This window comes from Sabethes cyaneus, chromosome 2 (genome assembly GCF_943734655.1).
Source record: "Sabethes cyaneus chromosome 2, idSabCyanKW18_F2, whole genome shotgun sequence".
Classification (NCBI taxonomy): Eukaryota; Metazoa; Arthropoda; class Insecta; order Diptera; family Culicidae; genus Sabethes; species Sabethes cyaneus.
In genome coordinates, this window is record NC_071354.1 from 237,685,724 (window position 1) to 237,807,619 (window position 121,896).

At 41.7% G+C, this 121,896-nt stretch overlaps 5 protein-coding genes across 5 annotated transcripts; 4 read left to right on the forward strand and 1 right to left on the reverse strand.

The window, feature by feature from the left end:
* The first annotated feature begins 4,020 nt into the window (after nucleotides 1–4,020).
* Nucleotides 4,021–5,270, forward strand: LOC128733530 (vacuolar protein sorting-associated protein VTA1 homolog). Its single transcript, XM_053827180.1, has one exon. It carries the CDS (start codon nucleotides 4,089–4,091, stop codon nucleotides 5,076–5,078), a length of 990 nt encoding a protein of 329 aa, XP_053683155.1. The 5' UTR covers nucleotides 4,021–4,088; the 3' UTR covers nucleotides 5,079–5,270.
* A 7,162-nt stretch (nucleotides 5,271–12,432) lies between these two features.
* On the forward strand, nucleotides 12,433–14,930 carry LOC128737032 (chromatin assembly factor 1 subunit B). The gene is made up of 4 exons (XM_053831579.1): nucleotides 12,433–12,624; nucleotides 12,701–12,893; nucleotides 12,954–13,467; nucleotides 13,529–14,930. Exons 1-4 carry the CDS (start codon nucleotides 12,490–12,492, stop codon nucleotides 14,928–14,930), a joined length of 2,244 nt encoding a protein of 747 aa, XP_053687554.1. The 5' UTR covers nucleotides 12,433–12,489.
* A 6,672-nt stretch (nucleotides 14,931–21,602) lies between these two features.
* On the forward strand, nucleotides 21,603–66,752 carry LOC128734522 (neurexin-4). Its single transcript, XM_053828765.1, has 10 exons — nucleotides 21,603–21,952; nucleotides 32,891–33,010; nucleotides 52,543–52,739; nucleotides 61,705–61,846; nucleotides 61,910–62,280; nucleotides 62,341–62,861; nucleotides 63,250–64,799; nucleotides 64,861–65,385; nucleotides 65,441–65,575; nucleotides 65,638–66,752. The coding sequence occupies exons 1-10, from the start codon at nucleotides 21,886–21,888 to the stop codon at nucleotides 65,826–65,828; spliced, it is 3,819 nt and encodes a 1,272-aa protein (XP_053684740.1). The 5' UTR covers nucleotides 21,603–21,885; the 3' UTR covers nucleotides 65,829–66,752.
* LOC128734523 (L-aminoadipate-semialdehyde dehydrogenase-phosphopantetheinyl transferase) lies at nucleotides 39,926–41,282 on the forward strand. The gene has a single exon (XM_053828766.1). It carries the CDS (start codon nucleotides 40,148–40,150, stop codon nucleotides 41,039–41,041), a length of 894 nt encoding a protein of 297 aa, XP_053684741.1. The 5' UTR covers nucleotides 39,926–40,147; the 3' UTR covers nucleotides 41,042–41,282.
* A 10,115-nt stretch (nucleotides 66,753–76,867) lies between the features above and the next one.
* Nucleotides 76,868–121,556, reverse strand: LOC128737748 (uncharacterized). The gene is made up of 5 exons (XM_053832451.1): nucleotides 120,973–121,556; nucleotides 77,684–77,877; nucleotides 77,356–77,630; nucleotides 77,124–77,294; nucleotides 76,868–77,056 (listed from the first exon to the last, which is right to left on the reverse strand). The coding sequence occupies exons 2-5, from the start codon at nucleotides 77,847–77,849 to the stop codon at nucleotides 76,868–76,870; spliced, it is 801 nt and encodes a 266-aa protein (XP_053688426.1). The 5' UTR covers nucleotides 77,850–77,877; nucleotides 120,973–121,556.
* Nucleotides 121,557–121,896: the final 340 nt, after the last annotated feature.

Consider the following 121,896-nt stretch of genomic DNA (forward strand, 5'->3'; position numbering starts at 1 on the left):
GCGTATTACTAGAAACACGGTACGAGTCAATGGACGAATGCGTATTAACAAATGAAAACCCCTTTCCCCGCACTCCCTCTGTCTCAGTACTCAGTTGTCTCGGTACTGATGTTCGATGGCGCGACTACGTTAAGGACTTCATTTACCAGCAGTGCGCCCCAGTGTCATGCTATTTGATGAAATAAGCGGTCGTCTGAAGATAGCAGTAACTCCATGTTGACTTAAGTCGGCTGACAGTGACAAATGATGAGCCAGCGCTGGAGTTATCCTCATGCGGTCCAACTGATGGAGTAGTGGCCGAAGTAGGGCTGCACTACCGCCGAATTCGCTCGAACATCGACGCATTCCCTGAATACAATTCCTTGTGGTCAAGTATCAGGGTACGGCAAGGGAATGCCAACTTTGAAGAAAATGAAGTTGAGCGATCGAAGGTCGACCCCCTTTTTCACCAGCGTAGCAACACGAATGGCATCCCCTCTTTATAGACCATCTCGAATAAGTCGCTCGACGACCTCGGAGGTTACGGTAGTGTGGAAACGCAAGATACAGCCAGAATAACTGGGCGGGGAGCTGACCACAAGCTTTTCGGGGTTCTCAACGAGTCTTGGGCCGGTAGTCGGTTCCCAAGTCACTGTGGCAACATTTAGTCTAGTGTCCGTAACGATCGCGTGCTGGTATTAGCATCGGGGTGACCGCATTGACCTTATCGACGAGTTTGGCTGCCTCATTGTTATTTCGTCTGTTAGCTGCGAAATTCTGTTAATTTACCCCTCAACGACGGACATCACGTTTCCCAAGAACGAAACGGTGCTTTTGAAACGTACGAATTTCATTAGCCAGACGCACTCGTCACACATCCAGAACCAATTGCTGTTTGACCGGACGACTTTCCTAAACGGAACGTTCAGGCCAGCGCACCGAGTGTGACAAACTTGGTCGCAGAAGACGTAGAAGAGGCAAACCCAGATGCTCATGGCGACATAGGGCTGTTGACCTTGACGATAACCTATCCTAGGCGTTAGCTGAAAGCCACGGTGGGTAACACAGTAGAGATCTTTTCATCTAATAAGTAAATAAGTAAAGCGGTTTTGCTTTCTAACATGGGCGACCGCAACAAATACTTCAAACATAGCTTATTTCAGCCAGCAGCCTTTATCTAATATTTATAATCGGCTGCCAAAGATTGATTTGCCAACATTCAATGGAGATGAGTCACGATGGTTAGTTACTGATTGATGCTGAAGATGTCTGCATTCCAGGTTTAGGTAGACCCAGAATCCGTAAGAGCAAAGCAAAACTTAGGTTTAAAACATGACCTTCCGTTTTTGTTCAACGCTCAGGCCTCGGGCCCATGGATATACCACCATAAGTGCAAACGACTGTACTGTTTAACTTCGGACAGGGTAATGGCTGAAGCTATCTTCTGTCCAACGATCTATGACCTTTTCGCGCTAAAACCTCCACTGTCTATCGCTTATCGTTTTCTTGACTCTTTGTCGCCACCCGCAATCCATGTTCGCTTTGCTCCATTTTCCGCCACCTGGTAGTGGGTGGGTGGAAGTCGTTGACGTATGGCTGCGTACACGTCATCGGGGAAAGCTGTTCGCAATAGAGAGTTCCAACTATTCTCTTGACAATTTATTGCGGGACATTCATAAAATATTTTTCACGCGTGACAGTCTCCTAAACCTTGGGCAGAGACTAAGCCGACGGTTACAGAGTACTCACAGGTCATCCTCGAGCATTGTCCAAGTTTCATGCCCGTAAAACAAGCGGTCTAATAAGCGTCTTGTCTATGTACGGGAACTTAGTCTGCTCGACTGCAATTGCTTATGAAGCCCATAGTAAGCACGACTTCCGCTGTTAATACGCCTCCGAATCTCACGACAAGTATCATTGTCTGCCGTTACCAATGACCCAAGGTAGACAAATTAGTCGACTACCCAAACTCATCGCCGTCGGCCTATGAAGATTTAGATTCGATAAATCGACCATCCTAACCTTCCGCTCCTTGTGTTTAGATGTACAATTCTCACAACAATGCTAGACAAATATGATCGTTATGATGTACCACTCCAACCATACAGATAACCAAATTAAACTCTATTGTGGAGCCAAATGCTTTCTTGTATAAATGCTATGGTGAGTTTCAGTGAACCAACTAAACCTAACTACCGTCGAAATGGTACCGAAAATCAAATGAAAGGCCCCCAAATATCCTGGCAAGCTCCAGAAAAACATCAAATAGGAGACCAAAAACTAATAAGGCATACCATGCGGACTCGGGGTTGCTCATGCTATATCAAGAGCTTTTCTCCATTGTACTCGTCCTGGGCTATTCATCGCCAATACGCTGAGCATCTCGACACTCGCAAGTCAGCTGCCATCTTGTCGAGCTACGCAGCACGTAAGACCCGTCTTTTTCTAGAGTCGCTGGTGCATTTTTGCGACATGGCTGGTCCACCGAAGCATCCCGATTTTCACCACGTGTACGATGGGAATCATATGCCTGCGCCATTCTCTGCTTTCTACTTGTACTCCGCCAAAAACAGTCCGCAACACCTTTCGTACAAATACACGCCTATCTTCCATAAGCAAGGCTGCACAAATCTTGCGGAGTGAAAAGAAAGTCCACCTTAAATGCATCCTTGAATGCACCTTAAATGCATCGCAAACCAAATATTTAGCGAGACCGCTAATAATGCTTAGCTGCATTATTAGCGGTCTCCCTAAATATTTGGTTTGCGGCGCATTGATTTTTTACCCATTCCTCTTAACCTCCGTTTTTGGACTAGCGTGGATTGTAATGAAGTAGTAACGATATCAAACTCGTCTACAAAGACAAGGAGTTGGCTACTTTTGCTGAAGTTCGTCTCATTCGTTCCGATGCTCGCTCGTCAGATCAATCACATTTCCAATAACGATGCTAAACAAACAGTCCAAAGGACAATTCGAAAGGAGACAACCGCGTTAGTTGGTCTGGATAACCGTTCTTGTGCACTGACTGCCATAGCTCTTCACGATTAACTGCATCGTATGCTGCCTTGGAATCCACGTCAATATTAACCGTGGGCATGTTGTACTCCTGACAACTCTGGAGAAATTGTCAGAGTGAGAAAATTTGCCCCGTAGTAGCACGGTCTCTCGTAAAGCTCGGCTGGTACTGCCCACGAAATTTCTTGCTATTGTAGAAAGACGCCGCAACAAAATCTGGGAGCACTTTGTATTCCGTCGGTAGGCTTGAGCCCACAGTTACTGGTACTATTCAGGGTGTATCAGCATCCCGTAGGGAACGCATATTGATGATATTTGAGAAAAATTGGCCATCGTTGAGAATTAAACAGATTAGGCTCAATACCCGTTGGTCAGGTGATCTCAAGGGGGGGCTTGTGGTTAGCTTTGCTTGGAAAAAAGTGCTTTCGATCATCATGCCTCGAAAAGCTGCAAAGTTCTCGTTCGTGTCGGTGTGTAGACAATAGACGCGCTCATAACCCCGATGACGATCTTGATGCTCCATGAAGATCAACTGTCGCACGTCTCGTCTTCGGGCTTACAGCAGTTTAAACAGTTGCAAGTATGCTACATTTACGAAACTGAGAATGTAAAATCAGGCATCGAAGATAAGATAACCTAAGTTTCTAGAGGAACTGACAAAGCAAGACTTTAAAAACATTTGTACTTAAATTTATTTAGTAAAGCAGGATTTCATTTTAAAAATCAGGATTTTCCGCTATAAACCAGGATACCAGGATAACGGTCGTGAAAACAGGACATGTCCTGGTAAATCAGGACGTGTGGTCACCCTATTCATAAGCCTAAATTTTATGATCTGCCCATTTCTTGGTTTATTTTGTTGTGTAATTTTGAAAAATTTCCAATTTCTGACGTTTTCAATATTAAGCTCAGCAAAATAACAATGCTGGCAACTAGGTTTGGAGGAATCAAAATAAATATTAATTGAAACGTCAAAACAATCCACAGCAGAGGATTAGTCATAATTTTGTCATTAATAAACATTAGTATTAGATTTCACATCGTAAATAAGTGGCCATTTCCGTCGTATCTAGTTTTTTCTCTGTTGAAAAGCGATGGCCACTAACATACCGGATGTTCCGCCGTCGCTGCGAGCCATTGCGCACTACCTGAAAACGGCACAGGAACACGATACTCGGGATGCGATCATCAGCTACTGGTGCCGTCTGTACGCGCTGCAGTTGGGGCTGAAAATCAACAGCCAGGGCACCGAAGAGCGTAAGTTTTTAGTGTCCGTAATGGATTGGTTGGAGAAAATGAAAAAATCCCATGCGGATAACGAATCCATTACCAATGAGGTGGCAGCGCAGGCTTATTTGGAAAATTACGCTCTGAAATTGTTTCTCTATGCTGATAAGCAGGATCGGGCAGCTAATTTTGGGAAAAATGTAGTGAAGGCGTTTTATACAGCCGGAATGATTTATGATGTTCTGCAAACGTTCGGTGAATTAACGGAAGAAGTTACTCAGAATCGAAAGTATGCCAAATGGAAGGCGTCCTACATTCATAATTGTTTGAAGAACGGCGAGACGCCAGTTCCCGGTCCAATGAAAACAGACGAAGATGACGAAATGGAGAACGAATTCCAGAATTTAGGGCCTACTGGCACGGGTGAATCGAACGAAGAACCCGCAGCCGGACCGAGCAATGCACCACCACAGGCACCGTATCCCTCAATGGGATTTCAAAGTTTCCCGCAACCAGGAGGAGGACATCCTCCTTATCAAACGCCAGTTGGTCCACCATCGGCGCCTACCGGTTTCACCACTAATGACCCTTTCAGTAACGTAAAACCACCGACGCCTCCGAGTGAACCGGAGAAACCTCCGGGTGGATTTCAACCGTATACTGGTCCGCAAGTAGGCACCGGCGATGTAAGCACACAGCTTGGCTCGTCCGGTGCTAAACTGACGTCAGATCAACTGAACAAGGCGCAAAAATATTGCAAGTGGGCCGGCAGTGCGCTGAACTATGAAGATGTCAAAACGGCCATCGATAATCTTCAGAAGGCACTTCGCCTTTTGCAAACCGGACAGGATGGCTGAGCAAATTGGCTGAATAGTAAAAGCTCTAGTGCGGTATTCAGTTTTGCCCTGCCGTTCGGTGCGGTTTTGAAATGTACATGCTTTTAAATGCCTTGGCCAGCACGAACCCTTGTTGATTATATGTAATTGAAACAGATATATGTCCTCGATTATAAGTGCTTTGCGATTAACAATAAAAATATACTATACTCACTTGTGTTAAAACCAATTATGATTTCAGTTCGAGTTCAAAGCTCCATTATCGATCAAAACAATGACACTCTTATAAAACACGTTCAAACATACCTGTTTTCTGGTCGCAGCGTCTTGCGTTGAAGGTTCTTTCGCCAAAGTTTTTGACTGTGTTTCTACTCTCGTAATTGCAAACTGCATCTTAGTTTTTTCACTTTCGCGTACAGGAGCTATTTGCGTGTTTGTTTTAATTTCTTGTGGTTCCAATTCCACTTCCGAATCGACTTCGACTTCCAGCAGAGTCGGAGAGCCACTTTGGCTCATGCTCCCGGGTGCATCGTCCAATGACCTAAAACTATCTTGTTCCATTCGGTACGATTGCACCCGAACTAGCCTAAGTTCTTTCGCAGGCGGAGATTCTCCCCGTTGCGCCGCAGTGAGAGCTCGTTTTGCCGGTTTAGCATCGATAGCGGCTGTTGCTGCTTTTGCTTGCGGTGATTTTTTACTAGCTTTTTCCGTATGCCGCCGAAAGCATTGCGCCGTGCAGAAAACTTCACTATCTTCCTCCACTTCGTAACTGTCGTAAGTGACTGCCTTTCCACACCAGCCGCAATTGCGTTCTTCTAATGTCTGAACTTCGAGATAAGTTTCTTCTATTTCCTGGTCAGCATCCTCAGCAACGTTTTCAGAAGATTCCACCTCATATTCCTCCGCATCGACCACTCGATAGGTTTCAACTGACGAGTTAGGCTCAAATTTTACCTCATTTTGTGATTGAGCAAATGCATCCGAATCCTCCTTCAGAAAAGTGCTTCTAATATGAGGTGGAACCTGTTCGCAATGCACCAAAATATGGGTTCTCATTCGAGTCAGATTGCGCACGGTTGTCCAACGGCAAAACATGCATATTCTTCTATTATCGTCTGCAGTAAATAGTCTGTGAATATCCTTTTTATTCTCGCTTGCAAACGACGAGTTCTGTTCCTTCTCTAAGGAGGCCTGCTGGATCGCCTTCAGTTCCTCTCGTACCCTTGCCGGGGCGGTTTTACACTGTTCGACGATGTGCTTCACCATTCGGGTGGCGTTCATAATAGTGGTCCAGTTACAGTACATGCACTTGTTTTGCTTATTACCGGTTGACACGAACTCCTTCCGCACCGGATGAGGATCCTTCCGTTTAACCTTACCACGGGAACCGTCCGCGGTGGAATCACTTATCTTTTTCGTGGTCATTCTTTTAACGGTCACAAAAACACAAATTCCAAACACAGAAATTGAATAAATTCACTCTAATAAAGCTGGTGTATTGAAATATTTCAGTTAACTTTTAATAAAAATTCACGACAGTTCTGTTAACAGACGCGAAGCAAACAAAGCGAACAAAGCATCGAACATGAAGAAGACGAAGCGCAAGCGATGTTATCAACAACACAAAACAAAAAACGACAAAGCAGTCTTACCAGTGTTGCCATAAATTCATGTGTGTGTGTTTCTGAAATCGTGAACCTATCCCTTCCGTTCGAAAGACAAAAAAAACCTATCGTGGAAGCGCGTGGAAGTTAGTTACACTTACTTTTGACAATTCGTTAGTTATTCCGTTTTTTTCTTCAGACAATGGGAGTCACAGGTGAGCAGAAAATATCAGCAGTCCATACATAACAACATAAACTTCACCACGGACGGCTCTGAACAAATGATGGGGAAATTGGATCGGGACCCAAGCTGTCTGTCACAAGCCAGGATAAAGGAGGAGTGTTAAGATTTGTCGGCGTGCAGCTCCGGATGATTCCATGGCAAATTTGCGGATCCGTCCAGAGCTGCACATCGAGTCTCTTCCGCGGTAAATCTTGTAAAAATCTTTTGCTCTCAATGTAGTAAGCAGTCTATGACGAGCATGCTATATATTCTGAGCAAAAGAAGACCACAATCCTTGTTGTAACGGGCCCCGTGCCTTGGGATGAATGCTTGGAGGGGGTCCAATCAAGTTTCCCAAGATCGAACGGAGCTTGCATGGTATCAGAGCACCCTGATGTGCAGTAAATTACTTCCTCTGTTTCCAGCTAAGTAGTAAAGGACAGTTTTCTTTTCTAGCCAGCAGATTTCTAGAATCGCCATGGAAAATATCTTGAAAATATCTAAAAAAATTCATGGGGAAACCACCATCCCCCAAAAGTTGATGCACTAGTGTGGAGGTAGTGCACAGAGGTTGACTGGACTGGCGCATGGTCTGATCGGTACGGACGCTACTGGCAGAGTGATGGACGTAGGAGTGGAAGAGCACTCTTACCGCGACAGCATGTCGCTGGAAGAAATGAGGAGCCCCCGAAACATCTTCACCAACACGAAATGAGGAGAGTTGCACGGCTAAGTAACCTTCCCAATCCGGCGATGCTACCTGACGTCAAGGAGCAACCGGAGACCTCCGTCGATGCGGTCAACCGAATCTCCAACTAGCAAGGACGATGGCGCAGAAGTGGTATAGTGTAGAAACTCATCTTTCTGCCGGCCGACCAGCTTGGTCAGCGGAACTTGGTCGTTGCCAAGGGGCAGCGACGGGCTGTTACGGTTTCGTCGAATATCAGCAGCAAAGATCTCACTAAAAAAAGATCACGCAACCGAGCTTGCGCATCAGAACCACCCTCGGGGTGCACGTACATGGAAATAGTGTAAGCTTTCAGCGTAGCCACAACTACGACTGATTATCATTGCTCACGATGGATCAGCTTCAGACCAGGGTTGCCACATGCACAGATTATTCTGTGTTTAACAGATATTTGAAAGAAATCGCCGGTACAGAATCTGTATGCATAGATTACAGATTTTCGCCAAATTACACAGATTTAACAGATTTTTGAGCTTGTACATGAGAGGGAAAGAGACGGAAATAGTCAGCAAAATGATTCTCTATCTCTTTCACTCTCATTGTTTTGCATTAGACAGATTTTTGCACAGATATTTTTCCTCGCCGTACAGATTGTCAGATTTTTCCAACAAAAAACACAGAATTATATGTGGCATCCCTGCTTCAGACTGGCCACGGCGTTCTACTGGATCACATATCTGACCATCAGGAGACTCCAAACATTATACCCAAGGAGCTGCCAATTCAAGAACGGCTACTTGATACTGGATTGCTCTGATCATAACACGGTCAAATGATTGAAGCAAACGGCATGTATTCTCGTTGCGTTGGAAGAAGCAAAACTACGGGCTTACGAGCTACGACACGAAAAACCTGCCGAAGGCTCATGCCTTCATAGCGTACTTTTAGGACAGTTTCGGTACCATGGACGATAGAGATGGTCGGGTAGCGGAAAATTTGCCCGAAACCCGCACCCGTACCCGTACCCGCCGGGTTCGGGTATTGAAAAAAAATAATTTGCGGGTTTGGGTCGGGTACGGGTTCTTAATTTTAGTTTTTTGAAACCGGGTACGGGTCGTGTCGGGTATCTCTATTGACCACATTTAACACTAAAGATGGTCGGGTATCCGAGCCCGTCCCGTACCCGTCGGTTTGCGGTCATCTCTACGAATTTGGCGATTCCCTCAGAAACAGAACAACGGTTTTTTAACGCAACAGTGGCAGATACGCTGTCGCAATGTGTTTGGAAAGATCTATGAACTGTTAATGGGGGTCGACCAAAAGTCGGCTACTCAGATTGTCGAGCAGCGCTACATGCTAAACTACATGTTTGGCAAAGCACGCATTAGGCAGGTTGGCAGAGGGCCAATCAACATAGGCGCAATAGCCTCTACTTCCAAGTACAGGACGGCACGAGTGAAACTTTCAAGGGTAAGTCGCTTAGAACATTGTGGTAGATTCAATTTAGAGAACAGCTTATCTCATTGATTGTAATTGCAGTACATTCATTTCACAGTTTATGGCCCACTGTGGCCCACCTTTTTGAAATTTAAATTTTGAAATGTTAGAAATTGGCAGCCCTGCCAATGTTTGTTATAGATCAAATCAAGGTGACGTCATCTGTCAAATACTGCCGCCCTTGTTTACAAACAGACCGCAGAGTCCAAAAAAGTTTCAGCTGTTAAATGGCAAGTTGGTTGTTTAAACAGCATTAGGACTAAATTTAAAACGCCATTATGCCTGCAAAATGTTAGAGCACACGCTACATTCGCTATAAACAAAAAGGAAAAGTTTCCAAAATGTAAACAAGGGCGCCAGTATCTGTCAATTGACGGTATGATGATTTGGTCTCAAACATGCCAACCAGTGAACGTAGCGTGTTTTTTTAACATTTTACAGGTATAATGGCTTTTAAAATTAGTCCTAATGATGTTTAAACGCGGTTTAAACAACAAACTTGCCGTTTAAACAACTAAAACTTTTCTGGACTCTGCGGTTTACAAACAAAACAAGGGCGCCAGTATCTGCCAGATGACATCACCTTGATTTGGTCTATTGTCAAATGATCAAAGCAGTCTGGCTGGGTTTGAGCGAGTTTGACAGGTTTCACACGATCAGCACCTCGGCGGCAAAGTAAGGCTTCGTGCACAAATTACGTAACGCTCAAAGGGGTGGGGGAAGTCAATCTATATAGCGTTACTTTCTACTACGTAGGGGGGAGAGGGGTCTTGAGACGAGTTGCATGACAAATTTATCGAAATACGGAATTATTTTTTGCTGAATAAATCTGGGCAGCTGAAAACCGTTTGGCCCAGCATGCCACATGGGGTAATGCCTAATTGCTGTTTCAGCTGTGTAACTCTATGATTTTAGCCTTGATTCTTCTTGATTAAATCTATTTTGAACAAAATTTTTGTTCTGAACTCAGACTTGATTGTGTTAAATCATACAGTTTGATCCTAGGTTTGATCAGAATTCAGAATTGACATTCTGATCATAGTAGTTTTGATAGGAATGTAGAATCAATGCGTTTCTTGAGTTTGTATTGTCAATTGCAAGGAAAATTGTACCATCCAAAGTGCGATATCGCTCATAAAAGTGCTATATTGCATTAAATCGTTTCGGTATCTTCGGCGCACTTATTGCTTGGAAGATAACGAAAAAGTGCGCCGAAGATACCGAAACAGTTTAATGCAAAATAGCACTTTTATGAGCGATATCGCACTTTGGATGGTACAATCACAGACAAACAGACGAGACACTCGCGATAATTCCATCGTCCAATCAAAAACCACTCATTTTTCAAAAAAGCATGTTTCGCTACATGGCCACACCGCGGCGCGCTGGTGTTGCTTTGAGTTTTCAGTATAAAACCATACAAATGTACCAAACCCTACAGCATAAAACCCTGCAAATGCAAGCTACTCCGCAACATGCATAACAGAGGGTGCTAGTGTGCAAGCAAAATGTGCAGGACGATGGTTTTTAAAGGATTTTCTTTCATGTCAGTTCGTCAGTGGTACAATTTTCCTTGCAATTGACAATAAAACTAAAAAAAATTAAACGGATTGTGCGATTTTCATTCAATATGATAGGGGGAGGGAAGGTTTAGTTAACGTTACGTAATTTAAGGGGGGAGGCTATGTCTAGCGTTACTTATTGTTACATACACTCTTAAAAGATTCTACCTGTAAATAGTTCGGATTTAGTTAAAGCTAGGTTGAAACTGCTCAAAATGCCCTTAAAGTGTACAAACTCAAACTTTGGGTAAAAATTTCAACCAATTTTGGCTACTTGCTACCGATAATTGAATTATTCTCTATGACAAATAACGCAATTTTAAGTTCCTACTACCAATTTTTTGGTTGAAAAACTACTCAAAATCTGAGTTTGTACACTTTAAGGGCATTTTGAGTAGTTTCAACCTAACTTTAACTAAATCCGACCAATTTACAGGTAGAATCATTTAAGAGTGTAGGGGAGGGAGGGGGTCAAAATACTATAATTTTTGCGTTACGTAATCAGTGTACCACGCCTAAGACACAGACTGAACCAAATTTCTATGAAAGAAGTGAACGGAATGTTCTCAGCGACTTACCCTTGGAAACTTCTTTCTACTTAGGTGTGCCCCGCCACTACCAAGATAATGCAACTCCGCAGTGTTAAGGTTGGCAAGTGCGTAGTTTCCCGCCACCGCCACCTAAACAACCCTGCGAAAACTAGAACGTGCTGAAAAAACCTCGCAAAAGGCGTATGCAGCAACTACTAACCAATAGCAATAGACGTCAGAGGCTCAATCCGCCGTTAAGTGTGGGGCGAACATCTGTAGCCTATCGCCTGCAGCAACCGAAGCTGCATGTTATGTTAAATAACAAAATATTGTGCTTTGCAGCTGTACCTGTATTAATCCGATTAATCCAGATTATTTTCTCTAATGCCAATCTATATGACAAAACAAAGCAGCAACACAGTTGTAACTCTTTCTCTTTCTCACTCACAGCATTCGCATTGTCGCACTTTTTGTGCCAGTTGCACTTTTAGACTGCGGTGTCCATTAAGGTGCAAAATGCGGAATAACATTTTCTCTAATAGCAGAATTCATCCGACATCGTTGCCATTATGGTGGTAGCACTGACGATAGAGGAAAGCCAGGACATATACAGTGGACCCCCGTTCGTTTGAACGATTCCTCATGCAAACTAACGGGGTTAGCTTTTAATTTGAACAACTGGTAACCCTAAATATGCTGGAGCTTGTGTGAACTGGCTGCCCTGTTCTTTGTTATTGTTTGGTAGTTTGATTCAGTTGGCAGTTGCAAGCAGCGAATATTTCATTCTCCGATCAGATTTCTACCATAATCGTTGGGAAAACGCATTGTGAAACAGATTAAACACGCTATAGATCAGTACAAACAAATCGTGTTTATGCGCATTGTCTGCATAAGCAAATGATGTCATATTGAGAATGACATTTGAACCATTTTTAATTTGCACATCGTGCAAACCACCGGGGTTCAAATTAAAGTGTTCAGATTAAAAACGGTCAAACGAACGGGGGTCTACGGTAGTCGTTACGTCTAGAAAACTTCTTCGGGTTTTCACAAAATTTGGGAACTCTGCACTCACTCTCCTGCAAAAATTTTCTGTTGCCGCTAATGTTGCCCTTAGGGGATTACATCGAAATTATTGTCAAACATAAAACATCGAAATGAATAGCGCCCGCCTCATCAGGAAACGTCAAGTTTGCGCGCTCAAAACACTGCTGCGCTGCAAGGACTGGAAAAGTTATTTCCGCGCCGGGCGCAGCAGCTTAATTTCTATTTCGAAACAGCAGTTTTTTTTTAGCAAATTGTGTATAAATTTTTAAAATTTTGCAGTAATGAAGTGCCAGATTCCGGAAATATCGTGGCACAACCGTGACCCGGTGCTAAGCGTAGATATCCAGCCGAAAACGGCGTCGGACAAAAGCGACTTCTACCGGTTGGCTTCCGGAGGAACAGATACCCATGTTTTGGTGAGTTACGGGCTGGCCTTTTAATGGAGGAAAAGCATTTCTATAAGTGGTATATTTTTGAAATGGTTTTCAATAGATATGGCACATGACTCAGAATGCGGATTGTGGAACAATTTCGCTGGATGTCGTTGCCGATTTGACTCGCCATCAGCGAGCCGTTAACGCAGTACGGTGGTCTCCTAATGGGGAGCTGCTGGCGTCTGGAGATGACGAAAGTGTTATCTTCATTTGGAAGCAAAAGGGTGAAACGGAGGTGTTGAATATTCTCGGTGAGTACTGATACGAAGAATGCATAACATTGCAGAGTAACAATGATTGACGTGATTCAGATGCAACCAACGAGCAGGACAAGGAGATTTGGATAACACTGAAGATACTTCGTGGTCACATGGAGGATGTGTATGATCTGTGTTGGTCACCTAACTCAATGTACTTGACCAGTGGTTCCGTGGATAATACAGCTATGGTGTGGGACGTTAACAAGGGCAAATCGCAGCACATCTTTTCCGACCATAAGGGATTCGTTCAGGGTGTTGCTTGGGATCCTAAAAATCAGTATTTGGCTACCCTCAGTACTGATCGTTATTTTCGTGTGTTCGATTTGCACGCGAAAAAAGTTCTAACCAGAAGCAACAAAAGTCTGTTGCCTGTACCGAAGGATTCTCCGTTGCATGGTCAAACCATTCGACTGTATCATGATGATACGTTGCAGACGTTTTTCCGTCGCCTGAGTTTCAGTCCGGATGGAAATCTTATCGTTACGCCTGCGGGTGTGGCAGAGATTCCCGGAGTCCCCAAGCCACTTAACACAACCTACATCTACACTAGGAATTCTTGGCGTCAGTAAGTTCGATGAAAAATTGTCCAAATCTCGTTGATAAATTAATTCTAAATGTGCTTCTAGACCTTCCATCACTCTACCATCGCCCGATCAGTACACAGTTGCGGTTCGATTTTGTCCACGGTACTTTAAGCTGCGACCCCACCCAGACAATAAACCGCCAGTAATTCCTTTACCCTACCGAATGATTTTTGCTATCGCTACCAAGAGTTCCGTTTACCTGTACGACACTCAGCAGAAATCACCATTCGCCCTGATATCAAACATCCACTACACTCGGTTGACAGATCTGTCCTGGTCTGGAGATGGAAAAATTCTCATAGTTTCATCAACCGATGGTTTCTGTTCGATGATATCGTTTGCCGACGGTGAATTAGGCGAGGAGCATGTGATTGAGTCGACTGATGAGTCGTCTACTGGAAACGAGAAGGAAAAGACTCCTACAAAGAAAGCACCAGCTGGCAGAAAGAAATCCAAGGATGGCAAAGACGATGAGAAGGAAAAGAAAGATTCCAAGTTGGAAACCGTTGTGGAAGAGACTACAAACGCGGAAGAAAAGCCGCCAAAAGAGGTCAAGCCGGCACAGCCTATTGCTTTTCGGAGAAAACCGAGAGATGAGGTGGAAAAGAAGGTGGAAATAACAGACGAGAAACCAAAACAGGAACAGGAAAAGGCGGAGAAGCCTGCACAGCCAATCGCTATTAAGCGAAAGCCGAAGGAGACTGGTGCATCCACCAGTGCTATTTCAGAGCCGAAAGATAGCGACTCACGGAAGCGACCACGATCCAACAGTGCCGAAAAGGATGGCCAAACCGAGGATCCAAAATCGGTAGCAATTCGTCGAATAGCGCTGGAAAACAGCGACACTAAGGGAGGAATTATCGTCAAAGAGATTCCCCCGGTTAAAACACAGGACGAGAAAATCGTTCAACCAGCGAAAGAAATCATCATCGAAGCTGAAAAGATAATCAGCAGCGACGAAAAGTTCGAGAGTCCATCGAAAACTAATCGTCCAGCGACTCCGATCGCCGTACGACGTCACCCACGGACGCCTTCGTCTGGCGTTTCCGAACATTCGGACTCTTCCTCTACGCCCAAGCTTGCGAACGTAACTAAAGCGGCTACTCCTATTGCCATTCGGAGGCAACCGCGCTGTTTGGCACCGGACCCGGATCGCTCCCGGTCGGTGAGACCCTCCGAAATTGAAGAGGATGCCGTCGATACCTGGCCAATTGATCAACCGAAACCGGAGCTGAAATCAGTGGACAGTGTTTCCTCTTATGCCGAGTGCGAGCGAACCAGAGATATCAAACTGGTAGTTTCCGACGATGATGACGATGATGATGGTGCAGAACATAAGGAATCCAAGGAGGCACAGACGGATATCACGACGACTCCAAAGACGCCCCGTCGGGTAGAGTTTCGCACCATATCGACACCTAAATCGAAGAAGAAGCTGCTTTAAATGTTTTGGTGATTTACGCATTTTTAATTATAAATATTTTTATTGAAAATATATTAGTTTTTTGGTAATTCAGATTGTTGCGTACTATTGCTTTACAGTATGAAATTTAATTTTTTTTATTTACCTAGTTACTTTGACATTTTTTTTAAACCATTCGGGACCTATGCGGGACTGTGACTCAAACGCGCGTCCTCGGCGTGGCCGTGTTATCGATGCTATGCCGAACGTACCATAATTCTCTAGTACTATCATTCTTGAGCAGTCGCTTTTCAATATGATATCGAACAACCAACCGAGGCCACGAAGTCGCCGTTGTCTGCTGAAAATAATTGCAGCTGCTTTTTCGTAAAACATGCTGATTACTGCCTCTATTTCCTATCGAGATCTCTATTGTAAGTATTGACGTAACGGCAACGAAAAAAAAGAAGCTGCTATCGACGAAGATGGTGACGGTCCAGAACATCAGTCAGCAACGTGTTCCTTAGCCTATGATTGGAGACTATCGCTTCGCACTGATTGAGGGTCAACGTTCGTCGGCCCCAAACGAATCCCACGGTTTGCAGCGCGATCTCGTTGCCATAAAGTGATGTCATATCGTATCGATCGATTTTTCCAAGGAGAGTCAGTTTATGGTTAGAACCATAACGTTACAACATTTGCAAATCTACCACCACTGTTCACTAACTCCTATCCCTAGCTCCACATGGTGCCGTCTGTTTCAGGTTTTTGCGTTAATAACAACATACTCATTGATGGATTGCTCTTTTCGCTCTTTTAACGGCTGCACAGGACACTAAATTGACCCTATCTGCATTAGCCGAAAATGAAGAGGGAGTCTGAGATACGTGTCGCACATTGGAAACGCTTTTTACACACAGCTTGAGCGTGAATACGACAACTGCCTAAAACATGACGTCAAAATCGTCATCGAAGACCTCAACGCTCAGGCTCAGGCCAAGAGGAGGAATGCAGACCGGTTATTGGAAGGTTCAGCGCACGGCCATCGGTTCATTGACGTCGCCGCCTCACCAACAAACGGACTCACAAATCGACCACGTTTTGATTGATGGAAGGCACTACTCGGCCGAATACTCGGCACTACGTGCCGAATAGGATTCGCAAGGTACCAACATGCGCCTACCTACTGAAAACTCCTGCTGCCCATTCCTGAACCCCTCCCGGAACTATCGTTAGGTTTTACTTCAGGAGTGAGGACGTGCCTAAGCACTCCGTCTTATCCGTTGCGTGTGTGACAATACCCTCATCACTTCATACCGCCACTACCCTTCACCTAGGGCCTGGGCTGCCCAATCAGTCTTTTACTGACCCTAGCTAGGCTATGTCAGGCCCTGTTGTTGCAAACGTTCTAGCCGTTGCCACTCCGTTATCACGTCCGTTGCCGTCCTATCGACTGCACCCCATGCGCGCTGTTCAGCGCACATTCTCTGCACGATGTTGTCGGTGTCGGTGTCTTCTCCTACAACCGCAAGCATCACCCGCCGAGTGGCCGCGAAACGCAGGCAGTGAAACATCACATGCTCCGCCGTTTCCTCGGCTACCGTGCAAACGGAGCAAAAGGGTGAGTCTACCCGCCCACGCGTATGTAGTGTAGATACTTCTTAAAGCATCCATGTCCCGACATAAACTGGGTAAGGAAAAAGTTTACCTCACCATGTCTTTTACCGATTCAGGACGAGATGTTCTGGATCAGCTTATGGGTCCACCTACCTGTAGGGAATGAGAGTAGAGAGAGACGACTAAGAATGAAAAAGAAAGTAACATCAGGCGACCAGTCGTATGAACAGCTTTGAGGAAGACGGAAGGTGTTAAACGCGAGTTAAAATATGGTTAAAAAAATTATCGAAGCAATTATTAATTAAATGAAAATGTGTATTACTAAAGGTATTGGACCATCGGGACACGACACTACCGTGATCAGTGCGATCCCATTCCGCCTGCCAATGCCTAATAGAGTCCAGTCTAAATCTGTCCCTAGCGCCCCTGACGTTCCTCTGCCTATGGCACTCGATGTCCTCACCTAGAAGTATGCATATGGGAATCATGGCTGCAATGACCACGATCGCATTCAATGATATGGTAAGGTAGCCGCACGCAACGCGCAATGCCAACAGCCTGCACACACCTTATTCAGACATGCCTGATTGCGCTTACTATCCAAAGCTGGAGCCCATGCCGGTGCACCATACCGTAGCACCGACGTGGCAACGCTGGCCATCAGGCGTCTCTTACTGCTACTGAACCATAGCCGTTCGGCATGATCTTGGACAGCGCAGTAACCACTGTTGACGGTTTACCACAAGCATAATCTGCATGGTTGGTGAAGTCCAGCCTGTTGTTTGCCATAACACCCAGGTATTTCACACTTCGTTTGGAGACAATCACCTGTCCTCCAACGATGATTTTGGCCTCTAAGGCTTGCGGTTACTGATCATCACGGCTTCCGTCTTAGGGTACCGCCACAGTTCAAGCGACATGCGACGCGACGCGACATTTCTTGCTGTAGTTATATGCGCAGCCCTTTTTCGCCCGAAGCAGGACTGTGCATTTAGCAACATGAGAGCGAAGTCGTGTCGCGTCGCTGTCGCGTTTACTCTGTACGGGGCCTTATGGTGGGTTAATCGTAAGTTGACGCCCGCCATCCAACCCTCTATTATGCTTATGGCGTCCGATACCAGCATTTCCACCTCTAGAAACTCGCCCACCACTGTAAGGACGATATCATCGGCGAAGCCAGTGATCTCGACCCCAGTGGGTAGTTCGAGCCTCAACACCTCATCGTACATGGCATTCCAGAGCGTGGGGCCGAGAATAGATCCCTGTGGAACACCCGCTGTCACTTTGTACTTCTTCGCCCCATCCGCCGTGTCGTACACTAGCGTCCGGTTCTCGAAATAATTTTTAAGCAACCTGCATAGATGATCCTGTATCCTCATCCTATGCAGCGCTAGCGCGATTGCACCCTAGTTAGCGCTGTTAAAGGCATTTTTGACATCGATTGTGACTATAGCACAATACCTGTCGCCTCGTCTTTTCCGTCTCATAGGCTTCTCGGCCCTCTCTACCACGGATTTTATGGCGTCTACGGTGGCCTTCCCCTTACGGAAGCCAAACCCAACAGACATTTTTGTCTGGAAATTCGTGTACCTCTAGGCAGTTCTGAAGCGTCTCTCTAAACATATCGAGATATGCTTGAATCGCCACTTTTAGTGCCTCGTTCGGAATCCCTTCAGGACCAGGTGCTTTCTTCGTTCTTAAACCTCTGACAATTACGACGAGTTCCTTATTCGTGACCGGAATGAGGACATCATTCGATTGACCGTACGGGGTCGGAGGCCACCAAACTGGATCGTGTTGCGGAAAGAGCCCTTCCACGATGACTTGCAGCTTTTGGGGGCAGGTTTCCTGCGGCGCGGATGTACCCTTCATCTTTTTCATTACCACCTGGTTCGAATCTGCAGCGCGGCATAGCTCCTGGAAAAAGGATTTCTTGCTACGCCTAACCTCCGTGTTGAGCGCCAGCCTAGCCGCTATAAGTTAGACCCGCCGAGCTTCAGCATCTGCATCGGCCCGGGCCCTCTGCGCTAGCTTTCTCGCTCTGTGGCACCTGGAGCGGAGCTGAGCAATGGTATCACTCCACCAGTATACCGAGTGTCGACCGTTCGTTGGCTGCCCCGTCCTGGGCATAGTGGTATCACATGCCCGTATTAGGACGTTGGTCAGCTCACGGGCACTCAGGTTCGAGCGGTTGCTCTCTGCACTGAGTGCCTCAACGAACAGGTCGTTATTGAAGGCCTTCACTTTCCACCTTCACCCCACGTGACCGTGGCAACCGTCGTTCAATCGTGTACCGTATAGCTTGGTGGTCGCTATGCGTGTACTCATCTGACATCCTCCAGCCCATGTTGGGAAGCAACGTTGGGCTGCAGAAGGTGATATCGATGATCGATTGTTGTATCCTCCTACAAAAGGTACTGACGGATCCCACGTTAGCCAGACTTACGACCAGCTTGGACAGAGCTTCCAGCAGGCTTGGTTCCCTAGGGATAGTGAATCTGCTACCCCATTCGACAGCCCAAGTATTGAAGTCTCCTTCAATGACAATGGGCTTGCAGCCCGTGAGCTCGTCGGTGAGCACGTCTAGCATTCGGTCAAACTGCTCCGTCGACCACTCAGGTGGAGCGTAGCAGCTACAGATGCAGACGCCATCGACCACAGCAATCACGAACCCTTCTTGGTCGGATGAAACCACCTCCTGGATGGGGTATCTACCCATCACAGTAGTCGCCATCACCATCACTGCCATCCGACCTTCGTCGATTACCCAATTAGCGCCGCCCCGGAGGAACCGGTAGGGATCCGCGATAATGGCAATATCGCACCCCGTTTCGGCTGCCGTTTGTCAAAGCAACACCTGTGCCGTCTCCCAGTGCTTCAGGTTAATCTGTATAACTTGAACCATTATCGTTGCAAAGCCCTCATATAAGCCGCACACAGTGAGCCACCTGTGGCATGCTTATTTTCGGCTTCGGCTGTGCAGAGCAAGCACCTGGGGGGATTGCTACATCCCCTGGCGAAGTGCCCGTCTTCGCCGCACCGCATGCACAGCTTAGACCGATCGGGGGCCTTGCACTTGCCTGTCCGATGGGGTCGAAGCCCATACACCTGAAACAGTGTTCAATACGCCTTTTGGACGCGAGTGTACAGACTGGCCAGCCTACCTTAATTTTGCCAGACGCCAACATTTTGTTGGTGATGACCTCTGGCACGTTTAAGGTTGCGGTTTGCATATCGCCATATGCCTTCCGCAACCGGATGTCTGCGGGTGCCACATCAACATTAAGCTGATTCCGAGAGCATCCTTCAGGTCAACTACCGTCGTAATTTCGTCGAGGTTTTTACAGTCGACAATAATACACCGCGACAGCGCCTTGACCTGGCCCGCTTCGCCCGGGGACTACACAACCAGTTCCCTGTAGTTCGGCCTGGGTTCGGCGGTCTTCCCCGGTCCCGGCAGCACTATCCGGGACCGCTTCCGCGTGTTCGCTGGTAGAGGCGCGGTCTGAAGTCCGCTGCCTATAGGCCACCAGAGTTGGTCCATGGTCACCCGTAGCCGCCTTGCGCTTGGCAAGCGGCGTACGCGCCTGACTAGGCATGGTCACAGCCTTAGCGGCTATGACCAGAGCTTCGGCGATCTCGCATCGCTGCAGAAGCTCCTGCCTTTCCACCTCGGCAGCTATGACGATAGTCATAGGCTCACCACCAGTTTTTTAATGTCGAGATGGACATTAGACCGCGAGTTAATGAGCGAGTATAACTCGTCCACCAACCTTTTGGCTTCCTCCAGCTTGCTACTGGCTGGAGGGAGCCCAACTCCCGCTGCAAAAGGGTGCACCAAGTCCTCAGTCGACTTTTTCCTACCGCTGTCGCCCACCTTCTTGGCTGAGTTAGCAGCAGTAGCCACCGGCGTTTTAACTGGGGTGTCTGACTTTGGTGGAGTCGATTTTTTCTTCGGTATTGGTCGGTTTTCGGAGGGCTTTCCTTTTTGGGCTGTGCCCCCGATTTCGGCGATTCCCTTCTTGGGTTGCGCCCCCGGTAACGGGGGGCTACCTGTCTTCGCTGGCGGCGATCTCGCCAGCTTATTGCTCTTGGCAAAGATATCCTCTTTGCCTCCAGCAGCACCCGCCCTGGTACAATCTGGAACGACTCAAGTTACCTGAAGTACTCAAGTTACCTGCTACTTAATGCGCGCATTGCCTTGAGGGTGCCGGGTGAGGGAACGAAGCCCCGTTCGAGAAATGTTGGAATAGCGTTAAAGGAGCCATTAACAGTAAAGCGGAAGTTGCTAAAGCTGATATAGGTTACAATAGGCGGGACCTGTTGTGAGAATGCCGGACAACAATCCGATTGTTGGGAGATGCAAAGGTGCGCAGCGTGCTCGATGAATAGACCAAGCGGAGCAACATGTCGGAAGTGTGGGATATTCGAGAAACCGGTGACGGACAGTCATGGACCGAGTTAGTTGGCGGAACATTATAATGCAGGTCAAATCCTGAGTGACAGTGAACCAGGATAAGGAAATAAGTAACCGTCCTGTTCACATAATTAATCACTTTTCGACTTTGTAATGTGGTCAATGGCCTTACAGCAGCTCGGTTGACGCGCCTAATTTTCATGCTGATTTCTGCTACTAAATTTATTAAAAAATGACAAATTTTAATTCATAAAACGCAAATGTTTTATGCAAAGAACCTAAACCTTGAATTTTCTACAAAAAACATATTGGATGCTTGCGCATTCTTTCTGTAAAAATGAATCAGAATTTAGAATAGATGACAAACAATTCTTCAACCCGTTTCCGAAAAATTGCAAGCATTGCTCTACTAGTGATTAAAATATCTTATAATTTGCATGGTTTATTCAAGGGTTTATTGGATTTATTGGACATCACTGAACACATGCAACCAGTTTGCCAGAAATCAATTTTAATTGGTTAGATGGCATCCCTGACGCTGCTCTCTTCGCCCGTTTTTCTGAACCAACCAACACAGACGTTCAACGAACGTATCAGCAGCAGAGCAGAGGCAGACCCATTCTCCTTTTCGGCCATTCACGAAACTCGTCATTCAGTCTAAGTTCGAGCGTCGCGACGGATTGTAGTGTTTTTAGAATAGCGGTCGTTCTCTGGCGTATAGTTTGGTTTACCGTTTCTCAACTGACACATTCCATACTGCAAAAAGCAGCGAGTGTGAGTGCGTTCCCGTGTAGCTTACGGTGTCAGTGTTTGTGGCAGCTGCAGCAACAACCGAGTGGTTTCTTTCGTGTGCTGTATTTTTAATTTTAAAGAAGTTAGTCGCATCTCTTGGAAAAAGTTTGGCCTAATTTTTCGAGGCCCAATGTGCATCGTTTAGGTTCCAGCAGCAACCAGCTTCCGAAAATGCATTTAGCAATCGGATTCCTGTGGGCGCTGGCCGTCAGCGCCGGACTAGGAACAACGAACGCAGGTTAGCATCTGAATTTGTGTGGTGAAATCACGGGCGGACCAAGCCCTACCCCTGATGGTGAGAGTGTGTCAATGCGATGGTGGCAATAGTATGCTTGCTGGCTTTAACAACCTGCTATTTTCGGACGAGGTTTAGCGTTTATTTTGATTAAAAACAGTGGTATTGCGGCAGCTGTTCTGTTTGTAAATATTCTGCTCTGATAAGAGATTATTGGATGGGTCGGGCGTACTATCTTATCGCGTTTCTGGTCGTGTGACTTAAGCGTGCCACGGAGAGATGGGCGTGTTTCACTACGCCTAATCATCAATGGATGAGGCTAGGTGGTTGATAAACACCTCAGTGTGAAGTTAAGTAACTTTGTCAGTGTGGGTTGCCAAAGAACTCCGTACTAAACTTCGCTTAAAGACAGATGTCAATCCAGGAAGAATGTATTTTTGAGTAAAGAAGGGGCAGGTGAAGTGCGAAGTACAATAACAAAGACGAAGCTAGAATGGGAATGGCGCGAGCACTAATGAATGAGTCAACCTGCCTGCCTGCCAGTCGACGCTAATGGAGGTAGTTGTTAAAAGTGCCAGACGGGCCACTCCTCAGTGTATTTTGACGGTGAAAGATGTCCACTTAATGGTTTCCTAATGGGCAAAGCCCGGCGACTGCTCTCAATGTTTTGCACGTGGCGGTTTTGCCGACGAATAATGCCGGATGAGCAGAAAATCTGCGCATTGGGGATGCTCCGGCTGTCACAACGCATCGGTTCGCGGATGCTGAATGCCGGTTCCACGAGAGCGATGTAATAGTTTTTGTTGCTGTATGTGTACCAGTCTTTATGTAACTGCAGAGTTTTCCGGTACGGAAAATCGATAAAAAATAAACTAACGTTAGATTTATGAGGAGCAGCATTTTCCGGTTCGAAATTGTTTTGTTCCCTAGGCACATGAGGAAGCGGTGGTCAAGTTCAAGCGGGATGACTCTTATGCTTCGTACGTGCCGGGCGCGTGGCGGCAGTGTGCCAGGACGATTTAGCAAATGAATCGACAGTTTAAGAGCACAGCTGGTATCTGAAGGATAGCGTTTTGCTAAGTTCAATACTGCGTTGTTGTCTGGCTAAATATGTTCTATTCTATATGTTCACTGCATTTATCATTTATTATAAGTCGATGACACGTATTAAATTCATAGCACAGCAGCAAATTTATTATTCTTGAGGTTAGAAAGCAAAAGCTTCGATCTTTGATTCCTTAAATCTCTTTCTTGCAATTTTTCCCCTCGAAAAGAGGGCTGTTTGCCATTAGTCCGCAAGGTAAACACATAAACCAACGGAACAAATTGCTGCCGAATGATCACGGTGTAAAAACACATTTCTAAATTAAATATCCTGTCTCCACACCCGAGCGCGGAAACAGGAAAAACAAATGAACAAAGTGCTATTTAGGCGGGCGCGAACAAGCATTACTTTGCCACATTTTCTCCCTGCTTTAAGGGAAACAGCAAAAACCGAAAGGAATATTGCTCTCACACTGCGGAACTGGCGCCCACAGCCAGGATTAAGTTACACCAGGCAGACGTGGCGATAGTTTTACGCAGAACTTTTCCGTATGAATTTATCCTAAGAAGTGCGGGCTCCATTACATACTACATCAGGGTGCACGTAAAATCGAGTGACATCATAATCGCAGCAACCGAGCGTGTAACGAGCAGGAAATCGTCGCAATGTTGCCATGCTCTATCGGAAATCTCGAATCAATCTTTCGTGTCAGCAGGGCAGCAATAGGGTGAATCCATATAAACGGAAAATGACCATTTAATAGCCATTAAATTTAGTTCCTTTAACTACCAGGATGGTCATTTCAGACAATCTTAATTGGGATGTGCAGATGAATAACCATTGCACTAGTGATGCTTCCTAGTCAATCTAAATCAGTTAATTTTCCGATGCAGAGCAAATTTCCACATTCTGCAATTACTTCAAAACAGTTGTTGTACAGAACACATCGTCCGATCCGTTCTAGACTGCAGCAGGGGGGCAACCAGTCCCTTGCAGTGCACTGTGCTGCTGTATCGATTTTGTTTATGAGGACACAGCCGTCATACAGAAGGGGAAGAAAGCAAAGCCAATAAAAATCACAATATTTTAAATCTGCACCCTTTCAGTTTTGTGTTCTGCTAAGCCCTACTTACTGCCGGCTACCGGCCAGGCCATCGATACCGGTCGAACGTGCCAAGGACAAACTATGTACAGCGGAACTGGGGTAGTGAGGACAGCAAATTAGCACCGATGGTCCTGGCCTGGTAACAGGACCATTCGTGGCAGTAGGCAAAAAGGTGCGCCACACTTACGAACGCGAGCATTCAGTTCTTTTTCACAGCTTCAGGCCTAGTTAGTTATACCTATAGTCGAACGGAAGCCTAATGTTGAGTGGATTTTTTTTTTCAAAGTCTGCTTGCAGTTTATAACCGGTGGGGATTTCATTGACATTGAAAAGTTGTTTGAGAAGAGGGAAATCTTAGGGTCGGTAAGGTGATATTCTTCATAACGGCACAGTGAAAACCACACCGAACGACGGCCCATCCATCGGCCGACGGTTGCGGTTTGTTTGCACTTCTATTATTTCTTTGGAAACATGAGGGACAGTTAAACCAAATCAATTGCAAGCGGGAAGGTCGTTCTTATAAGGTGACTATAGAATTTTCAATTTTTATGAAGATAATATCTGTTGTGCACCTGTGAGTTGTTTATTCTAATAGATAAAGGAAATAAAAGCAACGTTTGATGGGTTTTGTAGCTTCAAGCGGTCTAAATTTAACAGCAACATGGCCTTGTTTAATACGAATCAATACAGCCGTGCTTCGTGTGTTGAAAGTTTGTTGGAAAATATATTGTTGCAAAAGTTAAAACGTTTTATTTCACTAAAAATTGATCGTTATCTACTAGCATTTTCTTGACTACGCTTCAAAAGTGTCGTCGAATTGATATGATATCTACTTGAGTGATGCAATTCCTACGAAAATTAATACCCTCGAATGGGGCAGATTCTGTTTATTCGATTCGCTTCTATCATCAACCTGCACATAAGATTACGTAGGTTTCCCGTGATGGGCGGACAGAAAACCAAATAGACCACATTTGTATCAACCAAATGTGGATAATGAATATGTTGTATTTAACCCACGTCATGATAAGAGGAAGTCAGGTGCTATTACGTCGTCCGCCTGGCCTGGAAAATTCCGAGTCTTAGAAATACCACCTGACGGTGACAAGAACAATGGACCGGTATCTAGAAATTCTTCATCACAATGAGTGATGCGATCCTCGACGGGAAATGGATCTCTGGGATGAAACCTGGAGGATGATCTGGCACGAACCACAGCGGTTATGACAGCAGCCTGTCTACGATATGCTGGGCTGGAGAGGACTGGACTGCATGGTAAAAATTCCCAATAAAACAAATCTATCGGAATGTGAGAATGTGGTGTCACATCATGTTGCTCTGTTTCACTGTCAAAGTATAACCGGATCCTGAGGAAAATCGACGCTGCAACGTGGCAAACTGCATTAAAAGCCAGAATATGTTATAAAACAGTTTGAAAGTTGTTTATATACTAGCTGATTCTACGTCAGTCACAAGGATTGGAGCTGCCTCTCAGTGGAGAAAAATCTATCCTAAAAAAATGAAAAAAGAGACTATACCTCCGAAAGCGAGCAGGAATGAATGCAATCCATTTATCTCGGTTCAAGGAGCTGTGGAACAGATTAGATTTGGGATGCTCTCTGAGGCTTATACATTTACTGAACTGACTAGTTCAGCTAGGTTACAAACAAGATGTTCTGTTAATCGCAATAGAGCAATAAAGGCAGATTGAAAAGACTAGGTGACTTCGAACTGTTTAAAGACAATCATTCCCGGCTTATACCTACCTAATATTTCTTCATAGCAGCATAGCATAGCTTCTTTATGCTTTTTCCTACAAAGTGCGGAAATTCCATTCAATTACGGGACACTCAAAATATTCATAGAGAGCCAAATCTAATGAGAATCTCGTTACCGATAAATGACAAATTTTGCAACGATCAAATTCGGATGGGATACCTGTGGATTGGTCTCTAACAGTTGATGAAGCTTCTGTACGTTACCATAAATATTTTTTTCCTGATAGCTAGCTGAGAAGAGTAAATCTGAGGCAATGGCAAATCACATGCTAGCAAGTATAGGTGAAAAGTTCTAAGACTAATATCAGGACTAATTAGGTGGCGCCTGGGACCAGTGATATTAAATATGTTCTTCTTCTTCTTCAGCAGCATAGAGCCGGGGTGGCTCGTGCTGTTTCAAGCAATCGTCTCCATTCAACTCGGTCTTGGGCCACTCGTCGCCAATTTCCTAGTCGTCTCAGAAGTCGCAAATCGCTCTTGACCTGGTCGAGCCATCGTGCACGTTGGGCCCCCCTGTTCCTGGTGCCGGTGGGGTTGTTGAAGAGGACTATTTTCGTCGCACAGTCGTCCGGCATCCTTACGACGTGTCCGGCCCACCGTAGCCTTCTAACTTTCGCTAGATGTACGATGGGAGTCTCCCCAAGCAGTGCCTGTAGCTCGTGATTCATACGCCTCCGCCACTCTCCGCTTTCAGTTTGTACTCCGCCAAATATCGTACGCAGCACTTTTCGCTCAAACACGGCAAGGGCGCGTATGTTCTCCGTAAGCAGCGTCATGGCTTCAAGTCCATAAAGAACTACCGGTCTAATAATGGTTTTGTACATTGTTAGCTTTGTGCGGCGGCGTATGCTTCCTGATCGTAGCGTTTTACGAAGGGCAAAGTAGGCCCGATTTCCCGCTTGGATGCGCCGCTGGATCTCCTTACTAGTGTTGTTGTCTGCGGTCACCAGCGATCCCAAATACACGAACTCTTCTACCACTTCTAGTTCGTCGCCGTCAACGGTTACCGTCCGTGGGAGGCGCACATTTGTTTCCTTTGAGCCTCGTCCTTTCATGTATTCGGTCTTCGACGCATTTATTTTTAGCCCAATTCTCCTAGACTCCGCTTTCAGTCTGGCGTAGATTGCCTCCGCCGTCGCAAAGTTCCTGGCAATGATATCAAAGTCATCTGCAAAGCCTAGAAGTTGGCTACTCTTGGTAAAAATCGTGCCTCTCGTTTCGATGCCCGCTCGTCGGATCACCCCCTCAAGAGCGATGTTGAACAGCATGCAGGATAGACCGTCACCTTGTCTCAACCCTCGTCGCGTCTCGAAGGGACTCGAGAGTGTCCCAGAGATGCGTACGAAACACATCACTCGATCCAATGTAGCTCTGATCAGTCGCGTCAGTTTGTCCGGAAAACCGTATTCGTGCATTATCTGCCATAGCTTGTCTCGATCGACTGTATCGTATGCTGCTTTGAAATCAATAAAGATGTGATGCATGGGCACGTTGAATTACCGACATTTCTGCAAGATCTGTCGGATAGTAAAAATTTGGTCCGTAGTTGCGCGAGCCCCCATGAAACCCGCTTGATAATTCCCTACGAAACCTTGTGCTATCGGTGACAGCCGGCGTAACAGGATCTGGGAGAGTACCTTGTAGGCGGCATTTACCAGCGTAATACCGCGATAGTTGCAGCAGTCTAGCCGATCCCCCTCCCCGATCCCCATTCCTCCGGTAGCTTTTCCTCCTCCCAAATTCTCGAAGTAACCCAGTGAAGAGCCTTTGCTAGCGTTTCTCCGCCATGTTTATAAAGCTCTGCCGGTAGGCGGTCCTTCCCAGCGGCTTTATTGGTCTTCAGCAACCTGATTTCTCGTTTGACTTCTTGGAGATCAGGTGCTAGGACATCACTATCTTCCATGGGCGCTCCTAGGTTAATTTCCGTTCCGCCTCCTTCTGCGACTTCGCCATTGAGGTGTTCATCGAAGAACTGCTTCCACCTGTCGACCACCTCGCGCTCGTTTGTAATTAGATTCCCTCCTTCGTTCCTACACATGTCAGGTTTCGGTGTGTAGCCCTTCCGAGTTTGGTTCACCTTCTCATAAAACTTGCGCGTGTCATTAGCTCGGAATAGTTGCTCCAATTCTTCACGATCTCTGTCCTCCTTTTGGCGCTTTTTTCTCCTCAGGATCGTGGTCAACTTGTTCCTAGCTCGTCGGTACTTGGCCAGGTTCTCTCTAGTGGCAATACTTAGATAATTTTTCCAAGCATTTTTTTTTCTCCTCCACCGCTTGTTGGCATTCCCCATCAAACCAATCATTTTGTGTACTCCGAGGCTCAATACCTAGTGCCGCGGTAGCGGCCTCTCCGATGGCCGAGCGTATTCTGCCCCAACCGTCTTCGAGGTTTGAAGCACCTAACTCCTCGGAAGAAGGCAGTGCCTCATTCAGTACTCGCGCGTAGTTCTCGGCAGCTTGTGGGTTATCTAGCTGCCTGATGTTCAGCCGAGGAGGGCGGCTTTGACGTGTCCGGTATACGGTGGACAGCTTTGAGCACACATGTACTGCTACTAGGTAATGGTCAGAATCGATATCCGCACCCCGACGGGAGCGTACGTTCGTGATGTTAGAGAAGAACCGGCCCTCTATGAGAACGTGGTCAATTTGGTTCATTGTACGTTGGTCAGGTGATCTCCAGGTGGCTTTGTGGATATCCTTGCCCGGGAAAAAGGTGCTTCGGATCACCAGGCCTCGGGAAGCTGCGAAGTTTATACATCGTTGGCCGTTATCGTTTGTGTCGGTGTGCAGGCTATGGGGTCCTACCTCCGGTCTATACATTTCTTCCCTACCGACCTGGGCGTTCATGTCCCCGATGACGATCTTGATGTCCCGTGACGAGCAGCTGTCGTACGTTGCCTCCAGCCTCGCGTAGAACGCTTCTTTCTCATCATCGGGTCTACCTTCGTGCGGGCAGTGTACGTTAATGATGCTATAATTGAAGAAACGACCCTTTATCCTCAATACACACATTCTCTCGTTGATCGCCTTCCAATCTATCACGCGATTCTGCATTCCGCCCAGCACTACAAAGCCCGTTCCCAGTTCGTTGGTAGCGCCACCGCTCTGGTAAAACTGGGCCTTTCCGCCACGTATCTTCCATACCTTCTCTCCTTTGCGACAGATTTCCTGCAGAGCTACGATGTCGAGTTTGCGGGGTTCCAGCTGTTCAATCAGCACCCGCTCGCAACCTGCGAAATTTAGCGATCTGCAGTTCCAAGTCCCGAGTCTCCATTCGTCGTCCTTATTCCGTCGCCTAGGTCGATGCCGAATATTCCGCTCCGAATATGCTTGAATGTTGTTAGTTTAAGTTTATTTAGGTGTGTAGCCGTACTGGGGCAACACTACCGAGTCTCGCGATGGGGCTGCCATCTTATAGTGCCGAGACTCACTACCTCCTTCCCGGTTAGTATACGACCTCAGTTTCCACCGGGGTTGGTACCACGAGGAGGTCGGGATCGGAGTTGCTGGACAAGCTGGGATCGGAGTTGCTAATGACCACTATGGGGTCTATAGTCCGCATTATCCGGCCGTTTACCAACCGGCCGTTTATCAAATATGTGGTTTCACATATTAGTCTGTGAGGCCTTACCAGAGATTCTGGTAAAACGAATACTTCGGGGTTGATCTCTTAAGCCTAGGGATCCTGATAGTTTGACTGCTCCAGGGCCGGACGGTTACAATATAGTAGTTTGCACCAGTAGACCAGGTAGCTCCAGCATTGCGCATGAGAAAAGCTAATCTTCGCGATCACCATCCCGAATCCAAACTCAGTTCGACCAGGCTAAAACAAGTTGAAATCAGGCTTCATTTTCGATTTTTGTTCAGTAGATGCTCATTTGACTACAGCGCCTTAACGAAACAGAACTTAAAAGTGTAATGTAAGGGGCAATTATTGAGTTATTTATTATCTACAATATTGTTGAACAAAGTTTAGTTTTATCTTTTGTATTTCCGGCGCTATGTTAAAAAACCGAAAATGAAGCCTGGTTGGAATTCAAACTCCCAAAAGTTTTGAGCCAGCTGAAAGCACAAAAAAAGTAGACTATTATTAGCAGACACTAAAATTCTGCAGATATAACTTTATCATCTATAAGCAGTTCCGAACGTATACTCCAGCCAGAGGGTTTATTAGACGTTTTTGCGACCAAAAGGCCCATGCTAGTTGAGGAGCGTGTGGGGCGCTATACTGCCGTGAATCGCATAACAGTCCCATCTTCTCTAGTTTCCTATATAAATGGAACGGTTCACGGCAGTATATCTCTGCCTATTTGCGATGATAGGAGCAAATGCTCATCATCTTGGGGACTGTATTTTTCAAGAAGTGCTTGATTAATTTCATTGTGCCGGATTATAATTTTAGGTGTAATGAACCCAGCTTTTTAATTTTAAGTTTGAGGAATTTTAATGCAATGCAAAAATTGAAAACTATCATTTCCTACATTTTGATGAGCCCACAAAGATGAATTCTTAAATGAGTACCGGTGAAATTTTAAATAAGGATTAAATGGCATTAGTAAAATGGGGATTGTTCTTAGTATTTGTTAATTTCGACAATATTGGAACATGGAACTGGATGTAACTTAACCAGATTAGGACTCGGATGCGCTTAGCGTTTTAGAAGTTCTAATAAATCAACAAGAATAACAGCCTAGCCAGATTTAAAATTAAAATTAGAATAATTCAAGATAATTGATAATATAGTGTTAAAGCTATGAGAAAAACAAGTTAATCGCGCAGTTGCAATAGTTCAAATACCGTATAGTTCAATAATAGTATCTATAGTATTATAATAGTAGTTGGAAATATAGTATCAGCGTTTTCTAATCGTAAACATACGGCTAGTTGTGGGTGAAACGAGTACTAATATATTTTTAAACGGTTATTAAAAGAATTGTCAAATTACGTTCACATAACTTATCAAGGTGAATCCGGATCCAAGGAAACCTATCCTATTAACAAAACGCAACTCCTTCCTGTAATCTTTGCGAGGACGCAGAAGTTAACACGGCCCCATTCCTTCCCTAATCACATCTGATTATAAGGACGTGGCCGGCGCAGTTACTGATCGTTTAAATATCGAGTCACTAAATTTTGCACAGTGAGAATGATCGGTCACTCCCAACCCCATTTATTTGATTTATTGTGCAATTTCACTGATTCGGGTCAGTCACTGAGTGTAACCATTGATATGTACAACCAGTCTAAGCTAAGCTAGCTTAACTAAGCAAAAGGCGCAGGCCAGTTGCGTGCAATGTTATTCCTTCAGCCGGCACGGAATTAGACAGTCTCTAACAGTTGGGTATTATTTCTCGAATAAAATACCTCGACTGCGAAGCTCCTATCGGGGCGTTTCGGAAGCCTGGAGATAATGTTAGGAACTACACTGACTCTTCGACTGTGTTGGAAGCGGACAATTTGATCTGAATGGCGTCCAGGCGAAGAACCAAGGCAGCGGGGAAAGCGATTTCAACGGTGCTTCGAACGAGGAAGAGATGACAGCCACAATGATAGGCGAAGTTAAGGAGGCCATGATGCGGCCAAAGAATATTATATCAGCTGGGAAAGATGGCATCGGAGCGGAGCCTATTAAAATGGGACCACAAACCCTGGCGTGCCCAGTGGTGAGGCACCAATTCTACAAAACATGTTTAGGCTTAGAAAACCTCAAATATTTAGATCCAAATACACAAGGAAAATTCCCATTTTCCTAAGGCCAGGAATGATTTGAAATGGTAGTGTCCTACCTTTGGGTACACCAGTGCAGTGGGATTACGGAAGAGTTATCGGAGGAGTGGAAAGATGGGATTATCTGCCCGTACAGAGACTGTAGATTACAGAGGCGAATAGGCACTCAAAAACCGCTAAATTTTAAATCAAAACGGAGAGTACCATCACAAATAAATATAACTCTTCGTTTTATTAAAAATTTACTGGTTTTTGAGTGCCTAGTCGCTTCTGTAATCTACAGTCTTTGTATCTTCCCGATCTACAAAGAGGGCGACAAGTTGGACTGTGACAATTATCGAGCGATTATCGTTCTCAACGCCACCTACAAAGTGCTGTCTTAAATCGTTTTCCGCCGACTATCACCAATTGCGAACAAATTTGTGGGAACTCATCTTATCAAGTCGGCTTCGTCGAACGATGGTCGACAACGGATCAAATATTAACACTGCGGAAAATCCTCCAAAAGGACCGTGAATACAGAGTTCCCACGCACCATTTGTTCGTCGACTTCAAAGCCGCATATGATGGCTATGGAAAATCATGGACGAAAATAGCTTATCAACTAACTGATTCAATCTTCGATACACAGAACTACAATAAGGTGTTATGAACCGAGCGGATATCAACATGCGGGGCACGACCTTCAACAAATCTAGTTCATTCGTCTGCTCTGCCGATGACATGATGGATATTATCGGCAGAACATCTGTGGCTTGAAAAGATTGGGTTAAGATCCAAATAAGGAAAATTGGCGTTCTGTGCGTTCTTTCATTAAGGGGATTCCCTGAAAGAAGCAGCCCGAGCCCGAGATTTATTTTTTATTAAAAAAATAGTTGATTTAAATTGAAAACCAAAGCAAAAAAATTAAAAAATCATGGATAGCAGAATTAGAATCAAATACAGAAATAAATGTGAACGGTGTTAAAAATTGCTTCTAGCTATCAAATACATAAGATATAACAATTATCAGATTCGATGACATTACTACTTGCAAGTGATATATACCTACTTTGTATTCATCTGTATTACAGTCGACGCTAAACTTCATGTTGTGAAATATAACAGATAAGTGCAGACGGTCGGTTATGTACTTAAGATTGACTGCTAAGAGTTATTATGAGCACAAAGTCTTGGAACTAAGAGCTCGGTTACTCCTTATCTTGAAGTGTATAGATCATCTCTCCACAAAATAATTGATTTTTTAACGTCCTGTTTAATTACCATATTATACTTTCCCATTCACAGAATACTACCAAAAGGACTCCTACTCGGAGTACAACTGCAACGAGCCCCTGCTGGAGTACGCCAAGCTAAGTGCCACCTCTCAGCTGCGCGAACGAGGGCCGGAAAATGCCCGCCTCAACGGTGAGTTTTTGCATGTTCCATATTAACCATAAATACATACCTATATGTATCATAAGTTTCGTTCTTTGAAGTTTAATTTTGTATCGGTACTTTCCTTTGGTTTGCTTGGCCAGTTCGGCTGGCTGCCGCCGGTTTCACTTCAAAGTGGCCGATTTCCTCCTCTCTGGTTCCACCACCGGTCCGTGGTCAATGTTTTCCGCCAGCTTCTACGCACTGTTCGCACTGTTTGTTGTTTCGTTCAATTTTATGACCCCTTCCCCCTCACCCCTTATTCTGCAAATGTAATTATTTTTCTTTTCACAGCTTGAAACAAATTATTCTTTTTTTTCTCAAGCAATGAACAACTATTTGTTTTTTCAACCCCCGTTTTTGTATATTATTTTTACTGTTCGTTCGGTAAACCATTCTGTTCTGTTTGAAGTAGGCCTACATTCAGGAATGATCAGTTTTGGGTAGCACACGGTTTTGTATATCCCTATTTTTTCATCTGCGTTCCTCTGTCGGGTTTGTCGGGTGTGATCCTTTCGGCACGAGAAGAGGTAACAAAGCTGTCAGAGCTGTCGTCGCGTTCGTATTGTCGTTGTATTTGGTTTTGCCCCCGGTGTGTGAAAGTATTGTCCTATTTTATCAATTTTGTCTCGAAGCTGTTCTCAAGTGTAACCATAAAATGTTTCATCAGAAAATCGATCGAAATTATATGTTTTATGCAAATTTAATTGTCGGTACTTTATCCGACACGCAATTGAAGAGGGCGAGTCATTCGCTCAAATGATTCAGCAGTTCAATTTGTCAATCACTTTTCTCATCCATCTGTTAGTTGAAAATTTTAGAAAAAAAGTACGGAAATTTCATCGGTTCACATATGGCTTTGATCGTTTTCCATCCATAATAAGGTATACGGTAAAACATTGCACAAAGTGCCGCCAGAAGAAGCTGTTTATTTGATTATTTTTCATTGGCGGTCTCGATGGTTCTCCATTAGCACTAGCGTTATCTATACCTATCGCCATCCACTTCGCAGTGTCGCAGTGCACGGCACGGTCGCGATGTTGAAAGATGCGACAGTTAACTGCTCTTCCGGCGCCCGTCATTGGGGTAATCCTTACAGGTTAAAATTAGCATTTGATCTTGGAAGCATCGGCTTGGGACAACCCTACGCACACGCGATTTGCCACCATCACCTTAGCATAACTAGCCGGTGGAAAATCTTATTAATGAAGGTTTTCCCTCCCGCCCACTAACGGACGGGGTCGGTCTGTTGATCGTGATTGCAAAGAAACAGTCGGCCCCCACACTGCTGGCTGGTGTGGCGCATGATGCCGCCACTTAAGATCGGTTTGGGTAATCATAATATGTCTCATATGTGTACGGTAATTGTTTTTATACGTGGTATTGGAAGTAGTGGAAGGGTCGTACTATGTGAGGCGTCACTGTACAAAGTGGTTTCCTCTACTACAGGGAGAACGATGACGTGATTTTGTTTACTACTGGCAGACTCATTTGCGCTAGTTTACTCATCTGATGATTCATCATACTGTGCTCTATGTTTGTGGAATGATGAATGGAGGTAAGGTAGTAGACTGCAAATTACTACACTACTTCAAGAAAAGATGTACCAGAAAGCAAACAGAATATTGAGAACTGCGGCACAGACATAATTGCATAATGTTGACCCAGCAGTTTAACCTCAGTTACTTCCCGGCCTGCGGATAATGTGGGTCATGCAATAAATATGTCGCCGCATTGAAGTATGTTGGCAATTTTGGGACATTTCCGACAACTCCAGTTGCGTCCATTCTATTGTGAGCATCCCTTGAAGCATTTCGCCCGTAGCGCAGCAGTGATTTGGCTCTCTTTTTCTCTTGCGCTCTGCACACTAATGCACTGGAAAATTCGCCGCCCAACACACAACTGAACGCGTGTGTTTGTGTGTACTGAAATCAGTGATGCCAGGTCTACGGATTAATTCGGATTAATACGGATTAATAAAAGTATAACTTCAATTAAAGTTTTTATTTGAGAGAAATAAACGAATAGACTAGTAGAGATAGTCGAGAGGGTTCACTCTACTAAGTAGTGAATTCATAAGAAAAGAATGCATTCATGCTCCTAATACGAACTTGCAATTTTCACTTTGATAGCAGATAGGTAGTGACAGATGAAGAGTTCATCAGTATATGCGTTGGTGGCATGATATTCTTCATTTGCTGGCTCTCTGACCGTACTATATTCATGTTTATTGTAGGTAATACTAATTTCTCTAATTCTTTTGAAAATTTTGAGTTTCTAAGATTATTTCTGAGATAGAAATTTAAGATTTAACTACAATCAAAAAAATAAGGTTGTTCTTTAAAACAAAGTAACTAAAACCCTTGTCCTATTGGGATTAATTTATTCATTTTACGCCATAATTAAAGGCTGTTGACAAAACATTTAAGCCTTTAGGAAACAACAAAAGACGATGAAAAGATAACTGAAATAGCAACGAAAAAAACAACGAAGGAATGACGAAAAAACGACAACAGCACGACGAAAATAGCATGAAAATACAATAAAAATCAATGAAAAGTCGCCAAAACAAGCGACAAAATATGTAAGGAAAGACGACGAATATACACTACAGCATTTTTTGCGTCCAATTATTTCACGTGATTTCTTTTTGCGTCCACGTTGTTACTCCCGCAATTTGAATGGTCTTTTCTTGGTCTACGTCAAATATTTGAATTAACGTTTTCTCGTTTCACGTCTGAAATTTGAATAGACGTTCGATTTTTTTACGTCCAAAATTCGATTTAACGTCCTTGTCAAATACCATGAGGTAATATATGGAAATTCTAAATAATGACGTTTTACGTTCAAAAAAATTAAATTAACGTGTTCTTGTTTTACGTCCAAAATTTGAATTAACATCCTCTCTTTTTACGATTTTTTACTTCCCTCCTATAGTAGACGTAAAATGTAAGTATAAGATACGCCTGATTGTAAGACAAAAAGACGACGAAAAAAAGGAAATATTTGTGTTGTTTTGATAACAAAAAGGACGACGCTTTCGCGAATTTAATACCAAAAAAAGTGACAAAAGGCAATTGTCTCGGCAAAACCATTAGAAAAGACGATGGAAAGAACAAAAAAAGCAAAAAAAAGTACAAGGGTCCATGCCCAGTGGCACGGGCGCAGACTTGAAGTAGGACTACGAATGTAGAGCAATTCGTCTCTCAATGCCAAAGCCGGTGATTTTTGTACGAATTTCATATAATAGATTCCCCAGTTGCGCAGTAACGGAAGGTTTACTCACGCTGTTGTATTTTGTACAACGCCTGTGAACCGTTGTCTTTATCTCGGTATATCTCGGGAATCCAGCAATAAATAAAATTACTGTTTTCAGTAAAGTTGATCCGCAGACAAAGATCTTTCAAATGGTGGAAAAAGTTCCATAAGTTTTTCACCAAGTGGCATTAGTATTCGAGTGAATTCTGTTACGTTTTAGCAGGCCTATAAATCGGAGTTGGCGCGAGTAACGAAAGGTAAAGGATTGTGTTCTTACATGTGAGAAATTCATAATTTCAACTCTTCAGCTAATTTAAATGGTGGACCTGAAAAGGTCCGTTTGTTAATCTCGACTTCTCAAATTTCTGACTCGCGGTGTCCATTGTCTACTTTCGTCCATCAGATAGGTTAGTGGTGTGTGAATTAATAGTGGGAATACTGTTTATCGGACAAACGCTACTGGTAGGATCTGTAATCAAGATAGTTATGAGTCGCAAGCTTGCTGCTTGCCGATGTTTCGCCAACGAAAGCCGGTGACCGACTGATGACGCGCACCGAGGCAAAGCCAAACAATGTTTCAAATACAGCCTTTAAAGTTATGCCACGAATGTGACTCGAAAACTGATTGTCCGATGTGTCGCAAGCTAGCTGCTTGCCGATGAGTGATATGTCGTCAACGCCAACGAAAGCCGCTGACTGAGTGACGTGACGATCTGAAGATGCGCAGTAAAATGGAAAACCAGCCAAAATCATATCGTGCGCTGGCGGATGAGTCGATGGGTTCTTCGGTTTGTTGGCGTCTCGTTTGGTAAATTTGGAAGTCTTCGTATCCGGAGAAGCAGCAACAGCTGAAGCTCAATAATTTTCGACGAAAAGACGGCAAAGCTGCACAAAAAACGACACAAACGACAGAGTCGTCGAAAAAAGCGACGTAAATACTTACAAACCAGGGGTTAAAAACGACAAATGCGATGAAAATATGATGGAAATATCATGAAAATACAATGATAACGAAAAGACACGAAAACGACCTTAATATAGCATCAAAAAACCAGAGAAAACTTGCAAAAATCATTATGAAAAAAATGACAAATTTACGACAGAAAGACTGTAAGATGCCGTCCATAAGATTTCGAAACAGCAACGAAAAGTCGATAAAAAACGGCAAAAAGCAACAAAAAATGCCAAACGATTCAACGAGGAAAATAAATAGCTAGTAAAAAGACAACAAAAATACGGCAAAGAAATAACGAATAGACGACGAATACCAAAAAAATGCAGCAAAGATATGACAAAAGATGGCGAAATTGTTGCAAAAACAAAAATAAGATGGCAAAAAGTGCCAAAAAAGTAGCAAAAACGAAAAAGACTTCAAAAAAGTTTAAAAGTAACAAAAGACCAGAAAACATTAAAAAAGACGACGAATTAACGATGAAAAGGCCGTAAAAAGACAAAACGACGTAAAAAGGTGTAAAAAAGGTAACGAAATGGCAACAAAGAACGATGAAAAGACGAAAGAAAACAAAAAATAAACAAAATGACGACGAAAAGACGTTAATACTGTAACAAAAACCCGTTAAAACATATTAAAAAACAGGCCAAAAAATCACGAACAGACGACGAATGTATAAAAAACGAAGACGACGAGAAGACGCCAAACCAGCAACAGAAAACAAAAAGGTGACGAAATATGCAAAAAAATCGTCGAATATAGCAAAGAAAGACGACGAAAAAATGTCTGAAAGGTAACGAAAAGACAACAGCAAAACGGCAAAACGACGGCAAAAGACGGTGAAAAGATGACAAAAAAACAAAATGTCAAGAAAAGTCGTCAAAACAACAAAAAAGACATCGAAAACTTTAAAACGCCACCGAAAAAATTGGCAAAAAATGTCAAAAACGAAGACCAAAAAACGATGAACAGACGGCTGAAATAATATAAAAATACGATGAAGACGACGAAAAGTCGCCAAAACAGTGAATTAAAAGCAAAACAGCAAAAAGACGTTTTGCGACAGAAAGCCGACGAAAAGACGCAAACAGTGACAAAAAAACAAAAAGATGACAAAATATGCTAAAAAACAACGAATAAAGGGAAGAAAGATGACGAAAAAGCAGTAAAAGTTTATATTTTTGTTATCTTAGCAACAATCAGGACGAGAACGAAAAAAATGTCTAAAAGGTGACGAAAAGTCTTGCTGTTGACTGAAGCAAAGCCTAGGTGCTACATTCCGCTATCGAAACTTGACCTTCTGTTTTTATATGACAGACTTCGCAGCCAGTTGTTAGAATACAGGACAATTGCAGAGCCAGTTGCTACGATCCTATTAATTTCAACAGACTCTCCCAGCCGAGATTCGAACATACGACGACTGGCTTATTGGGCCAGCATCATACCTTGAGACCAACTGGGAGGCTTAAGTCAACAGCAAAAACGGCAAAACGATGAAAAAATAATAAAAAAAAACGAAGAAACATCGCCGCCAATAACTACCGAAAGATGCCAAAACCACAGCAAAAACGCGATGAAAACACAAAACGGCGTTGAAATAGAATGCCGAAAAGCATGCAGAAAATGATAAATATATTATAGAAAGTTGACGAAAATACACCATGAAGAAAACATAAATGGTAAAAAGTCGTCAAAAAACAACAGATACCGAAAACACGACAAAAATGGCTTAAAAACCGGTAAAAAGACGGCGAAAGAACCAACAACCGGCAGTAAAATACAGTATTTTGTTTCTCTTTTTTGATACGCCAGAAGGATATTGGATTAAAAGGCCATTGCGACAGTCTTAATCATCGTCTTTCATGGTATTTTGATTGTCTTAATAAGAAACAAGACGACGAGAAAAGGTGCAAAATGGTGACGAAAAGACAACAAAAATGACAAACAAAATATGAGGAAAAGATGACAAAATAAACTAAGAAAAATTGACAAAATGACGATATTAAAACAACAACGAAAAGACGACAAAAATGATAAGAAACCGTTGCAAAAAAACGATGAAAAATGCAAAAACAGCGGTCAAAAAATAACGAAATTACTTTTTGTTCGTGTTCGTGTGATGTAAAGATGGCAAAAAGACCATGAAAATACGACAAAAGTACTACATAGAGATGACACAATGAAATACGAATAAGAAGAAAAGATAACAAGGAAATGATAAAAGACGGCGGAAACAACGTCAATGTCGAAACAACAACAACAAAAAGTAACGGAAAGATGACATCGAAAAGATAACTAAAAAGTGACAAGTTGGCAAAAAGTCAATGAAAATAAAAGATGATATAACAACAAAATGCAGCGGAATTCTTTTGTGTTAAAAGAAATGTCAGTGCCTACGTTACAAAACAGGCAGTACACATCGAAATTTATTTACACTTTTCAGCAAAACGAACAACCAATGCTAGCAAACCTGCAAATAAAGCACAAATGTCGGTTCAACTACTTTTAAATTGGATTCGATTCAAAAGATAATTAAATTTCTCTTCTTGGGTGATAAAACTACGGATTTTTCCGTCGCTAAGTTTGGCAACGCTGGCTGACGCGTACTATCGGTACTCTCTCATTCATCATTCTCTTCCATTCAATGCAGTTGACAGAACTGGTTGCCATTGAGTGAAACGATAGTGTTGTTATCGTCGCTTCTCAAGTGTAATTAATTGTTAGTTTTTTTTAACTTTTCATTAACAATTTTGAATACACGTAGTGTTAACGAACTAAACAGAGTCACAAACCTGTAACAGTGATAGTAGTGAAGTCCCTTCACCGCCGTGTATTCGGTTCGGTGTGAACAAAATCAAACGAACGGAGCTAGCAGGAAAACCTTGAAAACAACAACACGAACCGAACGTCACACGCTGATGTCGTCGTCACTCACATCGCTTCGTCACGTACGGTGGGCATTCGATCTGGCCGGATGGCGACCGACGGCAGCCGATCTGCTGCTCGCGACGTCCTGCATTCAGCCGGAGGAAAAGCAACGGATGGCGAAGTTCGTCTTTCGGGATGATTTTAACGCTTCACTGATCGGACGGTTGATGATGCGCCGGTTCGTCCATCTGGCGACCGGGCTGCAGTACGATCGGATCGAGTTCGATCGCGATCTGAAGGGGAAGCCCTTCCTGAAGAACGAAGGTTTTGCTGTGGATTTTAACGTTTCCCATCAGGGGCGGTATGCGGTGCTGGCGGGCTTGATACCGACAGGTGATGACGGTGGTCCAGTGATGGATGGTGGGAAACAGCCTAGGATTGGTGTTGATGTAATGAAGATTGAGTACAGCGGGGGAAAGTCGCTGGGGGAGTTTTTTCGATTGATGAATCGTAACTTTTCCGATGAAGAGTGGCAGTACATTAGGAGCCAGCAGGACGAGAATGATCAGCTGGAAGCGTTCATGAGGAATTGGTGTTTGAAGGAGAGCTACGTGAAAAACGTTGGGATTGGGATAACGGTAGATTTGAGGAAGATTAGCTTCTCGATTAGAAGTAAGAAACTGGATACGAAGAGTTCGGTCTGTGATAGCACGTTGAAGCTTAATGATGAGCTTCTGAAGAACTGGCGATTCGAAGAATCTCTTATCGATAAGAATCACTGCGTGGCGGTGGCACTGGAAAATGTCCCAGATGACGCCGACTTGACTGCAAATTGTTTCCAAATCATCGATTTTAGTATGTTGGTTGAGGGCCATAAGCCATTGTTGGCAATTGACGAAATTTATTGTGACAATATTGTCGGTAAAGAGTATAAGAATTTGTAATAAATCCTTTTTTATGTTTGTTCGTTCGAAAATCTATATGCTTCCATGACAAGTATTGATTAAACTAGACTATTTAGGATGTTTTACAAGCTACCATAAAGCATAACCTGGAAAAGTAACGACGCAAAGTCACGAAAGGCTGTGCAAAATAAATGGGGCTTTCTGCATTTGATGGCATAATTTTGCGATTTAGTTTGTCTAGTTTTGTCAGTTAGAATTATGTAAAGAAATTGGTAAATATAAGAACGTATACCGTGCATTCCAAGTTTGTTTAATCCATATTCGAATTACCCACTCCCTATATCTCCATAGTGTACGTTACCGGTGGTCCACACACAGGTGTCGAAAACTTGGCGCCAAGTGGGAGTTTCACGTCGTCCACCCGTCGGATGGTACCGGTGGTGTTTGGTCGAAGTTGTGCCAATTTTTGCAAACCTTATTCAGCTACCGCGGAACCAGATGGTTTATCAAATTACACTAAAAGCTTGACTTCCGCGGGCACTTTCCCGGTTAATTTCCCGCCGTCACGCGATTGTCATTAGAATCGCGGATGTTTCCGACAACCCCTGAATGTGTTGTAACCGAAAACTGTTTGCAGGTTGTAGTATCCTCCTGTTGGGAGTAGTGCGCGATTTGTTTCCGACGATAAGTTTTTCTAACGGCGTGCGCCATTTGAGGTTATGTTTACTGCAGAAGACTCGCTATCTGTTGGGAATATCAATGCGGCTGCATGTGAACATGCTTCCTTTTCTAAAAGCTTTTGCTGGGTTGACGTTTTACTTCCCTAACACGAGCGTCAACACGACTGTTGTTTACTCATATGCTGCTGAACCCAACTCGGACTGTTGTTGTAATCGTTCCCATTTTGCGTTTAATTTTTGGATCGTTTTTTGCCTGCAGTACGAACCACGAAAAGTGATTTATCGTTATATTGGGTTATCGAAAAAGAGTTTGCCTTTACATATCTGGGTTATGATGGCGCCAAGATATCGTCAATCAATATCATTACCCATCATTCATCGGTCGGTGTCAAAATTCTGTATGCGTTGTATGGTGCAGGAATTGAATTGAACAAACACCAGTCGGAAAGGACGAAACAGATGTTTGAACTAATGATGCGTAACACTAGCAATTTACACTGGGTAGAAAAACGACTGTTAGGCTATCATTATTGTAATTTTACGCCAAACCTTGTCTGGCGGTAAAATATTGGGGCAAGGTTTAATCGTTATACGAAAATAAAAACTAATTTACAGTGAAAATTTATCCTATATTTTCTATAGAAACGTGGTAAGACTTGGGTAACCAACTGCCAACCAATATAATTGCACACTAACTAAGAAAGGGCTCTACCCATTTTCCAGGGACATCAGTATTGTATTATTTTGTGATACTTACAGCATACTTCGGAATCTTTTACTATCGACAGACCCTGCTCGAAAATAATAACTTGCGCTGCGCTGATGGACGGTGTTTTGGGCAACGAATTTGCAAATCCGATTTACTTCGACTTGGAAGCTATCGAATCTTTAGTTCCACTCGGTGCCGACCATTCTGCATTTGAAGTAAGAGTCCATTTATCAGCACTAATTTGACTTTGAAGATACCTTTTTCTAAAGTTATTTAGACTTTCGTAGAACGAAATTCTCTGACCTTACCAAGATTTTCGCTTGGCATTTGGCCCTGACTTGTAGTTGAACGATAATGATGCCATTTAGTAACATTTCACAAGTTATGGAACCTATCTAAAATTGTGTTGCCACTCGCAAACGTCGTCAGAAGCAACAAATTGTGCTAGTCTTTCTCAAAACGACAGTTTATTGAAGCTAGTAGCATTATTGAGCTCACAATCAACTCCTGTATAAGAGATTGTTATTTCGAATGCAACCAAACTTGGCGTAATTTAAAACTGTTCTGTACGAAAGTTTTGCACTAGGAGTTTTCTCCTGTAGCAATTGATAGAATTCTCCTCATCTATTGGGGAGCTGAAGTATTATGTCCATTATTTAGAATTATTGTGGTAATTCCATTGGCGTGCCTCGACATAAACAAAAGGTGGGACATCGACCTTTCAAAGGCATGTTTTCGCCTGAATAAAATAAGTAATGGTAGGATGGCGGATTCATTTTTTCGCAATTAATTTACTTATCGTAAAAATGCTGAATAAATAGGTTTAAATCTTTGCTCTTCCCAGTTACGAGATCTTTTTACATTAAATTTTACAGAGAAAGCGGAAAAGGTTAGCCAGCCTGGGCCACTAGTGAACCTGAAATTGAATTTGCAACTAAACTTGAATTGAATTAAATTGAACTTAAAATTGTTCGTGATATTAGACTTAAAATTGATGTTGAAATTGGAACTAAATTAGATGAAATTAGACTTCGATTAGAAATTGGACTCGAAATTGAGCTCATATTGAACTTAAAATTGGGCTCATATTGACTCATATTAAGATTGGAATTGAATATGGATTAGAAATCGGAGATGAAATTGAGCTTAGAATAGAATATGAAATCGGACTTAAATTAGACTTGAAATTGGACCTAAAATGAGACATGAAATTGCACCTGAAATTCGATTTATATTGAGCTCGAAATTTGATTTGAAATTTCATCTGAATTTGGCACGAAACAGGATATGAACATGAACTCAAATTTGAGTCAAATTTACTTTGATTGCCACCTCTTGAAATAACATCTGCCTACTTCCGTGATGTATACAATTGTACTTGAAAGAATTATTTTGTTCTATATGTATTAATTTGTTTAGCACGTGGCCTTGTGGCACGTGGCTCAGCATGAGCCCGCTAATAGATAATCCCTGTTTATCTACTACGCATGAAGCTGTGGAGCAAGATAGGTGATGATCAGACATAACTTGGTATATAAACTTAGCTACCCTCATTGCCGATGCAAACCACATCTTCAGAGATTTTGAGGTCTGCGTCCTATTAGCGTTCCTCCATTTTATAGCACAAGTTACAAGATTTTAATCCCGGCTTTACATTTCGACATTACATTGCGTTTACTTACCAATTTAAAGCTCTAGTACCGTTCTACAATTCGTTCTTTGTCGTGGAACGTCCATATCTTTTAGTTTTCGTTGCAGTTTCATTTTCAAATGTATGGTTTTGCGCGTCGAATTAGTCTCCGAAAACTGCACGAACTTATACATCACGCATAGCCCACTAGATAACCGCGTGCGACGGACACGGTTGCACCCATATGGAAAACAATAACGAAACTGACATTTCGGGTCTCTCTTGGACGTTTACTCTGAAAACGATTACAGTATTAAAATGTATTTTTCGGAAAGACTCGCGGACATTAATCTTTGTTATGGCTTCGCTAATTGTGTAGCAACGACAGCCCAGCAGAAGTATGGTTGCAGATTTTCTGATCGTTGGCATAAATCCAGAGGTGTTCGTTTTGTAATATAGGGATATCTACGATAACGCACCACCGCTTCCGATAAGTTGTTTTCAACAACAGGCTTCGAGGGGACCGTCATCACCAAGTAGCGTTAGCGATTGACCATAAAATTTTGCGGATCGTGGGAAATAATCTCAAGACAAGCACAAGACAAATTGCGACACAGCCCCATATCACCCTATGGAGGTGTGGAGCGAGTTGAACTGGGTAAAAATGCATCCTTTCCACACTACAGGTTCAAGAGCCGCTGCCTGTGAATAAACTTAAGCGGCTTGAGTTTTGCAAGAACATGCAAGCAAAAGCGGAGTTAAACCATCAATTTATGAAAAACACTGTTGTGACTGTTGTTGTTTTTCATACGTGTCAGATTGTGGTTGTCGCGCACGGGAATCTAGTGTGCTATGCGTGATGTATGATCTCTTGCAGTTTTTAGATACTAATTCAACACCTAACAGAATTGAGCTAGCTAGCATAGTTTTTGCACCAGAGCTGATTTAAGGCAAACAAAACCGAAAATTAAAAATGTTTAGTAACTCTGTAACGATTGAGATTTGACCACATGCGTAGAAGAATTTTTTCGTCAAATCCCATAAGGTTAACACGAAAAAAGCAAAGCAAATTCATACGAGCTATTCGCATATGTTTTCTAGTCAAACAAATATTTGTTTTAGTTGAAATAGTATGTATATCTACCTGGAAGATTGTGGGTCACTGTCCATTGGGATATTGATTCATTGATCATTGGAATAGATATATCTATTCCAGGTCCAGTAACCCCGGCTCCTGTAGATGTAGAGTGATCCCGAACGAGCTTTGAGACCGTCTTCTCCCCATGTGCTGCATTCGCTTTCCATGCAGTCTTCATTCGTGATTACCAGAGTATTCAGTTGAAAATCTCGGAAAATTCGTAAGTGTCCATTGAGATTTCCATCTTGAAAATGGTTAGCGCGTCGAAACCTAAGAGCACCATTTGCTGCTTCAAGTTGAATGAATTGATGCAACGGTAGAAGGTATGAAAGAGCATCTAGGGCTTTGGAGGGTGTGCTGTTCGTTCTTCAGTCATTGAAGAACATGGCATACGTTGTAATTTTCCAACCCTTTTTTGAAGTGATATTTGTGTAGTTTTAGGCCATTAGTGTATGTTAATCTGGTCTCGAAAAAGTTTTGAGTTAAAACGTCCTTCTAAGACTTGACCCTTCTTTATCGATAGACTGCGCAGTCGGCTGTTAGAAGACAATTACGGGGCATGTGTAACGATTCTACTGGTTCTGTCTAGCAGCACCGTCCAGCCGAGATTCCTACATACGACAAAACCAGTCGTTAATCCAGCATTGTACCTCGTAGCTAACTGGCCGGTTATCTGGATCTCACAATTGCCGAATAGATCCAGTGAATAATCCTCGACTTGAGTCCCCACTTTTTACCAAAACTATTGCTGCAGGTCCAAAAAGCACTGTTTGCTTTTGAAATTGCATACTCTAAATGTTTTGGAAGGGTTAACATTTACACTTAGTCCCTCCAAGTTACCATTTAAGTGCGAACTTAGGCCAGATTGCATACAATTGGAAATAGAACACTCACATTTTCTTCTCACTAAAATTATTATAACGTCAGCGAATGACAACCTTTGTCAGCCAACTTATTCAGAAGTTCATCGACTACGAGACTGAAAAAGCGCAGCATTAGAGATAAGACCTCCCCCCTTAAGGGAAACCTCTAGTAGGTTTTGTCGTTAAAGTAGATCTTCAAATGCTCCCTGAATATCAAGAAAAGCTGCTAGTGAAATTTAGGGTAAACGCACCATTAGTGGTGGTAGTACCAGTAGTGGTGGAAACTCGAATTATTCCATTATTTTTGCAGATTTTGGTACAAGTTTGATATTTATCAAATAATACTGTTACTGGTGGTTCGATACTTATCAAACTTCCACCACTTCCACCACTACTGGTACTACCACCACTAATGGTGGGTCTACCCTAGTTATTGTCAAAACTCTTCTTTATCTTCGAAATCAAAGTATGAAGTGCTGTTCCATTTGATTTTCCAAGTTGTCGACTTGCAAGCTGTCAACTTGCTCACAAGTAATCTTCCGATCCCTTCTTACGAGACATTTACGAATCTCACGATTATACTCTGTTCTGTACTCTGGAAGTTGTAATTAAGGGGGCATAGTACTTTTTACACCATATTTTTAGCCTTATTTCAAATATTTTTTTCTCGATAACGCGAATCGATTCAAGTTTTTTTGCATTCTAAACATTGTACTTTATACTAGTATTTACAATTTTGTTTGCATATGTGAACCTCTTCTCCTCTCCCCTACGGCTCCTTGAACATGATCATTCGAGAAAAAAAACATGATTTGCGGTACCATGGATTGGCGCTGGGGGGCTTATCCGAATTGAAAAATTCCAAAACGACATGAAGGTCTATTAAATTATCTCGTGTTTGACCCATCCTTTTTTAAAAATTCGAACGCATAACAAAATGGCGGAAATTCAAACATAAAAGTAAGGTTTTTAGTCGAAAAAATTGACTTCAAACATTTATAAAAAATACAAAAATTGTAATATCGAAAAAAGGATGGGTCAAACACTAGATAATTTTGTTGGCTTTGAAACAAAAAAAGAATCATGAGAATTGCTTGAGCCGTTCTTGAGATATTTATGGTACCGATTTTCAAAACCTGGTTTCGAGAAAAACGACGTTGAAGTTTTTATTCGCTGTGTAATCGCTCCAGACATGCGAGATACAAATAGCTGTAACTTTGTCAATTTTTGGAATTCATCGATATGACTTGAAACACATATGGTCAAAATGTTAATCTTTCGAAATAATCAATAAAAAAAATTTTGATTTTTTTAAATTGAAAAAGTACTATGCCCCCTTAACCCAACTAAGTCAGCTTGCGTTATCGCCCTTATCACTCCTTCCGGTATCACCCCAGTAGAGGACAGCGAGTGCTACAGGCGAAGGCTTCAGACAGACCTTACATTCTTCGGGCACGCCAGGCGGTATTTTGGATGAAATACCAGAGCAAGTGATGCCCGGCTGCCCTTTATTCGGGGCAGTGCGCGGAGAGAATATCGTCACTGAAATGCGTCAAGAAGAGCGCACTTGCCATGACGTTAGCGGAACAGTAATACATATTCTGTCGAAGCTGCAACGTAAATGGAGAGAGGACCTTGTAACGGCAAATTTTGCAATGAATATGTAAAAGAACTTTTGATAAACAATGGGAACTGAAACTGGAACCGAAGATGATCCATTGGATCTATTCGGCTATTGTGAGAACAAGGATTGCCTATGCTTCGTTGGCCTGGTGGGCAAAAACGAAAGAAAAAGCTGCTCAAAAAAAGCTAGAAAGACTTCAAAGGCTAGCCACTCTCTCAATAACAGGTGCAATAAAAAGTACACCATCGAAGGTATAGGATGCTTTATTCTATATAGGTACTTCCATTGCATCAGTTTATACAATTAGAAGTTGAAAAGAGTGCTCTGAGATGATCTAACAGGTCATCTCAGCATTCCAAAAACTATTAGTATTAATCCTATTGCAATCAATAATGAAGATTGGATGGAGAAAAAATACAACTTTAATCGAATATTTCGTATATTTGAGCCTAGACGTGATTCTTGGGAGGATGGTGGTCCCCGATTTTCTTCCAGGCTCGACAGTTTTCGAAAAAGGACAATCAAGTGGGAACAGGAGTAATTGGCCCAGGAATTGACATGTCAATTCCAATGGGCAGATGGCCAACTGTGTTCCAAGCAGAAATACAAGCAATTCTAGAATGTACGACTGTATGCTTGCGCAGAAACTATAGACATTCAAATATATGCATCATGTCCGACAGCCTAGCAGCTCTAAACGCTCTAAAGTCGGAGACATGCATATCAAAACTTGTCTAGGAATGTATTCAATCACTCCAAAAATGGTCTTGTCGTAACCAAGTTAACTTGTACTGGGTCCCAGGTCTCTGTGGAATCGATGGAAATGAAAGAGCTGATGCGCTTGCAAGACTCGAATCATCTAATCAATTTGTAGGACCTGAGCCCTTCTGTGGCTTATCTGATGGTTCTTCGAAAGAGGGCTGTTGGAACACTCTGATATTTGGAGAACAACTCCCAGCGCAGTAGTGCACTTCATCCGAAGTGCATCACCGGGCTGGACAAATACTATTAGTCAAACACTGACGATCGCTTCTGATAGTGGTGCGTCATTTTGACAACATAGCTATAATAAAACGGGGCATATATCACAATAGGTCAAACAAATGGTCGCAGTGATAAAAATACCCAACGTGGAAAAAACGGCGCATTTCATCGTCGGGGAATACTCCGTAGGAGTAAAATAGTCTAGGGATTATTCGAATAGTAAATACAATCGCATACTCATAAAATGAATCCCTGCGATAGTGGCCGTGAAGGGATGGACTTTAAGTCTGCAATTGTCGTCTTTCAAAACAAGAATTCATGAAAATTACAAAAGAAAAATTCGCGAAGATTCGCGGCCATTTTACTTTTGAAGAAACAGATCATCTAAAGCAAAATGATCGTCCTCAAGATTTTTCTGAGGGTGACTAAGTAAGGCTAGCTAAGGCTAGAGCGTTGGACCTGAACAACGAAAAAATTAGATTTTTTCTTGTCTGACAATTATTTTTGCATGAATATCAAAATTTGAGCTTGTTTTGACTTTACTTTTATGAAAACATCCTGGTCAATAGCTCGATCGCATCGTTCTTACGATGTTGCCTGTTAGTGGGTTAAGGTTATGGGCCCTATTCTGTAAGTCACGCTGAGTGCCACTTTGCCCGATTAGTTCAATTCTGGTATTATGTAATACACACATGACAGGATGTCGTCATGTCGAGTAACGTAACGTCGACTGAGTCGACCGGAAAATAGTTAGTGCCTCAACTGTCAGCTAGTGACACCTGAGCTTGCTTTGTTTTGATTGTTTATCGAGACGCTATGTTGCCCGTTCTCCCCGCACTCGACAGTCGACAGTGACTGAGTCGAGTCGAATTGCTCGACGCGACTTACAGAATAGGGCCCTAACTTGCTGCAAATTGAAAATGCACAGGTTAGAAAACCCTCAAATGAAAATGTATGTATGGGGTAGCCACCATCACCTCAAGGGTTTCCCATTATATGCAAGTAGAATTTACTGCAGAATCAAATTTATCTACCTAGCAACTTTCTTGTCAATGCTGTTTGTGAAGGACCAAAAGGGGTTGGGTGGATCTATAAGCAATGTCGCTTACATGATTCCACGGGAAAGAAGACACTCCTTCCAGCATAGACTTCCGGTTGACAGATACATAACTTCGCCGGGCAAACTTATCTTGCGTGATGATTTGTGTGCTAATCCTCTCCGACCTTATATGACTTGGGCTGGTTACCACATCCCTCATCCAGTCTTCGATTCATTCGATACCCTGATGCTCCTTCCCCTTTACGATAATGATGTTATATGGCAATGTAATAAAATATGTGTTATATGAATATACATTATATGAAGATATATAGACAAAACAGAACAATCTCCTTCGAATGGAATAGAGTGGCATTATTTGAGTTTACATGAGTGCTTCCATTATTAATTCAATTTTTTCTTCTGGTATCCATGAGCATTATTTAAACTTTCTTCGGCCCAAGTTTTCACTGTACAGTAGGAGGTGTTTGCTTCATGAGCTAAAACGAAACAAATCATTAAAATTACTTATGTTAAGCTTACCTATTAACAAGGTCGTGTGGCTCAGTCGTCATCCAAACCCGCAGTCTTGAGATCAGGCAGACGGGAACCACCCATCATCGCACCTCCTAGCTTGGCTACTCAATAGAGCATTACCGGGTAAGGTCACGTAGGGGCGCTTGGGATGGCTGGAGCTATGTTGGACGCTTCCTCATTTGCCTTCCCCATTTCATACCCAAACCATTCCGATGTTAAGGTTAAAATCTCTGAATAACTGGCTTAAATGAAAACGATTCAGAAATTAATTTTAAAGAAAGCAAAATGCAAGGAAAGCCTTTAATTAAAAGTGATCCAAAATAAATTCAAAACCGCTGAAAATCTGTTTCAAAGGCAAGAATATGTAGAAATAGGAAATGATTCAAAATACGGCTTGCACACAAACACGGACATTCTGGGGTCGTATTTAAAAAAACCCGATTTAATCCACCTGTTAGTGAAAGGAACCTTTGTTATACCGTTTTATTTGTCAAATAGACCATTTTATTACCATTTTATTTGAAATAGAATCCGACATGTCTTTAAACAATTTAACTGTTTGAATGTGTTAGTTTTCATCAACATGCATGTGTATTTGATATACTGAATAAATTTGTAGAATATTTGAAGGAAATTATGAAAATTGTGTTCTTGAGCAGAATTGATATTTAAGGGGAACCCTACCCTGGAAAGTAGAAAAAATCGATTTCTTAATACAGTTTTCGGAAGGCTGACACCTTCAGACATGTTGTGCCGAAATGATTTTTCGATCTTGTTGAAAAGTTACAGCAAAAACTTTTTTTTCGAAGCCATGTTTAGCGGCTCAGAATCTAGTGGGCAAATTTGGCTGAAATTCTTTTTCAGCATGTAAAAATGAATTATGTAAAAATGCATGTATTTTACCGTGAACGCACATAATTCCGATCACTTAACTAAAGTAACCGATTTTTAGAAGATTGAACTAAAAATCATAGTTGATCAGTTTGTTTCGATTATGAGCTTTCTCATTGACCATGATTATTGAATCGGAATTGGAATAACATGTCTTCACGGTAAATTGGTAGTTGGATCAATGTCGTGTTTTCCGACCAATTTATAAACCTTTGTTATATAGTATAACAAAGGTAAAAAGCCTTGCCTGAATTCTTTCACGTATAGGTTCACACTTCCAGAGTCGAATCTGGCGTTAACTTACTTTAACAAAACCACAATTATGATCAATGATACAATTTAAATGGAACCACTGTACCGACCTTCGCCGTTTTTCTGTCTACTCAACAGTTGGCACAAGGGAGTAACAGTTATTTCATGTGCCGTCTACTACTAAAAGAATTTAATTTTCTTGAAATTCTGCACTTTTGAGAAACATAATCTGCCCCAAAAGTAAGTACTGCTAGACGTTTGTGTTTCCAAGGTTCCTATACGACGATTCGTCCTTTCTTCTAATAAGGCCTATACATAAATCATGGAAATTCTCATTCATTTCTCGGAACCTTTCAGGTATTCGAGAGCAACAAAACCAATTTACATCCTACCGCATGCAATGTATTTGTATAATTATATACGTAGGCATATTGAAAAAGTATATTTTCTTTTATTCATGTGATCTGCTGAATAATTTTTATGAGGTACTTTATTTTGACTCGCGTGAAAAATGCATTTCGCTCCGCTAAACAGATACAATTCGTTTAAATCAAAGGTTTGGGGTTGAAATGTAGGTACTGTCACTGTATGAAAACCAACGGTTAATAATCAGTTAATTTAGTTTTCGTTAAGAATCAACGAATGAATTTGAAATCGATTCTATCGTGCGTGACTAGTGCGTTTCCTTCCTATCCTAGGGCTAGGGGAAGACCCTATTTGTTGTTGAATGAATTGCTTGTTGAGTTCGATATGTTGTTTGGGGTGTGCTTTTCTCTGACGTCTTCCCTGTGGATTCGCTCAAAATTTGATCGGAAAACAAAGTGTGAGGATTCCCGTATCCTTTTGTTCTGAAGAACTCTTACCTTTTCTGTGGTTGATTTTTTTTTTGCTGTGGCTGGTTCCCTTGATGGGAATGAGAACTAGGTAATGCGATTTCAATTGTTTTGGAAATATATCATGGGAAGCTCGTTCCTGTCGTGGCTTTGTTTTACTTCCACCGCTCCACAGGTGCTTTGACGGTTTCCTTACTAACGATGTCGATGCCTCTCCTATTCCCTCCACTCACTGTTTATTGTCATCGAATTACCCCGAGTCGAGTGTCATATCTTGTTCGTCAGATTGTACCATCTGGAAGTGTTTAACATTTATTGTTTCTTTGCGCAATTTTAACACCCCCTTTTTACCCCGTGAAGGTGGCAATGCCTGGACAGCGCGTCAGTCCGACTTCGAACAGCAGCTTCTGATTGACCTGGGGACGGTACGCAACGTGACTCGCATTGCCCTGCAGGGCCGTCCGCACAGCAACGAGTACGTCACCGAGTTCAGTATCAGCTACGGTTTCAACGGGCTGGACTATATCGACTACAAAGAACCCGGCGGGAACACCAAGGTAAAACACATCCGCTCCCGGTGTCGGACAAAGCGCCGTACGACAACAATGAGCAATGGGTGTCTCGTTGGGGACTGTTTAACAATGAAATGAACCTTCCCGGGGGGAGAATCGTAAATAGCGCACAGTTGAGGAGTTGCTTTCTTTCACGTGTCTCGACTTCTTTCAAATCTCATGCACATCATTGTAAAAAGTCTTCTATGGGTTCTGGTAATTCTGTCTTCCTCTCTGCTCGGATTTGCATAACAAAGTTTCTAATCCGCTAGCTTCTTGCCACATCACAGTCTAGCCTGGTATGGTGTCGGTTTAATACGAATGGTTTTTTCTGCTTTACTAAATATATTTTATGGTTTGAGTTTTATTCTAGTTATAGTTTGGTATTTTTGCTCTAAAAAAGTTTTAAAAACATGAATCGGTGTGATACTAATACAATACAATTTCTATTTTCTCCACTGGAACTCGCATTGCAACCGGAAAACAAAAACCCAAAAAAACCAACATCGATACACAAATCGATCATGCGATGACATTTGATCTCACCACCACTTCTAACCTCCTCATCCTCCATCAATTCACCACCAACCCAAATGCAAATGCAAATTGCCACTAATAACCAAAAAACGCGCAATCGAAACCCCACCATGTAACGGTAATACACGGTAATGGGACACAACACACACACACACACGGTGCGGTGCATGCTATTATCACGTATAGCTCGTTCGGCCTGGACACCGGTCGAGAATACCTATTTCCACTTCCTCACCGTGGACCTGGGTGAGCGGAAGATGGTGCGTAAGATCGCGACCGCCGGTCGCGCCACAACGAACGAGTGCGTCACCGAGTACATTGTGCAGTACTCGGACGACGGTGAGATGTGGCGGTCGTTCACCGAGAGCAGCGGCGAGGAGCAGGTAAATTTCTGTGTGTTGCAGCTAAGGATCAGTTTATAAACTGTGTAACGTTCGTTTAGTATCTCCCGATGGAACATGAGTATGAGTTTGGTTTTGTTTCGCGGAGAATTGTATTATTATATATGTTTTGTTCTATTTATTGGGCTATGTGACTAATTTGTAAGCTAGATTTCCTAGAATAGAACAGTTTTTAAAAGATGCAGTATTTTGATAGATTTATGTGATATATTTAGACATGTACAGCGATTTTAGCTAGCCTCTGTTTTTAATATATAATTTATACACATGGAATATAGATGATCAATAATAACCGAGAAAAAGAAAAAGAATGAAGTCAGCATATCATTGCCAATTTGGTTAATTATGCACATGTATAAAACCAGTTTCACGAATTTGTGGCATTTTGTTTTCAGTGTAGATCTCAATCTTTATTGGAATCTATTTTGTACATTTACATTTACATCTCAGAGCTGAGAATACTTAAATGCTACTTAAAGATAATATAAAAATACGGACTAAGAGAATTGGTTTAGATATTGATCCTGTCAGGTTCAGTTGCCAATCCAACCTATTCAAATCCTCAGATCTATTCTGTTAAACTACTCGTAGATTTCAAACATATACTCGACTTCAATTAAAATATCTCTGGCATTTTAGAGATCCCTATCTTTTCCAGCAATTTTTTTCGACAATCATCAAATTCTTGACAAACCCAAATCATGTGATCTGGATTTTGCAAGCCTCGACTATCAAATGATGATAAACTTTACTACTCACTGCCATAGATGCTTGTATTCCGTTCTGTCCCTTTCGGTGAATTGCTTTTTAACCCTTCAGAGAAATGGTCCATACCCATATGCTGAGCAAGATAAATGAACTTTCGGAGAGCTCCTAGGTTTCACATTAAATGTAACAGTGAACACTGGCTATTCCACCAACTGCACATTAGCGGGACAACAAGTTGAGCAGGGAAGTTATTAATCGCTACCTTCGGTATATCATTGGTACCTGGCATAACTAGATTTCTAACGATAAATTCCGTTCCGCCGGAAATTCGAGAACATAGGTGGACACACCTTAAAAAGAGGAGTAAATTAAATCTACAGAGCAGTACTTCACTGGAATCCGCTAAGGGAACGAAGAAGAGGCAGACCAAAGTGACGCGGCTTAGCCAGTAATATCCGGGCTGTTGATGGATGAGAACCAGTTCTGGCGACAGGTGAAAGCCATGGCGGATAACCGTTAGTAATGGCTCTTCTGTGTAAGCTTCTCGGCAAGCTACCACCGTGACTTAAACTCAACAGGATGCGGAACACTCTGACTCTGACAACAGTTCTGCACCAATGGTACACTGCACTCGAAATTATACTAGGAACGAAGCCGGTGATTAAAGAAACGGAACGCTTACTTCAACGCTTATTCCTCAGGAGAATCATAATGGCGAATTGAAACAACTTCCGGCTCTATCCTTAAAGAATGCTCTAAGTCGGCTGTTGAATGCAACCGTTTTCTGGAGTTTTCCAGTAAATCTCGACGGACCGCTGTTAGCCTATCGATACAGTAAAGTTCGTCCTCGAATTTGTATTGAAACGAAACATGGTCAACTCTGCCACGGCCATGGCCATGGTTGGAAATAGAGTAAAGGCGGAAGAGATCAGTCAATCGCCATAAATATACAACCCGGTTGGATTGTGTTCCACATTTGTCCCTGTGGTGTGGAGACTAATGTGGGTTACACCAAGCTGTAAAAGAATACTTCTCGCTAGAGAACCTCGGCATGGTCAAATCAGAGAAGACGTGCGTGGTTGTCGGTTGAAGTTGACTGGACACTATCAATGCTTCAGTCGTTGACCCGTCCAGTCTGTTGTGACGACAGGATCATTCCCGTTACCTACTCAAACAAACCGGAAAAAGTGCGGATCATATGAAATGCAACATCCGTCATCAATAGCGCGTCGCTGATCTAAACCAAGACCTGCTACACTTTGGTCACAAACGAGCCTGAAGTAGTCGACAGATAGAAACAGTTCTTTGATGGAGATGCCAATGGCGATATAACAGGAAGAGACGGAACGGAAGTTCACCCAGAAGTGCCTACAAACGATAACTGCGATCTGGCTCCCGATCTTGAAGAGTTCCGGTCAGCTGAAGAATAATAGAGCCACCGGAAAGGCACCGACTCTTGGCAGATCTCTACAAAAATGTCAAAGAACCACTTCACTGGATTATTTCAAGGATTTGGGAGGCGGAGAAACTACTGGCAGAGAAATTTCGAGAGTACAACTCATCATATTTTTGAGCATTTCAAGGCAGCATACGATACAGTCAAGTGCGAACAGCTATGGCTGATAATGCACGAGAATGGTCTTCCGGACAAACTGACGCGGTTGATCAAAACTAACCTGGAACGAATCATGTGCTACGTGAGTGCTTCGGGGGCGCTACTTCGTCAAAAGTAGCCAACTACTAGCTTTCGCAGACAACCTCGGCATCAGTACTAGAAACTTTGCGACGGGAGAGGCAATTTACGTCGGTTTAAAAACGGAGGCTAGAAGGAATGGGTTACAAATCAATTCGTCGAAAACCAAGTAAATGATAGGAAGAGGCTCCAGAGAAAATTCAAACATTCAAACTGGAAGTCGAACCCCCTTTTCCTTGCACAAGACGCTTCGATCAAAGAACATAAGAACATAATGTCCATGTCCCACTCATTATTAGTTTTGGTACTTTTGGTTCTGGTACCTACTTAAAGGTTGATTCTTTTTAAAACAACTGAAACTAATTAGAACGCAGTTAAACACAGCCTTTTAGTTATAATTTAACTCTTATTGGCTGTTATTTTCGATATGGTGCCATCCATGGATGTTTAGTCCGCAAAATTTTGACAATTTCACACCCCTGGTAACTTTGCTTACAAAAGACATACTTACACTTCGCCGTATTTGAACGAACGGTGTTACGGACTATTTTTGACGGAGTACAAACGGTAGCGGAGAGTGGCGTACGCCTAGGTGTATGAACCACAAGCTGCAGGCACTACTAAATAGGAGAGATTCCCATCGTACAACTGGCGAAAGGTGCGAGCATGCCGAACGACCGCGCAGTGAAATCCGTCCTCTGTAAGAACCTGGGGCTTCTGAACATGGTTTTCCTGCCTTTTCCATCGCGGTCTAGGTTTCACCTAGATTTCTCAGAATATGTTCTTGCATTTGCATAGAAAATTTTTGTCCTAACATGCTTGCCTTGGTTATGTTATAAAATATTAAAATGAGCAATGTCCAAGAAAACCAAATAATTTCTCTTGGAGTTTTCTGGAAAAACGGGTGCTCCAGTTTTTTAATTTCTGTTTTTATTATCCACAAACTAGGCCCGTGAAATTCTGATACTTTTCAGTCTAAAAAAGAGACTAAAGATCGGCTAAATTAAATGCTTGTGAGCGCAAATAAAGATTCCTTCTCTAAGTATTGTAGAAGAAATAGCATGCATTGCGTAGAGTAAAAGAAGCACAGACAATCTGACGAGACACTTGACTTAACCCATTCCATCGGCAATGCACAAAAGGGCGAAAAGCGGAACTTTTTTCCTAGTGTCTTTCAGTGTGGCTTTCATTTTATCATTTATGGTCTTAAGCATTTTTGTTTCTATGAATATCCCTCTTAATCTAAAACTGTCAAAAGTTAGTCATTGCTTATTATAATGAAAATAAAAAAATAACTTTTTTATGTTAGGAAATATAGACATAGTTTCTTTGGCAAAGTTATAAATATTGTGAAAACTGCTGAAAAATTAAAATTTCTATCTTTATTGAGTGCTGAACTACTAGGCATATTCTTTGAGATTTCTTTAAAAGTTAGTTTTTTATTCTTAGCTTTTTTTAGTTGCATTTTACAAGAATACAATGTTCTAGGCAATTATCGAAACTCTCAAAATACATGTTTTTGCAGAAGACCGCAAACCTCTTGGACCCTTACTTGCTGAGTTATCGCATATTCAAGCTTTAAATTTTCAAAGTTTCACGAGCCCATGGGGTAAAATGGGGCAAGCGGATTTATGAAATCAGTGCTTCATATTAAAGCTTAAGTTGTGTACTATAAACTTGTATGGGTTCCGGTTGTCCCCAACCACCCAAATGAAAGTACGGTAAGCATACGTTTTATGTGTTTCGCGTTCGCCAAAGGCTCGATACACGTCCATGTTTTTGTGTTCTTAGATAGACACATGGTTTCTTCAGCAAAGTTATGGAAAATATAAAGGCAAACAACTTTGCTAAAGAAATGACATTTCTATCTCTATCGAGTGCAGAGTTATAGAGCATTTTCCTTGGAAATTATTTAATAATAAGTTTTTCATACTTAGCGTATGTTGGTTGCATTTTACAGGAATGTACGGTTCTAGGCGATTATTAAAGGACTCAAAATACACGTTTTTGCAGAAGATTGCAAATCTCTAGGACCTTTCCTTACGAAATTATCGCTTTTGGTTCGTGAAGTTAAAGAAAAATAAAGCTTAAATAAGCAATAACTTTGTAAGGAAAGGTCCTAGAGATTTGCAATCTTTTGCAAAAACATGTGTTTTGAGTCTTTCAATAATCGCTTAGAACCATATACTCTTGTAAAATGCAGCCAACATACGCTAACTATGAAAAACTTATTTTTAAAGAATTTCCAAAGAAAATGCTCTTTTGCTCTCCCGCATAAATGAAAACAGTTGTGATAATGGTCATAATAATACCGCTATTATAATCCTTATAATCCACCATACAATCAACGGTTACAGTACTTCCCAAAAACAAAAATTTCGAGGCGTATACCATTTACATTATGGTTCAAGCATTATCATTATGTTCATCATATCCTACGCTTCAAAAATATGTATGGAAAATCACTCGTTTTCGTATGGTGAACATCCTTAATGACCCATTGTTTTTATGGTTACTTGTTGAATAACTATAACTAATATAGTTGATATCATACCAGGCAACAGTTTTAGTACGGTGCGGCACCATTTCACAAATGGTTCTAGATTGGAAGATAGATGGTAAGGTCTATGGTTAGAGTATTGTTCCATTTGATGCGTGCTGCACTCGATAGAGATAGAAATGTCATTTCCCTAGCAAAGTTTTTTGCCTTTATAGTTTCTATAACTTTGCCGAAGAAACCATGTGTCTATCTACGAACACAAAAAAATGGACGTGTATCGAGCCTTTAGCGAACGCGAAGTACATAAAACGTATGCTTACCGTACTCTCATTTGAGTGGTTAGGGACAAGCGGAACCCATACAACTTTATAGTACTCGACTTAAGCTTTAAGATAAGGTGCTGATTTCATAAATCCGCTTGCCCTATTTTACCCCATGGGCTCGTGAAACTATGGAAATATAAAGCTTGAATATGCGATAACTCTGCAAGTAAGGGTTCAAGAGATTTGTCTTCTGCAAAACGTGTATTTTGAGAGCTTCGATAGTTGCCTAGAACATTGTATTCTTGTAAAATGCAACTAAGAAAAGCTAAGTATGAAAAACTAATTGTTAAGGAAGTTTTAAAGAATATGCCCTCTAGTTCAGCACTCGATAAAGAAAGAAATTTTATTTCTTCAGCAAAGTTGCTTGTTTTTACAATATTTATAACTTTGCCGAAGAAACTATGTCTATATTTTTTAACACAAAAAAGTTATTTTTTTATTTTTATTATAGTTAGCGATGACTAACTTTTGACAGTTTTAGATTAAGGGGGATTCTTACGAACAAAAGTGCTGAAGACCAATGAAAGCACGAACAAAAGTGCTGAATCGTAAAATGAAAGCAAAAGACACCAGGAAAAAAGTTCCACTTTTAGCCCTTTTGGACAACTGTACACCGCAGTGCTGGCGTGTTGCTTTGAGTATTCAATGTAGAACCGTATTAAAAAAAAAAACTTGTAAAAACTCTACAAATATAAGTTACTCCGCAACATGCATAACAGAGGGTGCTAGTGTACAAGCAAAATGTGTAGGACGATGGTTTTTAATGTATTTTCTTCTATGTCATGTCAGTTCGTCAGTGATAGAAGCAACCTGGTGTCACCAATACTCTCTTACATGTGATTTGACAGTACCCCCATACCCATACTGATGGGCCCTTCGATTGTACGCACCAAACAACAATGGGCGCTCCAGTGAATTTCTATGGAGCGATTTCTCGCCCAGTGCTTTTGACGTTTAGATTTCAGCCACAAGAAAATGGTGATGTGCATGGAAGTCGGGCACAAGTTTCATAAGGGTGGCATTTATTTTAAATAGATTATTATCCTTCTAGAAGCACACGAATAAACGCTTACAGGAACGCAGATGAGGAAACCGTTATCTGGTTGGAGGTCAGTTGGAGGCAAATTTTTCTATGCCAGTTTAACGATACCGTCCACGTTCTGAAAAATATGTTTGCTAAAATTAAAATTACTATTTTGCAGACGCTCGTGAGCTTTGCGTCTAGGGAAATTATTTTATTTCAATTCCGGGCTTGAACAGAAAGCATCTAAATTAATCTAAAATAATTCAAAGAATGAGATGGGGTATAAAGAAAATTGTCGTACAGGTTTCACTTGAAGGGTCTCAGAGTTCTATGAAATTTTGTAGACGAGCATGGTCGTGTCATCTATTTTTGCAGAAAAATTTAAGGGAAATTTTTCGATTTTCGAACTCGTAAGTGCCACCGGTGACTTAGACCACTGATTAAAATGCGCCCAAAACACTTCGTTGTGAACAACATTCGGTCAACTACGTGCATTCACTTGAAGCTACGCTGCCGAAAGAGGATTGGCCGAACCAGAGGCTCGAGGACCGTAGGAATACTATTAACAGTGTCACCGGACGGAATGGAAGGATGGTGTTATCTGTTCGGTGTACGAGAAAGGTGACGAGCTGGACCGTAGGAGCTTATCGTGTGATTACCGTTCTCAATCTCGACTACAAAGCATAGTCCCAAATCAATTTTTTATTGGCTCAATTTCTATCACCAATTGTGAACAGATTTGTGGTAATTTATTAGGCCGGCTTCATTGACAGAGTTCAACTACGGGCCAAATATTTTCAGTGCGGTAGATCCTCCAAAAAGGCCGTATTCGTTGACTTCAAGGCTGCGTATTATACCATCGGCCGAAATGGCTAAGGAAAATTATTGACGAGAACGACTTCCGCAGGAAGCTAACTAAACTGTTTAAAGCCATAGTGCTGTGTTCGGATTTCGGGTGAAACGTCAAGTTCATATGAATCCCACAGAGGATTTCGTCAAGGTGATCGTCTGCTATGCCGATAACATGAATATTATCTGCGGAACATTTTCCAGATATTTTTCATAGATTGCTGAACAAACTTGTTCTCATCTACTTTATATAAAATATTTTCATCAACGATGTTTCAAGAGTAAATTTTGGAAATAAAGCAGCAAATTTCTATTGAAGTTTACTGGGAAAGTAAACTCTATTAGAAAGTGACTTCTCCTATAGATATTGCTTTCATTCATAAGCCCGTAAACTATTCCCGTGACAACATTTTAAAGAATTCTGGGAAAAGAGTCCCAGTTTAAATCTGTACGATGATTTTTCAAAATTCCTAGCTTTATAAACATAAAAAAAACATATATTGACTTGAGTCAATGTTAGAATAGTTTAGCCAACGTCTAAAAAAATTGAAACTTGTCAGGTAACACATTGATTTCTCCAAACAAGGAATTTTATTATTTTAGATTGTTGTAATATTTAGAGTTAGTTAATAATTTAGATTTCTAGAGTAGACTATAAATGCGGGGTAGATAGAATGCAGTGCCTGCATGGAAATAATTAACAACAGATAATAACTTACTAATCAGCATGTTTGAATGTTTGATAATAATGATTGTTAACCTAGTAGTCTAGTTGAAACCGTAAACTAATTTCCCAATTGTGCGCAAAATTGAGATGTGAAATCGATTATTATTATTAGGTGGTTCATTGTGTTTTATTGCCTCCAGCGGGGAACCTCCTCCAACCAGCCTTGATAATACTGTTAACTAACCAATCTCTTTCCACTATTTTTGAAGCTGTTCAAAGGCAACAAGGATGGCGACTCCGTACGCCACAACTCGTTCGAAGTGCCAATCATCGCGCAGTGGATTCGTATCAACCCGACACGCTGGCAGAATCGCATTTCGCTGCGCGTCGAACTGTACGGATGTCACTACGGTAAGTTCCTCATGAAGTCTCGCTTTAGCCAGGTTAACGGTAATGTTCTTTTTAATTTGCTAGAGTCCGAAAACGTTTACCTCAACGGAACCGGTTTGATACGGTACGATCTGCTGCGGGATCCGATAGCGGCTACCCGGGAGACGATTCGGTTTCGGTTCAAAACTGCCCAGGCCAACGGGATTCTACTGTACTCACGAGGAACGCAAGGGGATTACTTTGCTCTGCAGATCAAAAACAATCGGATGGTGTTGAATCTGGACCTGGGGTCACGCATTATGACGTCGCTGTCGGTGGGCAGCTTGTTGGACGATAACATTTGGCATGATGTGGTGATATCGCGGAATCGACGGGATATTATGTTCAGCGTGGATCGGGTGATCGTTGAGAAGAAGATTAAGGGCGAGTTTGATAAGCTGAATTTGAATCGCGCGGTGAGTTAGAAAGTCTATGTTTTAGGTTTAAAATTGATTTAAACGTACTTTGATTTTTAGCTTTACATCGGTGGTGTGCCCAATCTGCAAGAGGGACAAATTGTGCAGCAAAATTACACCGGCTGTATCGAGAATCTGTACATCAACGCGACGAACTTTTTCCGCGAGATGAGGGAAGCCTACTACGAAGGCGATCATCTGCGGTACACGAAGGTGCACGTAACGTACAACTGTCCGGAGCCGCCGATCAGTCCGGTTACGTTCCTGACGCGGGGGTCGCACGCCCGGCTGAAGGGTTACTACAGTGTGAAGCAGCTGAATGTTAGCTTTTCGTTCCGAACGTACGAGGAGAAGGGCATGATGTTGCATCATGACTTCCTGCAAGGTTCGGTTAAGGTTTTCCTGCAGGATGGTAAGGTGAAGGTTGCGCTGAAGACGGTGAATGACGAGAGTGTGCTGCCGACAATTTTGGACGATTATGATGAGCAGTTTAACGATGGAAACTGGCACTCGTTGATGTTGGCCATCAAGAAGAACAGTCTGGTGCTGAGCATAGACGAGCGACCGATGGAGACGATTAAGTAAGTTGAAAATTTCATTGACCCATATTTTAGGTTAGGAGTTACGGGTGTTAGGAAAGTAGTCAAGTTCAGTCGAATTGTTTGGCCCTTTTCGAAGTGAAAATTCTTAAATAAACTTTCGTCAACTGCAGGGTCGGCTTGGTTGATGACTCAGGAAATGGTGGCAGGTAACTTGCAAAGCCCTCCCCCCTTTTGTAAACCAGAGTTTTTTTTTCTTACTACAAACGTGTGAGCGTGTAGGCTAATAAAATCCAAATGTTCCGCTTGAATTTAATACCAAAAAAACAAAAGAGTGATGTGTTCGCAAATCTAATTCATTTTCTCCAACGCTTTTTGTTTGCAATAACTACGACAAGTTCCACTAAACACTGTATTCTGTACCCCGCAGGTTGTTGGACATTCGCACGGGTGAGCTGTACTACATTGGAGGAGGCAAAACTAAGGACGGATTTGTGGGTTGCATGCGGACCATCATTATTGATGGAAATATTCGGCCGCCGGCCGACTGGAAGGAGGAAGAATACTGCTGCAAGGGGGAAATGTTGTTCGACGCCTGCCACATGACCGATCGATGCAATCCGAATCCATGCAAGCACAACGGAGTTTGCCGGCAGAATTCGATGGAATTCTCGTGTGACTGTGCCGGGACCGGGTACGCTGGGGCCGTGTGTCATACTTCGTTGAATCCCCTCTCCTGTCAGGCATATAAAAACGTGAATGTTGTACAGTCGAGGACAACCATCAACATCGACGTGGACGGTAGTGGACCGTTGGCACCGTTCCCGGTCACCTGTGAGTTTTATACCGATGGTCGTGTGATTACGGTGTTGAGTCACAGCTCGGAGCACACCACCCGGGTGGATGGTTTTTCGGAACCTGGTTCGTTCGAGCAAAACATCATTTATGAGGCGGATTTGCCACAAATCGAGGCTTTGCTGAACCGATCGCAATCTTGCTGGCAACGGCTGAACTACGCTTGCCGGTCTTCTAGGTTGTTCAACTCGCCCTCGGAAGCGGAGAATTTTAGGCCTTATTCGTGGTGGGTTTCTCGCCACAATCAACCGATGGATTACTGGGCCGGTTCGCTGCCGGGATCGAGAAAGTGCGAATGTGGTATTATCGGAAACTGTGTGGATCCTACCAAGTGGTGTAATTGTGATTCGAATAGTTTAGAGTGGCAGGAGGATGGTGGCGATATCCGGGAAATGATGTATCTTCCCGTGAAGGCTTTGAGGTTTGGAGATACTGGAACACCGTTGGATGAGAAGCTGGGACGTTACACGCTTGGACCGTTGAAGTGTGAGGGTGATAATCTGTTCAACAATGTTGTGACTTTCAGAATTAAGGATGCCACCATTAATTTGCCGCCGTTTGATATGGGTCATTCGGGAGATATCTACTTTGAGTTTAAGACCACCATCGAAGATGCTGTTATTTTGCATGCTAGAGGACCAACCGATTTTATTCGGTTGAATATTGTCGGAGGAACCAAATTGTTGTTTGAATATCAAGCAGGAACGGGAACGCAGAAAGTTTACGTCGAGACGAGTTATCGGTTGAGTGATAACCGATGGCATTCGGTTAGTGTTGAACGAAACCGGAAAGAGGCTCGACTAGTAGTGGATGGATCTATTAGGGCGGAAGTCAGGGAACCTCCAGGTCCGGTTCGAGCTTTGTATTTGACCTCAGAGCTGGTAGTGGGAGCTAACATTGACTATCGGGATGGATTTGTAGGATGCATTCGAGCCTTCCTGTTGAACGGTATTCACATCGACCTAAAGTCCTATGCAGAACGCAAACTGTACGGAGTTTCACCTGGATGCGTTGGCCGATGTGAGTCCAGTCCCTGTCTAAACAACGGAACCTGTACGGAACGGTATGATAACTTTTTGTGCGACTGTCGTTGGAGTGCTTTCAAGGGTCCCATCTGTGCTGACGGTAAATCCTTCATTCTAAATAAATTTTTAACGGAAATAAACATTTAATTTTTCCTCTGCAGAAATCGGTGTCAACATGAAGGCCAGCTCGATGATTAAGTACGACTTCCAGGGCGCTTTCCGTTCAACCTTACATGAAAAAATCCGCGTAGGATTTACGACCACAATCCCGAAGGGATTCCTCTTGGGCTTCTATTCCAATCAGTCGAAGGAATATCTCACAATTATGGTTTCGAATTCGGGTCATCTGCGAGTAGTGTTCGATTTCGGTTTCGAGCGACAGGAGTTGATTTATCCGACGAAAAACTTCGGCTTGGGACAGTACCATGACGTACGGTTTTCACGGAAGAACGGTGGAGCAACCGCCGTTCTGGAAATCGATAACTACGAACCGCAGGAGTATCACTTCGACATCAAGGATTCGGCGGATGCCCAGTTCAACAACATTGAGTTTATGTATATCGGAAAGAATGAATCTATGAAAGACGGATTCGTCGGTTGTATTTCCCGGGTTGAATTTGATGACATTTACCCGCTGAAGTTCCTGTTCCAGGAAAATCCACCGCCAAATGTCAAATCCCTAGGAAGTAGGTGTTAACTTCTTGAAGAGAAAAACATGATTCTATTCTTCGTTTGTTTCAGCTCCATTAACGGAAGATTTCTGCGGTGTTGAACCGGTAACTCATCCCCCGATCGAAATTGAAACCCGACCTCCTCCGAACGTAGACGAAGACCGTCTACGGGACGCCTACGGTCCGGACGCTGCTATTTTAGGAAGTAAGTACCCTTAAAATCCCAAATATTGAATATCCAGTACGTCAACCATTCCCCATTTTCAGGCGTCCTCGCAGTGCTGCTACTCCTGCTGATCATAATGGCCATCCTGATCGGTCGCTACATGAACCGCCACAAGGGTGAATACCTAACGCAGGAGGACAAGGGCGCCGAGGCGGCCCTCGATCCGGACGAAGCGGTAGTGCAATCGGCAACCGGTCATCAGGTGACCAAGCGAAAAGAATGGTTTATTTAATGTCTAAGATGGCCGCCGGTGCCGTCCGCGAGGCGAAGGACACTGCGTCCTCGACCACCAAAGGCAGCCAGGGCTGATACGACGCCAGCGACAACGACGATGACAGCGATGACGACCGAGACGAACAGGACTAAAGTGCGGACAAGATTCTCCACAGCAGCTGTAAATAATGTGTTCAACAAAGCGCGTTCATTTTCTGTTTTGCAGTCCGAGTAACAAGCAGTCTTTAGTTGATTTGACCCCTCTTTTTCTCCGCATAATCTGATCTTTATCCTCGTAATATTAAGATGCGTACAGCATCATCAGGAACGTAACGGAACAGTCTTTCACATCACTGACGGAGGCGTGGTGACGATTTTAGAGCGCGAAGAAAAAAAGCATTTAGAAGGCAGTATTTTGTCAGCCATTTTCTTAGTGGAGAGAATCATTCGAAGCGAAAGCTGCTGTAATTGCATTTGCTTTAAACTAACGAAAACGAAATTTAGTTGGATTGTTTTTTTTTCTCAATTGAAAAAAGAGATAGATTTTTTATTGACTTTACCCGTCCATTATCGTACTTTTAGTTACTTTTACGATCATACGTTTTTTTTACTCTAGTTTAGTTCGTAAGCTTAGTTCATCGGTTTTGTCAGGTGACAGAAAACATTCAACCAATCGGTTTACAAAATGACGCAAACGAAACAGAAAAGGTTAAACTATTTCACTAATTCTAGAGCTCGTTTTTTCTCCATAGAATCTCTTCCTCTTGGTGATCTCTGAAACCGGAGGTTATCTGATAGAACTACAACATAGTGCAGAAATATTGTGAATATCTAGGTATTGTTTAGCAAGAGAAAAACAAAATACAACAAGCGATAAAAGTCGAGTTTACAACTGAAAGAAAGCTAAAATTTGTATATAGTTTTTGAGATACACGAAATAAGGTAACAGAATTCCACAGCTTTGTTATCAATATAGAAAGAATTTCCTAACATGTTTACCAAAATGCTTGTGAGCTATGAGCGCATTCGCTAAATTCGAAGGTATTCAAATCTTGAGAATATAACGTAAAACAAACTACTACTCTAATCGTCCCTAACAGCCGTAGTTCTAGACTCCTCGACAACTGCCTCATCGGCCTCACTCGGACACATCTAGAGCTCTTCGATCGCTCTTCTTCAACGTCCAAGCCATAAGCTACGACCAGGAGAATTAGCATCTTACAGAGTTGCAGGGTATGTTACCTCAGCTGGCTGCGTAATCCCTAGAAGGCCCTATTTGCAGCCGCAATCCGTTGTTTTACTTTACGGATAAGATCATTGCTGCATGTTACTAATTTTATTTTGAGAGCAGGTACGACAGTTAACCCGTTTTCTGTTTACTGCTACCCCGTAACAAAGTGACAGTTATTAACAGTTTCCCATAACACCCGCCAGTGTCAAAAATGTCGCGACGATCGTTTTTACGTGCCGTTCAAAATTGACGCACCTTCGATTTCCAAAGGAAATGTTAATTTTGTTACGTTAAATGTGAACGCAAAAAGCTGTCTGGACAACGATTTGAAAAGTGCGTGTTGATTATTTCAGCATCGTTTCAAGTTTTCGGTAATACTGTTTGAATTCTTGGTGGGTTGTTTGATTGATTTGTTTACAAGATAAAAAGCGGTATTTATTACAAGATTGTCACTCTTGTGTACGAGTTGTCTGCTGTAAAGTATTTAAATATTGCGTGTTTCATTGAAAGTTATCCGCTGCGCAATTCAAAATGAAATGCTCTTTCATGATTGCTGGATCGATTTTGTCGTTAACAGAACAAGTTAAGCAAAATTCAAGAGTAAATCCAAGCAATAGAGATCGTTGCAGTTGTACAAAAACACTCTGTTACATGACAGAACCAAATAGAGCATGTTATTATGACAGAAGAACCAGTTATGCTGCTATTGTCATTACCACGGATACGTTTTGATACTTGACATAATGTTGTCAGTTCGTAAAATACTCTATTGAAATAATAAACCAATTCAGATCTTATATGCACAAGGGATTTTTTGCCAAAACAAATGATAATAAACTCTTTCTACGATATTTACGCCGCTTTCAAACATCTGTCGTGAACTATGAACCAGCAGTTTTAGGTACGTTTGATTAGTATGGAAACTGTCACATTGTTACCGGGTTGGTTTACTGTGATGTCGATAACTTTATTTTTTGAAAAAATGTGAACGCTCTTTCGTCCCAACAGGTCCAAGATTCTTTACTACGTCCAGACTTATTCTAATTTGATATCTGTGCTCGGGAAGTACGCCAGAAAGGGTGATAAAGTCCTCTGATTCTAACAAAATTTCTTAGGACCGCTATAAACCTAGACCAATTTGATGTCTTGAAAGTGAACAGTTATAAAAATCCTATCTTTCGCCCGATTGTAGTCATATACTGAAAGAAATTATTCTAAACTCATTTAAATGCCTTATACGAAAAAGGACTTGACGGAAAATGCATGTGACGTGATGTAGCAATTTTCGAAGTGAGGAAGAATTAGCGACTGTCTGATCCGAAAATAAGTTTCCGGCGTTTATTATGTGGCTTTTAACTGTCATAATTTTAACTGGTTCGTATGTTAGTTGAAAGGCAATTATATTTCAATAAATGGTGTATAAATAAATAAATGGTGCTATATATTAACTATTAGCATGGAAATTCACAAAAGTGAACCAATGGTAAATGATAACCCAAATTATTTATTTATTTTTTCCGTTCAACCATAACTTGGTAATAAATATTCTATGTTTTGGGTAAGATCCTTAAACCAGTTAACATTCGTTTCAAGCCAGTTACCTAAAGTTGACTAGAGCTACAAGTCACTCAAAAATTTTCAAAATGCGATTTGAAATATATTGAATATTTAAGAGCATTTATTACAATACAGTAAATTTTAAATTTGTATGACAAACATTTGCAAAATGTCAAGCTTTGTCAAATTGAACCTGCATTTGCAGTCCTATGTGAACCCCTCGTTCGTGCCCGTGGGCAGAGACCTTCATACTTTTTACTTTACGGATCACATCATTTGTTAGAGATTACTAACATACCAAGGTAGATAAATTCTGCGATCACTTTTAAAGTAGTTCCATCTATAGCCACCACAGTTTCGACACTACCACACTCTCCACCAGTCTACCATATACTTAGTTTTGGCAGAGTTTATGATAAGCCCTATTCTCGTAGCTTCCTCCTTAAGATGCGTATACGCCACTCCCACAGCTCTACGATCAAAACCGATTACCTATATCGATGTCGTCCGCGCACCCTAGAAGCACATAAGATTTCGTGATGGCCCGCTGCGTCAAACTACTCAATGGAAGTGGCGGCAGTACTAGTTCGTTATACTCCTTGCGCTGTAGTACTGAACTTATCGTAATAGCACTTCCACTGCTCGTTCAGGTTCTTTGGCACTTGATCAGTTTTCCTAGAGTACTCTGCAGTGGGTACTTCCACTGGCAACAGCCGAATGTTCAGTCGTATCTTCCTCGTTGGTTTCAGTTGAATACGTTGGACAACCGGGTGTGAGTCCCCGGCCAGAATGACGGCACAACTGCGACATCTAAAAAGTGCCTATTATCAACCAGAACGTGGTCTATCTGACAGCAGGCATTTTCATTAGGGTGTTTCCAGGTATACTTTCAAATGTTTCGTCGTGAAAAATAGGTAATCGATAGCCATTCCTCTGGTTGCAACGAAGTTGGTAAGCAGGTTATTGTCATTTGTAGTAGAATGGAGGCTTTCTCTACCACTAACGGGTCGAAAAAATTTCGCGTCCAACCTGTGCATTTGTATTCCCGAAGACTATCTCTCCATATGCCCGAAGACTACTCTCCATATGCCTCATAAAAAAAGAGAATCTCATAAAACTGTGATACTTGAATCTCGTACCTATTCCTGACATTTCAAGTACCGAGTTTCAAATAATCGTTGGTTCGTTGGCATTTTTCGTTCGCCTGGCTTCAAACCGATTATTCCGTTGTGGACCATTTTCTAAATTATTCGTGCTAGATATGACGTCTTGGGTATAGCTGGCGAGACATAGCGACTCATAAATCAGCCATCAGTTCCGGATCAGTTGTTGTAGTACGCTCTTCGCGCTGGTCTGTATCATAGGCTGCTTTGAAATTCACGGAAATGTGTTGCGTGGACATGGACGTGGTACTCGGTCCTGGGCTACTCGTCGCCAATTCGTTGCGCGTCTCGACACACGCAAGTCGGCTTCAATCTGGTCGAGCCATCTAGCACGTTGAGCCCCTCTATTCCTGGTGCCGGAGGGGTTCTTGAAGAGAACGGATTTCACTACACAGTCATCCGGCATCCTTGCGACGTGTCCGGCCCACCGTAGTCTCCCAACTTTCGCCTGTTGTACGATGGGAATCTCTCCGAGCAGTGCCTGTAGCTCGTGATTAATACGCCTCCGTCACTCTCCGCTTTCCGTCTGTACTCCGCCAAAAATAGTCCAACACCTTTCGTTCAAAAACGGCAAGTGCACGTATGTCTTCCGTAAGTAAACTTACTGTCTCAAGTCCGTAGAGGACTACCGGTCTGATTAGCGTTTTGTAAATCGTCAGCTTTGTGCGGCGGCGTATGCTCCTTGATCGAAACGTCTTGCGAAGGGAAAAGTAGGCTCGATTTACAGCTTGAATGCGTCGTTGGATCTCCTTACTCGTATTATTGTCGGCGTTGACCAGAGATCCCAAACATACGAACTCATCAACCACTTCCAGTTCATCACCGTCAATAGTCACTATCCGTGGGAGGCAAACGTTACTTTCTTGGGAGCCTCTTCCTACCATATATTTGGTTTTCGACGCATTAATTTGTAGCCCTATCCTCCGTTTTTAGTCTGGCGTAGATTGCCTCCGTCGTCCCACGGTTTCTAGTAATGATGTCAAGGTCGTCTGCAAAGGCTAGGAGTTGGCTACTCTTGCTGAAGATCGTTCCTCTCGTTTCGATGCCCGCTCGCCGGATCACACCTTCAATAGCGACATTGAATAACATACAGGTCAGTCCATCCCCTTGCCGTAACCCTCTGCGCGATTCGAAAGGGCTTGAGAGTGTCCCCGAAACACGCACGTAGCACATCACTCGTTCCAGAGTAGCTTTGATCAGCCGCATCAGTTTGTCCGGAAAACCGTACTCGTGCATTATCTGCCATAGCTGTTCGCGTTCAACGGTATCATATTCTGCTCTGAAATCCACGAAAATATGATGCGTGGGCACGTTGTACTCTCGACATTTCTGAAGGATTTGTCGGAGAGTTGATCCGTAGTAGCACGAGCCCCCATAAAACCCGCCTGATATTGCCCTACGAATTCTCTTGCTATTGGGGATAGACGACGCAACAAAATCTGGGAGAGCACCTTGTATGCGGCGTTGACCAGCGTAATGCCGCGGTAGTAACAGCAGTCTAGCCGGTCGCCCTTTTTGTAGATGGGACAGACTACGCCTTCCATCCACTCCTCCGGTAGTTTCTCTTCTTCCCAAATCCTTGAAATCAGCCAGTGAAGTGCCGTTACCAGCGGTTCTTGGCCATTTGTGTAGAGTTCTGCCGGAAGTCGGTCCTTTCCGGCGGCTCTATTATTCTTCAGCAGATCGATTTCTCGTCGGATGTCCTCGAGATCGGGAGCCGGTACGCTATTGTCGTTTGTAGGTACTCCGAGGTTAACTTCCATTTCGTCTCCTGCTGCTATATCGCCGTTGAGGTGTTCATCGAAGAACTGCTTCCACCTGTCGACCACCTCGCGCTCGTTTGTGATTAGATCCCCTCCCTCGTCCCTACACATGTCAGGATTTGGTGTGTGGGCCTTGCGAGTTTGGTTCACCTTCTCGTAAAACTTGCGGGTATCATTAGCCCGGAATAGTTGTTCAAGCTCCTGATGATCTCTGTCCTCCTTCTGGCGCTTTTTTCTTCTCAGGATCGTGGTCAACTCATTCCTTGCTCGTCGATACTTGGCCAAATTCTCTCTCGTGGATATTCTCAGATAGTTTTCCCAAGCTCTTTTTTTCCTCTCTATCGCTTCTTGACATTCCCCGTCAAACCAATCATTTCGTGCACTCGAGGTTTCCACACCCAGCACCGCGGTTGCGGCCTCGTTCACGCCGTGCGTATCCTACTCCATCCGTTTTCGAGGTTCGAAGCATCTAGCTCCGCAGAGGAAGGCAGAGCTTCATCCAGTACGCGCGCGTAGTTTTCGGCAGTTCGTGTTGTCTAGTTGCCGAATGTTTAGCAGAGGAGGGCGACTTTGTCGTGAGGTATAAACCGTTGATAGTGAGCGCGCATGTACTGCTACTAAGTAGTGGTCCGAGTCAATATCCGCACTCCGTAGGGAACGTACGTTGGTGATGTTCTAGAAAAACCGGCCCACGATGAAAATATGGTCGATTTGGTTAGAAGTTCGTTGGTCAGGTGATCTCCAGGTGGCCTTGTGGATATCTTTGTGAGGAAAGAAGGTGCTTTTGATCACCAAGCCTCGGGAAGCCGCAAAATTGATGCAGCGCTGGCCGTTGTCGTTCGTGTCGGTGTGCAGGCTATGGGGCCCGATCACCGGTCTATACATTGCTTCCCTGCCGATTTGGGCGTTCATATCCCCGATGACGATTTTGATGTCCCGTGGTGAGCAGCTGTCGTACGTTGCCTCCAGCTGCGCATAGAAACCTTCCTTCTCGTCGTCGGGTCTACCTTCGTGTGGGCAACGCACGTTTATGATGGTGTAGTTGAAGAAACGGCCTTTTATCCTCAACACGCACATCCTCTCGATCGCTTTCCAATCCATTACGCGATCCTGCATTTCGCCCAACACTACGAAGCCCGTTCCCAGCTCGTTGGTCGCTCCACCACTCTGGAAAAATCGGGCTCTGCCGCCACGGATCCTCCACACCTTCTCGCCCTTGCGACAGATCTCCTGCCAAACTTTCGGGGTTCTAGCTGATCGAGCAGCACCCTGTCGCCGCCAACGAAATTTAGCGATCTGCAGTTCCAGGTACCAAGTCTCCTTTCCGTGTCCTTATTTCGTCGCCTTGGTCCATGCCGAATATTCCGAGAAGATATTTCTTGACTCTTGTTGTTTTTTTTGGTTTAGATAGGCAGCCGTACTAGGGCTTACGCTACCGAGTCTCGTGATGGGGCTGCCATCTTGCAGTGTCGAGACACTGTGCCTCCTCCCCTGTTGGTATACGACCTTAGTTTCCACCAGTTTGTTCGTATTCCAGCTGGTACCACGTGGAGGTAGGGGTAGGAGTTGCTAGATAAGAGGCTAGGGACCATAATGGGATCTGTTTTACGCGTTATCCAACCATTTACCAACCGCCAAGTTTCGGTATGTAGCCTTTACAAAATTGGTTCATCACCTCATAAAATTTAAAATGAAATTTAAATTGCTGTCCTAGTTCTTCACGATTTTTATCGATTTTTATGGCGCTTTTTACTCCTCAGGATCGTGATCCAATGCAGAGCCGTAACGTGATATTGTGGCGCCCTTGGCGGAAACCCAATTTGGCGATAGCATAGTCGTGTAAACCCTGCTGCCCTGCTGATTTACTCATGTATGAGGAAATCGGAGACTGGCATATCTAGTTCCTTCAATAATCTAAGATTTAACGTATGTATTAGAAAAATGGACTAATTTCACATGGCGATGAAAATGAGAAATTCAATAGATAAATCAATTACCCAAATTTTACTTAAATACTGTAAAAACGCTTCGACGCTCTACCAAGTGACTTTAAAACAGTTCACCGGAACCATCGTTAGGGCCGATCAAAAGATAGACGTCGGCATATTATTCAACTCTTCCGTGGTCTAGGTAATCAGCTCCTGCTCCGTTTTGGCAACAAAATTATTGGAGTAAATGCTCCGTTTTAGATTCACCCAAAAATTTTCTATTAGTCGCAGTTAAGGGACGTTGGGAGAGTTGGTGATCGACGATACGTTTATCTTCAGCCACCTCTAGTGATGATGACTAGTGGTATGATATACCAAGGCCAGGTCCGGACATCCTTTGCGCGATACTGCCGGCAACTTCCGAGGGATACTTCGTACTGTATGTTCGTATCTACCGAAAACCTAGAACGAAAGAACATCGGCTTGAACATTCTCTTTTTGCTGATCGTCAGCCACAGAAGGATGTTACTGGGGAACTTGGCACGGAAGATATACTTGAAGTCATCGCTTAACTTCTTGGTGGGGGACATAAAGTACTCGGTTCTCTGCCAGTCTTTGCTTTCCAGTGTCAAGTAGTTTTGGTCACCCATCATGACCACGACATCGTGCTTCGCTGGAAAGATGTTTTTCACCTTCAGCCGTTCTATGGGCGATTACCTGCTACTCAGACATAGACAGCCTCGACGAAATGTCCGTTTTGGCCAAGTAATTCTTCAAAGTTTAGCCGGTTGCTCTAACTTCCCCGCCCAATGCGCGGAACGATAAGACTACCTTGCTCTCGGGCTTCATCTTCATTTTCTGTGGCATGTTACGGTCCCGCAACACTGTCGGGCGTCCGGAACCAAGCGTCCGTTTAGTGCTTTCGGCTTTCTCACCGATTAGGATTTACTCAGCGGTTACGAAGTGCTTCACCATGTCCAGCTTCTTCGCTACGAGGTGGAGCTGGCAATACGACCAAAGCATCGAGCACAGTTGTTAGACTGTTTTCGTTATGGCTGTTGCATGCAAATCAACTGATAACGTGGCACGAAAAAACGCTGAAATCAGCTCAGTTTTTAATGGAACCCAGTCTGGCCAACCGCACGCTACGGTGCTAATCAAATGCTGACATTCTTCACCAAACCAGTTATTACGTCACTCGGAGTTTCTTCACCGGGTCTCTCAGAGCAGAGCGTATCCTGGTGGCGATCCGTCTTCGAGTTAGCTCTCGGGTTCCCTGTGAGGTGTACACCTGGTGAAAAACATTAAAATATCTTGTAATATCAGTTGTCTGAAATTCGTGGTCCTATCCTCACCTCACCTAAATTTGTTTAGGTGAGAGCACAATTTGCGCTTCTGAGAGTCACCTGGGTGTACACATCAAATGGAGGCTGTAATGTGCGGTGAGGGTGATTGTGAGAATAGTGCCTCTTGCTTCAAGTGGAAGTACAGTGCTTTAATATTGAAAATAACTTTTGGGGCTTCAAATATTGTCTTTGAACCTACTATTTGAAAATGGTTTAGTTTTGTCTGGAGATTCAAAACTTTCCCCTCACATTCATCGTGTAGTGCCTGCTGTATTAAGTCAAATAATGTGCTGCACATTCCAACTCTTAGGATGGATAATTATCAGCAAAACAATATGACGGCGACGGATCGAGCCCAGACTATTGAGTTTCTTCAGTAAGCTATCTGCTATCCATAAAACAGGCGAGAGAGTTCCCCCTTGTGGAGATCCACAAATGCTTTGCTTTCAAATATTTGCTTGCCGTAACTATGGACAAAACAATCGGTTACTAAGCATATGTTCTAACAGACGTTATCAAAAGCGCCTTCAGGATCCAAAAAAGTTCCTAAACAAGATTCCTTTCGTGAAAAAGCAATCTAATTTTCATTCTTATTATGTAATAAAGTGGTAATTAAAAGAAGTCTTATCTTTATTATAGTTTATTACTTCACTGCTTGTTCAGTATTCAACAGAAATAACTTAAATTACACAACTGGTGGGAACTGTCGAAAAGGACTTTCCGCTGGAAAAGCCTCAATTTTGATCACTTGTTGTTCTTGATTAATTTTCGGTTGTTTATTTTTTTTTAGTTTTTGGTTTGTTTTGGGCAATCTACGGCAGATTTTTGCGCGGTTGGCTGTGGTTTAAGTGGCTTGCGTTTCGTTTTTTAATTAACTTGTTTTTTCTTCTCTTTATTGCGAGCGTATCTTTGGCTTATCTTCATCCATATCATTATCTTTTTCTATTGTGGTTTTACTGTGGTGTATGTGTGCTTGTATTTGTTTTTTTCTTCTCTTTCTTTTCTTGGAGTCAACAACAACTGTCTAAAACCTAACAACATACAATTGATAATAATAATAGTCGATTTCGAGGCAACAACCGGCTCTAGAATACTGTGGTCTAACCATTCAATTTCAACTGATTTTTCACTCATTTTTATATTTTTTTCCCTAAAAAAACATTCGTTTTTACTATGCTGTTTTTTTGTTGTTAGCTTTGCGTTATCATCCTGCACTAGTATCGTTCAAAGTTATTGTCTACTATCTTCTATTTTGATAATATTTCATTACAATCAGGTTAAGAAGGAAGGAAAATTGATGAAGGAAGTTTCGATTGCAAGTAAAATTTTATGCTGCCTGCCTGGGGTATGAGAAAATAAAATAAAAGTGCGTAACAGTTTTCTACGGTAGAGTAACTTAAAAACCTTTATGATAGTTGCCTCCTGCTTAATCTGTATCTTTTTTCCTTGTATTTGATAATCATGATAATCTATAGCATAACGCGTTGGGATAATGTCAGTATGGTTTGCTAATTTGACTGATTTCGTGGCTTAGAATGGCTACGATTTCCTGTTTTTTCTTCTTCTTCTATGATGTATGTATTTCTCTACGTAGATTAAAAGATATGTTTGCACTACAACTGTATCAATGTTTTCGATTTGCTAAACTGGTTGGCTCGCTGTTTTTATTATAGTTCTGCTCTAGCTTAGGATTTTGGGACGTTCAAAATAGACAAAAAGCTCCGCGCGTACTAAAACATGACAAACAGTCTTGCAGAGAATTCATCTCGCTTTCGATGTTCTCTGATAGTATTTCTCTAACGAATGCGTATAGTTAAAAAGTTATTTCTTTTAAGAATGGTGGAAAATTCGAACTCCGAAACTCTCGTGCTGGTTCAATCTCACTCTTGCTACTTATCACACTCACACTCACTCACACGGCTTTGATGTTGCAATGGAAGAATTCAGGATAGCACACCGGTTAACGTATCTCTTTCACGTGTATAGTTTTTTTAAGTATAATTACTCTTAAAAGGTAGTGTGACACTTGTTGGAACTGGGTGAGGCTCATTCTCATCGGTGTCTCGTATCTTACAGAAACGAACAGATCGTAAATAATACTGCTACCACGCCGAACATGAGCACTACATCCCGTCGGAGGTTCCGATCCCGGTAGAAGGGTCGCGTGCTGAAGCTCTCCTTACGCGTCTGCCGCAGCAACCACAGTGGAATGAGTAGGTGCATTACGTCCGGAATCATGAAGCCCAGATCGCGGACCACCTGAAAATGGCAACAGAAAGAAGAACTTCAGTATTTGAGTGTTAATCAACTAAGGGATTCATCCAACCTGATGTGGATAACCTTCGCCGCGAAACACGTTTGATATGAACTGGTCCACTCCGCTGGCCAGGATGTGCAGTATGGCAATGCCGACGATGGCGAGCGTCTTGCGTGAGGTTACCACGTTTTCCGCGTTGGCCAGATGCAGCACGAAGCTGGTTGATATGAGTTCGGTGATCTGGAAGAGAATATATTCTAGTTTTAGACAAACTGTTCTGTTTGTCAAATTCGGAACTTACCGTGAAGAACAGCTGATGGTTCCACTGATTGTAGTACTCGTCGTTGTAATAGTTCAGATAGGCCCACCAGGCGTAGTAGTGGGAGAAGATGGACAGCAGAAACAGGACGATCATCGTGTACCGGACTCGGTTTTGCAGTAGCAGCTGGGTTAGATATTTGGTGCATTCGTACAGCGATATGACGCCGATCACGATCAGCAGCCACATCTTCATCGTGTTCTGGGTTGCGTTGAAGTACATGTGCTTGTAGGAAGCGATTCCCGATTCGTAGGTTCCTGAAATGATCGAAAATTATGAAACATTCCAAATGATTGTCCGAAAAATGTACCCTTGAAAACCGTATCCCAACAGGAGCAGGAGCAGAATCGTTTATCCACATAGCGGGAGTAGTTCTGCCAGAAGTACCACAGCACTGCAATATGGGCTGGAGGAATCAGTGCTGGACCCAGACTACCGCAAGCTCCTGGCAACCATCGCAGAATCTCCATCATCATTTTGCACGGTTGTTTGTGTGTTTGTGTTCTAAGGAATAGAGTAAAAGTATTGAATTTGTTAGAATTATTTAAATTGAGGTATTTGCCACATTATGGTTAATTTATGTGTAAATGGCCACGGTGTTGGTCTAACAAGCCAGTCGTCGTATGTTCGAATTTCGGCTAGGCGGTGCTGCTAGATAGAGTCGGTAGGATTTTTGCACTAGCCCCGTAACTGTCCTGTACTCTAATAGCCGGCCGTGAAGTCTGTCGATAAAGAGGGGTCAAGTCTTAGAAAGACGTTTAAGTTCACAGCTCAGTTTGAATTGTCATAATTGTAGATGGGTACGGGACGGGCCTGCTCCATACTATAATTTTGATGTAGACGCATTATACTTATTGCAGAAAAAGATCACCTGCATGCTTACTATTGCATTGCTACGTATTTTGACAAACAAATCTCTCGAAAGACCGTAAGTACTAGCCATGGTTTTGTCAGGTCATCAAAGCAACCATCGTTAAAATAGAAGCGTGATGTGCGAACCGAGGCAGATCTGCGAAACATCTGTTGCTCAAGCCAGATCATTCTACATACCAAAACCAAAATTCGTTTAATTTCAAACGTTAAATCCGTATTACTGTACGCCTGTGTCACTCAGCGGAGGCAACACAAAAACTGCACGTATTTTTTAATCGCTGCCTGTGATATATAATTCGTGTCTAGTGGCCTGACAACTGGATATCCAACGGTGGATCGTTATTATAATTTAGGAAACGAATCACACCGGAATAATGGATATGGACCCCGGATTACGAGAAAGCACAACGATTATTGGAAGCTTGGTACTTGGAATTTCAGAACTCTTCTTGAACCAGCAGGCGCGTGTATCCTGGCACAAGATCTGAAGAAGGTGGAGGTCGAGGTTGCTGCCGTTCCAGGAAACAAAAAAGTGCGATGAATAAATATAGACAGTAGAATTCAATTGGAATAGTTTTCTTTTATTTAAACGAAGTGTGTTATTAGGTGAAGGCCCATTAATGACCGTCTATGCGTGTCGAGAATTAAGGGCAAATTCTTTAATTACGCCCCGACGAACCACAAACTCGATGATGATGAGAAGGAGTTCTATGATCTTCTTGAAGGGACATATGGAGAGTGTCAGAGAACATGGCATAAAGACAGTCATCGGGGATATAAATGCACAAGTCAGACGTGAAGAGTTCTTTCGCCACGATACTGGTAGGGAAAGCCTCCACCTACTACAAATGACAGTGACCTGAGGCTAATGACGGTCGTTGCAGCCATAGAAATACCTATCTGTAGTAAGTACTTATTTTGCACGACGGAACATTCGAAAGCACACCTACCTGGTAACACCCTAAAGGAGAGGCATGCCTTCAAATCGACCAAGCTCTGCTTAATGGTCGGCACTTTTCGAGATGTCATAGATCTGTGGTATTCAAATCGAGACCAACGAGGAAGATACGACTGAACATTCAGCGATTGTCAGTGAAAGTAGTTGCTGTGGAGTACTCTCGGAAAGCTGATCGGAGTGAATCAGAGAACAATCTGTAGAGAACCTGAGATGCTATCAGTACAACTCCGCCTGCAAAAGACGGATCTCGGTAGAGGCTACGGCTACTGAGAACCATAGCAAAGGGTTCAAAGCCCCTAAAAGGTGGCTAGTTTTAATAGCTGATATCCATGGCTATTACGTAAAGACTTGAATAGGTAAATCCCTAAACCAAGGTGTTACGCGACCCGTACCAGGGGATGAATGGTGGAAGCTGGAAGGGGTTCTATAGATATTCTGCCGCGACGGAAACTGTAGAATAACAGAGCCCAGGGCGCCCTTCACAGTAATTTGCCCTTGCTGCCTTTGGCGTAGCTAGAGGGGGTGCCAAAACTTTCCTCACTGGAATTTGAAAACCGGAAAAAAAATCAGCATATATGTTCCCAATACGTAGATGTATTTTTGCAAACATGCAGTTGTTGTCATCGTCAGTAGCCTAGAACCGAATTGGCTCATGCTGTTTCAAGCAGTCGTCTCCATTCAACTTGATTTTGGACCAGTCGTGGTGAATTTCCCAGTCGTCCCAGAATTCGCAAAGCAGCCATATTGCACGTTGAGTCTCATTATTACTGGTGCTGGTGTGGTTGTTAAAGAGAACTGTCTTCGTCGCACTTTCGTCCGGCATCCTTGCGATGTGTCCGGTCCATTGAACTTCGTCAGATGTACGATGGGAATCTCTCCAAGCAGTGCCTGTATTTCGTGATTCGTATGGCTCGGTCAATCTCCGCTTTCAGTTGGTACTCCGCCAAATATTGTCCGCAGTACCTTCTGCTCGAGGCACGCATTTGTTTTCTTTCAGCATCTTCCTTTCATGCTTTTGGTCACCCACGCATTTATATTTAGCCCAATCCTCCTAGACTCAGCTTCCAGTCTGGGGTGGATTGCTTCCGCCGTTGCATAGTTCCGGGTTATAATATAAAAGTCATCCGCAAAGCCAAGGAATTAGTGAAAATTATGCCTCTCGTTTCGATGCCTGCTCATCTGATTATCGCTTAAGAGGGATGTTGAACAGCATGCAGGATGAGCCTTATCTCAACCCTCGTCGCATCTCGAAAGGGCTCGAGAGTGTCCCCGAGATGCGCACGAAACACATCACTCGATTCAACATAGCTCTGATCAGTCGCGTCAGTTTATCCGGAAACCGTGTTCGTGCATTATCTTCCTTCCTTGTATCGATGGACTGTATCGTATGCTGCTTTGAAATAAATGAAAATGTGATGAGTGGGCATGTTGTTCTGCCGGCATTTCTGCAAGATCTATCTATCGCTATAGGTGATATTGGTGACCGGAGCCATTGCTAGCATTTCTCGGGCCTGTTTATAAAGATCTGCCGGTAGATGGTTTTTACCAACGGCCCGAGTCTTCGTTTGAATTTTTGGAGATCAGGTCTGGAACATTAATATCTTTGGTACCTAGGTTAACTTCCGTTTCTTCTTTTTCTGCAACTTCGCCATTGAGGTGTTCATCAAAGAACTGCTTCCCCCAGTCGGCCACGTCGCGGTCGTTTATGATTAGATCCCATCCCTCATCCCTACACATGGCAGCTTTCGGTGTGTAGCCCTTGCGAGTTTAGTTCACCTTTTCGTACAATTGCAAACTGAAAAGTTTTCCGCTGGAACATTCTTATTACTCTTTACTTCGACATGCCGACTCGGCAATAGTTAATAAAATAAATGAAATATTCATGCTGAGAACATTATATTTGGGTGGTTACTAGTAGATCGATGTTTTCATACATATTGAAATTTTTTTTGGAAGGCACCCCTTGGGCCCCCTCCAGAGAAAATTCATAGTTACGCCAATGAGTGCATTCAGCCGGTCACTGATGCAGTGGACTATTTCTTACCGAGCGTCCTGTCTCTGCCGAAAAACAAAGAAACAAAAGAGGTGGAGAGGAGTATAGGGGAGGAACAGGACCCGAACGATGCGCTAGCAGAGGTTCAGTCCCGTTCCTCGTCTATCCTCAACACGCCGACTCGTTGTGAGTCGACAGACGAAGATGTGGCTCTTACTCACCATTCACGGGACTAGATTCACTATGCCTAATCTCTGACTGTGTGCTGAAGGGTGAGCTGAAACAGTGGGAGAGCCGAACAGTCATGGCCAATTGAATGGCTGTATAATCGCTCAATCAAAAAAATGTATAACGCCGAGTATTAAGGTTACTCAAAAGTTGATGAGTCTCAATAAGAGAATTGAAGCACTAATAGGACGCAGACTGCAGTATCTAAAAATAGGGAGATCTGGTTTGCGTCACCGATCAGGCTAGGTTTAAACCAAGTTATCCTGATTGGCACCTGTTTCACTCCAGCTACCAGCGTATCACTTCCTCAATAAGTGAGCTTGAATAGAAGAGAAGCTTTGAATAAAAGTATATTCAGCTGTTATACAGCCAATATCAAGGAAACAAACGCTTAAGATGCAATTATACGGCCAAAATATTTGTTGGGAGGTACTACTGTTGCAGTCAATTCCCGTATGTGATTTGACACAGTGTGCCAACAAGTGACTAACGATGGTTGCAACTGTGACACACCAAAACAGAGAGATGCCGAGATGCTAGAGCTTCCGAAAGGAGACTTCTTGTGGATGTTCGAAAGGCACGATACGAGAAGTTTCCTTAAAGCGATCACCGGAATTAGGAACCGGATCGTGCCAACTCCTGTTATGTGCAACGAGAAAGAGGGAAACCTGATTACCGGAAGATCGGCGGTAACCAAGGCTAAAACGAGGCTAAAAAAGCAGCTATAGAGCTGAAAATCGGCAAAGTAATTGGAAAAGGTTTTGTAGTAAATTATAAAACTAAATCAAATTTTAAATCAAACTTTTGATTTAAATGGAAGTTTGACCGACATTTGTTCTTCATATAAAGTGTTTCTCAGTTTTGCTAAAAAGTTACATTTTTTATCGCATAGGTATTTTTGATTGCATTTGAAACAAATTAGGTAATACTTTTTTGAATCGAATCAGTTTATGATACATTTCAAATTTCCTCTATATTATTCAAGAACGCATAATCTTGACTTTCGTCATTCTCCGAATTCTTTCATTTTTCGTCGTTTGGTTATTTTGTATTTTGTCTTTAATTTTTCGTTTTTTTGTTTTGCTAAGTGTACTCCGTCAACTTTTCCATCGTTATTGTCATCTTTTTGTCGTTTTTGTTTGTTTTAAGATTATTATAGTCACTTTAATGGCTCGTGGTTTCTGTGGGACTGGAATTTGAACCCGAGTACTCGACGTGAGAGATGTGAATGCTAACCACTACACTGTGTTGCCCTCTTGTTTTTTTTGTTGTCTTTTAACGTTTGTTGGTCGTTTTTCGTTATTTTTAACATCTGGTATTCAATCATCGCCTTTTTGTCTCTATTCAGTGATTTGTTTGTCATTTTTTATTGCTTTTTGTGGCGTATTTGGTTTGATGGCATCGTCATTACTGACTTTTTTGGCGTAGCCTGTCACTGTTTTGCTGATTTTTAATTATTGCTCTAATACCTTTAGTCAAAGGCTACATCTATTTACAGTCTTTTCGTCAACAGTCGTATGGCTTTTCTGGCAATTTTGTCGCTGTTTGTAACGTTTTTGGCGTCTTTTAACCGTATTTTTGTCGTCTTTCAACTTTCCGCCTACTTGTCTTCACTTCTTCGTCATATCTTTTCGCAGGCATTTCACTGCCTGTTCGTCGATTATTTGCTATCGTTTCATGGTTCTTTCATCGTCTTTTCGCTACCTTGCATTGTCTGTTCGTCATATTATCGTTGCTTTTTCGGAACCATATATCCGTCTTTTTGTAATCTCCTTATTGCCTTTTCTCCGTATTCATCATCTCATTGTCATTTCTCTGTTATATTTTTATCGTCTTTTCATGTTTTTTTTGCCATCTGGCCATCGTATTTTCGTTTTATGACATTTTGTCGCCTTTTCTTCGTTTTCATTGTCATCTTTTTATCATCTCTCGTCCTGCTTGTTGCCAAGACAAAAAAATTGTTGTATTTTTCTTGTCTTTTCGTTATTCTTTCGGCTTCTATTTGATGACGTATATTCGCCATCTTTTTGCAGATTTTTTTGTATGTTTTTTCGATGTATGTTTGTATGTTTCATTCCGCTGTCTTTTGCCGGCTCTTCGTTGTCTTTTCTATTTATTTTAGTCGCCTTTTCATCGCTTTCTGAAGGTCCAAGAGTTTTTATTTCTCGCGTAAAAGGAGCATATTGAACATTAATGCATATTGAAATAGGATTCCATCTACCTAATTAAAAAGAACAATCTTATTCGCTTAATTTTGAAGTTCTATCGCACTACAAAAAACAAATTACGGAGCTGCCAAAATGCGGGAAAAAATAAAAATGAAAATAGCCATTTTGCCGCACTTTAACCAGGAAAATATCAGTATTACTATAAATAGCTGCCGTCAAAGCGAAAAATACTAGTTTTTATTAACAGCAATAAAGCAAATCTTCCATTTTTAATACACTTCTCATTAAAGAAAAGTATTCTATTCGCTTCTTTCTCTCAGAAAGAATAAAGTTATGCTTTTCGGGATATTATTCATTGCATGAGCGTACACGTACTTTTCGTCACTAAATGATACTTTCAATCTTTTCCGCAAAGTTTATGAAAATCCGTAGATTTGAGCACTTGATCCGTAGAAAATTCCTAAATCCGTAGAACTACGGATAAATCCGTAAATCTGGCATCACTGGATGCAAGGTGAAGAAATATCGAGTGCACGAAATGATTGGTTTGACGGAAAGTGATGGAGAGGAACAAAGAGCTTGGAAAAACTATCTTATCTAAGCATTGCCACGAGGGAGAACTTGGTCAATTATCGGCGAGCGCGAAATGAGTTGACCTCATTTCTAACGAGAGGGAACAGCACTAGAAGGAGGATAAAGATCGTTAAGAGATTAAACAACCGTTCCGAGCTAATGAGACGCGCTAGTTCTATGAGAAGTTGAACCAATTATATCGTAAAGGATACACATCATAGCCTGAGATGTGTAGGAACCGGGAGTGAAACCTGATCACAAACGAACGCGAAGTGGTCGACAGGAAGAGGCGGTTCTTTGATGGGCATCTCAATGGCGATATAACAGAAGGAGACGGAACGGAAGTGAACCTAGGAATGCCTACAAAGGTTAACAGCGTGCCGGTTACCGATCTCGAAGAAATCCGTCGAGAAATCGGTCAGCTGAAGAATAATAGAGCCGCCGACAAAGACCGACTACAAAAGTTTAAATTACTGGACAAAGTAGTCAAATCCTCCATCAAAAAAAATCGACTCCCGGCAGAACTCTACACTAATAGCAAAGAATCACTAGCAACGGCACTTCACTGGATAATTTCAAGAGGGATTCAAGATTTGGCTAGAGGAGAAACTACCGGAGGAGTGGATAGAAGGTGTGACTTGCCCCATCTATAACAGGGCGATTGGCTAGATTGCTGTAATTACCGCGGCATTGCGCTGGTTTCTCAAGGTGCTCTCCCAGATTTTATTTCATTATTCCCAATAGCTAGAGAATTAGCAGGGCAGTATCGGGCGAGGTGTATAGAGGCCCGTGTTATACGGATGAAATTTTAACTCTTCAACAAATCCTCTAGAAACATCGGAAGTACATCGTACCCACGCATCATATTTTCGTTGATTTCAGGGCAGCATACGATACAATTGAACGCCAACAGCTCTGGCAGTTAATGCATGAAAATGATTTTCCAGACAGACGGATGCGCTTGATCAAAGCTACCCTGGAGCGAGTGCTGTTTCAGGTGCACTCTCGAGTCTTTTCGATTCGTGCAGAGGGTTGAGGTAAGGGTATGGACTGTCCTGTATGTTATTGAATATCGCTATTGAAGGTGTGATCCGGCGAGCGGGTATCGAAACGAGAGAAACGGTATTCAGCAAGAGTAGCCAACTTTGGGACGGCGGAGGTAATCTACGCCAGAATAAAAACTTGCACTTACCGCAATTGAACGAAAGATGTTTTGGACTATTTTTGGTGGAGTACAAACGGAAAGCGGAGAGTGGCGGAGGCGTATGAATCACGAGCTACAGACACTGCTTGGAAGGATTTCCTTCGTACACCAGGCGAAAGTTGGGAAACTACGGTGGGCCGGCCACGTTGCAAGGATGCCGGACGACTATGCAGTGAACCCCATTCTCTTCAAGAACCCCACCGACACCAGGAATAGAGGGGCCTAATGTGCTAGATGGCTTGACCAGATTGAAGCCGACTTGCGTGTGTCGAGACGCGCAATGAATTGGCAACAAGTAGCCTAGGACCGAGTACAATGGAGGGGAATTCTTGATACGGCAAGAGCCTCTCGGTTGGTAAAGAAGAAGAAGGAAGAACTGTTGACTAAAAATGCCAGTCGCAGGCTGAAAACCTCTGAAATGAAAAATCTAATCTAAAGATGCAAATCTTGATTGGAATACGATCGTTGCTCACAACGCTGGAGAAATAGACCGTTTTATCTTAGTTCAAGATAATTAACAGGTACATTGAACTCCATGGCTAAAGTTAGCAAGGCAAAGTCTGCTTCGTACTTTCGATAAGCAGTATAGTGGCGAAACACATGCTGGTAGCTTCCCTTTATTCATAGGCGAGGTGGTAGATACTTAAAGCTTATAGCATCGCCTAATACCTCACCCCACTGACTGACTGACTGGAGCAACATTCGAAATTGGAGTGTCAAATGGGTTACGGTCACGACAGCAGTAAATAACAGCAAATAAACCCCCGAAAGCTTAGTAAAGTTTGTAAATAATATACACCTGTCTGGCCGGCGCGCGGCTGATGATTATCGGCGGTTATGGTGTTATTCCGTGTCAACAGCAAACTTCTTTCGAGTAGGTACCTATTTCCCAATGGCACACAGAATTTCCGAACAGATAACCAGAACTAAGAGGGAAACTTGTTGTGGCATGCTGGGAGTGATGGAGGCGCTTGGTAATTTTTTTAAAGTGCAATTCAAGTGTGATGGGGTGACTTTCGTAAGCGAAATTCTTTAGAATACTTCATTAACAACTCAAGAGTTCCTCATTGCACCTGTTTGTTGGTTGGAATTCTGCATAGGCTTGAAATAGTATCCCGACTGCATACTTTACACTGTCTATTTTCCCACTCAAATGTTGTACTCCTAATGAATCACGGAAGAGCTTAAGCTGAGTTCATTAAATTACGGACGAACATGGCAGCTGGTGGTGTTTCATAGGCAGTTAACCAGTTCCCTATAGTCGGGTGAAACATGACGCTCGCTCGATCTGGCTCTCTGTTTCACTGTTTCTCGGTGTGTTTTGTTGCATGATGGGGTTTCACCGGTTGTAGAAAATTTGTCTATCCATCGTGTCTAGGTCCCGCCGGTCGTTGTTTCAGGTGCTTCAGGCGGCGGCCTGTGATTTGTGTTGCGGTGTGCAACACAGAGTCACTGTTATTCTAACGAATCATGTTGAGTTAGAATGTGTCTGTCACCAAAATATTTGCTGTAGGTTCGTGGGAATGTCACCGCTAGAAAATAAGCATCAATTGGGTCTGTCGTGTTTCTGTCGTTTAGTTTACAAAGCTAATAAATAACAGTCAACTTCTAGGCTCCAGTACCAATGCTTAAAATTGTCATTGCAGGTGTAACTATTTGTAATTTAAATGTTATTTTTCAACAAGTGTTGAAAACATATTTATTAGAGATGTTAGCGGTACATTGAAGGCTGAGTCGAGTTTATGGTGGATTATAAAATTACCGACTGAGTTATTCGTTATCGAACTAATCTTAGTCATGGTCTTAAATTTATATTTCCACCCTACGACCAAACACAAGAATCACCCGCCCCAGTGACTCAGGCTTTCCAAATCATCATCGCGTCTAACACGAGTTAAAATCGCTTTATTGCTGTTTTCGTTTTTTGAGTGAATTATTTTAAGATCATTACAACCCAGGAGGAGGCAGCCAGCGGCGGCCGCTGCGTCGGCGAGATCAACAGGCAGCCGCACGTCAAATAGCGAGCGGCAAAAAAAAAACTTAAGAAAAACACAAAACGCACGCACTTTTTTGGGCGAAAAATATTCTCAGTCAAATGAAGCGGACCATCATCCACTTGTTTTTTGTTTTCGTTTCATCTGTCTCTATCTGTAGCTGTGGGTGGGGATCGGAGACGACATGAATGGGATAGGTCATGGGTGGATGCCGGTTCTGTGTAATTATCCTGTGGGAAACCGACAGCTGCTTCATTTGACCGTCCGCCGATTTGTCGGGAGATATTTTGAAGCGCCAAGAAATGCGGCGCACCTTGCCAAGAGTACCAAGACGCATAGTTTTCCTAGCGAGAGGTAATAATGAATAATTGTGATCAAGGGAATTTTGTCAGGAAATACTTAATGATGATAGCAGTACAAATGTATACTGGCGTGCCAAGGCCTAAACAGAAGGTGGGGCACCGACCTTTCATAAACATCTTTTGGTCTAGAGAGATCAAGTAATTGTAAGATAGTGGATTTATTTTTATTCAGTTAAGTTACTTATCGCAAAGATACATGCCGATCAAATTATAAACTCTCCAAAATTTGCCTGGGCAACCCATTGGATTTGAACCTAGAATTGAAATTCGACGCAAAATGGAATTTGAATTTCGACTGAAAAATTGATTTGGAATTGGAAAAGTTTTCTTTTTATTTAATTTCAGGTTTCGTAGTCTACTAAGACGCTCCAAAAAATTTCAGTCCATAAAATTGGCGTTATGTTTGGACTTTAATTTTGGTTTGAAGCTCTACTTCAAACTGTAAGTCCGACATAAAATTGACTTAGAAGTTGGATTTGCAATTCACTTCGAATTGGACACAAAATTTTACTTAAAATTAGACTTAAAGCAGAACATGAAATTGGACGTAAAATTTGACTTGAAATTATACTTAAAAGTGGATTTGAAACTGCTCTCGAAACTAGACTTTAAATTTAACTTGCAACTTTACTTTAAATAGGACTCAAACTGCACTTGAACTTGAACTTTAAATCGGACTTAAAACTGAACTTGAAATAGGATTTAAAATTGAAATTGAACTTTTACTTGACATGGGTCTATGAAATTCGACTTGAAATTGGAATTTAAATTAAATTTGAAATTTGAATTGAGATTGACCTATTTTTACGCTGTAAGTTTATTTATCACAAAAATACCTTACTTATTATTAACTTTACAGAAAATAGTTTAGACTTAGAAAATCGACTAATCGCAGGATGGCGAATCTATTGTTACTTATCATAAAAATACCGGCCGATTCGGTTAAAACCCTCTGAATTTCCGGTGCAATTTAATTAAAAATCAAAGCTAAAATTGAACTAAAAACTATACTTGGAACTGGACAAGAAATTAGAGTCTAGATGGTACTTGAATTCGGGCCTGTCATACACACTTAAATAAAAGCACCGAGCACGGCAAAATTTTGCCGACATCTCAACAGCCGAACGTTCGGTAAAATGTCGATGGTGTATATCGACGTTTACGGATCTTTAGTAACGTTTGGCAACATAAAAAATTTAATCGAACGGTCGGCTGTTGAGATTTCAGCAAAATTTTGCCGAGCTCGGTGCTTTTATTTAAGTGTGTAGGGCAATAAATGAGACAAGAATTGGGAGTAATTTGAATCTTTACCTACTTCAGATTGAACCAGAACTTGGACTTTAAATTGGATTTGAAATTAGTCTCTAACCTTGGAGCAGCTCAAACTGGGAGTATTACGTGGAATTAGACATGAAATCGAACTCCAAAGAGTAATTGGTCTTGAATTTTACTTGAAATTGGAATTGAATTAGATTTGAAATTGGATTTGAAATCATGCTAGAAATTAAACTTAAAATTCGAATTGAAGTTGGACGTGAATTGATCTTGAGATTAGACTTATTAGACTTGAAATAGGAATTAAAATTTTGCCGGGAATCAGACTTGAAATCAGAGTTTAAATTTAACGTGAAGATGGAATTAAGTTAGACTTTGAAATTGGCCTCAGAATCGGACATGCAATTGGACTTGAAATTGCACTTGAAATTAGGCATCAAATTAGACTAGAGATTTGGACATGAACACAAAATTTGACACGGTTTACTATTTACAAGTTTTACTTGAAATTAGGTTTGACATATTTCGTCTTAGTCTCTCACACGTTTTACCTCTTTTATGTTCCTTTTTTCTCTTTTTCAGTTCCGTTTTTTAACTTTTTGTTCCATGTTTTCTTCTCTTGATTATTGTTTTCTTAGTTTTGTTCTCATTTTTCTTTCTTATCTTTTCGTTTTTCCTCGTTTTCTTACGTTTTTCTTTTTTCTGTTTCGTGTTGTCTGTTTCATTGTTCCGTTTTTCTTTGTTTCTTGTCCCATTTTTGCTTATTTTCAGTCTTGGTTTTCCTCTCGATTATCACTCATTTTCTGTAATTTTTTTTCCGTTTTCCGTCTTTTCTCTTTCCTTTTTCCTTGACTCATTTTATTTTGGTTTTTCTACTTCGTCCGTTTCCTTTTTCAGGTGCCCTCTTTTTCTCCTTTTCTGTCTCATTTATTCTTTTTTTGTCCCTCTTTTTCCCCTTTGCTATCCGGTTTGCTTCTTTTTCTTCTCTTTTTGGTCCGTTATTCCTGTTTTTTTATTTTCTTTTCGTTTCGTATCAATTTTCCATCCCATTCCCATTCTCATTTTGTCCTGAGTAATTCTCGCTGAAGCGGGGCCACTACTGACACGTGGTCTTTAAATATTGGAAATTTTGCGCTTAATTAATTGAAAATGGTTAAAAAGTAAGAATTAAAATTTTTAATACCTCGCAAAAGTGGACCCCTCGTTCGCCAAAGGGTCTAACAGTTTAAAGAAAGTTGAATTTTGAGATCTATATCATGTGATATTTCATGAATTTGCTATGAAACAACTAACAAATGGCCCGTTTCTGTAAAGAACAAGAACAGGGCTTCCAAACGGAGAAACAAATTTTTGGCGGTCATCTTGGATTTGGTCACCATATTGGATTTTATCAAAAAATAGCCGTTTTCACCATGAGCCCCGAACAGATTTTAATTTCAAGAAACATAATTTTATGAATTCTTGTATTGTAATCTTGTAGCATTTTTTTCTCAGCTTTCCAATGGCAGCCTTAAAAATTAAAATTGGCTGCATGGTGAAAACGACGTTTTTTTTGATAAAATCCAATATGGCGACCAAATCCAAGATGGGATTTTGTTTTCTCCATTTGAAAGTCCTGTTCTTGTTCTATACACAACCGGGCTATTTGTTAGTTGTTTCATGGCAAATTTATGAAATATCACATGATATAGACCTCAAGGTTTGCTCAAATTTCAACTTTTTTTGAAACTGTTAGGTCCCTTGGCGAACGAGGGATCCACTTTTTCGAGGTATTAAAAGTGTAATTCTTATTTATATGTCTGCCTGACTGATGAGCCGATAAAACCCAAGTCTAAAGAATTATTGAATACACGTCAAATCTTATTTTTAACCATTTTCAATCAATTAAGCGCAAAAGTGCCAAAATTTGAACACCTGGTGTCTTAGTAGTGGCGCCATTTCAGCGAGAATTACTCCCTATCTTTCTCCTTTTATATCCCATTTGACCTCTTTTCCGTTTTTTCTCTCTTTCGCTCTCTTTCGTTTCTTCTCTTCCATTTCGTTTCGTATGATTTATCTGTTCCGTTTATTTTTCTCATCTTTTTCTCACTTTTTTTCTTTCCAGTTTTCCTACCTTTTTTGTCACGGTTTGTTTTTCTTTTTCTCGTTTCTCACTCGTTTTTCTCTTCGCTGTTTAGTATTTTTCCTCTTTTCCTGTCCCGTTTGTCGCCCTTTACAGTCCTGATTTTTCTCTTTTTTCTCTTGTTTCTGTGTTCGCTCTTCGTGTTTTGTCTTTCATTTTGAAGCCCGTTTTTCTTGTTTACGGTATCATTTTTTGTTTTCTGACCTCTTTTGTCTTCTTCTAGTTTGTTTGTTTTCGTCTGTTCCGTTCTTCCTCTTGTTACGTTCTGAATTTTTTAGGTTTTTTTCTCCATTTTCCTCTTTTTCTGTCTTCGTTTCTCAATTTTCTTGCTTCCGTATTTTTTCCTTTTCTTAGTTCTTCTTAGTTTATGCGTTTTTTTTCTTCCTATTTTTGTCCCGTTTTTTCCTATTCTGTCTGTATGTCTGCTGAGTGTGTTCTTTCTCACTTTTCCTTTTTTTTCTCTCATTTTATTCTTATCTCTTTCGTTATTCCTCCTTTTCTGCTCAGTCTCTACTTATTTTACCTCGTTTTTACTTTTTGCCTTCCATTTACATCTCGGCTTAAAACAAAGTAAAAAGAGTTAGTTTTTGTTCCGTTATTCTTCTCTCTCTCAAGCGTTCATTTTTGCTCTTTTTCTATCCTGTTCGTACAGTTTTGCTGTTCTTTCTCCAGGAGCAGCAAGAGACGAGCTACCTCTAGATCCAATCGGTAAGGAAAACTTATTCTCGCTCTCAGGAAAATAACTATCGCTGTTCCTTTTTGGTTTCACTTGCATTCCATTTTACTTTTTTTTTATTTTGTTTTCCCACCGTTTCTGTCACGTTTGTTTTTGCTTTTTCTATCCCGTCTTTCCACTATTTGTCTTGTTTTACCTTCTTTTCTCGTTGTTCCTTTTTTCACTGCCCGCTGTTTCCTCTTTCTCCCCTTTCCGGTCCCAGTTTTCGCCTTTTCAGTACCGTTTTTTTGTTTTACTCTTTATGATTCTGTTATCTTTTTCGTCATTTTTAGGCTCGTTTTTCCTCTTGTTTTTCTTGTCACGCTTCCCTTTTTATTTCTCTCCGTTTCGTTCTTCCTCCTATTATGTCCTGCTTTTCCTCATTTTGTTACGTTCTGTTTTATTGTTTCGTTTTATCCCATTTGTCTTCAATTTTCATTTTTTTTCTCTAAAATTTATGTACTACAGTAATGTTCCGATTTTTTCAGCCCCATGTTGAATGCCCCATGGACTGACAAAATCGGGAATTTTTTTTCGAAATTTTTTTTCCAGATTCAAGACCTTGCAATATCGAAGACTTCTACTAAAAATTAAATTTTAACTATCAATTGGTCAACCGAAAGCTCAATAAACCGGGCAGAGCACACAGGTTCTGAACCTTTTCTGGTGCGCATTAGCTTTGAGCGGAAAAACTTGGTTTCAGGTTTATGGAACCTTTGGAAGACTTTCTTAAAATCAAAAGTTCTATCGTCCAGCGGAATTTAAATTTTGATTAATCCCCCTAAAAGTGCAATAAAAAATTAATTTTTCTTCAGTTTCAATATAACACATTGATGTGTTTTGCAAAGTTTTACAGCATATTATTACAAGAAATTTCGCTGAAAATAGTAACCTTCTATCTCTTCAGCAAAGATAAAAAGATCGTATTTCTCATGAATGAAAAATCATTAAAATCAGTTAAAAAAATCATTAAAATTGCTATCTCTATCTTTGCTTGTTCAGGAACTATAGAACTTTTACTATAAAAAACCCTAATTTTGACCCCGAATTACTCGCAAAAAAGCATCATTTTATTCAAAAACTCTCCCCGGAGAATCAGAATAGTTTCAAGCAGGCTGAAAAGTATTATAAATAATGTTTAAAAGCACAAAAGTTAAGCAAAATTTATAGGCTGACAAAATCGGGATAAAAAACTGATAAAATCAGGGATAGACAAAATCGGGGGTAGACAAAATCGGGAGCTGACAAAATCGGAACATTACTGTACTTTTTGAACTCGGTTTTCTGCTTTTTTTCATTTCTTTCCTTTTTCTGTCCAGTTTATCATCATTTTCACTGGTTTTTTTAAGTTTTCTTTATCGTTTTCCCCTCTTTTTTCTCATGTTTCTACTTTTCTCTTTCTTTCTCCCATTTTTTATGTCTAGTCTCCCCGTTTTTTCTCTTTTCTTCCGTTTTCTTTTTAACATCTGGTTTTGTTTTCCATTTTGTCATAATAGGACACTATACGAACCGTTGCTTTTCAAGGTATGGCACTTTTTTAGTGGTAGTAAAATCAAAATTTCTCACTTACCTATGTTTACCTACCTGAAAAACAATCACTAATCATATTTTATTTGTGGTACAGTTACTCTATTATACTTAATTTTCATGACTTCTGCCTAATTTTGATAAAAACAATCTTTTCCTATAGCATCTCCATAGCATCTTACTACCATTCATCCGAGAACCCGGAAAAGCGATTTGATACCGTACGAGAGCCAGGAGCTGAATATGTTTGCGACAATTCAATAAAAAAAAATTATTTTCGCAACATGAACGTAATAATTAAAAACAATGTTTAGCAAATATTTATTGGTTCAAGTGTCAAACGTTATATTACGATAAGCGATAAACACAAAAGAACCTGAGATGCATGAGAGAGTAATGTTGTTGCTTTAAGTAAATTGATTGTCGCGCAAAATTGAGCTGTTTCCGAAACGTACAATATGCGTTACAAAGTTACGACATCTGTTGTATTCAACAGGGAAACATTAATAGTTTCAAGCATACTCTCACGTTTTATTCTGTCCCGCCGTTTTGTGTGTTTTTTAATTCCGTTTATCCAGTTTTTGTCACGTTGTCTCTCGTGCTCTCTTCTGTTTTTTTATCTCCGGAAACAGCAGGAGACGGATTACCTTTAGATTCATGAAATGAGGAAAAACGAGACAGCAACAGAAGAAATGGACAGAAAAATAGAGAACGAAAAGCGAAAGCGATAAAGAAAAACGGAATACGACAGAAAAGAAGGAAAACCAAAATACAATAAGAGGAAGAACGAAACAGATGAAAACAAAAAAGAGGACAGAAAAAAAAGAAATGGACCAGAGAAACTGGAGGGGTAGAAGAATGTAAAAAACGAAAGTCAAAGGCCGAGAAAACGAAACAAAAGGATGGAAGATGGATCAGAAAAAGAGCAAAAACGGAAGGGAAAAAAGGAGATGATAAAACGGAAGAGGAAAAGCAGGCAAATGACACTAAAATTGGCCAAAAGGAAAATAAGAAAGTGTGAAATCGCAAAAAAGAGGTCAAACGGGATGTGTGTGAAAGATGGTACAAAAAATGGTTAAAAAATAAAAAAAAGGAAAACAAGTAAAAACAGATTAAACAAAAAAGGTAAAACGGAAGCGAAAACACGGAAAATAAATACAAAAACCCGAAGAGCAGATGAAAAAAACGAGCCAAAAGCAGAATGAATGTGTCAAAAAAGAGGTAAAGGGGGCATGAAAAAGAGGCAAAACAGAACATACGAGGACGAAAAACAAATAGAATAGGATATATAGAGCTAGAATCAGACCAAAGTTGGAAACGAAAAAAGTAAAAAAAAGAGAAGAGGCGGATAACGGGCGGATAAACGATAGCAAAAGAGAAAATTAAAACAGAAGGAAGAAATATGTGAATGAAAACCATGAAAACGATAAAAAACGATGAAAAAGATGAAAAAACGGAACAAAAAGTGAAATAACGAGATTTGAAAAGAGAAAGCAAAATCTGAACGGAAAAATGGAAAAATATGTGAATAAGATAAAATATTTCAATTTTAATTTTAAATTCAATTCCGAACTTAAGTTCAAATCTAATGTCAAGTCCAATTCCAAGGCTAATTCAATTCAAATTTCCAGTTTAATTTCAAATAAGAACAATTCCGTTTAAGCCCGATTTTATGTAAAAAAATAAAAAAGGAGAGAAAAAAGGACGAAAACGAGAGGAAAAAGACAAAAGAGGGGACATAGAATGAAAACAATGAAAAAAGAATGTATAATGAAGAGGAAAAATTGAGAAAGAGAAAAAGAAAACTAATTGGAAAAATATCAAGTGAATCAAACATTGTAGTAATAAACTTTCTAGCTTTTGCATTCCAAAGGAGCAAACGTAAAGCATATGGCAAAGCTTTTAATCCTGCCATTCCTAAATACTATTTCTACTGTAGGCAGTTATTTGTTTTTGGCTGCCAGTATCAAATAATGGGCTGCTATCAATCCCAACTAACGCAACCGATTAGTGGAACAATGTAAATTTCGACACCAATAATCTTATTAAGTAAACAACGGGATGGCTAGGGTTACCAAGCTTATTTTGGTCGGTCCGGGCGGAATTCATCCACATCAGTAATCAATAGTGAAATATTTCAACAAATCACATCGATTAAATTTAAATGTTGTATAACTGCATAAAGTCCCTCATTAATATCAATGATCTAAGCTAAACTTTTTTGGAATTAAAAGTAAATTTTGAACATTTCCAGTCCTGCCAATCCGAAAACAAATTCAATCATTCTGTTTGCCTCCGAATGCAGCAGGTGTGTTCCTGTTGCCAGAGCGGTCGGTTGTCGTCGTCGTCGTCGTCGCCGTCGTAGGTGGGTCAGAAACCGTGTTGAATAAAATTACGTTCCGCTGGTAAATCCGCCAGCTTCAATTATTGCTCGCTCGGTTTTCGGTTCTAGAGGTGGGACAAAAGGAGGACAGACACAAGGTGCAGGTGGGGCAATCGTTACCGCATAATCAGCCAGAATGAATTCATTGAATTTATTACCCTCACGCAATCTCGTCTACCGGCCGTCCTGTCGCGATAGGCTGTACCTACCGCTCACGCTGATGTCCTCTGTGGTTGGAGCTATCTCAGTGCAGAGGGAATTGTATGTTCGATATGCGTTCCTTTTTTCCGTGTTTTTTTCCCTTCGGAAAAGCCCAACTCAACTGGGGCAGTGAAAGTTATGCAAAACAGGCGAATGCTCACTTAGGCGAATTTAGGTAGGAAAAGAAGCATAAAATAGTCACGTACTGAGCAGCTTCTTTCAAATGATGATTCCGGCCTTTTGCTGGCGATAATAATCGGTTCACGTTCATGTCAGGTTGCACACGTATCAGGGATACCAGGGGCTGTCGGAAATTATTAATTTGACCTCAACTAATTCAATAAATAGCAGAATTAATCTCTGCCGCGCCGCGGTAGCTTTCAAATGGAAAATTTAATTATTTGGATCTTCGGCATGGGTTTCCCCGTAAAGCTACATCCCATCATGATGCATGTTGCATCTGGGTTTATCCCATATGCCGTGGCTGCTGCTGCTGCTGTTTATACTGCTGACGACAGTGGATCGATTTTCTGCAAAACATGTATATATTTAATAATATTTCACTGCCTCCTCTTTGGTACATTCATAGCCATATTCATATTCATGTTTGACATGTGTATCACGTAGTCTTTTCCCTGGCTTTGATGGGCATTTTTGTTTCCTCAGGGCTAGTTTCTATTGTAAATAAGTTATTTACACCTTGGTAGATCAAATTTGGTTCATCTAAAGTTACCTACACACCCGAAGCTATTCGAAAATTATGACTTGGCGTGAGAAAAAATTTTTGAAATGCAATTGAAAGAGTATAAGTTGAAATCTGCTATTAATATTCTAATTATTATTTCCTCCAAATTCCCATAATAATCTTTCGCTAAGAAAACTATGCGTCTTGGTAAGGTGCACATTTCTCGGCAATCTCGGCGCTTCAAAAAATCTTACGACAAAACGGTGCTCTAGTAAAGCTACTGTCATTTTCCATAGGATAATTAAAGTATCCCGGCTGGAGCACGTGCCCCATCTTCTCTTTAAAATCTTATATATAAAAGAGAGGTGAAAAAGTTCGACCGCGCATCACTTGAGAATGGAGCGTCGAGAGCACGAGAGAAAACGTGACAAAAACTGGACAAACGGAATTAAAAAAAAAAACAAAACGGCGAGACAGAAAAAAAACGAAAAAAGCCAAAGAATAATTATGACAAAATGAAAAAGAAAACTAGATTTTAACATCTAGTTAGTAATCTATCTAGTAACAAAAAGGAAGAAAAGAGAAAAAACGGGGAGAAAGAAAGAGAAAAGAAGAGAAAGAGAAACATGAGAAAAAGAGGGAAAAACGATAAAGAAAACTAAAAAACCCAGCGAAAATGACGATAAACTGGACAGAAAAAGAAAAGAAATGAAAAAAAGGAGAAAACCGGGTTAAAAAAGTACTGTACTGTTCCGATTTAGCCAGCTCCCGATTTTGTCTACCCCCGATATTATCAGCCTTTAATCTCGATTTTGTCAGCCTATAAACTATGTTTGACTTTTATGCTTTTAACATGCTTTATAATACTTTTCAGTCTGCTTGAAACTATTCTGATTATCTGGGGAGAGTTTTTGAATGAAATGATGCCTTTTTGCGAGTTATTCGGGGTCAAAATTAGGGTATTTTTACAGTAAAAGTTCTATAGTTCCTAAACAAACATAGATAGAGGTATACTATATTCAGCAATGTTATGTATTTTTACTATTTGTACAACTTTGTAAAACAGGAAACAGTCATACAACACCTACAAAAACAGCTAAAATAGAAAAATTAATTTTACCGATTTTTCATTTATGAGAAATAGAATTTTTCTATGTTTGTTGAAGAGATAGAAGATTACTATCTTCAGCGAAATTTCTTGTAATAATATGCTGTGCATATGCATCTCGCCCAATAATGCAGCCCAGTCCAGGGAAGAAAGGTATACATCAAGTGCCACAAAGTTTATACGATGATAACTTAGAGGTGCCATTCCGACATTGATAGCAGGAGCGTCAACGGGACCTACCACTATAGGCAAAAATAAATCCAGTGGAGGATGGGATATTGCACAAATCACTGAGATCTCTTGATCAGGAAGGCAGTACACGAGGTCGAGTGTTCGTCCAAGGTAATTTACTCAGTGGATTTATTTGTTTTTAATTGAGGAATTCGAATCCATCAACCACAGCAGCACTAGCAGCAGGGAGCACGAATGAATTGTCGTATTGTAGTCCATCCTTCCCATTGAACCAGGAAATTTGCGGTTGGTTGTAATTACCGCAAATCAAAATTTTGTTGTCAGAAACCAGTGCTCGTCTATGAATCTGACTACCTTGCTTCTATCGGGAGGGATGTAAACTGCTACAAGCAAAAACTTCGTGCCTCTGATAACAGCAGAAACGCAAACTTGTTCGAGACAACTTCCATGGTTTAGATCGACCATCGAACTGTTGAAACTGTTGGGCAACGGCAATCAATACGCCACCAAAACAACTTCTGTGACTGTTCTTTGAGCTACGATCATATCGATTAACGTTGAAGGCGGTTCCTAACAGCTGAAGGGAATTGATGCAGCCATCTAATCTGGTTTCAGTTAGCATGATTAGATCATAGCTGCAGTCATTAGATGCAAGCAACAGGTAGTCTACTTTAGTCCTTAGACCTCACACATTCTGATAGTATGCTCTAATGCCATCCGTGTCACTGGTGTGTATTGATAGTTCCAAAATAGTACTCCTTTCACAAGTTGAAATTGAACTTAAAGTAGGCACTGAAATTTGATAGGAATTCGAACAATTCGAAAACAGACACTGATGAAGCCTGCAAGTCGTACGTGAAATACGTATCTGTCGTGAATAGAATGAATAATGGAATTTAATCGGAATAAAGTTTTCTTTTTTTAAATTTCAGTTTTCATATTCCACTAAAACGCTCCAAAAACTTCAGTTAATAAACATAATAAGGCGGTGCTCTGATTGCAAGCCCACTTTCATGTCCCATTTCAAGTGCATGTCTCATTTTAAGACTCATTTCAACTATTTAACGTCCAATGCCAAGTTCAATTTCAAGTCTAATTTTAAGACCTATTTCAAGTTCAATTTGAAGTAAAATTTAGTTCAATTTAAAGAAAATCAAGCTAATTTAGTTGCAACTTCAAGCCCAATTTCAACTCAGATTTCGAGTTCAATTTAAAGTAAAATGCTAATTCCAACTTAAGGCCAAATTTTAAGTCTTATGTCAGGTCCAATTTCAAGTCTAAATTAGACTAGAAACGGTACTTAAATTGGAACATTGAATTGGTTTTGAAATTAGACTTACGTTAGCAATTGAACCTAAAATCGTAGGTAAAACTGGAATTAAATAAGACTTGATATTGGACTTAAAATGGGACATGAAAGTAGAATGAAGTCGTACATTAAAACGTACGTTAAAATTCGACTTGAGACTAGATCTATTTTTTACGCAAATTACTTATGGCAAAAATTCTCGGCTAGTTTGCAACGTTTGTAGTCTGCAATTGTAGTTTCTCTGGCAAAAGCATGCAAAATTCGTTTCGCGCAGTTGCAATAAAAACTCATAGAACCTCTCTGGCATCGCCGTTGCTGGTGCCGTTGGAAAACGTCGAAACGGTACGCGCTTGTGGTTGTTGCAATAAAAATAAAGTTACTTAATCTGGCCGGCCGGCGGCTCTGTAGGGTAAATATCAGCAGCTTTAATTATTGCACCCGCGGAGCGGGACAAAAATAGATCTGCCGAGGAGGATGTTGCTTGCGCTGTCCGTCAAAGGTACCTACCTATACTATATACATATGAGCGAATGTTGTTTATGCAGGAAAATGCGGCAGCATGGAATTTGAGATGTGTGCCTATTTATAATTTCGAATCGGCGGAATGGTTTGGAGATGTCTGATACGGCCGGCGCACTATATTTCGACGAAGCTATTAGTAAACTTTTCCGTTTGTGTAACGAAGCTATTGTTATTGGACTGGTACCCAATTGAAGTGCTCTGACAAGTTCCAATGTTTACACTGATAAGTGCACTATTATCCTTTTGCAGAAAATAGGCAACAAATTCGAGAAACATTGGGCTCAACCATGAAATTTCACCAAAACTGCTACTAAACTTTTGGGAAAATTGCCAAAAGGTATCGTTCAAAGTTTGTTTTTCTGTTTGCTTGCGTCCGATAAAGTGCAATTTTCAGTCTGCACCGGTTTTTAAGCAACCACTATCATGGAAGACAACGAGGAATACACGGAATACATGCTGGCTTTGCCAATTTCGATTGCATCTCAATTAGTTTTGCCGCCCTCTTTGGGCGGCATCTGATGATGCTGCTGCTGCTGCTGATGCAGCCGAGAGTGTTGCAAAATATGATTATACATCCTGCACAGTTGAGTGTAGGCACTATGGTGCCTTGCTCTGCATCCAATACCTACATCTTCAATATGGACGGATTCTTTGTTTCGTTGTTTTTGCTGTGTCATGTTCTACTTTAGTTTAACACCCGGATACAGAATTCATATTCATCATTCTCACCAGATATACCGTAGTTTGATGAAAACGGAGCGAAAAAATGGGTCCAGCAAGAGAGTGCATCACTAAAATGTTGACTGAGATTTGAAATTGAACTGTCAATTCTGATGGAGGGGAAAGTAGTTTACAATGATATTGAAGGAGTGAGTTCTTAATTCGTTTTTACAGTCACAGAAATAGGTTTCTTTTTGTATGTCAGAAGGGCATTAGCTTAAAACCGGCCGTACACCGGCTTAGGCCGTACACAATTTACGGATTGCTCACACCTATTGATGGAGTTGAGCTGGATAGCTATGAACTTGTACCCAAATCAGGTACTGTCGATTGAGCTTCTAGCTATCCGAGGTAGCCTTATAAAAAAATATTTAGCGAAATAATGCTATAACGCTTTGAAAATGAGCCAAATCAAGTAGTTGTTTTAGTGAGGGAAGTTCAATTAATTGTCTTCGGATCACTTTTCTTCGGATTCTAGTGTGGTTTGAGGTGATGTGTTTTGCTTCAGGACGCAAAACGATCGTTCTCTGCGGTTTTTTTGTATGCCAGAAGGGCATTGGGTTAAAAGGCCACTGCGACAGTCTTAATAATCATCTCTGCGGGGTTACTTATACTGGAACATTTCCGGATGGTTCCAGCACAGCCCAAACCCCCTAAAATGGTCGCCAACGTGTATATGCAGCAGAAAAAATATTACCGACTAAGATTTTCGTTGTTTTAGGATATGTTGTGAGGAAGGGAGAAATGCCGGAGGAGTGGTTGTGTTTTATGTCCGCATTGGGAACTGGGATTGGCTTGCGGTGGACTGTAAACACCGTAGATATTCGCAACGGAAATGGCAATGAAGAGAAAAACTTCACACTTCCAAAAAGTTCTTAGCTGGTGGTATTTGCCCTTATTCCGCTCCAAGGAAGTATGATGGAAATGAAAACGCCAGTGGTTTCCTTTACACCTTTTATTTGATCTTCACACTACAATGTTTGAAATTAAACTAACTTTGCTCTCGGCTTAAACGACCGTATTTATACTACTTGCGTGGCCTCGAGCAACTTCGAGAAGGTTCAGCTATATTTACTGGTGGATGTTTCTAGGGTTATCGATGGCATACGTTGCTAGCATATGAAGGCAGCGTGGAGATGTTTCTCGAACGTTCTGGAAGGCTTACTGCTGGAAGCGCTCGTCGCGTACAGATTGAATGGTCTTATTTGTCTTATTTTTGAAATAGGACATCGACTCGAGTGCACAAATTATCGAGGCATTACAATGCTCAATTCTGCCTATAAGGTGCTCTCCCGTATCCTGTTCTGTAGACTGAGGCCATTAGCGGAGTCTTTCGTCGGTGAGTACCAATCTGGTTTTCGTGACGGTCGCTCTACAATGGATCAACTGGAAGAGCATCTGTTTGTGGACTTTAAGGTGGGGTATGATTCAGTCAAACGAAATGAATTATGCCTGATAATGCTAGAATATGGTTTTACGAGGAAACTAGCTGTATAGAAATCATGCGTCAGAATAGCGGGTTGATTTCAGAAAGGGATCATCATCATGAGATCTCACTTGCTTCTTGGGTTTGCGGATGCCGTCGGTATCATCGGAATCAGCCGCAGAGCAGTGGAGGAGGCCTTTCAAATGGGAAGCAGTTAGATAGTTAGAATGCATGACAAAGGAGTAGCCAAAACTGTTTTCACGAGAGAGTCCGGAAGAAGCCGTTGACTCCGTGGCAGACCGTTAACTGTCGATACAGAAGGGTCAAGCCTTACAGACGTTTATACCCTCGGCTTTCCTTTTTCGTGGCAGACCTCACAGGAGGACCATGATTCGTCCGGCGCATGATCGATAACAGACTATCGCCACTAAAGTAAAGTAAGTAAAGATATAAGCTCAATTTTGAAGTAGACTATCGGTTTAACTTGGTAATGTGATACTCTACAAATTGAATGGTGACCATCCTCTAACTAGAAATTTGATATTTTGCTTTGTTAGGCGCTGCCAAAATGAAAGATTTCAAGTTTTATGTCGAAATTTCACCAATAAGTGGCCACTAGAGTGTCCCAAAATCGCACTATGTCAGAAAACCCGGGGATTCATCCCTCAAATGATAGCTTAGGGTGTCACAACAAAACTTTTATATGACGTCAACATTGGTTGACGCGATTTAGGGGTCGCACATTTGAGTTTTATAAAAAACGGCATTTTTCAGGAGTAAATTTAAAGTAGGTGAAACAGGGTACTTAACTATATTTTTCATAATCATTAAGATCTGATACATCCATAAAAAAGTTTTGGTGGCATGTCTGGAGTCATATTTGGTTAGGGTAAGCGTTCCCTTAGTGGAGGTAGTACCAATAGTGGTGGTACTTGAATAAAATACGCCCATTATGAGATAAAACGCAATTATGCTTCTAAATAACGTTTATATAATCTGCACCTGGGTTTTACAGGTTTACTTGAAATAATCGTCTCTTCTCTTAGTGGTAAAATGATCTTTGTAGAAATATTCCACTGGTTTTGTTAAAATTTTCTGATTAAAATTTAATTTTGCATTGCTGCTAAAATAGATTTTGAATTTTATCTTTTTCTGATATTATTTATTTATGAATTCAAGAAATTTAAATCTGTCGAACATATAAAGTGAGTACGTAATCTCATGCAAACAAGCAGAACCAGTTTGTATAAATTTTTAATGCAGTAATTGAATGTTTAATGTGTTGCCTCCATTATGGGCTCGCGTTGCCTCCAATCTAGGGACCTCGGTAGCAACCATACCACCACTATGGGCTAACTAATGATAGTAGAAAAAATCTTTCTCTTTTACAAAATTCGAATTTTTAGTGCTTCTGACCGTCATTTTTAGTTAGATTAAGAATATTTCAATCATATCGTGCGCGTGTGCATGTATATTTCTTCTAATATCACTGTATTTTGACCAAAAATTTGAAATTTAACTACTAAATGCGCCACTACTGGTACGCTTATCCTACAAAAATTTATTAAACTCGGCAAAAATTTAAAATTTTCGAAATTTCATTTAAATAAACGTCAAGACAGGGTATCGAACAGCGTCTCAGAGCAAAGTAGCTAAACTGCATAGATAGGAAATTTTATGATGAACAACTTTGCCGAAGAAAGTAAGGACGTATCTTCAAATCTTGCTAAGATATTTACCATTTTAAGAAGGCGAAACAAAACACATTTCTGTAATTATCAAATTTTAGCAGTTTTATGTGAAAGAGGTAAATGAAAAAACTTGAACTATTTACTCTAAACTTCACTTACGTTTTTGATAAGAGGAAATATGCACCTTCCAAAGAATTTAACACCATTTAGGCTCAAGAAAAAAAGGCGTATTTACTTTATTAGGTATTATTTTTGAGAAATTGTATCTCCTGAAACTAGGTTTGCTCCAAAATGATGCCTAAGTGTGAGTTGTTGAAAATTGAGTTTTAAACATGAAAAAATTAACACTGAAAAAAAAAATTCCACTATATTCTACAGTCGGGAAAAAATGTAAAACTGGAAAAATGGAAAAATAGTGGTGATTTGATGCATTTTGAAACTTTTTTTGAAATGGTGCAATATTTATCAAAGGATTTTGTAGAACAACGACTTTTATGAATATTTTGTAACCTAAGATGATTAATATATTTCTTATTATTATTCTTATATTTCTCGTTATACATATATGTAATTTGAATTTGAAGAACAATTTCTTATGTGCTGGACAACACAGTGTTCAAAATAATAATTAGCTTCTAAATGCAGCCGTATTTAAGAAATTAAAAAAAAAGTTTTATTTATTTAATTTTTTTATTTTAAACGTACCCTTTTTATATGTTATCCGTGTTATATTAGCAAGCTATGAAATTGTTAGCAACTAGAATAAATATTATAAAATGAATGAATAAATTACCTTTCAATTTATCCGAATACATCTTGCTGATTCAACCATCTACTGATAGTACAAAAAGGGTTAAAAAAAATTTCAGTATTTATTTTTTCATGTTTAAATAATCAATTTTCAACAACTCACGCTTAGGCAACATTTTGGAGCAACCCTAGTTTCGGGAGATACGATTTTTAAAACATAGTGGCTAATAAAATAAATACGCCCTTTTTAAAAGTTATTGTTCAGCCTAAATGGTGCTAAATTCTTTGGAAGGTGCATATTTCCTCTTATCAAACACGTAGGTAACGATCAGAATAAATAGTTCAAGTTTTTTCATTTACCTCTTTCACATAAAACTGCTAAAATTTGATAATTACAGAAATGTGTTTTGTTCCGTCTTCATAAAATGGTAAATATCTTAGCAAGATTTGAAGATACGTCCTTACTTTGTTCGGCAAAGTTGTTCGTCATAAAATTTCCTATCTATACAGTATACGTACGTTGCTCTGAGACACTGTTCGATACCCTGTCTTGACATTTATTCAAAAGAAACTTCGAAAATTTTAAATTTTTGCGCAATTCAATAAATTTTTGTAACCAAATATGACTCCAGACATGCCACCATAACTTTTTTATGAATGTATCAGATCTCAATGTCTGTGAAAAAATAGTTAAGTACCTTGTTTCACCTACTTTAAAATTTTTAAAAATATTTTTTTGAATTTACTCCCGAAAAATGCCATTTTTTCATAAAACTCAAATGTGCGACCCCTAAATCGCGGCAACCAAGGTTGACGTAATTTTAAAGTTTTGTTGTGACACCCTAAGCTATCATTTGAGGGGTGATCCCCCGGCTTTTCTGACATAGTGCTATTTTGGGACACTCTAGTGGCCACCAATGCCCGGTACCGAATAATGGAGAAAAGGGAGAAGGAATGCCTTCAGGTTTCCGAGACGCTACCAACTACAGATGCAGAAAAAAGAGAAGCGCCATGTAGTATGCTGGGACGGTTTCACCGCCGGCATCAATAATATTTACAATATTCGGTTTTCGTTTTATACACATTTCATTCGTCGCACTTAAAAAGCCTTCTAGGGAAAAGAAGAACTCAGCATTCTTATCTGCGGAATAAATAAGAGAGCCTGAGAACAGCCTACTTCGTTTGATGCAACAGAAAGTCTTCGCCGGAGAATGAAAAGCGTTCCCGAATAAGTTGGTAACACACTACATTTTGGAGGCCTGTGGGAGAGATTGGTGCAATCTGCCAAAACCGATCTACTAAAAGTGTTCGTATAAAACGCCATGTACTCAGAAGACATGATTACTTTATCGGGTCTGGTTGAAGTTTGTTTGAACTCTCGTACTCTCACCACCGTGTCCGATGATCTCACCGAGCTACATCCTCTAACGGCTACACATTTATTAAGAACTAAATCCCTGACAGCTGATGAAGTTGCTGCTGGAAGGCAGCTGTTGTCATGAGCCCAAGTCAAATAGTCGTCATTCCAATTCCAGATGATAATGATCTACCTATGCGATGGAAAATCATTTGATCTCTACTGTAGTGTACTGAAGGTAGTTACACTGAAAACCGGAAGTAACCGATGGAGTAGATCAGCATTTCCGGACAGAAACGGCATTCCAGAACGAGCACGAGCGTAACGTTCCCTTAAAAGTTACACTTTATATTTCAATAGTTAGATACGTTCTAGGAAAAGTAGGGTATTTTGCCTATCGCTGGACGATTCCAATGATTGGACAGTGGCCGATAAAACGCTATTTCCAGAATACATATACACTCAAATCCTATCAAAGTGCGTGTATTACACACTTTGACCAGTTATGGATTTTTTCACGTAACATTATCATTCCATAAGACAAGTTTAAAAACAAAAATCCAGATAACAAACATGTGATACCAATTAGCGTTTAAAATAATTTTATTTCTATATCATGCTATACATGGCTAATGATACTCATCTATGTACTTGTTATCAACATTTTCAAGCAAAATAAAAAATTATTTATAGTTTTTAATGTATTAAAATTTGACTATTTAACCATTGGACAATAAAGCCACGATTGTCCTAAGCTTATACAAAAGCTGACACAGGATAAAAAAACCGCATTGCTTCTCGTGAGCCATGTGCATTTGACAGATTTTACGTTTATAGCACTGTTTAAAAATGGTTTTCATTTGTATGCAAAAATTATTCGATGAAAATTTATGTAATGGTATTAATTTTCTTTTTTATATACATGCTTTCGCTTTTTTTATTTTAATACAACAATTCCACGAAAAATATTCCTATAGCGCAATTTAGTTACTCTAATTTTGTTTAAACTATGTGTACTTGTAACTTTTCTGAGAAATTTGATGATAGTGTGTTTTATTTGGTGCTTAAAGTGCCTGCTCCTGAATTGGGGTAATCACAGAAATCATCGTTTTCACCTTTAGACTTGAAAAAAATCATACCCGAACCAATTTTAATGATACTGACAGCATACGAAAGATGTTTCTATGGCAATTTCAGAAAAAAATTGGAATAAAGCGAATTTTTTATTTGCTATCTCTTTTTTATGTGGCGAGCTGGCTTTTCTTATTTTTTGATAGCTGATTTTGTTTACAAAAGTTTAAAAAAATTCACAATTTTATAATTTTAATTTTTTTATGAAAATAAACTTTCCATGATGAAACGAAAATGGATGATGTAACTGTAAGGAAACGGATATTCCAAGTTTTTCCAGATTGTTAGCTTGCCATCAAATGGAAATCGACTTGGTTTCCCCTGTAGAAAACAGAGCTTGGAAATAGGTCTCAGAAAACAGAAGAATAAGGAAAAGTGTGCTTCCGTAAAGGAGTAAAGAGTGAAAAATTTTGCGGAAAAGCAACTAAAATTAAGGAGAAGAGCATCAAAGATTGGAAGGGCAAATTAACATCCATTAAGAAATATTTTGTAATTACTAACAGTGTTAACAAATTGCTGATTATTTTTTATAAATATATCTTAAAATGCGCTCATTCTTAATAGAGAACTATCATATTAACCTTGGGTCGGTGCCATATATTGCATGTCCAACCATTGGGCAATAAGTGTCCAACTATAGGACAATACGATTTCAAAAGTATTCAACGATTGGGCATTCAAGCGTTGTCAAAAAATTGCATATTTTTATACGAAAAGTTTATTTATTCGATGAAACTGTATATGACCATCACCATATATGTGAATATATTTTGCATCTGATTCTGAGTTGTATGATTGTGTCTATTTGTAATTATTTGTTTAGAAAAAATCATTAAAAATCAAAATTCCGTGGCTTAGCTGTGCGACCATTGGCAAATTACCCTAGTTAGTTTATACTAACGGTTGGTTGAAAAATTGCTAACACCTAATCCTTAAAGGATTATTTTTTTTTTTTTTTTTTTTTTTTTTTTTTTTTTTTTTTTTTTTTGAGTGGTTTTAACCCGAAGGGTCATTCACCACTTATATGTATATTTAAAACTATTTAACTAATTACAGTTGATTACAATTTATACATCATTATAAATATTGCATACTTTCAAAAATTCTAGAATTTTATCTTCGCGTGAAGAGTCGTTTGCTAGGATGTTTCGAATGGTTTCGTTGTCTAATAACTCATCTCTGGATAGTTCATATTTAGGACATGTGAGGAGGATATGTTCAATCGTTTGCTGGATGCCGCAGACCTCGCACTGATTCCTGCAGCCGCTTTGGAAAAGTTCACGGTGGGTAACTCCAGTATGGCCTGTGCGGAGTCGCGAGAGTATTTGTTGGTCTCGTCGAGAGGGACGGTCAACCCATCGTTGAATGCTGTCTTTTATTTTTCGCAGCACGAGATCTCTTCGTTGCCACCATTTGCAGTTTGTGTTGAATAGTACAGTGTTGTGAATTTCTTTCCTGAGATCGGGTCCGGGGATATCCAGACTATACAGTTGACCTCTCCTTCCTAGGGCGGCAAGTTTATCGGCTTGTTCGTTTCCTCTGATTCCAGAGTGACCGGGGATCCAACATAATGTTGTTCGTTCAGTCGCGGCGGATTCAATCGCTTGTACCCAAGGGTGGGTGGAAGCTCCTTTTTCAACTGCTTGAAGAACGGAGGCCGAGTCTGTGAAGATGACCGTGTGTGAAGTCAATTCGAAATCGGTGGTTAAGGCATAATAGATTGCTGCTGCTTCCGCCGAGAACACTGAGCATGACTCGGGTAATCGATGAAAATGGGAGGATTCTTTTTTTGATACGCCAAAACCGACACTGTTTTCTAGTTTAGAGCCATCTGTAAAAATTTGGTCGTGCCAATTATAGTTTTTTGCCACGTGTCGAAGATAATATGTTTGGGCTTTGGTAGGTGGGTCTCCAGCTCTAAGTAATTTCTTCAATGACCAGTCCACTTTTGGTCCTCGATGGTTCCATTTTCGATGTCCATTACGGGGAAGCCTGGATACTGGGGATGTTTTTATTTCAGGAAACTTCAGTAGTATTTGACGAAGAGGGTATGGGGAAAGATTTTCATGACTTGGTAGTCGTTCTGAGTAACTGACGAATCTTCTGGCAGCGGTAATAGCTGCAATTGCATCGAAGGGTAAGACTCCTGCTTCAGTACAGGCGCTGAAGCTGGGTGTGGTAGGGAGAAGGCCAGAACAGAGTCGAATCATATTGTTGTATGACGGACTAAGGATGGTGGTCAAGTTTTCAAATTCACGACCCGTAAGCTCTATTCCATATAACAGTTTGGTGGTTAGTATAGCGTTACCCACCTGGATTAACGTTCTTCGATTACCATTTTTATGCCTTCTGCTGATAGCTTTGATTAACCTTAAACGACTCTGAATTTCCGCTCTCGTTTTGTGTAGATGTGGTTGAAAACTCAGTCGTTTATCGATGGTGATTCCCAGTATTTTAACCGTTTTATGGAAAGGGATGGTATTTTCATTTACCGTCACAGGATTTCTTGATGGAAGGTGTCTCTGGTTGCAGATATGAGATATAGTACATTTTTCTAAGGCAAGCTGAAAGCCGACACTGTCAGCCCATTTGTTGATTTTTCGTACTGCTCCTTGTAGTCTTCTTCGTGTTAAGCGAATCGTGTTACCGGTTACTAAGACGAGAACGTCATCTGCGTACATGAGGATGTGAATGCCGCGGGGAATGTGGTTGAAAAGGTCGTTCATAGCAATTATAAATAGAGTAACTGCCAAAACTGAACCTTGTGGTACTCCATTGGCTTCTATGTGCGGTGTTGACAGGGAACCACCCACGGCTACTTGGAACTCCCTGTTTTGGAGAAAACCTACGATGAATGATACTAGTCTACCTGAGATGCCCCATTGGTTTAGTCTACGAAGGATGTTGTGCCTCCAAACTCGATTATAAGCTTTGGCTAGGTCAAGCGTTGCAATATCCACATGTTGGTTGTTTTCCAGTGCTTTGTCGATGATTTGGCCCAACGCTGTGAAATAAGAGCCCGTGCCTTTTCCCCTTCTAAAAGCGTGTTGTCGATTATCGAGCAATCATTGTTCTTCTAAGAGGGTGATGAGTCGGCGGTTTACCATTTTTTCGGTCGTCTTGCATACACAGCTTGTTAGTGATATTGGTCGATAATCAGCCGCAGTCCTGGAATTTTTTCCAGGTTTAGGAATTGGGATAACGATACTTTTCCTCCATGAGTCTGGAAAATTTCCGCTGCTCCATACTTGGTTAATGGTCTTTAACAGGGCGATTTTACCGGAGAGGGGAAGATGGCGAAGCATAGGGTATCCTATGTCGTCCGGTCCAGAGGAGTTTCCTTTTGCACTGGCTAATGCGTGTAAAAGCTCTTCCATACAAAAGTCTTGGTTTTGGGATAGAGGTGCGTCCGCAACAGTGATTGGAGTAGATTCGATGCACTGTTTCTTTTTCAGGAATTTTTCACTATATTCCGAGTCAGCTGACAACTTTTGGAAATAGTCAGCCATTAGATTGGCTATCTCCCCTGGGTGATCGGTAAAAGATCCATCTTCTTTTTTTATTGTTGCTCCTGTCTGTCTCCTTTTCCCTGACATGGCGTTAACTCTGCGCCAGGTTTCCGATGTCGAAATACTGCTATCTATTCCGTCAAGGAAAGCCTCCCAACTTGCATTTTTAGCAGTTTTGATGATAGACCTACATTCGTTTCTACAATCACGGAAAATTTGTGCTCTTGTCTCCTTAAGTGGGTGTCCGGATGGCGTTTTTTTAAATTTTCGTAGAGCTTTTTTTCTAGCTTTAATGGCATCGCTTACCTCTTTGTTCCACCAGTGGACCGCTCGTTTGCCAGTTTTATTGGATGTCCGCGGAATGCTGCGCTTTGCAGCTGAAAGAATTAGTTCTGTTAATTCATCGGGCTGTAGAGTTTTGTTGGGATCTACGGAAATGTCTACTAAGTTGGCGTAATCTTCCCAATTCGCTTCGCAGTATTTCCACCTTCTTCTTCGTGATGTGAGAGGGGATGCTTCTCTCAGGGTTATGCGGATCGGTGCGTGGTCGCTTCCATGGGTGTCAGTGGAAATGGCCCAGGAGAGTCGTTGAGTTATGTCTGGTGATGCAATAGAGAGATCGATGGCTGATGTTTGCTGACCCCTTATGAAGGTGGTAGATCCATCGTTTAATATGATGGAGTTACTTTCTTCTATGGCGTTGACAATGGCTGTGCCTCTTTGGTCGGTTTTTGTTGATCCCCAGTTTAAATGGTGTGCATTGAAATCTCCTAGTACGAGAAACGGTGGTTGGAGTTTTTCGAACAGAGTGGTGAGATGGAGGCTGAGATCACCCATCTCATGTGACGGAAGGTATAAGCATACGATACTTATTGGAAGTATACCTTGTAGGCGGACTGCTATATGAAGCAGTGGGATGTCGGTGTTAATTACATCAAATGGAATATCCTTCCGAATTGCTAATCCGATGCTACGATATATGTTACTACCAGACTTTGCCAACCAGTGGTATCTGTTTGTAATCCATTGGCCGGGGTTTTGGTTATTTCGGATGTGGGTTTCTTGAAGAGCAAGACACCATGGAAGACCGTCAACGGTTTGGAGTTGTAAGTCGCCAAGTTGATTCTGCAATCCGTTCATATTCCATTGAAGCACAATTACGTTTTCGTTCGAGTGTAGGTCTGTAGAAGGGCAGTTGAGAGATGTTGATGAAGATTCGGCAGGATCAGAGTCGTCGATTATTTCATTTGGCGGTAGATGTTGTGAAGAATAGTTTTCGTTCGAAGAGTTTTGTGGTCGGTATTCCTTTTCCATCCCAGAGGTTAGTCCATCGTTGTCCTTAAACGGGGGATAGGTGAGTACACCCTTGTCCGTCCCTTCCTTATCCGATCCAAATGATTTTTTGTCAGGGGAACAGGTAGCTAAGCCTTTGTGCGTCCCTTCGTTTTCGCCAGGGTGCCACGGGTTGTCCGCCAGTTCCGGTGGGGGTGTAGTGTCCGCACTGACGGTGCCGTGACTACCCTGCGGTTGCGTTTTATTTAGAGTATTGTGGTCTTCTACCATAGGCGCGACTATTGCGCTGACAGTCGAATGTCGAGAGTGACTTTGCAGTGTATCGGGGCGGTTGCTATTTGCGACATTTTCGGCGGGAGCGATCGTCCTTCCATCAAATGATGGCCCCCCAGACGATGTTTCTGTTGGTTTGATGGTGGGATCATCGTCAAGTACGTGGTGAGTGAGGGAAAAAGTTATGGGATCGGAATTATTTGGGTGTTGCGGTGCCCCAACAGTGTCGGGATCATCGCTGTGCGGTACATCCGGCACCTGAGGGGATGGTAGGGGAATTCTATTTGATTGGCTTGTGGTGATTTCGTGATTCTGTGGTCTTTCGATCTGTTTATGCGAAATTTGGTTGCGTTTTTTGGGGAACATGTTTAGTCGGAAATATTTGCGGTATCGATGTCCATGTCGATCCGATTTCTGCTATTTGACCTTGTTGTGGGAATGAGATTGCTACTGCGGCTTCTTGTGTTGTGCATTAGATGGTTGCTTGTGCCTGGTTTGTTTCTGTCTCTAGAATTCCGGGTGTCAAGTCCGGCAGATTGATCCGGTAATTGTTCAACTTGGTGTGGCATAAGTTGAGAAGACGAGGATCTGCGGTCATCGTAATTTTCTTCAGCTGATTTTACTTTCTTGGGTTGTGGTTGAGATGAGGAGAGTGCTAGTGAGTGCGATGAAGTGGTTTTATTGGCAGATAGTTGTGCTTTCAAGACTGATAACTCCTTTGAGGCCATTTTATACGCTTCCCTATACTTTTTCAGTTCAACACGCATCGCAATTATTTCCTGCTTATAATCATTCGCAATTTCCAGTTGAGTGCGCAGTTTAGCGACTTCCTCTTTTAATGTTAGGGTTTCGGTCAATTCTGCTTCTTTTTTGGTTAGTTCTTCCTGTAGTGCTTTGATCTGTCTATCTTTGGTCTGGTCATCCTGTATTTTTCCGCTTTGAGTTTGATTAGCATAAGTTGATTGTCTTTTGCGGTTATTAAATTCCATCCGTGCCTCCCTGAAGGTCATGTTCTGATCGATTTTCAACTTAAGTATTGCTTTTTCGTTTAGATAAACAGGGCACTTTTTGTCAGCAGGGCTATGTTCACCCTCGCAATTGCAACAAAATTTGGGTAGTGAACAGGTTTCGTTATTCCCGTTTTCGTGCGTCTTGGAGCAGTTTAGGCAGATCGGTGATGTATTACAGGATTTTCGCGAGTGGCCGTATTTCGCACAACCGTAACACAGCAGGGGTGAGGGATAATACTTTCTAATAGGCAACCGAACAAGCCCGTAAAAGATATATGCTGGCAGATTGGGACTATTGAAAGTTAGAACAACGAGTGGTGTATTTTTAATGGTATCTCCAACGCGTTTGGTTATTCGGCGGGCGTTAATTACCTGCTGATCGGCGAGATTTTCGAGTAGGGTCTTTGAGTCAAGATTGATTGTATCTGCATCATATACAACACCTTCGGAGAAATTTAGTGTTGGATGGGGGATTATTTCGATAGGTGTACCATCAATGAGATGTGTAATGGTACATAATTTGTTGAATGCACTTTTGGATGTTGTTCGAAGTACGTAGCGTGTCCCACGAGCTTCTTTGGTTGCGGTGACTAGTTTTCGAGCGACGCAGTTCAAAGCCGAATCAATAGATTTGTTTATGAGGAAAGGGTCGGAGGGGAGAGAAGCTTCGGGAGATGAGGGGGTTGAGGATGTACTTATTTGAGATGAGTCGATATTGTTCATTCCACCTACCGCGCGGAGTAAGAGCGTTTTTGTGGCGATTCTATCTGCTTCTGGGTCCATCCAGCTGGGAAGGGTTGTTAAAACTGGCCATCCTCCCCCATCGAGGGGAGGGGGTTTTGTCCCCATACGACTTGTCACTTACAACTTTTTAATTACAAAACTTCTTATATTGATGGTTGTTGTAGAACAATCAAATACGACTGGTTGTAAAGCTGGCTATTCGTTAGCGTTGATAGATTAGAGCGGGGGTATTTATCTTGCGACGCACGGTACACGGAAGAGTGCGGAGTAACAAAAGCTTCACTCTTATTTCCAGCAGTTGAGTAATAGCACAAATTTCTGCTGCTGTTGTGCGATGCCCTTGCCAGCCGACCTTGCACAGCTATTGTGTGCTTTCGGCTTACTATTGTGCACGTTACCGGTACAGAAATGAATTCTGGCACCTATCTGCGTAGATTAAATTAATCTGCAAACGCTTTAACAGGTTTTTTCGCGGGATAGCTCAACCAGCGTTTAATAAAAAATGTGGCGAGGTATCACTAGGAAAACGATCTGATGAGCGCGTGAAAAAAAAAACAATTGGTAATTGTGAGCTGAAACTCTGGTACGGAGCGAAATATATAACACGTCGGTCTCGTAGCGAGTGTCGACTCGAACTGTTAAAGGATTATTGTCCGTAATTTTCCTGTCGATGTTGGCCTTTGATCAATGTTATTGATGCGATTGAGGAAAAAGCCTAGTAATTATTGGTCCTGGTTTAAGCTTAAAAATCTTATCCAACAGCAGGACATAGTATAGTCAAATCCGTTTCATAACCAATCTGGTGGATTCTGTTAATCTGGTGTGCAGTTCAGCTATAATGACCAGAAATCTATTCAAGGTGAACAGCATAACCTCAAACATCTCAGCTTGAAATACTGCACCGCCGTAGGTGTCCAATCGCAATCATTGACAGTAAATATTGACAGTAAATACCAGCACGTGGTCGACGGTACAATCCAAGTGACCCTTTGGTGTAACAAACAATGTATTGGCCCGTATGAATAAAACAGTTTGCTTTGTTTTTCCCTTGCAAACCTTATGGGCGAAGTAAAGCATACTCTTTTATTGATGTGACCTATTTTTCCACTCTTTTTCTAAACTGACAAACTACTATTCATCACGGGCACGAATTTTAGTATAAAATGTCAGTTTTTTCCGAGTTCATTCAGGTGTCATCTTTAATCATCTTTAATAAGCTAGTGAAAATTGCCTAAAAACATCCCCTCGAATCGATTGGAAATGATCGCCTGCTGTCCCATCGCTCACCCCACCTAAAGCTTTTTCTCAGTGAGGTACGAGTCCAGTCTAAAATAGCATGCAAATAGCATGGAGAAAGATCCCAAGCCCTCCGCCACAGTCGTGCGTAGCAGTTATTATCCTGATACTGAAAGTTTCCGCCTGCCAAGTCGTTCCGTTCCTGTGTCCGGAAATGGTGAGGGGTTTATAAAACCCCGATCAGTCAGTATCATCACATTTTTCCTCCTTCGTTTCCTGAAATTCCACCAATTCGCGATGACGATGCTCTTCTAACTAGAATGCACGTCTACAGGAACAATGGGAGCTCCTGCTTCTTTCAATCCAGTCGGGCCTTCTGCTACCCTTAACCAACCGAGTCGTTCTGATCATGTGATTGAGACTGGCAGAGGCAGAGGGCTCCCAGCTTGCTTCTACTGGACCAAATGAGTCGCGCAACGCTGACGACTTCTCTGCAGTTTTACTACCAAAATGTCAGAAGATTAAAATCTAACATCGATGAGTTTGTTCTAGCTTGAATCGACTAGTTTTTTATTACGTTATCATACTAGTAGAATTTGGCTCGATGACAAAATGAATTCAGTACAACCATATGGCGCTTAGTCCGCAGTTTACTGAATGGATCGAAAGCTTCTAAATAGTATTTGCAGGGTTAATGACGGTGTTGTGATTGCCGTCAGAAAGCATTTTGACTCAACCTATTCCAAGCCCATTCCGTTGCCCTAGAACAAATGTTTGTTTCAATTCGATTAAGAAATAGCCCTCTATTTGTTGGATATGGAGTTCCCTCATCGTCCATAATCGTCTATCCTCTCGGTGGTAGAAGCAAAGGGCAATCATATTATAAAAAAAAATGGAATGCTTGGACTGGAGGAACAAAACTAGATCTGAAACTAATTAATACATGGGTGTGGTATAATTTAAATGCGTAAAGCACTCGGGTACCAACCGAGAAGTTGTGGGTTGGAGTCCCACTACTACAAACTACCCAATATTTTTAGCCGTAGATCGAAATTTTCCCAGTATTCAGTCTAAGTCAGTTTTTCGCACCAAACGCTCCTCTGCTTTAATCAAAATAGAGTTTACGTTTGACCGCGAAAAAGTCAGAGGCAGTAAAAGGAAAAAAAAATATTGCAGGTTTGTTATTTTAAATTGTTTAGTTTTAAGCTTGATTGTTAGTTGTATGTTTCCACTCTTAAGTTTAAAAAAAAAACAGTTTTTTAACCCTTCCCGGCTGCCAAAATACAATAGGACACTTACTTACTTTACTTTAGTGGCAACGGTCTGTTACCGATCCTGCGCCGAATGAATTATGGTCCTCCAGTACCGTCGGTACTAGGCTGCCCATGAACACCCGCTGAAGGTGCATCGTCTTCGACAGCACACACCCACCGGGTGGGGGGGTCTGCCTCGGAGTCTACGGCATCTTCCTGGTTCTCTGCTGAAAATAGTTTTCGCTACTCTTTCGTCGGGCATTCTGGTCACGTGCCCAGCCCACTGCAGCCTGCCACATTGCATCAGCTTCACTATATCAGCATATTTGTATACTTGGCACAGCTCGTGATTCATGCGTCTGCACCACACTCCATTTTTCATTTTGCCACCAAGTATAGATCGCAGAATTTTACGCTCTAAAACCCCAAGCACTCGTCGATCAGCTTCCTTTAGCGTCCATGATTCGTGTCCGTAAAGAGCCACCGGGAGGATTAGTGTTCTGTAGAGCGCCAGTTTGTACTTCGTTTTGGCGGAGTTAATGGTAAGTGCCAACCTTGCCGCTTCCCTTTTAAAGGGCCTAAAGGCCTCTTCTACTACTTTACGGTTGATTCCGATGATATCGACATCGTCCGCAAAACCAAGAAGCATGTGAGATTTCGTGATGATAGTTCCATTCCTTTCCACGTTTGCCCTTTGTAATGAACCTTCCAAGGCAATGTTGAATAGCAGGTTAGAGAGTGCATCCCCTTGCTTCAGCCCATCTAACGTCAGGAAAGCAGCTGAGGTCTCACCCGCTATTCTAACGCATGATTTGGATTTTCGTTTGACTGAATCGTACGCCGCTTTAAAGTCCACAAACAGATGGTGTGTCTGCTTCCGGTTGTACTTCCGGAACTTGTCTAGTAACTGACGCAGGGTAAACATCTGATCCGTCGTGGAGCGACCCTCACTCCCCAAAACCATCTTGGTACTCGCCGACGAAGGATTCTCTAACGGTCTCAGTCTGCAGAACAGGATACGGGAAAGCACCTTGTAGGCAGAATTGAGCAATGTAATTCCTCGATAGTTTTTACACTCCAGTCGATGTCCCTTTTTGAAAATTGGGCAAATGAGGCATTTGTTCTTCCTCCCAGATCCTGACAATGATCCGGTGGATTGTTTCGTACAGCCGCTCGCTCCCAGCTTTTAGAAGTTCAGCCGGGATACCATCCTTCCCAGCAGCCTTATCGTTTTTCAGCTCACTGATTGCCTTCTTAACCTTCTCCTGTGTTGGTGGCTCTACAGCTTGGCCATCGCTTACAATTCCTATCCGGTCCCTGCTGATCTCCGCGTTTACCTCTCCATTCAACAGTGTCTGGAAGTGCTCCTTCCACCTGGCTGCTACCGCCGTTTTGTCGGTAAGCAGGCTGCCAGCACTATCATTGCATATCACAGGCATGGCCAAATTCCTGCATCTCACCGTTTTATAGAAACTCCGTGTGTCGCTGGCGTATCGCTCCTCTGCGCCGGCGAGCACGTGCTTCTCGTACTCACGTTTCTTAGACGATGGACTTTTTTTTCCGCAGCTCTAGTTTCTCTGTAACTTTCTCTTTTTTGACGTGTTCTTTTCATCTGTCACTCTCTGGCATTCGACATCAAACAAGCGCTGTTACGCTGTCTTCCACGCGTCGTGCCTACGACCTCTCTGCAGCTGTTTCGATGGCAGCATGGTTGTTCCTCCACAGCCCTTTTATATCATCTCATTCTACCTGCTGTTCTGCGATTCGTTGGTCAAGCTTCCTGGCGTACTCCACTGCCATGCCATGCCATCTGTCGTTAACCACTGGATGTTGAAACGCAGCGTCCTCTCAGTGCGAGCTTTCGCCGTGTTCGACAGCCTTGCGCGAATCTTTCTCACTACGAGATAGTGGTCAGAGTCGATATTTGGTCCACGAAAAGACCGTACATCGATAACATCCGAAAAGTGTCGACTGTCAATCAGGACATGATCGATCTGAGAGCTAGAGTCTCCATTTGGATGCCCCCAGGTGTGTTTTCGAATATTTAAACGTGGAAAGTAGGTGCTACAGATGCTGCCGTTCCTCTGGCCGCGGCAAAATTTATGAGCCTCAGACCGTTATCATTGGTCGACAGATGAAGGCTATGACTTCCAATAACTGGACGGAAGAATTCCTCCCTACCGATCTGCGCGTTTGCATCTCCGATGATGATTTTCACGTCGTGTTTTGGGCACTCTCCATAGATGCTCTCAAGCCTGTCGTAAAACTCGTCTTTAGCATCATCGGATTTATCATTTGTCGGTGCGTATAAGTTGATTAGGCTATAGTTGAAGAATTTGCCCTTAATCCTCAACACGCATGTACGGTCATCTACGGGCCTCCACCGGATAACTCGTTGCTTTTGTTTTCCCAACACTACGACTCCATGTTCTGCTTTTTTGCCGCCACTGTAGTAGATGTGGTACTTGAAAGAAGTGCCTGCAATAGGGTCTCCTGCACGAAACTCCATTTCTCCGGAATTTGGCCACCGAACTTCCTGAATAGCAGCGATCTCCACACCGAGTTGATGCAGCTTTCGAGCAAGCAACCCAAGCAGCACTTGCAACATATTCCATGTTGCTATTGAGTCTTGTGTAAATTGCAAAAAACTTCACCGGTTACAGTATTGAAACACAGAACAAATAAGCAACTTCATGTTATTAATATGTTGGGTTCAGGTTATCCAATACTTACACTGGCTGTCACAAATATATTAGTCTATATCTAGTAACATGAAACTTCATCGCAACATTGTGTTATTATAATGTCATTGCTAAACAATAATGTCACATGATGTTGCATCATGTTGATTACGGCATATTGTTAAATAAAATGTAACCAAACAAATACAATCAATGTAACATCATATTACGCCATATTTTTATGAAAAAATATTGTTCAACGAAGGAATGTTTTTATTTTAACAATAAATTACACGACCATTCATCAGAAATCCATGGCATTTACTAAAATATTATTTGATTACAGTATCTAGTTCGATTTTACACCGTATTTTTCCATCGTAAACGAATTCTTAATCTGGGTGGTTTAATTCTTTAAAGTTGAAAATTAATAAATTATTAACGTTCACGAGGCGCATCAAATAATACAAAGCAATATTATATTTTGCATGATAAATTTTGAATGGCATGAAGATAAGCTCATGATAGGCCCAAAAAGCTAAAGTTTTGTTTCGCATTAATGATATTAATGTAAATAATTTTCGTATTGGTGACCAGAGAGGAAATTTGTTTCCCGGTTCCCGCTAAACATAATTCGCGACTACGAAGTTGCTAAATTGTTTGGTTTTTGGTCGAGGAAAAAAGAGAAGAAAGTATTTTTGTTTTTGTTTTCACGCCAGTTTTGACAACGCGACATATAGGATTTCGTGTGAGTGCGAACAGGCTTAAAATCTCTTTTAGTATCGTAGTCGCGAATGGATAGATAACGCGCATTGATGTTCCATAAAACATCTATGTAACAATTGGTTGCATATAGGCTCCACCTCTTGCGCTTTTTCAATCACATAACAGTTCGATAAAGGTAACTGATGCGAACTTTTACCATATTTGAATGTTTCAATTATAGTTGCGTATCCCTTCATGCAACAAATGGTGCTGCTTGGGAAGCCAGCCCATGCCGGTTCATGGAGAGTTCGGACATTTCAGGTACCCTTAATTGTTTCCTTGCCCCTTGCCGTGTCCTATACCGATTGTTCCGTCCTGAATTTCTTTCTTCCTCGTTCGTGGTAATTGAGTTTTTCGGTATACTACCTCACTGGGGTTGCGATACCTAATCGCGACCCCGGTGAAGTAGAATAGCACATTAATCAGAAGAATAAAATCAATAAATAATTAAAACTTTAAGCTGGACATTAAAAGTCACGCTTTAATAGCTCCTGGAACCATAAACCAAGACATTGATCAAAAGGAGTACCCTTACGAGATATGTTGATACATTTTCTAGAGGAGCATGAGGTTGATTGGCCCGACTTGGAAAGTAGTTACTATTCAAATTCGACTAAACAGTCGTAGAACAACAATGGAGTCAGTGTGGTCTCAAGGAGCGCAATTTGGTCAACTACACGGAGTTAAAGCCGATTGAGAAAAACTGTGAAGGGCAAAGGAGGAAGAAGGATTTTAAGAGAAATTCGAATTTGGCTGCCAAACAGTTTCCGTTGGAGAAAAGGATATTGGGCCGTGTTCGGGGAAATACCTGAGCAATTCTATGGTAAGAAATAAGCCCTCACAATAACAAATTTTTCAAAATATAACTGAGATGATTCGAATAGTTGATTATATGCTGATATAAACAAAATTAGTAATAGAGAATACCGAAACATTCACGAATAAATGCTAGTTGGCTCATTTCCGTCCTTCCGGACTTTTTCGATTCATGTAAACATTGATTTATATCTCGGAAAACAGCACAGAAATTAATCATCAGTACAACGCAATCAGTGTCATTTTTCACTTAGAAAAATCATAGTTTGATATAGGTAGCTGTGCAGTTTTATTTTTACCAACATAAATTCAACTTTATTAATTATTCACTTATTCGTTCCGTGATTCGTGATTTATTTCGTCCGTTTACGTTTTGACGGAATATCCGTGCCACTAGGAGCCGTTCTAACTATAGCAAGCAAGACCAGCCGAACTGCGTTTGATTCTTTTGCGTGAGCAAAAGAGTTTTCGCTTCTACATTCAAGATACTGTGCGTCAGACCATATTATGTAGAGAATCACATGATTTCGGACCAGTCCGAATAATACTCACCTATTACGCTTCAATCCACTCGATGGCTACAATTAAATCCAGTCGATGCTTCTCAGACCTGCCACCGCATATTGATGAACTCCACGGGCAAAACTTGTTCGTCCGAATTTCGTCACTTTCGGTTTCGATATGCAACGATCGCCGATTGACGCCACCGCTGCTAATGTCGTTCTAGTCGCTGAATTTTCCATTCCATATGTTGCCAGCAGCGCACTGTTATGTTCCCCACTACTTATGCTCGAAGCTCACCCGAAACTACCGTTTTCGCATCACACAGAGCTGAAGCTCTGATAACGACGTTTGCTAGAAGTTCTTCACCCTCAAAAAGACTCGCCCTTTTCGCTGAACACACGGGGGAAAAAAATCGGAAAAAATGCAAACTCACTTATGATTTTCTATTTCGCTACACTCTTTCACCATGTTGAGGCGCTTCGATGGTTCCCCTCAATTCTTATCACGAGAACGGCGATGGTGGGTGGTGAATCTTCCCTTATTTCACAGCAGCAGCAGCTTTCCCGGAGGAGGAAAGTGTTACACAATTACTTCATTGCTTCGCAGCTGGAAAATTTTCTTGCTTAGTAATCCGTCTGTTCCAGTTGGTTGGGACATCGAATAACAATCGGTTTCGGCTCACGTTTTCAATGCCCTTTTATCGAACCACTTCACAACCGATTGGCGGCCAATTCGTTGTATCAATATTTGATGGCAGTTTGCACTGTGTTATCGCGCAGCGAAAGAGTTCAGTACGGATGACTCCATTCGAGTCCAGTCGAATCAAACCGAGAACCGAGCTTGTCCACCGTCGTTGTCGTCTTGGTCGTCGCCGTCGGTCGAGAGAACTGCGATGGATGGCTTGTTCGACCAGCAGCAGCGATGAACTCACACTGACAGACGCACATTCCTCCTGTTGTGCTCGGGGGCGAC

Coding starts and splice junctions, on each gene's coding strand:
- LOC128733530 (XM_053827180.1), top strand. CDS start 4,089: ATGGCCACTAACATACCGGATGTTCCGCCGTCGCTGCGAGCCATTGCG.
- LOC128737032 (XM_053831579.1), top strand. CDS start 12,490: ATGAAGTGCCAGATTCCGGAAATATCGTGGCACAACCGTGACCCGGTG. Junction 12,625..12,700: donor GAACAGATACCCATGTTTTG/GTGAGTTACGGG, acceptor GGTTTTCAATAG/ATATGGCACATGACTCAGAA. Junction 12,894..12,953: donor GGAGGTGTTGAATATTCTCG/GTGAGTACTGAT, acceptor GACGTGATTCAG/ATGCAACCAACGAGCAGGAC.
- LOC128734522 (XM_053828765.1), top strand. CDS start 21,886: ATGCATTTAGCAATCGGATTCCTGTGGGCGCTGGCCGTCAGCGCCGGA. Junction 61,847..61,909: donor ACTGTACGGATGTCACTACG/GTAAGTTCCTCA, acceptor TTAATTTGCTAG/AGTCCGAAAACGTTTACCTC. Junction 64,800..64,860: donor GGGTCCCATCTGTGCTGACG/GTAAATCCTTCA, acceptor TTTCCTCTGCAG/AAATCGGTGTCAACATGAAG.
- LOC128734523 (XM_053828766.1), top strand. CDS start 40,148: ATGTCGTCGTCACTCACATCGCTTCGTCACGTACGGTGGGCATTCGAT.
- LOC128737748 (XM_053832451.1), bottom strand. CDS start 77,849: ATGATGATGGAGATTCTGCGATGGTTGCCAGGAGCTTGCGGTAGTCTG. Junction 77,631..77,683: donor TTGGGATACGGTTTTCAAGG/GTACATTTTTCG, acceptor CGATCATTTCAG/GAACCTACGAATCGGGAATC. Junction 77,057..77,123: donor GCGAAGGTTATCCACATCAG/GTTGGATGAATC, acceptor TGCCATTTTCAG/GTGGTCCGCGATCTGGGCTT.